General features: G+C 44.3%; 2 protein-coding genes and 1 pseudogene across 8 annotated transcripts; 2 read left to right on the forward strand and 1 right to left on the reverse strand.

The window, feature by feature from the left end:
• Positions 1-14,332: 14,332 nt before the first annotated feature.
• On the forward strand, positions 14,333-59,256 carry TARS3 (threonyl-tRNA synthetase 3). 6 transcript variants are annotated; one of them, XR_011250312.1, is made up of 19 exons: positions 14,333-14,737; positions 16,550-16,609; positions 17,765-17,961; positions 24,960-25,083; positions 26,605-26,726; positions 27,907-28,024; positions 30,167-30,231; positions 33,181-33,259; positions 34,112-34,258; positions 35,110-35,208; positions 36,902-37,068; positions 38,703-38,916; positions 45,997-46,134; positions 47,787-47,864; positions 47,944-48,044; positions 54,343-54,996; positions 56,606-56,678; positions 57,296-57,410; positions 58,747-59,256. XR_011250312.1 is itself a non-coding variant. In XM_069559614.1 (19 exons), the coding sequence occupies exons 1-19, from the start codon at positions 14,435-14,437 to the stop codon at positions 58,893-58,895; spliced, it is 2,454 nt and encodes an 817-aa protein (XP_069415715.1). In that variant the 5' UTR covers positions 14,333-14,434; the 3' UTR covers positions 58,896-59,256. The 6 variants fall into 6 exon arrangements, 4 of the variants coding, with proteins under 4 accessions (XP_069415715.1, XP_069415716.1, XP_069415717.1 ...); XR_011250313.1 differs by having other exon boundaries at positions 38,703-38,865; XM_069559614.1 differs by having other exon boundaries at positions 54,343-54,447.
• Positions 59,257-61,455: 2,199 nt separating this feature from the next.
• TM2D3 (TM2 domain containing 3) lies at positions 61,456-74,067 on the forward strand. Of its 2 annotated transcripts, XM_069559619.1 has the most exons (6): positions 61,456-61,601; positions 61,946-62,038; positions 64,537-64,694; positions 69,267-69,441; positions 71,138-71,213; positions 73,323-74,067. In XM_069559619.1, the coding sequence occupies exons 1-6, from the start codon at positions 61,514-61,516 to the stop codon at positions 73,486-73,488; spliced, it is 756 nt and encodes a 251-aa protein (XP_069415720.1). In that variant the 5' UTR covers positions 61,456-61,513; the 3' UTR covers positions 73,489-74,067. The 2 variants fall into 2 exon arrangements, with proteins under 2 accessions (XP_069415720.1, XP_069415721.1); XM_069559620.1 differs by lacking the exon at positions 61,946-62,038 and having other exon boundaries at positions 61,476-61,601.
• A 5,886-nt stretch (positions 74,068-79,953) lies between these two features.
• On the reverse strand, positions 79,954-80,607 carry LOC138423382 (NADH dehydrogenase [ubiquinone] 1 alpha subcomplex subunit 5-like; annotated as a pseudogene).
• Between the last annotated feature and the right edge of the window lie 63,572 nt (positions 80,608-144,179).

The following is a 144,179-nucleotide window of genomic DNA, read 5'->3' on the forward strand; positions in this document are numbered from 1 at the left end:
AAAAATAGGTAAAATTTGAACATAACTTTTCAGTTATTTAATTTTGTGACATGCCAATTCAGTGTATTTCCTGTTTGACAAATTCTGTCTGTATTATTTTTGGTATCTGTCCTCACGCAAACCATCCATATGCTGAGTTGGTTGTAGGGGAAACGTTTGTTCTAACAGAGTTCTTGGGACTTGAGCTGAACCTGAACCCACTCAGGCATTTGGAGAACCATCATTTTTAGGAGCTGACCACAAAAAAGAGGAACTATATGTATCTATTGGGCTTGTCAGGTGGCTCAGTGGTAAAGAATCCACCTGCCAATGCAGGAGGCGTGGGTCCAATCCTTGGGTCAGGGAGAGACCCTGGAAAAGGAAATGGCAACCCACTCTAGTATTCTTGCCTGAGAAATTCCACAGACAGAGGAGCCTGGCAGGCTGCATTCCAGGAACTTGCAAAGAGCTGGCCACAACTGAGCACACAAAGAAGCATTAGAACACATTTTAGGGGGTCAATACATGATTCTTAACCTCCATTGAGATGTTAGAATTTTACCACTGAAATGCAGAGTTACCTGGGAGGCTCCAAAAGTGCAGAGTTGGGGCTCCAATAAAGAACAAAACCCCATTACAGATGAACTTATTTCAAGGCATAGAGACACAAATTTAGAGAAAGGACTTGTAGACGCAGGAGGGGAAGGAGAAGGTAGGATGAACTGAGAGAGTAGCACTGACAGATATACACCACCACGTGTGAAACAGCACAGGAAGCTCAGCTCAGGGCTCTGTGATGGTGTAGAGGGGTGGGATGGGGCAGGGGTGGGGAGGAGGCTCAAGAGGGAAGGGATATATTTTATATATACATATATATATACACATATATATACATATAGGTATATGATTCACTTTGTTGCACAGCACAAATCGTCACAACATTGTAAAGCCATTATCCTCCAATTTAAAAGAACAAAACTCCAGGAAAGTTGGGAGTGTGCTCCCACAGCATCAAGGGCCTACGATAACTGTGCTCTCCAAGAACTGTTCTTTCTATACTATGAAACAACCGAAGAAGCCACACAGCGACCTAGGTATGTCCTCAGAAATATGGGTATCAGCATGACAATTTGTAAAGGGCTTCCCCAGGGGCTCAGCAGTAAAGAATCTGTCTACCAGCAGCAGGCATAGGAGACCATAGGAGATCCATGGGTTGGGAAGATGCCCTGGAGAAGGGAATGGCAACCCATTCCAGTATTCTTGCCTGGAGAATCCCATGGATAAAGGAACCTGGCAGGCTACAGCCCATGGGGTTGCAAAGAGTCAGACACGACTGAGGACGCAAGATGATTTCTAAAGGCCCAGGGGTCAAGGTGGAATCAGATCTACACAGGAGGAAGAAATCTAAAAAGAAAAAGGCAGGACTTTTGAAAGGCTGCAAACACACTGGGAATGTGAACATACTTGTTAAATAATTGAAGACTTTCCAGATTCTCCAGCTCAAGGACTCTGTGAAGTTTTTCAGGCTGAGCTCCAGCCTTTGCCTTCTGCTCTGCAGCAGCTGAGTCTTGCAGGGCCCCGCGGGTCCTCTCTGAGTCAGAACAGAACCAGGAGTCAAAGTCTGGCAAGACGCTGGCTCACATGTTGCTGTCCACTTCCCTTCCCCTAAGTCATCTGTCGCTGGAGACGTGGCCATTTAAATGGCACACAAAAGGACAAACAGGGTTCGGGCCAGATTTTGCTGACTAGACACCTGTTAGTTCACTGAAACATGATTCATGCTTAGTCCTTCAAAAGAAACAGTCTCTTACCTGCTGGGGCTGGGAAGAGATGGGCTGGCTTTCAGAGGCCTATGTTGCCCTCTTTCTGGGTACAGAACTCTGGAGTCAGTATTTACATTCCCTATGATATGGAATGTTTGTTTCATGGAAACAGGGACAGAAGAAGTGGAAGGAGGAACAGGAATCCCTTTCTCAGGCGGCTTCCTGCAAGCCGCTGACCCAGGACAGGCACAGCCTGGTGGGGTTGGGAGGCACAGTCACGTGAGGTTCACCAGGGAAGCTCGTCTTCTCCCTCTCCAGGGCCTGGTTCAAATCATTATGTCTGATCAAACCATCTGAAGTTTTGTTTTTGGCCAGCGTCTTTGTCCCACCTCCCATCTGTGGTAGGAGGCCACCTTCCCAGGCAAAGAGCTGATGGCACCCAATTAAACCTTGAGGGGGGCCCTTCAGCATCCAAGGCTACTCGCCAACCTCTCTGCCCACCCCTGCCTGCCCTGGCCCTCGCTCACGTGCCCCTCCCTCTCACATGCCCACTCACGTGCACCTTCCCCACCCTCCCAGCACTGGTCTCAAACCTGCCAGGTGCTGATGAGCTGTGGTCTGTGCGGCCACAGGGAATCCCATCGTCCTGGAGGAGCTCCCTCAGGAGCTGGGCTGAGGGAGAGGCTGGCTCTGTTCACACTTAAGCGGTCTTTTCAGCTCTAGGGCCTGCCTCTCTGGCCTGCACACAAGAATGGGAACAGGAGAAATGGGGAGGCCATAGGGATGAGTCTCTCACCCTGTGTGGGGGCTTCTCTCCTGTCATTAAGGGTGTCAGGGACTCTTCATTTCTATGGGCACAAATGACCGCTACAGCAACAAGTCCCTCTGCAGACAACATTGCAGTGTGGACACAGGACTTCCCTGGTGGCACAGTGGCTGAGAACCTGCCTGCCAATCCAGGGCACATGGGTTTGATCCCTGGTCCAGGAAGGTTCCACATGCCAAGGAGCAGCTAAGCCCATGCGTCACAACTACTGAGCCCGTGCTCTGGAGCCTGTGCTCTGCAACAAGAGAAGCCACCACATTGAGACTTCTGCGCACAGCAACAAAGAGTAGCCCCCACTCACTGCAACTAGAGAAAGCCCATGCACAGCAACGAAGACCCAGCACAGCCAAAAATAAATGAATAAAAATCATTTTTTAAATGTGGGCATAAAACACCATCATGCTCTTGGGCCCCACATGGCACTAGCTGCTGATACAGAGCGAAATACAATAACTTCTTGCCTTCACCTTTATACTGATTAAGTCATTTTTCCTTTGCATTTGCTCTGAAGCATAACTACTGATTGGGATGCTTTTTTGCGTTGGTCACGTTGGGACATGTCTGTTTATAGTATGTATATCTAATGATGGTAGCTGGCCCTGTGTATATAAGAAGAATGAAAAGGCCTCCTAGGCGTTTGCACAAGCTCATTCTACTCCCACTTGAGGAGACCAGTTACTTCTGAAGGGAGATGTCATGATGGGCCATCATAAAGCAGCTCCTTCTGGGGACCCACAGAGGGTGAGCCCCACGGTTGGGTCACCCCATACTGGAAGAAAGCAAACCTCTGTAAAGAACTTGCCGAAGAGCTTGAAATTGTTACCTAGGGAACCAGCTACAGAGGTTACTTTAAAACTCTTAAATCCTGACCATCCATATGAAATTCAGTTAGCAAAAGACATTGAACATTTTAGAATTTGATTTTTGAAAAATAATCCCTCCAGTTAAATTCTTGATAATGTATTGCTTTGTTTATATGTATATATATATACACACACACACACAGATTTTAATTTTCGAGGAGTTTTAGGCTCATAAAGAAGTTGAAAAAATAATACAGACAGCTCCCATGTATCTTTCACTCTACTTCCTCCAATATATTATTTTGCATAATCCTAGTTATGATATCAAATAGTCAGTCAACCATCTAAACCAGAAAGCTGATATTGGCACGGTGCTAACCCATAGATGTTATTCAGACTGTACTGGTTCTTACATGCACTTTTTTGTGTGTTTTTGGTTTTTTGCTTTTTGTGGTTGTTGTATAGTTCTGTGGCTTCTCTGGTGGCACTAGAGGTAAAGAACCTGCCTGCCACTGCAGGAGACAGAAGAGGCAGCCGTTTGATCCCTGGGTCAGGAAGATCCCCTGGAGGAGGAAATGGCAACCCACTCCAGTATTCTTGCCTGAAGATCCCAGGAACAGAGGAGCCTGGTGGGCTAGTGTCCATGGGGTCGCAGTGACTTAGCACGCAAACAGGCATATAGTTCTATAAAATGTTATCACTGATACAGACTTGCCTAACCAGTTACTCCTGTTCCCTTTACTTGCAGCCCTGGACAACCACAAATCTATTCTCTGTCTCTATGGATTTATCTCATTTGGACCTTTCATACGACTGGAATCATACAATATGTGGCATTTTGTAACTGGCTTATTTCTTTTAGCATAAAGTTTTTAAGGTCCATCCATGTTACAGCATCTTTTAGGCCTTCATTACTTTTTATGTCACAGTAATATTTAATTGTACGAGTATACCATATTTTGCTTATTCACTCATCACTTGATGGTCATTTGGATCATTGCTTCTTGGCTATCATGAATAATGCTGTTGTGAACATTCTCACACAGGTTTTTTCTGTGGACATATGTTTTTACTTCTCATGGGAATATACCAAGCAGTAGAATCCTGGTCATATGGTAACTCTTACATTTTGAGGAACCATTGCAACTTGGGTGCCTTCACGTGTAGAATGAAAGCTCAGGCCAGCTTCCATGAACAGAATCTTAATCTATTAATGTTTTGGTGGTAGTTTAGTCACTAAGTCATGTCTGACACATGATCCTCATGGACTGCAGCCTGCCAGGTTCCTCTGTCCATGGGATTTCCCAGGCAAGAATACTGGAGTGAGTTGCCATTTCCTTCTCCAGAGGATCTTCCCCACCCAGGGATTAAACCCACATCTCCTGCATTGCAGGCAGATACTTTACTGATTGAGCTACCAGAGAAGTCCAATGAATATTTTATGCTTTGCAATTAAAAGTCCTCATTAAAATCAGAAAGGCGAAAATCATTCTATCAGACAACCGAAATCACCCTCTAGGCTGTGTCGTGTAAGGTTTTATGTGATGCCACAGACATTTATTTCTGTGTCATCAGTACTGGAAAGGAGTACTGAAAGAAGTTTTTATTAAAATAAAAATCAATGCTGTCTTGAAGCGCCCTTTTTTTTTTTTTTGGCCTTGCAGTAGGGCATGTGGGATCTAGTTCCCTGCCTGACAAGGGATCTAACACACGTCCCTTTCATCACTGGAGCACCAGGAAAGTCCCTGAAACTCATTCTTAAAGAAGGTGATTGTGGTACCAGATATTTTGATTAGACTATCATTCATCCTTCTTACCTTTTCTCAGAGCAAAGCGTGTTCTTACCTTGGAAGTAAAGAAAAAAGCAGGTGAGCAGATAAGGGCAGAATTCCTCCAGATGAGAGCAAAAAGCACAGAACGCCTCCGGCCCTTTGGAGCCCAGCTTCAGGAAGAATGCGTCCACTCTCTGCTGAGAGCCAGCCCGGGAGAGGATCTGGGTGCCCTCCTGCAGGGAGAACAGGCCATCGTACACCAGATGTGGAAGCACCGAGCCCACGTCCAGGGCCCGCAGCGCCCTCTCTCGGTAACTCCCGGGGATCTCCGCGAGCAGCTGGGCCCGCCTCTCCCTTTCTCTCCGCGCCCTCGGCTCGCAGTGATAAAACCAAGAGTCGGCGCCACTCTCTGCTGCCCTGGCACGCGGAGGGCCCGAGAAACCGCTTCCCCCGGGGCCTGGCGGCTCCTCGGCCTCCGCGGGCACCGTCCACACCGCTCGGGCATCTGCAGGCCGACTCATCCCGCCGTCTGGAGAGACTGCAGGTCTGCGGGGAGGGCTGGGATTAAACCTGCAGTGCTGGCGGTCGTGCCCTAAGAGGATTGCGCTGCACCCCTTGTGGGGGTGAACATGGAAAGATGAGCCAGAGGCAGCCTGACTGAATCCCGTCGCGCTGAAATCCTCCCCCGGTTCCCAGGTGAGCACTCTCACCCCATCCCAGGTGACCCCTACATCATCCCCCCACCCCCACCATAACACATTTGCAAGTGACTTGGAAAATACAGAACGAAGCTGCATACAGTTCCACTATTGTTGTTCATTGCTCAGTCATTTCAGGCTCTCTGCGACCCCAAGGACTGCAGTTCACCAGGCTTCCATGTCCTCCACTATCTCCTGGAGTTTACTCCAATTCATGTCCACTCAGTTGGTAATGCTATGTAACCATTTCATCCTCCGCCGCCCCCTTCTCCTCCTGCCCTCAATCTTTCCTAGCATCAGGGTCTTTTCCAATGAGTCAGCTCTTCACATCAGGTGACCAAAGTATTGTAGCTTAAGCTTTAGCATCAGGCCTTCCAATAAATATCCAGGGTTGATTTCCTTTAGGATTGACTGGTTTGATCTCCTTGCTGCCTTCTCCAGCACCATAGTTTGAAAGCATCAGTTCTTCAGCACTCAGCCTTCTTTATGGTCCTTGTTTATGGTCTCTCACATCTTCACATGGCTACTGGAAAAGCCATAGATTTGACTACATACACCTTTGTTGGCAAAGTGATGTCTCTGCTTTTTAGTCTTGTCATAGCTTTTCTTCCAAGGAGCAAGCATCTTTTAATTTCTTTTCATTTCCTGGCTGCAGTCACCAATTTGCCTTGATTCATGGACCTAACATTCCAGGTTCCTACGCAATACTGTTCTTTACAGGATCTATAAAATTCTTTACAGGCTTTACCTCCATCACCAGTCACATCCACAACTGGGTATTTTTATATTGTCACCCTGCTTATCTAACATATGCAGAGTACGTCATGCGAAATGCCAGGCTGGATGAAGCACAAGCTGGAATCAAGATTGCCAGGAGAAATATCAATAACCTCAGATAAGCAGATGATACCACCCTTATAGCAGAAAGTAAAGAAGAACTAAAGAGCCTCTTGATGAAAGAGGAGAGTGAAAAAGTTGGCTTAAAACTCAACATTCAGAAAACTAAGATCATGGCATCCGGTCTCATCACTTCATGGCAAATAGATGGGGAAATAATGGAAACAATGAGAGACTATTTTTTTAGACTCCAAAATCACTGCAGATGACGACTGCAGCCATAAAACTAAAAGAAGCTTTCTCCTTGGAAGAAAAGTTATGACCAACCTAGACAGCATATTCAAAAGCAGAGACGTTACTTTGCCAACAAAAGTCCGTCTAGTCAAAGGTATGGTTTTTCCAGTAGTCATGTATGGATGTGAGAGTTGGACTATATAGAAAGCTGAGCACTGAAGAATTGTTGCTTTTGAACTGTGGTGTTGGAGAAGACTCTTGCAAGTCCCTTGGATGCAAGGAGATCCAACCAGTCCATCTTGAAGGAAATCAGTCCTGAGTATTCATTGGAAGGACTGATGCTGAAGCTGAAACTCCAATACTTTGGCCACCTGGTGCAAATAACTGACTCATTGGAAAAGACCCTGATGCTGGGAATGATTGAAGGTGGGAGGAGAAGGGGGCAACAGAGGATGACATGGTTGGATGGCATCACCAACACGATGGACATGAGTTTGAGCAAGCTTTGGGAGTTGGTGATGGAAAGGAAGGCCTGGCATGCTGCAGTCCATGGGGTTGCAAAGAGTAGGAAAGGACTGAGCAACTGAACTGAACTATAGTCACCATCCACAGTAATTTTGGAGCCCAAGAAAATAAAATCTGCCACTATTTCCATTTTTTCCCAATCTGTTTGTCATGAAGTGATGGGACTTGATGCCATGATCGTAATTCCGCTATATATTACAACTATTTTTTAAATAGATAAATTAAGATTTTTAGTTGGAGTTTCAATATCAAACCCTCAAAAATTAATATAATGAGTAGACAGAAAAGTAGAAGGATATAGCAGAATTGGAAAGCACTGTGAACCAATTCATCATAATATAGATGTATACAATTTTCACACAACAGTAGGATACAAATTCTATTCAAGTTCCCAAATACTATAAACCAGGAGGTACTGGTACATATCCAGGGACATAAAAGAAGGTGCAAAAATTTCATGGTCTAAAGGTATTGAAATCATACAGAGTCTGTTCTCTTATCATTGTGGAATTATGTTAGAAATTAATATCAAAAGATATCTGAAAATAACCCACACATTTACAACTGCAATGTGACATTTACCAAGAGAGATCTTTGACTTAGCCATTGAAAACCTCAATAAAGTTAAAGACTGAAAAAACACAGATGGTGATTGTGAGAAGAAAGCATTTAAATGAGAAATTAATATCAAAGATACTTTTAAAACCCAAGTCCAGATAATTATTTTGAACATCACAAATGTAACAGGCTCATGGTCTGTACTGAAGGGTCTCCTTGTGACGCTGGAAGCTGTGTCAGGACCTGGCTACTGATCTCTCTGGCCTTCTCTGTGCCTTTGTGTGGGGTTGGATGCAGCCTGCCAACCAGCCTGCCTGTAGACACTGGGGAACTTGGCTGAAGCCAGATTTTGGACAGAGCATTTCAGTTTTCCCAAACTGTTCGCTGAGTGCTGTTTCCTAGTACATGGTTTCTTTTCTTTCAGAAATTGGGACACCTCATTTGTACCAACATGGATGGACCCAGAGATTGTCATACTGAGTGAAGTTAAGACAGACAGAGAAGGAGAAATATCATATGACATCCCTTATATGTGGGATCTAAAAAGAAATGATACAGATAAACTTACTTACAAAAGAGAAAGAGACTCGCAGACTTTGAGGACGAACTTATGGCTGCCGAGGGGAAGGGATAGTTAGGGAATTTAGGACGGACATGTGGTGGTTTAGTTGCTCAGTCGTGTCCGACTCTTTGCGACCCCATGGACAGTAGTCTGCCAGGCTCCTCTGTCCATGGGATTCTCCAGGCAGGAATACTGGACTGGGTTTCCATTTCCAACTCCAGGGAGGATGGACATGTACACACTGCTATATTTAAAATGGATAACAAACAAGGACCTCCTGTATAGCATAGGGAACTCTGCTCAATGTTATGTGGCAGCCTGGATGAGAGGGGAGTTTGGGGGAGAATCCCAAAGAAAGGCAATGCCAAAGAATGCTCAAACTACCACACAATTGTACTCATCTCACACACTAGTAAAGTGATGGTTAAAATTCTCCAAGCCAGGCTTCAGCAATACGTGAACTGTGAACTTCCAGATGTTCAAGCTGGTTTTAGAAAAGGCAGAGGAACCAGAGATCAAATTGCCAACATCCGCTGAATCATTGAAAAAGCAAGAGAGTTCCAGAAAAAATATCTATTTCTGCTTTATTGACTATGCCAAAGCCTTTGACTACATGGATCGCAATAAACTGTGGAAAATTCTGGAAGAACTGGGAATACCAGACCACCTGACCTGCCTCTTGAGAAATCTGTATGCAGGTCAGGAAGCAAAAGTTAGAACTGGATATGGAACAACAGACTGGTTCCAAATAGGAAAAGGAGTACGTCAAGGCTGTATACTGTCACCCTGCTTATTTAATTTATATGCAGAGTATATCATGAGAAACAATGGGCTGGAGGAAGCACAAGCTGGAATCAAGATTGCCAGGAGAAATATCAATAACCTCAGATATGCAGATGACACCACCCTTATGGCAGAAAGTGAGAAGAATTAAAAAGCCTCTTGACAAAAGTGAAAGAAGAGAGTGAAAAAGTTGGCTTAAAGTTCAACATTCAGAAAATGAAGATCATGGCATCAGGTCCTATCACTTCATGAGAAATAGATGGGGAAACAGTGGAAACAGCGTCAGACTTTATTTTTCTGGGCTCCAAAATCACTGCAGATGGTGATTACAGCCATGAAATTAAAAGACTCTTACTCCTTGACCAACCTAGACAGCATATTAAAAGCAGAGACATTACTTTGCCAGCAAAGGTCCGTCTAGTCAAGGCTATGGTTTTTCCAGTGGTCATGTATGGATGTGAGAGTTGGACTATAAAGAAAGCTGAGCACCAAAGAACTGATGCTTTTGAACTGTGGTGTTGGAGAAGACTCTTGAGAGTCCCTTAGACTGCAAGGAGATCCAATCAGTCCATTCTGAAGGAGCTCAGTCCTGGGTATTCATTGGAAGGACTGATGTTGAAGCTGCAGCTCCAATACTTTGGCCACCTGATGCGAAGAGCTGACTCATTGGAAAGGACCTTGATGCTGGGAGGGATTGAGGGCAGGAGGAGAAGGGGACGAACAAGGATGAGATGGTTAGATGGCATCACAGACTCAATGGACATAGGTTTGGGTGGACTCTGGGAGTTGGTGATGGACAGGGAGGTCTGGCGTGCTGCAGTTCATGGGGTCACAAAGAGTCAGACATGACTGAGCGACTGAACTGAACTGAATACATTGTATGTATAGCCCTTCACCATTCACCTGAAACTATCACAACATTGTTAATCTAGTATAACCCAATACAAAATAAAAAGTTCAAAAGAAAAAGAAATTGGGACACTTCTGTGTGATGACTGGTTAAATGATCCGGTCTCATAGATTATGCCCACCCTCCCACCCCCCCCCCCCCCCCGCCACCCCCTGCTCTGATCCAGCCCTGGTGTTCAATTAATGGATCAGATTAGAAGGGATTATTGCCGGGTTGGGAGAGTGCACGGCCACAGGCCATGCCTCATTGAGGATCGTATAATATGATTACTCCACCTGCTGGAGCCCCCAGGCCCTAGTGACCTCAGGTTGCTCCCTGGTTGCGTCTGAAGGGGACCTGTTCTTCTCTGGCCTGTCCCTCTTCCTTTGCCTGTGAGACGAAGTATGGCCTCAGGGCCCTTCTCCAGCTCACATCACCCATCTTTTCTCTAAAAGTCACTCTAAGATCAATCACCCAGGAAGAACCTACTCATAGCACAGGGAACTCTACTCAATACTCTGTAATAACAATACTCTGTAATAACCTGTACAGGAAAAGCATCTGAAAAAGAGTGGATGCATGTATATGCATAACTGAATCACTTTGCTGCACACCTGAAACTAATACAACATTGTAAATCAACTATACTCCAATACATTTTTTTTTTAAACAAAGCAGATCATTTCCAGGTGAAGAGAAAAGATTTAAAGAAGCCTGATTTTCTAAAACTTCTTTTTCCAGTTAGGAAATTGATAAAAAGTTCTGCTATTCTCTAATATCCCTGCCAGTTCTGTTTATAGAAGCAAATAGATATTTTTCTACAATATCTGTGTGGAAGAGTTACTTTTCATAAATCCAAACACCCTTGTGGTTGTCTGCTGGTAGTGTCACAGAAAAGATTTCCTGGCTTTGCTTCTGACCTCATGTGTGATCTTGAGAAAATAATTCTGTGTCATCATACTCGTTTGTGTAAACCATGTTTTCCTGATATTTTGCTATCTTGGGGCCTCCTTCCTCCTGAGGGCTGGCCAGGTCCTAGAGACAGAAGAGGACTTGCCTGCAAGCATACCTTTCATAGGCAAGTTACCAATCTAGAAGCTACACCCCCACACACCTGCGATCTTGACACCTTGGGCCACACTCCAGCTGCCCCAATCACTGCAGGGCCAGAAAACTAGGGACAGACCGTCTGCTGCACAGGCTGCTAATGTATTCAAACTAGCCCATAGTAACCCTGCTTACTCCACCTCACCCATTCCTCCCTGCAGAAACCACATTAAGGCTCTTATCCACATCTGCTTCCTGCTCCTCCAGTCTCCTGATGGACCCCATGATTCCCCATGTGGCCCTGCCTGGAACAGAGCACCCTCTCCTCTTGGGAACTGTAGGTGACAGACCATCTTTTCAATGGCAGGTGTCTCCTGATCTGTTGGCCTCACCCTGCCTGAGTAACAGTAAACTCCATATTTTAAAACATTTATTGAAAGTACAAAGCTGGGGCTGAATTGTGACGACTGTAAAGCATTTTGAGTGTCCTTAGAACAGGACCAGATGACATAGAATCTGACTACTTTCTTCAGCATCAGCAGCGAAGGTCATGTGCCTCACGCTGAAACGTCTAAGGGAACCAGTGCCATCTTGTGGTATTTGGTAGTCTCTCAGGCGATTTCTTTTCCTTCACACAGCGGTCCCCAATCTTTTCAGCACCAGGAACAGGTTTCATAGGGCTACCCTGGTGGCTCAGATGGTAAAGAATCTGCATGCAATGCAGGTGACCCGGGTTCGATCCCTGGGTCGGGAAGATTCCCTGGAGAAAGGAAAGGCAACTCCTTCCAGTATTCTTGCCTGCAGAATCCCATGGACAGAGGAGCCTGGGGGGCTACAGCCCATGGGGTTGCGAAGAGTTGAATATAACTGAACGACTTTCACCGGTTTCATGGAAGACAATTCTCCACTGACCAGAGAGAGGGGCTGGTTTTTGGATAATTCAAGTGCATCACATATATTGTGCACTTTGTCTTTATTATGATTACATTGTGATATAGAATGAAATAATTGTACCACTCACCATAGTGTGGAATCAATGAGAGCCCTGAGCTTGTTTTCTGCAACTGGAGGGTCCCATCTAGGGGTGATGGGAGACAGTGACACCCTGAGTGTGTTGCTTATGTTCAGTCTACACTGGAATCTCATGTTGGTTGCTGTCACTGCAGAAAACTGTGCTTCACAAAGATGGGATATTGGAAATGGAAGTGGGCTTTTCAGTACTTTTGTGCTAATCTCAGGATATTCCGCCTTGACTTTAATCCAGAATGTATGAAGATTTGAAGCTATCTCAAACATTCGTGTTGCCTGCTAAGTCGTTTCAGTCATATCCAACTCTTTGTGACCCCATGGACTGTAGCCTGCCAGGCTCCTCTGTCCATGAGATTCTACAGGCAAGAATACTAGAATGTGTTGCCATGCCCTCAACAAGGGGATCTTCCCTGATCCAGGGATTGAACCTATCTCTCCTGTGGCTCCTGCATTGCAGGCAGATACTTTACTGCTGAGTCATCAGGGAAGCCCCATTTCAAACATACCCTGACCTTAACCCTAACTTTGACCTGCTGTGCAGTCTGGTTCCTAATAGGCCACGGGGACCCCTTGGCCCCCACAGACCTTATTTTTTAGAGCAGTTCTAGGTTCACAGCAAAGTTGAACAGAAAGTACAAAGCATCCCCATGTACCCGCTGCCCTCCCCACAGCCTCCCCCTTGCCCATTATCAACATGCCCCACCAGAGGGGTACTTTGGTTACAAGGATGACTCTACATTGACATGTAATTATCACCCAGAGTACGCATAGTTCACTCTTGGTGTTGCAGATCCTGTGGGTTTGGAAAATGCATAATATCATGTGTCTGTCATTACAGGATCAGATGGAGCTTCATCGCCCTAACATCCTCTGTGCTCCGCCTGCTTATTCCTCCCTCCACTATTGATCATGTAACCTCTTTTTGCTTCAGTTTCTCAACCTATAAATGGCTGTCTCTCTCAATATGAGTATCTATTAAAGGAGTTCATACTTGTGTAAAGACCTTAGAACAAGGTTTGCCACATCCCAAGCCATAAAAATGTTAATAAAAATCAATTTGTGTTGCTTCTATGGGAGGGTGTGTGCTCACGGTTATGAGGGACACAAAGACCTATGTGGCATTAGTCCTACCCTCAAGGTGCTAGCAATTTTATGCCATCAGATGTAAATCTTTGTAGCAATCTGAGTGCCCTGGTGCCATGGCCTCTGCACTTGGCCAGCCTTGGCATGAGGCCAAAGAAGGTCAGTTCTCAATGGCCACTTTTTAGAATCTGGGGGCAAGTTAAAAGAATGGTGACTGCCAGCATTTGAGAGGGGAAAGCCAAGAACCATTCTGGGAAGGGAGATGTTCCCCAGGTTTTGGATAATTTGCATTTTGGCAACATACTGGCGTGCTGCAGTCCATGGGGTCGCAAAGAGTCAGACACGACTAAGTGACTGAACTGAACTGAACATACTGGTAGCTCTGAAGCTACCTTGTACCTGTTCAGGGCCAACGCCGCTGTACAGGCCAGTCTGCCGGTACCTGGTGGTCTCCAGTCCAAAAGAGTGCCCAACTGGGTCCACCTGGCCCGCCCCTCCCTGGTTTCTGGCCCCTGGACCTTTTCCACTGCCCCGCCCCTCGTTCCATAGTCCCGCCCCACAGTTTACAACTGGCCCCACCCCTCCCATTACCCCGCCTTCCTTACTGTACCTTTCGCTCCACCTCTTCGCTTCGCCCCGCCCCCTACAGGTCCTATGGCACCGCCTTTCCAGCGCCTATCCTCCCACCCCGGCTGTGCACAGCCGGCCCCACCTTTCCACATGGCCCCGCCCTACAATTCCTAGAGCCCCACCTCATCTCATATCTCCGCTCCCCTCAGCTACTATCGCCCCGCTCCTGCACTGCAAGGCCGGCCCCACCCTTCCACATCGCCGGGCCCCTACAGGTCCTATAGCCCCGCCCAGTATCTGCCTCCCCGTCAGCATCTATCGCCCCGCCCCTGCAGTGTACAACCAGCCCCACCCTGCCCTGGCGCCCCGCCCCCCCCGTTTATATACCGCTGGCCGCGCCCCGCCCCGCAGTGCGCCCCTTCACTGCCGGCTGTCCACGCGTGGCGTCCGTGCGTGTGGGAGGTGAGCTTGCCGCCATGGCGGCTGAGGCCCTTGCGGCTGAGGCGGTGGCGTCGCGCCTGGCGCGGCAGGAGGAAGACATCCGCTGGCTGTGGGCGGAGGTCCACCGTCTGAGGGACGAGCAGCTGAACGCGCCGGACCGCTGCCAGGCCGAGGGGCCGTGCCTCACGCGCGAGGTGGCGCAGCTGCGGGCAGAGAACCGCGAGCTGCGCCACCGCCTGTACCGTCTGCGGCTGTGCCTTGCGGAGGAGCTGAGCCACCAAGCGCGGCTGGAGAGCGCGGCGCGGGCGGAGGCGGGGCGCGAGGCCGCAGGCGCGCAGGTACGGAGGAGGGGGCTGTCTGCCGGGCTGGGCGGGTGCGCCGGGGGTTGGGGGGGAGCGGCAGGTGCGGATGCGCTGAGGACCGATGGGCGGCAGGAAGGTGCTGAGACCGGACCTCCTCCCCGTTCCCCCCACTATCCCGCTCGGGCCCGGAGCCCACCGCAGGCCAGACACCCCAGGGCCGCTGCGTTTGCAGTGAAGTCTCAGCTTTTCTAAATTGTCCGCTACTTATTTTCTTCAGTGGCAGAAATGGGGTTCTACTTTCTTTGAAAAAAATGTTGCGGTGTTTAAAACTCAGTGTTCTTTGCTTGGGCGGAAGACCAGCAACTCCCTATAGAAACCCTTCCCTTCGTTCTGATCAATGGCTGGTCTGACCTGTTGACGACAGGTGGCTCGGGGTGTTTGGTCCTTGCCTGGTTTCCGGGGCGGGGTGGGGGAGGTCTGTTTTGAGATTTGCGTATTTAACCTTGTCACTTAATAGTGTTCTGAAAGATTGAGGGCACGAGGAGAAGGGGGCGACAGAGGGTGAGATGATTGGATGACATCATCGACTCAATGGACATAAGATTGAGTGAGCTCCGGGAGATGGTGAAGGACAGGGAAGCTTGGCTGCAGTCCTTGGGGTCGCAAAGAGTCAGACATGACTGAGCGACTGAGCAGGCATGCATGTTATTGTTTTGATTCACTTACCTTCCAGTGATATAGGGTATTTGAAGTTCTTGCTGTGGCTCAGACTGTGGATGTTCCTCACTTTTTTGCCGGGGGACTGTGGTGTTCCTGGGTAACACCTTCCTGAAACAGTGCATTTAAAGTCGCTGGTGACAGCTCTGCAACTGACTTCCAGGAACATTGTTTAAGATTTTGGGTGGGGGGAATCATTAAAGAGCAAAATATATTAAGTACACAGAAAAAGTTGGCTTAAAGCTCAACATTCAGAAAACGAAGATCATGGCATCTGGTCCCATCACTCCATGGGAAATAGATGGAGAAACAGTGGAAACAGTGTGAGACTTTATTTCTTGGGGCTCCAAAATCACTGCAGATAGTGACTGCAGCCATGAAATTAAAAGACGCTTACTCCTTGGAAGAAAAGTTATGACCAACCTAGATAGTATATTCAAAAGCAGAGGCATTACTTTGCCGACTAAGGTCGGTCTAGTCAAGGCTATGGTTTTTCCAGTGGTCATGTATGGATGTGAGAGTTGGACTGTGAAGAAAGCTGAGCGCCGAAGAATTGATGCTTTTGAACTGTGGTGTTGGAGAAGACTCTTGAGAGTCCCTTGGACTGCAAGGAGATCCAACCAGTCCATTCTGAAGAAGATCAACCCTGGGATTTCTTTGAAAGGAATGATGCTAAAGCTGAAAGTCCAGTACTTTGGCCACCTCATGTGAAGAGTTGACTCATTGGAAAAGACTCTAATGCTGGGAGGGATTGGGGGCAGGAGGAGAAGGGGACGACAGAAAATGAGATGGCTGGATGGCATCACTGACTTGATGAACGTGAGTCTGAGTGAACTCCGGGAGTTGGTGATGGATGGGGGGCTTGGCGTGCTGCGATTCATGGGGTCGCAAAGAGTTGGACACGACTGAGCGACTGAACTGAACAGTTAGCAAGAATGTGTGAAAATGCACAGTCAGGAAGGACTGAACCCCAGAAAACCACTTACCTGTTGAGGGTTGAAGGTGGTGGTCAGGAGGGCCTCTCATATGGGATGCCTGCTGCCTGCCCCTGTCCCTGTTTCTTAGGCTTCAAACCTGTTGCCCTTTGTGGTCATTGGTATGAGTTGTTTATTATTTCCGTTTGTTTGTCAGCCTCCTCCTAGTCAAAGCCCAGAAGAGGATGTTAAAAAGGAGATCGACCCTGACAATGAGGTAAGTCATTGCTGTGGAAATAATATGTAATTTTATTGCATATATAATAATAATAAATAATATAAATATAAATAATAAAATAATATGTAATATTATATGTGGAAATAACCTGTAATTTAAATACGCTTATATAGTTAATTGCCCAGGGGTGTGTGTGTGTGTGTGTATTTGTACTCAGTCGTGTCCAACTCTTTGTGACTCCATGAACTGTAGCTCTAGAGCCTGGAAGCCACAACTACTGAGCCTGCACACCTATAGCCCATGCTCCACAACAAGAGAAGCCACTGTAATGAGAAACCCATGCACCTCTAATAGAGAGTAGCCCCCACTCACCAAAACTAGAGAAAAGCCTGTGCAGCAAAAGAGAGATAGCACAGCCAAAAATAAAGATTTAAAAAAAAAAAGCTATCTTAAGCTTAGAGATGAGACAGCCACACAGCCATAAAGCACTGCTTTAAGTTGAGACAGCAGAGCTTTTCTTTTGTGTTAAGGAAACTGGCTTTGTTGCTTTTTTAATATGTCATTACAGCAACTGGAGAGAACTGATAAAAGTACATCAGCATTTGGTAATAGCAGAGGAGGAGTACTTGGCCTCACAGAGATCCCTGGGGTTGAGGAGTTCAGACAAATAGGAGAAACAACTAGAGAACAAAGTCAGATAGTGTATCAGTTAAGGGCTGAGTTGTGTGGCTCTGTGCACAGGCTTGCTAAGTGTGCAGAGAAGGGCGATGCCAGTTGGAAGAAGAGGGGTTTGCATGGCTCAGTAAGACCTGGGCTTCCCTGGTGGCTCAGTGGTAATGAACCTGCCTGCCAATGCAGGAGCCTCAGCTTCAATCCCTGGATTGGGAAGATCCCCTTGAAAAGGAAATCCAGTATTCTTGCCCAGAGAACCCCAGGGGCAGAGGAGCCTGGTGGGCTACAGGCCATGGAGTCGCAGAGTCAGACAGGAGCACGCAGGCACTTAGTTGGGAAGGGGTCAGCCCTGTAGAGGGGAGTCTCTAGAGAGTGGGAGTTAAAGCAGAGCCTAGGGGCTGGTTCGGGGGGATGCCCTGGGCCTGCTGAGGAGGGTGGGGCTTATTTAGAGCTGAGCAGTTAGAAAAAAAAGTGAGCTGTGTGTGTTAACCTTACCATATTCTGTATTCTGATGGCTTTCAGGTGAAGAATCCACCAAATTTTATGAAGGAAAGATTGAAGTTTTTTGAAATATTGAAGAAAGATCATCAGCTCTTACTTGCCATTTCTGAAAAGAAGGGAGATACAAGCAATGTGATCACAGTAAGAGTGGCAGATGGGAGAATAGTGAAAGGGGAAGCTTGGAAAACAACGCCTTACCAGGTGGCTGCTGAAATAAGGTAAACTGTAGTGTGGAGCAGATAGTGTTAAGTGCTGCGCCAGAGCTTGGTGGCAGTGTGTTCTTGGGGCTGCTGAAGTATTTTTTTCTTAGTTGAATAAATTAAATGTAATCAGTTTATCTATTCCCTCTTGGCTTCTAAAGAGGCCATTTAATAAGTAATTGAATATCAGAACACAGTCTCTTCCGCTTTAAAGTGTCCAACTTTTAGAGTTCTAATAAAAGTACATAGTAGAGAAAAGTGCGTATAATCCTTGACAGGTGGCATGATATTGACTTGGTTTATCATCAAGATACTTTTATGAGATTTTACAGGTCTTTTGTCAGACTTGACTCCAAGCCATTCTTCTGCCAGTAGATAACCATGGGTGAGTCTTTGGACCAGTGTGGGCAGATCCCTTCAGCTGTCCAAGCCTGTTTTCTTATACCTTAAGTAGAAATGATAATACTTTCATCATTTACCTCATAAGGTTGTAAATATTAAATGAAATAATGTATATGGAAGATACTCTGAAAATTAAAACCTCTCTGCTGCTACTGCTAAGTCGCTTCAGTCGTGTCCGACTCTGTGCGACCCCAGAGACGGCAGCCCACTAGGCTCCCCCGTCCCTGGGATTCTCCAGGCAAGAACACTGGAGTGGGTTGCCATTTTCTTCTCCAATGCATGAAAGTGAAAAGTGAAAGTGAAGTCGCCCAGTCGTGTCCGACTCCTAGCGACCCCATGGACTTCAGCCTACCAGGCTCCTCCATCCATGGGATTTTCCAGGCAAGAGTGCTGGAGTGGGTTGCCATTACCTTCTCCATAAAACCTCTCTAGAAATGTACAAAGAAAGCTTACTAATTATAAATTGAAGATGTATGTGTTAGAGCTATGATCAGCCCTAGAATAGGTGCTTTGATCTTCCTAGAATTTAGACACTTCAGTGAAGTTTCGTTGTTCTGCTTAATGTTAATTCCTGGCATTAAAGAAAATTCTGTGGAAGCTGTAGCTCAGAACTGCCATGTAAATAAACTTATTATTTAAAAAGCAAACTTTTCAACAATTCAAATTCTCAGATTCCTTTGAAAACTGGTTAAGATTGTGTTTTTTTATCCTATTACATCATATACTCTCGAGGGCCTTCCCATCTGTTCCTGTGCTTTCCAGGAGAGATGGATAGATGCACTGGGAAAATGGGCTTTGAGGCAAGAGTAAACTTCTGTCTCTTCGTGGAGAGTCATATGCATGTTGGCGGATTAAAGTCTGAGCTGCCCTGCACTGAAGAGATGGTCCAAGCTTGGGAAACAAGGTCATTTTATCCTAGGCCATGTTCTTTGTTGCTCTGTCAGTGACATTCATTTCCACAGGCACCAGGTCAAAACCACCCTCAAGTTTGATGACAGAGGGGTTGCAGGAGTTATCTACAAAGTAAAATTGTCCAGCGCTAAAGGACGAGTTGGTGATGGACAGGGAGGCCTGGCGTGCTGCGATTCATGGGGTCGCAAAGAGTCGGACATGACTAAGCGACTGAACTGACTGACTGAAAGGATGGGCCTAACCACATCAGACATACGTGATGAAAGCAAAGGTCATGATATTACCTTCAGGTGGCAGAACTCAGGGATACAGTCATCGAGTGGGAGACGGGGGCTTATTTTTAAAATAGAAGAACAGTGTAATCCTCAACTTTTCACACCCCTTTATGAGTTATATAATGTAGCATCACACCAGAAATGCAAAATTATAAGAACTCAAGAGTAGCAGGCTTTAATATACCTATCTCAGTTCTTGACCAAATAGGCCAGAGTTAAGATGACACGGTCTGAACAGTAACATTTAAGATGGGCTCCAAGGCTACTCCCCGGTCTCCGTGCTGTGGCCCACATGGTGCCTTCTTTCTTGGGACGTGTGGTTGTGCTTTCGGCTCCTCAGAATAAGATGCAGAAACACACAGTTAGCATTCTGTGAACAAAATGAAATCCATTGTGAACTCAGTAAACATTAAATGGCAACAAGACAAAACAAAACTAGGAAATTAAAAACTTCAAGATGCTCAGGTGAAGGGAAATAAAAACAAGTATTCTTAGTAATAGAAAGGAATATTCTTAGAAAATGCTTCTTTTTAAAAAACTATTTATTTGACTGTGACGTGTCTTGGTGGCAAACGAACTGTCAGTTGCAGCATGTGGGATCTAGCTTCCTGACCAGGGATCAAACCCTCTGCACTGGGAGCTTAGAGTCTTAACCCCTGGACCACCAAGGAAGTCTCAGAAAATTTATAGGAGAATACATTTCAACATCTGTGGAATAAATCTGAAGTGGTGATCAGAAACAGATTTGTATTGCTTGAAGGCTTTTATTATCAAATAAGAAAAAATGAAATGACTGAGAATTCAACTCAGGCAGTTAGGGCAATTGAACAAGGAGGAAACTCTAAAAATGTGACTTAGAGAAGTAACTGAAAAACTCTTGGTAAGGGTGCAGTGAAGTGGCTGGATACAAAAATAAAGTTAAAAATAATAGTTTTATTAAGTTATTCTGCCTGTTGCCTTGGTTTCCTGAGAGCAGATTGCATAGATGATTCTTCCTGCTCTGAAGGAGTGTAGTAGGCCTTCCGAAGTGCAGTGCATAAGGTCCAGATCATTCAGGCAAGGATGGGAAGATTTGAACTCATTTTGGAGAAATAGCTGTGCATGAGAATGACACCACAGAAAGGGAAATGACAGATGTGAGAAAAATGCACCATATAAAACAAATGATTGCTCCTTAGTTTTTCACATTAATAGGAAAAAGATGAAAACTTCAGAAAAAAAAATAGTCTTAGGACTGCAAATTAATTGTGTATTATAATATCTATTGGTCTATCAAAGGTTTAATTAATATCAGTTAATGTTGATAGGGTTTGAGGGGAGTGGCCCTGTAGAAGGTGGGACGCAGAGATGCTCTATCTTTCTTAAATGTTTGAACTCCAGCCCTGACCCAGTCATCCTATACATAGCCAATTATCCTCAGAAAAACACCCTCACAGAAAAAAATGGGCAAAGGACACTTGATAGCTCAGTGATGAGTAGCTCTTGGCTTGTGGTCCCCGGACCAGCAGCACTGGCGTCACCTGGGAGCTCGATAGAAGAGCAGCGCTCCGGGCCCCTTGGGAGTCAGTCAGTCACCTGTGCTCCCAGTGCCCTTGGGGCTCCTAACTAAACTGTCAGAAGAAGCCCCTCAGAGACCGCAGCTTAGAGAAGACAGATGCCACATTCTCCCCTTACAGTGTGGCGGAGGCCTGCTGGCGGGTATCTCTGGGCCAGGCCTTTATTCATGGACCCTGGTCCCCCCTTCACCATCTTGTCACTCAGCTGTCCTTTAGGTGGGGTTTGTCTGCATCTGGGGTGCAGGCTGGGTGTCACCCATGGACCAGCTCACAGGCCAGGGGGGTAGCAGCTGAAGAATGAGAGTGCTTTGAGTCCAAGACCCCAGAGTGGCACGCTTTGATCCCTTAGGGGTTGTAAGCTCATACGGAGTCACAGGCCGTGCCGAGCTGTGGGAGAATGGAGACACAGGTCTTACTGACCCAACCCATTTCCAGTCCAGGTACTCTTGCCACGGGAGAGAAGACTCTTGGCATCAGGGGCAGTGTCTCCCAGCCATGTCCCTTGATGTCCAGACCCCTGGGAGTAGCCCCCTGCCTCATGCCCCGCCGTCCCTCCTCTCTCCCCTGTGAGTCAACTCCAGGCACTGCCAGTGGCAGCAGAAAGCCTGGGACTGACTTTAGGTGAACCACACAACCGCCCTCCCGCCTTCACCCATCAGCCAGCTGTAAGCAAACTAACAGACAATGAGTTACAGTGAGGGATCAATGCAATCTCGGTCATTTGAGACAGAGAGGAGCAGTGTGGCTGGCTCCAACGCAGTGTTCAGGAGCCCTCGGGTCCTGTTGGCTTGGGTCGGCCTGTCTGGCAGCCCTTTGTTCTCTGGGAGTAGCTCGGTCGCCTATTGTCCTCTGTTGGACCTGGTTTTGCAGTTTGGAAGGTCCATCGTCATCCCTTGCCCTCACCTGCCACGTCTCAAGTGCGGACAGCCACTGGGTGTGGAGGCTGCGTGTTTGGTGCCGCTCCCTTGGTGTACATGGTGAAGCTGGGGGTGGGGTCTCAGGGCTCCCCTGAGGGTCAGTCACGGGTATGTGTGAGTGGGGCTTATGGTTTGTTCTGCAAAACAGTTCTCTCAAGCAATTAACTGAAGTAGGCCTCTCACCAGACGCTTCTAATCAGTCTCACACGAGAGTAATTTTCCTAAAGAGTTCTCCTAGACCGGGACTTCTCACCCTCTTATTCCTTGGCTTTGTGCTTGACTCGTTTGTCTTTTCCTCCATTTAATGAACCAAGATTAGACATACTGTAGGCCGGGGGAGAGTGGCTCCCTTACTCTGACCTGTGCAGTTGGACGGGCCCATCTTGTCTGTCCCTGCATGGACTCTGAGAAGGGCTGTCACTGCCTGTCCCCTTGCCACCTCTGCTTGCAAGCAGAACAGGTCTCACCTGAGTATCCCTTGATCTGGTGTGTGCATGCTCAGTTGCTTCAGTCATGTCTGACTCTTTGTGACGCCATGGACTCCCACCAGGCTCCTCTGTCCATGGGATTCTCCAGGCAAGAATACTGGAGTGGGTTGCCATGCCCTCCTTCAGGGGATCTTTCTGACCCAGGGATCAAACTCACATCTCTTAAGTCTCCCGCATTGGCAGGCGGGTTCTTTTTCATTAGCACCACCTGGGAAGCCTTCTTGGTCTGGCTGTCGTCGTTGTTTAGTCGCTCAGTTGTATCCCTCTCTTTGTGTCCCCATGGACTGCAGCACTCCAGGCTTCCCTGTCCTTACTTACCTTCCGGAGTATTACTTAAACTCATGTCCATTGAGTTGATGATGCCATCCAGCCATCTCATCCTCTGTAGTTTTTTGCTCAAAGTCACAGGAGTTCCCTGGCATATCCCAACATTCTACCTTTTCATACCTGTTTGCTCATGTGCTACAGGCGTTGTGAGCAGATCTTTTGCCTGCAAGTCTTACAAGATACTTTATTGTGCTGTAACAAGGGTTGTTAGCTCTGCGCATCTTAGTGTCTCTCCTTGTAACTGCTGCCCATCTGCTAAGCCAGTGCCATATAATTTGCCTTGTTACTTCCAGGTCCTTTTTTCTGTGTCAGTTAAGACACAGGCTAAACTGCTGCGGTGGAGACCACAGAAAACTCCGTGGCTTAAATTTGGTCAGCATCTCTCTGAGAGCAGTCGGGGGGTGTAAGATCCAGGCTGGGAGGCAGTGCTTCTCCATACCCTCATTTGGGGACCTGAAGTCCTTCCATGTGGCTACTGGGTGGTCTGGTACAGTGTTGCCTTGTCTGTGTGGTCTAAAGGTTGTAGCTCACTTGTGTTCCATCCCCAGAGGGCCGGAAGGGGGTGGCTTGGTGCCCTGCATAGTCTAAAGGCATAGATGCGGCAGTGTTTCTGCCTATCTCCTCCACTGTAGCCACATAGCCCCCTCCTGCTGCAGGGCCAGCCATATGCTGACTGTAGACGATGGAGATGATGGACTGGAGGGGCCTGAGCTGCCTGGCCCAGCCAGCAGAGAGGAAACTGAGATTCTACTCCTTTGACAGTAATACTGAACATTTATTAAGTTCTGATGATGAGTACACCTTATTTTTGTCGCTGTGTAGTTGCTCAGTTGTGTCTGAATCTTTGCGACCCTCTGGACTCTAGTCCGCTGGTGCCCCTCTGTCCATGGAATTCTCCAGGCAATAATACTGGAGTGGGTTGCCATTTCTTTCTCCAGGGGATCTTTCCAATCCAGGGATCAAACCCCCATCTCCTTCCATCTCCTGCATTGCAGGCAGTCTTGACCACTGAGCCTTCTGGGAAGCCCACACCTTACTTTATCCTCAGAATAAATATATGAAGAAGGTCCTGTAATTCCCATTTTACTGATAAGGAAAGCAAGGCTTAGAAAAACTAAGTAAATTGTTCAGGGTTCAACCTGAGGTTAGCCTGACCCCAGAGTGTGTGCTCTTAACCATAGGGCTGTGCCCAGCTCAGGGCACTCACAGAAATATAAATGAAAACATTACATTGCCAAGAAGACATAATTTTGTACCCCCTGAGAATACAGAGAAAGGTATTCTTGGCCCTCTCCTGGTAGGAAAATTTGGCAATGTAGTCCAGTTAAGCTGTTAAAAGTTTAAATCCCAGGTTTACTTCTAGAATTTTCCTGAGAAAATAGGAACTAAGATATATTCAATATTCAATGAATATTCAAGAATATTCACTGCAGCATTATTTGTCACTGTCAAAATAAAACAAGAAAAGCAAAACCCTCAAATTATAACCGAAATGCCCAGCAATAGTGGGTGCATTAGGCAAATTGTAGTTCCACTGCAGCTGTCAGGTAGCATGTTTTACATGTCTGTCTGCTGTTGGAGAAACTGTTTTGGTTTACTGTTAAGCTTAAAAAGTGAGTGCAAGTTACTCAGTCGTGTCCAACTCTCTTGCAACCCCATGGACTATACAGTCCATGGAACTCTCCAGGCCAGAATACTGGAGTGGGTAGCCTTTCCCTTCTCCAGGGGATCTTCCCAACCCATGGATTGAACCCAGGTCTCCCGCATTGCAGGTGGATTCTTTATCAGCTGAACTACCAGGGAAGCCAAAGTTTAAAAGTAGGTTATTAGATAACATAAGCAGAATAATATTTTCAAAGTTTTTATGTTGATGTGTAAATGTTGTGAGTACTTATCTCTGGGTAGTAAGATGTATGTGATTTTGTTTCTGTGCATTCTGTTTTCTGAATTTTTACAGTGAACAAATCATATTCCTTTTGTACTTAAACGTCACAAAAATTAAAAAAAAAATCTTTTAGTTTACATTTGTACTTTCCACTTAAGAAAGAAACAAACCCTGGAAATTAATTTCATGTTTTGTTTTAAGGAATAGCTTTAGTCTGTGATGGGTTAACCCCCATATGACCGTCCTTTCCCCAGTCAGGAGCTAGCACAAACCACCGTGGTGGCCAAAGTGAACGGGGAGCTGTGGGACCTGAACCGCCCGCTGGAAGGGGATGCCACTGTGGAGCTCCTCACCTTCGAGGATGAGGAGGCCCAGGCCGTAAGTGTCTGAAAACCAGCCAACCACACTTTGGATGTTTATGTTGTCAGATATACCATGTACAAAGTCACACACTAACGGGTAGAACAGTGGGTTTTGTGATCTTCTAAGTTTGGTGTTTAATAAATCTAACATTCATGACACTATATTTAAAAGTGATTCATAAAGAGCATGAACGAAATATGTAATGAAATACATAGCTTGCATATGTGTGGTAGTTTTTCTCACTTAAGGACTAACCCTAACAACAGTCACCTAGCTTCATACCAGACGCCACCCTGAAACTTGTAAACCTGTGTTGATTTCTTCGGTCAGCTGACCAGCATCCAAGGTGCTGGGTGCACGTGCTGATCCTGTGGGCGGCAGAGTTCATGACAGGTGGAAGGGATAGTTAGTAAGCAAATCAAACAGCTAGATGCTTTCAGGTTGTGTCAGCCTCTGGAGAAGGTCAAGTAGGAGCCAGTCCGGAGCAGCTGTGGTGGCTGGCCTGGCAGGTGGTTTTAACCTTTTCCTGAGGTCAGAATCCTGCTGAGACCTGAGCACTTTCCCACACGGGTGGGCTCTTGGTTGACCTGCAGACACGGTTTTTTAACAGTGGGCTGCTAAGTGCCTTCAGTCTGTCAGGAATATGGGTGGTGGGGACAGGGGACCACCACACTTAATGTTCCACAGAGGGGTCAGCCTCCTTGACGTTCTCTCCCCCTGTGTTCAGTGACATCATGAAAGATAAAGCATTTATCATATTATCATGGGAAGTCTTCCTAGAATGCCTGATCAGTCCACCCCTGGCACCTGATGTCATGTTGTAGGGCTTCCAGAATAGTTGTCGTTGCTCGTGAAAATGAGTTACCTTCCAGGCTCCAGCCCTAGCCCTGGTGTACATTATCTAGGTGAGACCCAGTGACATTGTCACAAAGGTACCATGTTAATAGTATGCAGAGCTCAGATGATTCAGTAAACTTTTTTCTTCCAAGAGACTCCTCTGCCTTCCTGAGTCCTCTTTCAAACTTCCACAGCCATGTGCTGTTTAGCGTGTGAAGACTGCTGTGTAGACGCAAAATCTTGTTAATGTGAGTGATGTCAGGAACAGCCACTGTGGCTGCATCTCTGACTCAGAAAGGTTAGCCAGAGGAGGAGGAAGGGGGCCAGTGCTCACACTCACAGGTGGCCCTCTGCACTGGGCCTGAACCAGCTCTGGGTGGCTGCTCTGCTCATGGTCCAGCTTTCTTCTGCTCATGGTTGAGGCCCAGAAGGAAATGGTTTAGGAGCTGGGCTCAGCGCTGCTCAGAGTAAAGCTGCAGGAGAAGCACACGGCTGGCTTGTGGGGCATGGGTGGGGGGGGGGGCACAGTGGGCTCCAAGGAGGGCTCAGAAGCAGGTGGGTCTCAGCAGTCTGCAGAGACGACACTGCCTGTGTCCTGGGGTCTGTTTCCTAGTGCTGTACCCACATGCTCACTCATCCCTGCGTCCGCCTGGTGACTTCCCACGATGCAGCTGTGGCCTGGCCTCTGTCCCACCGCAGGTATACTGGCACTCCAGTGCCCACATACTCGGGGAAGCCCTGGAGCTCCACTACGGGGGCCTCCTGTGCTGCAGCCCGCCCGGCGGCGGTGGCTTTCACTACGATGTGTACCTGGAAGACAGGTAACCCTGAGCGCCTACTTGTCAGTGCACTGAAGATCTGATACAGGACATGATTACAGATGGGGTAACCATGTCTGAAAATTATTATTTATGAGTGTAGATTTGAGGGTAACTTCTCAAGTGGTTTTCTTTCTTTCAAAAAGAAAGACATGACACACTATTTATCTAACCTGAGGCTTGTTAGGGCAGACTACTGATTCGGACCAGAGTGGTCAGGTTAATCCCCAGAGAGCAAGTAGTCCTCGTCGTGATGGTCAAGGGCGACGTGCCCCCCAGCCGCATATCCCGTGGCTGGAGCCAGAAGGGCCAGTCCCTGGAGGTTTCGCATTCCCTAGGTCTGTGCATGAACTCCTGAGCCATAGGCCCCGCCTCAGCCCTCCTTACCTCTCACGACTCTATATGGAAGCCTTCCCAGCTGTCAAACTGAAACCCAAGGGTCCTCTCTACCCCACCCTGGCCCTCATCCCCAACCCTGTCACTCCATCCAGTTCTGCCCGTTTTGTCCCCTCAGTGGTTCTACCTGACCCCCCTTCTCGCTCCTTCTGCCTTAGTGTAGACCCCTGGTGTCTGTAGCCTGGTTGCCTGTGGTTCATTCTACCTCCAGCTGTTACCTCCATGCTGCCCAAGCTCCCAGTGCTCTGTAGCTCCTAGCCCAGCCAAGCTTGTCCCCTGTGAGCACCCCTCCCCATCAGAGTCATCTCAGAATGTGTAGGTGCCTCCTGTGTGCTGGGCTTGGTGCTGCTGACTCCCCAGTGGAGATCAGCCTGTCCTCATAGGCTCAGCCATCCAGTCGGGGGAGACAGACAGAAACAGACACACCACCGTTTGCTGTGGGAGGTGGCAGAGCTGTGGGACAAGCAGATGGGCACTGAGCTGAGAGCTCAGTGACCTGGAAGTAGGGTGGGACGGAGGATGGCAGGGAGCTGTCCCAGAGCATCCCAGGCCTCTGTGGGGAAGCCTTGGGTCTGGCAGTTGGGGGGTGCGGCCCACGAGACTGGAGGGACCTGAGCACAGATGGTGGAGGAGGGAAGGAGTGGGGTTTGGGGGACATGTTGAGTCTCTGAAATCCTGGACCATGGAGCAGCACGTTCCTCTGGGGAGAAAGTTGATCTGCTGATGACTAGGGCCTCAGGTCACAGGTTCGGTCCCAGTGGTCTGTGGCAACTGTTCTTCCCTGCAGGGCCGTGTCCAGCGCAGAGCTGCCGGTGCTGCAGAGCATGTGCCAGGCCATCATCAAAGAGCAGCAGCCATTTGAGAGACTGGAAGTCAGCACGGAGGTCCTCCTGGACCTATTCAAGGTGATTACGGGGGGACTTGAGCAGTGATAGCACACCACTGCTTTAAACAAATGGTCAGGCCCTGCTCACCACATTGTTCCTAACACTTGGTTCAGATTTGTAATGCAGATATAAGTAGGTAAAGGGCCGGGAGAATAGTGTTCATTTGTGTGTTTTATAAATCTGATTAATCCTGAGTGGTGTTAGTACTCCAGCTATTGAATTCAACAATGTTAATAATACCATATAAAATTCTGGCTTTTTCTCTTTTCGTTGGGGTTTTCTGCTAATTTTTAAAATAGATTCTAGCCTGGAGTAACCCGTGTAAAACTTCAACTTTCTCTTTTTATTGTTCAAACTAATTTACTTAAAATATCTTCTAAATTTTATTTTTAAAATCATAAATAACAAAGAAAACATAATTTGAGAGTACATGCGATATTGTTAGTTTTGTGGGCTTGAATTAAAAAGTAGATTTGGATTTGGTAAAAGTTGCAGCTGCTTTTTTTCTGTGTGTGGTAAACTATCCAAAATATAAAAATTACTGTTTGAATCACATTCTAAGTGAACAGTTCTGTGACGTTAATACTCTCACACTGTTGTGCGGCCACTGTCAGCGCCCATCTCCAGAGCTCTGCGCCTCCCAGCAGTTACACCGAATCCCCTTTTCCCCACCCCTTCTGTCTCCTTGAGAGTGATGCTCTAGGGCCTCATCAGGTGGAATCACACGGTAATTGTCCTTCTGAGTGGCCTGTCTCAGTGTTGTTTGCTTAAGGTTCATCCATGTCCTAGAAAGTGTCAGAATTGCCTTCCTCTTTTGAGGCTGAATAATATTCATTCCCCTTTATGGATGGACTACCTTTTATTTATTCACTCTTTGCCAACAGACATCTCTTGACTACTAAGAAAAATGTTACTCCATGGGTGTAGTCGTATCTGTTCATGTCCCCACTTTCAGTTCTTCAGTGTATACCCGGAAGTGGAGTTGCTGAATTATATGGAAATCTTACATTTAATTTTTTGAGCAACTGCCATGCTGTTTGCCACAGTGGTTGTACTGTTTTACATTCCTGCCAGCATGAGCGTTCCAGCTTCTCTGTATTCTTGACAATTTGACTTTTTCGTTCTCTCCCTTCCCTTTCCCTTCAAAAAATAAAATAACCATTCCAGTGGGTGTGAAGGAGGTACCCCATTCTGGTCTTTATTTGTATTTCTCTAATGGCTGGTGAGAGCATCTTTCCACATACCTGTTGCTATTTGTAGATCTTCTTTGGAGAAATGTCTGTTCAATCCTTTGCCCACTTTTGAATTGGGTTGTTTGTTTTTTGGTGTTGAGCTGTAGGAGTTCTTGATATATTCTAGATATTAATCTCATATTAGATATGTGATTTGCAATTATTTTCTCACATATTTTGGGTTGAGAACTAAATTCCATCAAAACTTTGTGAAGAAAAATGACTTGATTTTAACATGTAAGTACACAGCAGTTAAATCATACAAGTCTATTTTTTTCTCCCAATAATTACCTCCTTTAAATAGTTATTTAATACAAAGTATCTGGCACAATAGTAATAATGATGAAAGCAGAAAAGTGTCTGCTGTTTTTTAATGTAATAATATCATTTAGTGTAGACTTTGTTTTAATTTTTTGTACAAATTCATACTGTAGCTGTGTCTTCAGAATTTTATTGATTTCTTGTAGTTAAAGCTGAAATCTTCTAGAACAGTCCAGTCTAATAACACCATTCCCAAATCTGAGCCATGTATGTCATCTGAAATTTTCTGGTAACCACATTTTAAAAGTAAAAGGTGAAATTAATCTTTATAACATTTTATTTAACCCAGTAAATCAAAAAATATGTAACCAACATAAAAAGTGATTTTATATTCTTTTCTTCCACATTGTGCTTCTGGAATCCAGTGTGTTTTGGCCTGGCGGTGCCCCTCAGTTCAGATCAGTTATGTGTCAAATGCTCAGGGCCCACACAGGCTCTGGGCACCCATCCTGGGTGGCACAGAACCAGGCGCTGAGCCCCATGTGTCCCCAGGGTCTCAGCACCTAGAACATAGCAGATGCCCATTCAGTGTTTGTTGGAAAAAGGGAACATTTTTTCCCACTTAAACGTTTTATGTGATACTATTTGGGTGTATTTTTCTTTGTAGTACGATAAATTTAAATGCCGCATCCTGAAGGAGAAGGTGGCCACACCAACGACCACAGTTTACAGGTAACATGTGTGTGTGAATTGTAAACTCTGCTCAATGATGCATCTGTAGGCATTAGCAGATGCAAGTTTGTCTTTGAGTGGGAGGCCTGATTGTAAGTTTGCATGGTTGACAGAGTACTCCTTTGTGTGGGGACTCTGAAGTGTCCCCGCAAAGGGAGGTAATGATTTTCTCATTTGTATTTATCAGGATGGTACTAAAAAGCCACAGGATGCCCTGGTGGCTCAGGGGTAAAGAACCCTCCTCCCAAAGCAGGAGACATGGGTTTGATCCTGCTTTGGAAAGATGCCCTGGAGGAGGAAATGGCAACCCACTCCAGTATTCTTGCCTGGAGAATTCCATGGACAGAGGAGTCTGGTGGGCTACAAGTCTATGGGTCAGACACAGAGTCAGACACAACTTAGCAACTAAACAACAACAAACCCACATTCTGTTTTGGGGATGTTAGCTGTAGAGTGCCTCTCTCCCTGCAAGTGAGACTGTGTTCTCAGGGCCTCATGTTTTCGGGGGCTGTTCAGGAAAGGAATTCTGTTTATCCTCCCATGTTCGTATTGGGGGGCAATGGCGCTGTAGTGGGCCATCTCCTCAGGAATGATTTCCTGCCTCTCACCACACTCTCCACTGTTTGGGGGCCAAGAGCGTCACCCTCTATGCATCAGGAAGGCAGAAGAGAAGTGGTGGATAGCAATGACCATGGGAGCCCAAACCCAAAGCCTTAGTTCTGCTATACGTCAGGCTCCCAGCCCCGTTACTGGCCACTTGTTCAACTGCCTTATGGGTACTGCTTGTCCCCACTCCTGGTGTCCCCTTCTTTGGCTGCCTGTGACCTTCTCAGTCCCATCAGAGAAGACTTGCCCCTGTAATAAATATGACCACAGATGTCCTGCACAGGGCACTTCCTTTCCACACTCAAGTGCTCTGGTTCTGTGACTTAGCTGTACATGAGTAAAGTCACACCCCCTTCACGCACAGCTGTGCACAGTGCGTTTCCTGAAGGGTCATGTGAACACGTGGCCACTTTATGCTGCAGGTGGAGACCGTGCTTGTTTTTACCACTCTCCAGTGACCTGATAAGATTTTATTATTTATTACCTGTAATACAAAGAAATGTTAGCATACCATTTCAGAGTTTAAAAACAAATGAGGGAATTAACAATATATGGTGAGTTTTAAATTTCTGACTTTTAATACTTGATCTTCTGCAGTTTTTAAATATAATTCTATTTATTTATGGCTGTGCTGGGTTGTCATTGATGTGCGAGGGCTCTGTCTAGTTGTGGAGAGTGGGGGCTACTCTTTGTTGCAGGCTCTAGAGCACCCAGATTTCAGTAGTTGTGGCACACGGACTTAGTTGCTCTGCAGCATGTGGAATCTTCCCGGACCAGGGCTTGAACCCATGTCCTCTGCGTTGGCAGGGGCATTCTTATCCACTGCACCACCTGGTGACTCCCTTTTGTTTTTTTAAAAAAACATTTCTTAGGTCAACATTAACACTTACTTATCAAGTGGAATGGCTTGTGTTTAATTTTTTGAACATAAATGACTTTTTTCCCTATGGGGTTATTTAAAGATTGGCTTATTTAAGTCTTTCTTACTAATCAGGCATTTTTTTCCATTTCTCTTGAGCATTAACTTACAATCTCCTTTTTGGACAGAGAACAGTACATAAATCCCGGTAATTCAAAGAAATGGTGTTTTCATGTTCAAAACTTCATTCTACTTTGAATAATCCAGTCCCTTTATGTGTTCATTATAATTTTTAACTTTTTAACTAGTGAACTTTAAAAATATTTAAAATTGGTTGGAATAGTTAAGGAACAACTTTCCTTCTTTACTAAATTTCTCTTGAATTGGTTGACGTTAAGTCACCTTTTCTCTGACCTGCATTTTTGCTATCTTAACTTTGTTCATGTTTCTGTACTTGGAGAAGAGTCTACGCTCATTAGGGTTTTATGACGCCTTGTTCATTACAGGTGCAGGAAAATGCTTTATAGTGGTTTCATCTCTGATCTAAACTTTTGCATCATCTAATAAACCAAAATACAAGTAGGCATTCTGTTATAAAACCAGAGGGCCTGAAAACAAGCAAAGAAAACCCTTGAATTTATATATTTATTTAATAGAGTTTATTTTTTAGAGCAGTTTTAGGTTTGCCGCAGAATTTAGAGGGCGGACAGCAAGTTGCTATATACCCCTGCCCCTGTGTGCATGTGGCTTCCCCATGGTCAAGATCCCCCCCATCCAGAATGTGACATGAGTTATAGTCCATCTACACTGCCATGTCTCTGTCACCCGAATCCAGCATTTACATAGGTTTCAAGCTTGGTGCTGTGCATTCTGTGTGTCTGGTAAGTTTATTTTTGACTTAAATTATCAAGTGAATGTGTTTTTTATATCTTTCATGTAATTTTGGTTTTGAAAATTAGTTTAGAGCGGGAAAGTGGATTTTTGATTTTCCAATAGTGAAGATTTTTAAGTGCCTTGTGTGTGTCCAGCTGTTTGCGACTCTATGGACTGAAGCCCTCCAGTCACCTCTGTTCATGGAATTTCCCAGGTAAGGATACTGGAATGGGTTGCCATGTTCTCCTCCAGCGGATCTTCCTAATCCAGGGATTGAACCCACGTCTCTTGCATCTCCTGCATTAGCAGGCAGGTTTTCTACTGCTGAGCGACCTAGGAAGCCCTTTAAAAGAGCCTCGGGATGTATGTCTGTCTGCAAAGTTTCTTTCCAAAGATTCTGTGGCTTCTGTATGCGACCTGAAGGGGGAAGATTGGGATCTAAGACTGCGTGACTCACCTCTTCCTGCACCCTAAATTAAAGATGGATTCACACTAAGTTGTTCCTGAATTAAACATTGCCCCAGAACATAGAATAGTCCCAACCAATAGTCCAACCAATAGTCCCCAAAGCTGTAACTATGTCTGGACATGTTTTAAATATTTCACCACAGGTGCGGTCCACTAGTTGAACTTTGTAAAGGCCCTCACATAAGACACACTGGAAATATTAAGGTCATAAAAATTTTCAAGGTAAGGATTGATTTTTTTCTGATATAGTAAACTTTAAGTGAACTAGATAAGAGTAGTTCAATAATATCTTGTATAATATGAACACTGTGCCATTTTCAAACACCACATGTGTATTTGACTTTTGTACAGGCCTCTAAAAATAATACAGTGTTTTAGGATTGATAATTAGAACATTTTACATAGCCTTTGACTGTCATTTAACCTTACTGTAAGTTTCACAGTACATTTCGTTTCTATCTGTGAAAATATTCTGCATACTCTTGTTTTCTTGAGTTGTTCTAATGTGAACAAGAGTGTTTATCTGCCATGAGAATAATATAATGTAGGAAAAGGAGGGAAAACAGAGATGGAGTGGTATGATGCCAAAAACATGCTGTGGAAGCGAGAGGCCTGGGACTGATGGAGCTGTCCTGACCTGCCTTGGTTTTCTCGAGGCGGGTGGGGGAGGGGGCCGGCTACCACACCTCTTTCTCCTTTACTGCCCTCTTCTGGGTAATGCACGTGGTGCTTGCCTTCCCTCATTTTCACACTTTCTCACTTTTCACTCCTAGAACCCACAGCAGACTGACTATGTAATTTACTGATTAATGATGTAATTTGGAGTGGGAAGGTTTAGTCAGAAACAATCTAAGATTCTAAGTCTACAAGAAGTCCCCTGTGAGTCAGCTGTGCTGATATTTGGGAAGTTGTGTATAGTCCCTCATCCCTTGGTGTCCAGGATACCTGGCTTATATCCAAGTCCACAGCAGTTCAGGCCCCTGGTATGAACCACCTGCACATATTAGTATTTCAGAGCGGTTTACTGCTCACCAAGAGTTTGATGTGTTTACCCAAATCTTGTCTGATGTCTAGAATTCCTTGGCATACTGGGCGGACAACCCTGAGATGGAAATGCTGCAGAGGGTCTATGGGGTGTCCTTTCCTGACGAGCAGCAGATGGCTGCCTGGGAGGAGCTCCAGGAGGAAGCCAGGGCCCGGGACCACAGGACGATCGGGAAGGTGCGCCCATCAAGCGCTGCTGCGCTGCTGCGCTGCTGCGCTGCTGCGCTGCTGCGCTGCTGCGCTGCTCTGTGACCAAGGCTCGGAACCTGGCTGTCTTAATGCTGACGTTTCTTCTCCCCTCCTGTCTTCTGTTTCCCTGACACTCGTGGTTTGCTGCTGAGTTCTTTCACACTCCTACCCCCAGTGTCTACTAACCTTTTTCCTTCTTGTATTTCCATTAGATTTTAAAAATTGCACTTCTCTCTCGTTTTTATAATGATACAAAAATTTTTAAAGAAAAGAGTGTATACCTGATAGTATACTTTGTGTTTGGGAAGCAGAGCAAGAACGAGACTTGCAGGCAAGTGGACCTGGTTTAACTCTCAGTCCTCCACGTGGGAGCTGTGATGTGAGGGGCCGGCGCTCACTGTGGAGCTCCGTGTCCTTGGCTCTGCTGGGTGGTGTGTGGGATGGCAGGAGGACAGACACTGGAGGGTGGTGGCCACCCTGGCAGGCTCTCAGCATGACGGCCATGCAGAGGTCACTGCCACTCAGAGCCCACCTCCAGCAGTGAACTTTCCTGACCTTTTTGCTGTGTCATCTCTTCATGAGATCCATACCCCAAGATGCCAAGTAAGAAATCGTCAGTAAATCCCAGGTGAAATAAGAGTTAAGTTCAGAGCTGAGTAATCATAAATATGAGTTGTAACTTCACATGCACCGTTACATAAGTCAGACTCAAGTATTTGGAATGTCAGCTATTAGAACTTGGAAATAACTGAGTGTATGTTTTATTCTAGCATATCATATGTGTACAGTAAATATGCAACAGCAGTGGAATTTGAGACGCAATTACTTTTTCAACCTAGGAACAGGAACTTTTCTTTTTCCATGATCTGAGCCCTGGAAGCTGTTTCTTTCTTCCTAGAGGAGCCTTCATTTATAACACACTGATAGACTTCATACGAGTAAGTAATTTTTAAAATATTCTATGCTTATTCAACTCCATTTTGTATTTTACCATTTTCTCTCATCATAACATAGCCAGGCATTTCCATTGATTTAATTTTAATAATACTCAGAATTTTGAACCTCAAAGAGAAATGCTGCATTGTGCCTTCAACTAAAAATATTGAGACAATTTGTATTTTCCTTGGATTTCATTAAATGTGCTTCTTGTCCGTTTGAGTTTCTAGAGCACATATGATACAAAGATAAACTTTAGACCAACTGTGGAACTCCCTGTGAGAGAGGAAGGAGGAAATGTTCTGTGTGACACATTACCATCTGAGATTGCAAATGATGGTGGCCTTAAGAGTATGTTTGACACAACTCCAGATCTCCAGACGTTTCAGATTAAGGTTGAGGTGGAATATCCTGAGATTGCCACAAAAGCACTGAAAAGCCTGCTTGCATTTCCAGTATCCCATCTTTGTAAAGCAGGGTTTTTTGCAGTGAAAGTGAAAGGCATTCAGTCATGTCCAACTCTGTACATGTACAGTCCATGGAAATCTCTAGGCCAGAATACTGGAGTGGGTAGCCTTTCCCTTCTCCAGGGGATCTTCCCAACCCAGGGATGATCAAACCCAGGTCTCCTGCATTGCAGGCGGATTCTTTACCAGCTAAGCCACAAAGGAAGCCCAAGAATGCTGGAGTGGGTAGCCTATCCCTTCTCCAGCAGATCCTCCTGAACCAGAAATCAAATGGGGTTTCCCACATTGCAGGTGGCTTCTGCAGTGACAGTGGCCAAAACGGGATTATGGAGTAAGCTGGACATACGCAACACACTCCAGGTGTCACTGTTTTCCAGCGCCCCTAGATGGGACCATTCAGGTGCAGGAAAACAGGCTCAGGGCTCCTACTGATTCTGCATTATGGTCAGTTGTATAATTATTTCATTATATATGACAGTGTAATAACAATGGAAACAAAGTGCACAAACAATGTGGGCTTCCCAGGTGGGACTAGTGGTGAAGAACCCACCTGCCAATGGAGGAGACCTGGGTTTGATCCCTGGGTTGGGAATATCCCCTGGAGGAGGGCATGGCAACCCACTCTAGTATTCTTGCCTGGAGAATCCCATGGACAGAGGAGCCTGGTGGGCTAGAGTCCGTCCATGGGGTCCCAAAGAGTCGGACACGACTGAAGCAACTTCACACACGTGGACACACACAATAAATGTAATACACTTGAATCATCCCAACCTCCCCCACCCCTGCTGCCAGTCAGTGGAAAAATTGTCTGCCCCCAAACTGGTCCTGGTGCCAAAAATGTTGGGGACTTCTGTTATATACTATGTACCATTATATTATGAAATGAATATATGCGTGTATGCTTGCATGCTAAGTCGCTTCAGTTGTGCCCAAGTCTTTGTGGCTATGGACTGGAGCCTACCAGGCTCCTCTCTCCATGGGATTCTCCAGGCAAGAATACTGGAGTGGGTTGCCATATAAAATGAATATACTTAATGTGAAAAGTATACTGAGCATACATGAATCTTTATTTTATGATCCATAAGGTACCATGCTTAAAACCAAGGGCATATTAGCTGTGAACTGATGTAAGGCATGATCCTGAATTTAACAGTCCTTGTCTGGGTGTCTTGCCTGCAATTATGCCCTGCCCCAGTAGATTTCAGCTCTGCGCGCCTGTCTCCTTTAGGAGCAGCACCACCAGCGCAACTTCAAGGAGGTCCTGTCCCCCAACATGTACAGCTGCAAGCTCTGGGAGGCTTCTGGACACTGGCAGCATTACAGTGAGAACATGTTCACCTTTGACATCGACAAGGACACCTTCGCCCTTAAGCCCATGAATTGCCCAGGGCACTGGTGAGTATGAAAAATGAAGCCGATCTGTACCTAGCAGATACTTCACTACAGTTAGTTTTTAATGTTATTTTGCTTTTTGGAGTTAAGAGGGTCCTTTAACATGAAGAGCGGTGTTTAGAAATCATCTTTACCAAGTTGTTTCATTCTGAAGGATGAATTTACTTGTAAAATATGTTTGCTTTTTGCCAGATGTGGGCTGTTGGCTGGAAAACATTTAGTATTTTGTGCTTCTCAGACGATAATATTACCCATCAATTTTATAAATTATTACATTTCTCTTCCCAGTGGTAATATACTTCAGATATATATATTTGCAGAACATTTAGTTCTTAGGTGCTATTTGGGTTGATTATAACAAGACCAGTGAGCTCACAATCAGTGACTGGATTTCATTGATTCTAAGATGCATTTCCCCCCATATTTCAATATCCCTGAAATTTAGACATGTTTTATACTTGGTATCTTAGCATTATGCCATTATTTAATTCATGATAGTTTTCTTTCTTGGTTGCACATAATGTAATGGTCCATCTTAAAGTCAAGGTTGTCTTAGAGTCTATGAAAGAATGTGATTATCATAAAGCTCCATAGGATGTGAATGCAACCTTGTCAGAGAAGTAGATTTTACAACTAGAAGTGAACAAAAAATTTTTCCACCAAAAAATATTTTCCACCAAAAAATATCCCACCTGTTGTAGCTTCATATCAACATACCATTTTCAGTAAATTGACTTTAGGAGGTAGCTACTTGAAAGAAACCTCTGAATACTGAAGAAAACTTTTTGCCCTTTTCAGTAAAGACTAAAGGAAGTTCAACTGTGTGGGAACTGCATATAAAAGATATGTATTTATCTTTAATTTTATGAAAACTGATATGTAAATATTATACAGCCTCCTGTTTTTAAACAAAGGTAGAGGCTAAAACCTAGTGCTTTGCATTCTCCAAAACACCTGTATTAACTACTACTTAACTCAGTTTCCCATTGGGTACCAGTTGAAGCTGTGATTTCAGTATTATTACAAGAAAGCTGAACACAGCAGAGAGTATAATTTTGTATTTTCTTATATCAGAACAAGGAATCAGGACCACAGTGGCTTAGTGGTGATGGGGTGTGTGAGCAGGGGTTGCTTCCTGCAGAAGAGAGGCCTTTCATGCAGAGAGAATATTAGCAGGGTGCTTTAGACACAACCATTTCCTCCTGGAGCTCATGAGCAGAGTGAAGAAGGAACAAATACACAGTCAGTCAGTTATTGAAGAAGTAAGACCAGTGTCAAAACTGCGGCAATTCTGGCTGTTCTTGGAGCCTGAGGCTCGACTGACCAGCCCTTCTGGGGAGTGCCCAGGGCTGCCTCACGTAGGAAGTAGCCTTTGAAATGGATTGTAGGTGGTTGAGAATAGGGAGCAGTATTTCTGGAGGAGATGATTGGGTTCTTCCTCAGAGTATGCAGTGATCTAAATACAGCGTTCAGTAATTCATGGGAGAAGAAACTTCTTTTAATTGGTAATCTAAGAACCAGAATTAGGTGTTTACAAATCCTGAGTCATTTAACTGTTAACTTACTAACAACATTCAGATGGCTACTGCATCTCTTCTGCAGTAAGGAAACACTGTGTGCCCCTGTGTCTTTTCTAGTCTGATGTTTGCCCATCGTCCACGATCTTGGAGGGAAATGCCAATCAGACTTGCTGACTTCGGGGTTCTTCACAGGAATGAGCCATCAGGAGCTCTGAGTGGCTTGACCTGCGTCAGGCGCTTCCAGCAGGATGACGCTCACATCTTCTGCACAGTGGGGCAGGTAGACGGGAACTCAGGGAGGCATGGTCAGCACAGGTCCATATTAGGGCAGGTAAGCAGGGACTCAGGGAGGCGTGGTCAGCATGGGTCCAGTGTGGCTGCCTTAGACGCATTGCTGGGTCTTTCAGAGTTGCTCTGAACTGAGTTGTTCAGTCTAGTCTCTGAGGTCCCATCAGTTCCAACACATTCTTTTGTATCATTTTTTTAGCTTCCACATATAAATGATCTGATATGAATTTTGTCTTTTTCTGTCTGACTTACTGCACTTAGTATGATGATCTCTAGGTTTATCCATGATTGCTACAAATGGCATCATTTCTTTCTTTTTATGGCTGAGTAATATTCCATTGTAGATATGCACCATATCTTCTTTATCTGTTCCTCTGTCAGTGGTCGTTTAGTTTGCCTCCATGCGTTGGCTATTGTGAATAGTGCTGCGGTGAACATTGAGGTGCATGTGTCTTTTCAAATTAGAGTTTTCATCTTCTGGACATATGTCCAGGAGTGGAATTGCCGGATCATATGACAACTCTTATTTTTAACTTTTTAAGGATGCTCCATACTGTTCTTCATAGTGACTGTACCAATTTATATTCCAGCAACAGTGTAGGAGGGTTCCCTTTTCTCCATACCCTCTCCAGCACTTATTATTTTATAGACATTTTGATGATGGCCATTCTGACTAGTATGAGGTGATACTTCATTGTAGTTTTCATTTGCATTTCTCTAATGATTATTGATGTTGAGCATTTTTTCATGTGCCTATTGGCCATTTTTACATCTTCTTTGGAGAAATGTCTGTTTAGGTCTTCTGCCCATTTTTTGATTGGGTTGTTTGTTTTTCTTGACATGAAGTCTATTTTTTTTTCTTTTAAGCTTCTTCCAACTTTATTAACATTAATTATTAAGTAATATTATTTTAAGGGTATTAGTGAAATTTTGGATGTGTTTGTTTTTCAGTTTTGCCTGGAAGTTAGAATTTACTTTTTCAGGTTTTTATCTTAATTCAAATTCAAATTGCCAGGCAAAGGGCCACTATTAAATGGTTTGACCTAATAGACAGTTATAGACCCCTCCAGTCAATAACAATGGAGTATACATTCTTTGAAAGTGCCCACGGGACATTTTCCAAAATAGACCATATTCTGGGCCATAAAATGAGTCTCAATAAATTTAAAGGGATTCAGTTCATGCAGAATATGTTCTCTGGGGCTTCCCTGGTGGCTCAGTGGTAAAGAATCTGCATGCCAATGCAGGAGACATGGGTTTGATCCCTGGTCTGAGAACTAAGATCCCACATGCTATAGGCAGCTAACCTTGTGTACCACAGCTAGAGCTTGTGCTCTGAAGCCTGTAAGCCCCAACTACTGAGTCCATACACTCTAGAGCCCATGCTCCACAAAAGAAGTGACCGCGGTGAGAAGCCCGTGCACTGCAACTAGAGAGTGGGCCCTGCTCACCACTAGGGAAAAAGCCTGTGCAGCGAGGAAGACCCAGCACAGGCAAAAAAAAAAATTTAAATAAATGAATGGTTTTTTAAAAGTTCTGTGGCTGCTTTGAAATTGAGGTAGAACTCAATAACAGAAAACTATCTGAAAAATCCCCAGGTATTTGGAAAGTGAGTTATACACTTCTAAATAACCATGTGTCAAATAGAAAATCAAAGGGAAATTAGAAAATATTGTACACTAGCTTGTGCACAACATGAGTTTGAACTGCCCCGTCTATTTCTACACAGCAGTTTTTATGAATACATACAACACTGCTCCGTGAGTCGCAGTTAGCTAAATCTGCAGGTGTGCAACTGCAAAACGAGGGCCAACTGTACAGTTATTCATGGGCTTTTCATTGTGTGAGGGGCCAGTACTCCTAACCCCAGCCGTGTTCAAGGGTCAGCTCTATACCAAATGAAATGTAAAAGAAACACAATATATCAGGATTTGTGGGATGCCATTAAGATGGTACTTTAGAGGAACACCCACATTAGAAAAGAATGTTTTCAAAGAGATAGCCTCAACTTCTACTTAATAGACTAGAAAAAGGAGAGCAAGTTACATTAGAGATGAGCAGAAAAAAAGAAAATAATAGCAGAAAAGAAATCAGTGAAATAGAAAAAAGAAAAACAATATACAGTATCAACTCAGAGGCTGGGTCTTCTGGATCAATAAAGTTCATAAACCTTTAGTTTTGTCAGAGAGAAAACTAATTAAAAATATCAAGACTGGAAAATTCCCTGGCAGTCTAGTGGTTAGATCTCCATGCTCTTACTGCCTGGGGCCTGGGTTTGATCCCTGGCTGGGGAACCAAGATCCCCCAATCAACAATGTACAGCAAAAAAAGAAGAAAAAAACTTAGGGCTCAGAGATGTGCCATTCCTGCAGATTCCACAGATACTGAAAGGATACTAAGGTAATAGTATGAACGTGCTTACGCCAGGAAATTTGACAAGTTAAATGAACAAATTCTTTGAAAAACACAAGCTACCAAATTTTACTCAAGAAGAGATAGATAATCTGAGTAGTCCTTTATGAAAGAAATTGAGTTGGTAGTTAGCAACCTTTCCATAAAGGAAACTCCAGGCCCAGAAGGAATCACTAGGAAATTCTACCAAACACTTAGAGAAGGAGTCATGCCAAGTTCTGCTCATTCCTGGCAGGCATTAACGGGGACCCCCTACACCCACCCTGTAATGTCAGTGGAGACTAAGTGGCGCCGGACTTCCACCTTCACCTGGCAGCCACATGGTGCCTCCTCCACTGCCTGCTTGAGTGGGGAGATGAGACTCCCGCCAGCACTCCTCAGTGATGAGGCTGCACCCTGGGGTCAGTAGAAGCCACGTAAAGAGTGGTACCAGGACACTCCGGCCGCTCCTAGCCAGAGGGTCATCGGAGAAGCCTACCAGGGTGTAGAACTCCTGCAGTTGCCCAGCAGTAACAGGGAGCCCCTGGCCTTCTCACAGTCCCCGGTGGGAAACCCTGACATGTGCTCCCACTCTGCCAGGCCGTCCTCCCTCCCTGTTGGAGCAGAGTCCATGGAAGACCGCGAAAACAGGTCATTTAAATAAAATCTGAAGTCTTAAAATAGCCAGAATGTCCAGATTTCAGAAATCAGTCATCATGTCAAGAAGAAGAAAAATCTCAACTTGGATGAAAAAGGGCAGTGTAGGCACCCTGCTGTGGAGATGGTAGGGTTATTTGAATTATCTGATGAGGCCACCATAAAAATGTCTCAATAAACAATTACAAACACACTTGGAACAAATGCAAAATTTAAAAAATCTCAGGAAATAGAAGATATAAAGAACCAAATGGAGATTTTAGAACTGAAAAGTGTAATAACCAAAATGAAATATTCAGTGGATGGATTCTTGAGAAGAATGGAGGGGACAGAGAAAAGAATCAGTGAACTTGAAGACACCAATAGAATTGATACCAGCTGAAAAAACAGAAAAGAGACTGAGGGAAAAATGAACAGAACCTCAGAGACCGGTGGGACTATAACAAATGCCTAATATATATGTCACTTCCCTGGTGGCTCAGACGGTAAAAGCATCTGCCTACAATGTGGGAGACATATATATGTCACCAGAGTTCTGGAAAAATAGAGTAGGGTGGAAGTGAAGAAGTACTCAAAAGAGGTAATGGCTGAAAACTGGCCAAATTTAGCAAAAGCCATAAGCTTACAGATTTAAGTAGCTGAGAAAGTCCAAGCAGGATAAACCCAAACCAGGTGGTGCAGTGGTAAAGAACCCACCTGCCAATGCAGTAGACATGGATTCGATCCCTGGGTCAGGAAGATCCCCTGGAGAAGACAGTGGCTATGCACTCCAGTATTCTTGCCTGGGAAATCCCATGGACAGAGGAGGAGCCTGGCAGGCTACAGTCCGTGTGGTCACCAAAGATCAGACATGACTTAGTGACTAAACAACAACAAAGAAACATTAGACACATTAGAGCCAAACTTACAAAAACTATAAAGAAAAAAATGAAAACAGAAAGAAGTGATACCTTACCTTCAAGAAAAAAATTAAAAATGAAATAACAGCAGATTTCTCATCAAAATGAAATATAACCTGTTGTATAGCGTGGGGCACTCAATGCTCTGTGGTGGCAAAGAGGGGATATGTATACATGTTACTGAATCACTTTGCTGTAGAGCAGAAACTAACTAGCTGTAAAGCAGCTATATTCCAATAAAGATTTAAAAAACAAAATTTAGAGGCCAGAAGGAAGAGTCACAGCATTTTCCAAATGCTGATATAACTGTTAAACCAGTATTCTATATCCCCCCAAAAAAATCTTTCAGTGATGAAGGTGAAATCAAGACATTAGATCTACCTTAAAAGATTGCTATAGGAATTTCTCTAAAGAGAAAGGAAATTATAAAATAGTCTCAGAACGTTCAGAACGAAGAAAGAACTGTAAGAATAAAACATGGTAAGTACAATTTGTTGCTGTTGTTTAGTTGCTTAGTTGTGTCCGACTCTTGCAACTGCATGGACTGTAGCCCACCAGGCTCCTCTGTCCATGGGATTTCCCAGGCAAGAATATTGGAATGGGTTTCTTCTCTAGAGGATCTTTCTGGACCAGGAATTGAACTCACGTCTCCTGCATTGGCAGGCAGAGTTCTTTACCCTGAGCCTCCAGGGAAGCTCAGTTAACTACAATAAATATTGCTTTTTCTTTTTCTTTTGAGTGTTCTGTGTTATATCTGATGATTAAAGCAAAAATTATATCATCATTGGGGACACTGAGTAAATGACTCAAGGATCCCTGTCTTATTTCTTGGAACTGCATGTGAACCTCAAAATAAAAAGTTTAACTTTAAAAAATGGGCAAAAAGATGTGACCATTCAGTTTACCTAAGAATATGTACAAGAGAAGGTACACATCTAAGGAACTAAGCGGATGGCAAAGAAGCATGTGAATGAAGTGTTAAGGATCATTGGTTATTGAGGAAATGGAGATTGATGCCCCGTGAGCTGCCTCTATGCCTACAGAATGGCTGACATTTCAGAGACAGACTCTGACATGTGTTGAGTGTGAGGAGGCACTAGATCTCCCTCTCACCAGTTGTGGAGGTTGAAGATGGTACAGTTCCTCTGAGAAATAGTTTGGCAGTTTCCTAAAGTGAAACATGCACCTACCATATGTCCCAGCCATCTTACTCCTTTTCTTTTCCCAAGAGAAAAACAAAGCACCTGTCCATACAAAGACCTGTACACACGTGTTCAGAGCAGCTTTGCTTGAAGTCATCGAAATGTAGAAACAGCCCGATGACTGCTGAGTGTGTAAATGAACAGTGGTGCATGCACAGAGTGGACAGCTGCTCAGCAGGAAAAAGAGTGATCTGCTGCTGACACTGCAGCATGGATGGATCTCGAAATAATCGTTTACTGTTAGTTTCAGTCGCTCAGTCGTGTCCAACTCTTTGCTATTAAGCACACGAGGCTCCTCTGTCCATGGAATTTCTCCAGGCAAGAACACTGGAGTGAGTTGCCATTTCCTTCTCCAGGGGATCTTCCTGAGGGATCAAACCATGTCTCTTTTGTCTGCTGCATTGACAGGTGGATTCTTTACCACTAGTGCCACCTGGGAAGCCCTTGAAATAAATGCTATGTGTGCGAAGTCACTTCAGTCATGTCTGACTCTGTGACCCCATGGACTGTAGCCCACCAGTCTCCTCTGTCCATGGGATTCTCCAGGCAAGAATACTGGAGTGGGTTGCCATTTTCTTCTCCAGGGGATCTTCCAAACCCAGAGATCATACCACATCTCTTCTGTATCCTGCATTGGCAGGCAGCTTCTTTACCACTAGCATCACCTGGGAAGCACTGAGTGTAAAAACTGAAAGAAAATAGCATGGTTCCACATGTGGTTCCACTGATGAAAATCTGCAAACCTAATCCACAGTGACAGGACAGAAGCAGACCCTTGCTGGTACCCTTTGTCTGCGTCTATGTTTTTGCTGCCCCATTTCGCTCACACCTAGTGCTTGTCTTCCTCCTCTTTGGCCTCTCAGCTCAGCCCTGCTCTCCTCACCCTGCGCTCACTCTCTGTCTTCAGTCCCTCTGCTAACCTCAGGTGCGTGTCTCAGCTCTCCCTGTGAGCTCCAGACCCCAGTCCTCCAGGGGACATGTCTGCTTGGCCATCACACGCACCCTCACATAGGCCAGGTCCAGTGCTGGCCCTTCTTCTGCCTCTCTCCCCACGTCCTCTCCTTTCAGTGACACACCAGCACCCTCTCCACAGCCCTGGCCAGGAACCCAGGCTGGGTTTTCAAGTCTCATGTCCAGTTTGTCACAAGCCCTGTCGATTGCTCTTCCGAAGCATGTTATTCCTGAATAATTTCGCTCATTCCTCATTTCTCTGCATCCGGCGCAGTGCTGACTCCGCAGGCAGTCACTGTCTGTTAGTGAACAAGGACAGGTGTCCTGCAGATGCAGCCCACCCCTGTTTCAGCCACTTGTTTCCAGCACTAGCCTCCTGCTCCTGAAGGATCCCAGCAACTCCCAGATGGGCTGCTCTTCTCATCTTGCTGGTCAGTCTCCCAGAGTCAAACAATCATGGTGAGCTGTGTTGTTCCTCTGCACCACTTCTCACTGCTCGCTGGCTCAAAAGTGCAGCCTTCAGCCTGGCTCTGGAAGCGCTGGGTTTCCCCAGCCCTGACCTGCCTCCATCCTGTGTACTCCCTCTCTGCCTTCTGCTCAGTCACAGGCAGCTCCCACGGCTGGCCCGCCCTCACTCACTCCTCTGTCTTCTGGGCCTTCATACTTCATGTTTCCTATGCTCAAGGGGGTACCCGCCCTGGCCGCATTGGAGGGCTGTCACCTCTCCCCTGGGTGCAGCTTGGCCATCACATCCTCTGGCCAGCTGCTCTTCCCCTGGGTGGCATGTGCATGGAGAGGCACCCTCGCCTGTGCCTTTGCCCAGTCCTGTGCTGGACCAGCAGCCTGAAGGTACATATGGGCATCTGGCAGGTGTCCTGTGAATATTCCAGTGAGAAAATGACAACGAGGCAAACAGTGCCATGGACTGTCCTCCACAGTAAAAGCACACTTTATTTCTGGCTGACAAGAAGAATTTTTTTAATGCTGTAAGTGGATTTAATTTCTCATTTGCTCTAATTTCAGATTGAAGAGGAGATAAAAGGGTGTTTGCAGTTTCTGCAGTCTGTTTACTCAACGTTTGGCTTCTCCTTTCAATTAAATTTGTCAACAAGACCTGAAAACTTCCTGGGAAAGACTGAGTTATGGGATGAAGCTGAAAAGGTAGGGAGAAGCAAAGTGTTACCTTTCATTTTACCTTTCATGAAGTTGTGATGCTTTGCAGTGGAAATTAAAGACTGGGAAGTTTGGGATAAATGTGCTAATTGTAGAACACAATTAATCCAGTTTTCTTCAAACACCGATAAGAACAATACCTAACATTTGTTTCACACGTTAGTTTATATCAGGTTTTTGTTTGTAGTCTTTTCAGTGCTGCTTCCTAATAAACAGTTTCATAAGTTTTTCAAGAAATCCTCTGGCTCGTTTTTCAGCAGCTCTGGTCAGACCTCTGCCCGTGAGACCAGTGTAGGTCCCTCAGCTCCTCAGAGCCAGATTAACCCCAGGCTTTCTCTGTCCTACTTTCAGAGTTGTGATGAGTCAAGAGCACTCCAGCCACACATGCACACCACAAGCAGACAGCTGTGTCCAGAGCCCAGCAAGTACTGCAGTGTAGACCCCAGTGCTCCTGGGAGCCAGAGACGTGGTGGTTGTGGGACAGGACAGATAGACGGCAGGGAGAAGGGGTGCAGGGCAGTGTATACAGCCAGGCCTAGGAGCAGTGCTTTCAGCCCTGGCCTGACCTTGCATAAACTTGAAGCTTTCTGACCCAGCATCTCCAGCCGGCCTTCCCAATCCCTGTGTCCTCAGAGGCTTCTGCCTTATGTTCTTCCCCCAAACCTGGCTTAAAAAATTTTTTTAATCCCCTGAAACTCCTCCCCTCCCTCAGCTGCTGTAGCTGGGCCTCACTTTGTCTGAGAACACGTATCAGAGTCCCTTCAGAAACGCTCCACCCCCAGGGTCACCCCCTCAGGGCATTACACCCCCAGCGTCACCCCTTCGGGGCCCTCCACCCCCGGGGTCACCCTCTCAGGTCCCTCCACCCCTGGCGTCACCCCCTTGGGACACTCCACCCCAGCGTCACCCTTTCAGGGCCCTCAACCCCGGGGTCACCCCCTCAGGACGCTCCACCCCAGCGTCCCTGTTCGGGTCCCAGTGCATGGGGACAGTGACGGAAGCCTGGCTGCCATCCAGAGTGCCCTGAGCCTGCTGGCGTGGGCACACCCGGCCCCGCCAGCAGCACGGGTGTCTCCACTGCCTGCTGGTCGGAAGGACTGTGCGCAGCTGAGTCTGCAGACCATGGAGGGCCTCCCGCTTCCACATCCCAGGGGCCACTAGGGGTGCTGCCCACCAGCCGCAGGCACAGAGATGGGGAGAACAAAAGAGGGTGCACAGCCTGCCCCCACCCCAGAGCGCCTTACACCTGCAAACGGAGTGCTCTGGGGCAGGGCAGAGCCTGCTTGCCCTTTACCATGCAGAGTCCCTCCTGAGGGGCTGGGAGTGTGAGGTGGGGGCGCTGAAGAGGCAGACGAGCCCAAGTTCCCCCACCAGCTCTCACTGGGATTCACTGGACATGTCAGTGAGTGATCCTTTCGCCCCCAGTTAAGTGTCTGTTTCCTGAGAGCAGGCACCATCTTAGTCATCTTCCTGTGTCCTCACCCAGACTTTACTGACTGTGAGAGGCTCAGTAAGAACAAGTGGAACTAACATGGAATGTAGTGAAGATTGACAGTGACTTACTATTTTGAGCTATAGGACAAAAAGAAAATGTACAATGAAGTGGAAGTTATTAATGTTCTCTTCTTATTAAAAAATAGCAACTACAGAATAGCTTGATGGAATTTGGGAAACCATGGAAGATAAATGCTGGAGACGGAGCATTTTATGGTCCTAAAGTAAGTAGGCAATATGCCTCGAAAAGAGTAAAACTGGAAAGTAAAAACTGTGTCTAAGCAAACGTCTTTGAATTTACAGATTGATGTAGAAATCAAGGATGCTCTTGGCAGATACCATCAATGTGCTACAATCCAGCTGGACTTTCAACTGCCTATAAGATTTAACCTTACATATGTGAGGTAAGTGACTGTGATGAATAACACAGGACTGATGTCTTAAATACTGTCACTCACACCTTAGCAACATAAGAACGAGCATCAGTGAATGTCTGTCTATGTACAGTGCACTCAGCATGTGTTCACTTCTTACCTTGGTGAAGATTAGAACAGTGAACAGATAGAGAAACACACCCCAGACAGTGACATCTCCCTGAGGTGGAGGAGGGGGCTTTGTACAGGCTGATCCTGGGTCTGTGTCTCCAGGACAAGGCGGTTGCCCAGGAGAGCAGACAGAAAAGGCTGTTTCATCACTGCAAACAAGCAATTAAAAATTTTTTTTCTCAATACACAGTAAAGTCGACTTTGTGTGTCTCCGTGTGTTTGTGTGTATGTGTATAGTTGTGTAAGTTTTATCATTGTGTGGAGCAGTGCCCACCACCCCGATTGTGATCCATCAGACCAGCACACTCCTGTTCCTCTGTGGTCACATCTTCCCCTCCAGCCCCCAGCAGCCACTGGCCTGCTCTCCTTCACTTACACAGGTCACACACGTGGGGTCATGCTGTATGTCACCTTTGAGGGTGGCATCCCCTGTCAATGGCATGCGTGGCAGCAAGGTGACTTGTCACCAGTGATGTTAACCTCCATTGCTCAGGTAAAATAGAATTTGCCAGGTTTCCCCACTGCAAAGTTACTCTTACTCCCTTTCCTTAATCTGTTCAGAATTGTGACTTTCCTGGTGATGCATATGCGGAGTGGTTTTGGACTGCATCCTAGATACTGTTAATATTATACTATGAGATGCTGGGTTTTGTTTCTTTTTTCTATAGCAGTTTTTTATTGATTTATTTTAGCTGTTCCGGGTCTTCATTGCTGTGCCAGCTTTCCTCTAGTTGCAGTAAGCGAAGGCTATTCTCATGGTGCATGTGCTTCTCACTGTGATGGCCTCTCTCATTGTGGAACACAGGCTCTAGGGTGTGTGGGCTTCAGTAGTTGCAGCTCCCCCGGCTCTAGAGCACAGGCTCAGTAGTTGCGGTGCACGGGCTTAGTTGCTCTGCAGCATGTGGGATCTTCCCGGACCAGGAATCAAACCCATGTCTCCTGCATTGGCAGGCAGATTCTTCACCACTAAGCCACCAGGGAAGCCCTGGGTTTTGTTTCAGTCCTAAACAGATTATTGATTTTTTAGCAGTCATTGTGCCTGGGCAGGTTCAGGCTGTAATTTCCAGCCTGCCTTCTGTGACTATGATGTCAGCTTAGTTTGCCAGGCCTATGTACTATGTACTCAGCCCTCTGTATCCATATCCAAGGCCTGTGGGGGCCCATGGTACCCACTGCTGCATAGGAAGGACTCGAGCATTCCTGAATCTCGGCATTGGTGGGGCCTTCCTGTCCTGTGTGCGCATCCCAAGTCCAGATCCCACAGCTTGGTTCTCGAGGCTTCTGTGTGCTGTTGGGTCAGGTCCTTAAACTCGTGGTGAGTGGTGAGGCAGGGCAGCTCTCCCATGCCCCCTGCTGTCTGATTTTCCTGAAGTCCTTTCTGCAGTCTGTGGCCAGGAGGCTGGGCTTTAGCTTCCCTGCCCCACATGCCTTTCCCAGACTCTCTGTGTCACACACCACGCCAGAGTGAGCACAGGGACTCACCCCATGCACCTGGGCTCAAGGCTGTCTGGTCAGACAGAAGGGTCCCTGCCTCAGAGCTTTAGGCACCTGTTTACTCTCTCTGCATGGTGAGAATACTGGGGGCTGGAGGAAGAGAGCAGGAAAAAGAAACAGAAGGAAACCCCAGGACTACTCCCTCCGCTCTTTCTGAGACTTAGTGGTTTTTTTTCTGGCCCCTGGCCAGAAAGCAAGGATTTCTCCCAAAGCTTTTCCTGTCTGCACCTGGTGTGTATTCTTGGTTGTAGACTGTCTTTATGTCCAGGCCATACAAAAGGGAAGACAAAATTATAAGGACCTAATCCAGAAAAACATCTATTTTCTGCTTTATTGACTATGCCAAAGCCTTTGACTGTGTGGATCACAATAAACTGTGGAAAATTCTGAAAGAGATAGGAATACCAGACCACCTGACCTGCCTCTTGAGAAATTTGTATGCAGGTCAGGAAGCAACAGTTAGAACTGGACATGGAACAACAGACTGGTTCCAAACAGGAAAAGGAGTACATCAAGGCTGTATACTGTTACCCTGCTTATTTAACTTATATGCAGAGTACATCATGAGAAACACTGGACTGGAGGAAGCGCAAGCTAGAATCAGGATTGCTGGGAGAAATATCAATAACCTTAGATATGCAGATGACACCACACTTATGGCAGAAAGCGAAGAGAAACTAAAAAGCCTCGATGAAAATGAAAAAGGAGAGTGAAAAAGTTGGCTTAAAGCTCAACATTCAGAAAAAGAAGATCATGGCATCCGGTCCCATCACTTAATGGCAAATAGATGGGGAAACAGTGGAAACAGTGTCAGACTTCATTTGGGGGAGCTCCAGAATCACTGCAGATGGTGATTGCAGCCATGAAATTAAAAGACTCTTACTCCTTGGAAGAAAAGTTATGACCAACCTAGATAGCATATTGAAAAGCAGAGACATTACTTTGCCGACTAAGGTCCGTCTAGTCAAGGCTATGGTTTTTCCTGTGGTCATGTATGGATGTGAGAGTTGGACTGTGAAGAAAGCTGAGCGCCGAAGAATTGATGCTTTTGAACTGTGGTGTTGGAGAAGACTCTTGAGAGTCCCTTGGACTGCAAGGGGATCCAACCAGTCCATTCTGAAAGAGATCAGCCCTGGCATTTCTTTGGAAGGAATGATGCTAAAGCTGAAACTCCAGTACTTTGGCCACCTCATGTGAAGAGTTGACTCATTGGAAAAGACTTTGATGCTGGGAGGGATTGGGGGCAGGAGGAAAAGGGGACAACAGAGGATGAGATGGCTGGATGGCATCACTGACTCGGTGGACGTGAATCTGAGTGAACTCCGGGAGTTGGTGATGGACGCGGGGCTTGGCGTGCTGCGATTCATGGGATCGCAAAGAGTTGGACACGACTGAGCGACTGAACTGAACTGAAGTGCTGGTTTGGTGGCTCTTGAGAGTTGGGTCTTCTTGGGCATAACTCAGTTCTCCCAGCCCTTTTGTTCTCTCCTAGGTCCACGTCTATGTCCAGTGAGAGTGCTGGGTGTGGCATGCTTACTTCATTCCACCTGGAGCCAGCTTCTTTTCAAAGACATTCCCCTGACTTGAATTAGACAAAATCACAACATCCTTCCTTTAAATGCTCCTCTTCTAACCATGTCCAGTTTTAGATGCAGTGTTGATTAGACAATGTGTTGAGATCTCTTTCATTCAAAAGTTACTAAGGCAAGAAAGGAAAAATTATTGGCATATTTTAAATCTAATAATTTTTATTATACTATTTTCCTGATAAGATTCTTATAATAAATGAACAACCACCAGTTCCCCAGAGCATATGATATTATGGGTTGATCTCAAGTTTGTGTTCAACCAACAGTAATTTCATTTTGGATTCCCTGTGTTGTGTTTTAATTAATAGTTATAGAACTACACTCACAGTTAGGTCCTGGGAGAAAGTAAAGAGCTGAAGGAATGCTTGCAGTGTTCATATGGAGTTACACCAGGACATGAGAAGAATAAAAATCATCAGAATATAAAGGGGAAAGCGCAGAACCGTCAAGAATAAATTTGAGCCTTTTGGAAAAGATTGTGTCTGGAGTTTATATTTTCAAAACCATCTATCCCCAATAACCTACTATTAATAAAATTAGGAGTAGGGGGACTTTATGCGGAAATGGCCCAACTAATTTAACAAAAGTTGAATACTACTGGCCATCTAAAGGGGATGTGGAGAAGAAGCAGATCAGGCAAGCCAGCATCCATCCATCCATCCACCCATCTACCCATCCATCTATCCTCATCCATCCACACACCCACCCACCCACCCATCTATCCATCCGCCTATCCATCCACCCATCTATCCATCCATCTGTCCATCATCTTAGGTGTGTGGATGACAGGGACTGGAGAGCATAAGTGGAAGCAGTGGTCTGTAGACCAGGTAAGAGATGACAGTTATAACAAGGAGGCTGTAATAGTAGAAGGAGAAAAGTAGAGGTATACAGGATTTATTTTGGAGGCCCAACCAGTGTGATCTGTTGTGGCTTAAATATGAGGAGAGAAGGATGGAGGAGCAGTGAGGTCATTATCTTCATCAAGTTTTCTACCCAAGAAAGCAAGGTTTAACATGAAGAGGCATATTGCCACCCATTACCTTCAATAGTGCTAAAAGGCACTGGGTAAAATGTAATTCATTCTAGTGAGAGGAAAGGAAATAAATTTTCCTGTTACTATAAAAAAAATCTATTTCGAAAACAATGATAACATATTTACTTATTTGAGAATAAGACAAATTGTCTGTACTTTTACTCACAGTTGTGCTGGGATATGTAGACACATTGAAAAAACAGACAAAATCATCACTATACGTAGATGCTAAGATGTCAAGAAATCCAACAGGATCAGATGGAGGGAAAATTAAAACTGATAATAGAGTTAAGTAGGATACCTAGCAATAAGGTCAATGCAAACATCAGTTTGCTTTCATATATATATTAAAAACAACCCACTGGGAAATGCAATGGGAAACAAATTTCAGAAACAACAACAACAAAAACCAAGCAAATATCTAGGAATAAACTTAACTATACCTATATAATATATATATGAAGTGTATACTATAAAAATTAAAGGCCAAAAAGTTACTTAAATGAAGATTCATACACATTATTGGAATGGGAAGAATAATATTGTGAAGATACTGATTTTCTTCAAGGGGGTCTTTGAATCTAATGTAATTTCAGCTGAATCCACTGGGATTATTTGGGGGAACTTGACATTGATTTTAATGTTTACCTGAAAGTGTGTCCATGTAAGCATAGTTTAGGTCATTATTTGCCCTTCTTAAGGCTAGAGCCGGTTTTAGTTCTTTTAAAATAAATGACAGGACAGCAATTTCTGGTACCCAGAGGCCTGTGAAAGGATTGTGTGGCTTCTCTTTCATTCCCTCCTCAAAACAACATTATATGACATCCAGGAACACCCACACTGGTTCCAGGTTGTGGGGTGAGTCATTTCTTCACGTATCTGAGCAGGACTGACCTGGGCCCCCACCCTACCCGGAAATCCTCTTGGCTCTGACAGAGGACGTGGCCTGCAGTCAGTCTGCCCTGACCCTCAGCAGAGGTGACTGGCAGGGATGAGATCCAGACTCACCTAAAGTGAGTTCAGTGAATGACTCTCTGTTTTTGTTTGCTTGTGCGTACATGAGTTTTAGTAGTAACTAGCTGGTACAACCCTATAAATAAAAATTCCTCCTAAGAACTTTGTAAGCACTGTGAAGACATTAATCTTCCTGGGAAGAGTGTACACAGATCTTGGAGTGAGTTACAGTTAATAGTCATAGTTTGCCTTTTACATCATTTTTGAAAGAGGGGAGAGGATCCTCCAATGTAAGGAGCATATCATGAAGGTTTCAGGTCTGTAAGGGGAATTAGACCAGGAACATTTTGAAATGTAATGTGGGGGCATAGCATTTACAGGGTGGCATGGCAGTGTGTTTATAGCGGGTGGTGTCAGGAGTGGGCGTGTTTGGACCATACAAGGTGGATTGTGAGCTGATGTTTGCCAATGCTGAGAAAGGGTTATGTGTGAGTTCATTATACAGTGCTCTCTAGTTTTGTATATGTTCTCAATATTCTCTAACAACTAATGACTGTTACACTAATTAGACAAGGTTGGTAAATGTTTTGCCAGCCACGGTGGTCATACCATTAACCCAAATTAATAGAATACCAATGTATTCTAACAGATTACAGAAACTTATTTTTTCAATGTCTTTGGTAATTGTTCAATAAATTACTGGTGGAGTAAGCCATAGTTCAAAATAACATTAATTTTAAAATGTAATTTGTTAGATTGCCTCTTCATATGAGGTAAACTGGTAACTTAGATTAAAGCTGGTAGTTTAAAATAATCAGTAGACTTGTGATAGAAATAGTGATCTAATATTACCTTGGTTTTTCCTAGATGATATATTTCATTTCCCTTTGGTTTATTAAAGATACTATAATTTGAAAGAAAAAACCCTTTATTTCTAATTAATGCATGGCACATTTATGTTTAAAGATAATTCATGAGGAATCTTTTACCTAGTTTGGAAAAATAACTTTTAAATATAAGGTAAGAAGATAAAGTTATTCCTGACTCTGAAGAGAACATTACATGTGCAATTTTAATTTTTCAGTAAGGATGGGGACGATAAGAAGAACCCTGTGATCATTCACCAAGCCATTTTGGGGTCAGTGGAAAGAATGATAGCCATTCTCTCGGAAAATTATGGGGGAAAATGGTGAGTGATGTGGGAAAGCTACATGTTTCCTGTTCTTTAAAGTCATGTCTAAAGATAAAATTAATAATGAAAAAAAATGATGGCTCCTACCTTATAATTAGCAAGTGTCCAAACAGCAAATAAAAAATTCTTGTGGCATCTGCCAGACCAGGAAACAAAGAAAACAAAGGCAGAGTGGCATAACCCTGTCATTTACCTTTTTGGGAACTTGGTGAAATGAGAAATTAGCCTTTTCACGTGTGTCTAACCTTCAAAGATCTGGTTTTTGGAACGCATGTGGGCCACACTCCAGAGCATGCCCCCACCCCCATCCCCACTCCCCGACCCCTGCCCTGCTGGCTGTCCTGCTCTCCTTTCTTCCACCCACAGCCCTGTGACCACTGACTTGGGAGGAGATACATGGACCTTGGTCACACGTGGCCCCAAAGCCAGAGGCCATCTGCAGTGGCAGTCCCACCTGGGGATGAAGGGGCAGGTGAACTCCCTGAGAGCAGCTTTTAGTTGTTCATCTGGTCACCTTCTGTGCCCCCAAGGGAAGAATGGCTAGAGGTATGAGTTACACTGATGTGTGGGCTCTAGTTATTGCTTTGGCTGCAAGGTCAGACTTAGAGATACTTAGGCTAGGAAATGTAGATTTGATCACTCAAAACGGTCCACAAGGATGGTGTTGCCTGAGTCTGTGTCTGTCTCCGAGATTTTATTTGTGATCTTAGAGAAACATACTGAGGTGTCACAGGGTGTCCAAGCTATTACAGGTACAGATACAGATATGAATGTGTGTGCCTCCTAAGCGTGAGTTAACTTGTTTCTGTTTCTCTTCAGTTGATTCCATTGTAAGTAGTTAGCGCAGTGAGAGATGGTGGGTCTTTCCCAAGAGCAGTAGAGCTAGGGGACCTGGAGATGGGGTGGTGCACTTCCCCATGGAGCTGCCATGCACACCCTCCACAGTTTATGCTGCAAGCCTTTGGGCACCTGCTGAGTGCTGGGAGAAGACCCTGAGATGGGAAGTAGAAGTGTGTAGAGTGTGGCTTTCTGGGGCTGGTGGCTGGGTCTGGGACGAGGGCAGAGCTTAGAAGGAAGCATTTACTATATTTCTCTGTTTCATCATGTATATAATTAGGTTTGTCAGGTATTATTTTGGTTTGTAATTTAAGAATAAGTATATAAAAACGTGCATTCACAGAATGCCATCCACAATAATCTCCATGCATTTCCCTACACCTTCAAACTAAATCCATGTGATGAAGAAAAAAACAGCCATTTCCCACATCAAACATTGCTTATCCCCACCTTTCCATCTCGAAAAACATTTTCATTCTGAAAATAACTGTAGAACCATATACACAGAGGTCTGGCACACCTGTTAGCAGTTTCCCCAGTGGTGACATCCTGTAGAGCTGCATACAGCATGACCAGGAAGTGACTGATACACTTACCAGCCTCATTCAGATCTCGCACTTGTGCACACGAGTGAATTTGTGTACCTGCTGGTCAGGGTATAGGACAGGTCCGTTACTTACAAGGATCCCACACACCTCCTGCTGTACTCTGTTCCTATACCTAGAAGCCACTAATCTGGTCTCCACCTTCATAATTCTGTCATTTCCAGAGCCATACAGGCTTGGAATCTCAATGCACAGCTGTCGAGACTGGCTTTTCCACTCCGTGGATGGAGTTGCCTTGGGATCCATCCGAGGTGTCTCGAGCCCTAGTCCTCGGCCCCCTGTCACTCCTGCCAGTGTGTTTGTATGTGGCGACAGCTGAGCGCTCACTTGCTGAAGGGCGCTGGGGCATTGGTGCTCTGATACGGAACACTGCTATAAACTTTAGCGTGCAGGGCTAAACACGTTCGTGCAAACACGTTTCCACTTCCCTGGGGTGGATGCTCAGGAGAGCAGTTGCTGGGTCAGATGGCCAGTGATGTTTTTAGCTCTTTCACCTGGCTGCCAGCCTGTCTTCCCCTCCCCTTCCAATCAGAAGGCCTCGTCTCCACTTTTGTCTCCTCGACTGCTTTTCCATATAGTTTGCTTGACTTACACCCCTCTCTTCTGAACCTGCTCTCATGTGAAGTCTCATTTTTTAAAAAAAGTCTTAGGTTAGTTTTTAATCTTGTAATAAATGGTCATTTTGAAACATATATATTACTTACATTTTTCAGGCCTTTCTGGCTGTCTCCTCGTCAGGTGATGGTCATCCCTGTGGGGCCAACTTGTGAAAAATATGCACTTCAGGTAACATCAGAGATGTTTAAAGTACATAATCTTGGCATGTGGTCAGTGAATGTCATTGACTTGGAATGTTATTCACACCTTAAAACATTGCATAACTAATAAATTTATTTACCATCCCATGTTTTCAGTAACACCTGAGTCAAGTCTGTGTAGCTGTATAAGAGCTACTTTATATCTTGCTTTTGAGAAATTGGTGTTTTAAAACATCTCATAGTTATTCTTTTCCTTGTGGCTCTGTTAGGGAAGAATACTTACATTATCTGTTGCTGTGTAACTTGGCACCTTAGAGCAAAAAAACAGGCATGTATTACTTCACAGTTTCTGTGGGGCAGGATCTGAGCCATCACGGCTGGTGGGCTCTGGCCCAGGCGCCTGGTGAGGCCACAGCCCTTGGGAGCTTAAAGGTCCCAGCTAGGGAAGTAGTCTCAGCCCTTTAAGCTCATCTCAGAACTTAGGTGCCATCACTCCCTCTCCACTGTGGTCAAATGGACCAACCTGGGACCACACCAGGGTGTGAATACTGGGCAGAGGGGATGCTGGGGCTCATCTTGGAGGCTGGCTACCACACTACCCTACCATACACAGAGTACTAATGAAAGTGTCTCATTGTCTTGTAGATATCCAGTGACTTCTTTGAGGAAGGATTCATGGCTGATGTTGACTTAGATCGTGGTTGTACACTAAATAACAAAATACGAAATGCACAGCTGGCTCAGTATAATTTTATTTTCGGTAATCTAAATCTATATATATTTTCCCAAATGCTTGTTTTTTCCACTTTAATTCCAAAAAAAAAAAAAAAAAACCCTCACCAAAAAAGAAAGAATATGGTATAACTGCTTGATTATGACAAATAACTGTTGAATACTTAAACACAAAGAAAAGCCTGTGGTGTTCTTGGCTAGATACTCTGTAATTTTCTGGAAGAAGACTTAGGAAATTTCATGTGCATCCTGTGGTGTAGTATTACCAGCAATAATTAATATCTCAAACAAAACAGTGGAAAAACTATGTAAATGATCTTATCAGTAGAATTATACTACTCATGTTTCAGCCATGTGACAGGCCTGAAATAATATCCTTTGCTTTTCTGGTTTATTAGAACTCTTTAGGATTCAAGTAATGAGTAGGGAAAGTTCCAAATTTAAGATGATCAAAAGAAAAGAATTAAATGAAAAAATAAAATGTCCCTGAAGAAGAGGAGCAATTAGATATCTAATCTAAAATTTTGACTGTAAGAGTAATTTAAAACCAAGGGAGACGGATATTGACATGCCTGTGGGCACAATGTGGTTATTGCCTATTAAGTTGAAAGTTTCTGTAGAAGGCAAAATAAATATGCAGGGGGCGGTCCTGTGGGCAGTTTGTCATCAAAAGTGTTTATAATGGGTATTGGTGATGGTTCAGTCAGACTTCTTGTGGTGACAGATTTCACATTAGCTTAGACATGATGAAATGTATTGGGAGTTGGGGTGTCTTATGCCATGGAAGGTAGAATTCAATAGCTGAACCATTAGTGAAGTAACTGGGACAGGAGGGAACTCCATTCTGAACAGGACCATTTCTCCTCATTTCTGTTCCCTTTTGCTCTAGTTCTTTATGCTTCCTTGATCTACTTTATTCCCCTCTCCTTGATGTCCAGTGTCTTCCTTCCAGGTGGCAAGACACATGACTGCAGAATTCTGCATCATTTCACAGTGTGGGTTGCAAGAACAGACCTTTTACTTATATTCTAGAACATTCTGTCAGCTGGTTGACCTGTGTCTGGTGCCCACCCTGATTCAAGTGTGCCAGGTGGAGTTGGGGAGTCTGTAAGAGCTCTCTGTTCCTATTGGTCCCCCACAAACACCACAGGTGTTTTCCAAAATGGACAATAGACCACAGGATTAGAAGTTACTCCTTGTCTCCAGAAACTTACTCTCAGTGGATGACTCAATGGACATTAGATTGATATTTGGTGATTAGTGCTAAGAAGGAAGCTCAGTGCGACACAGGCCATGTGACTGCTGACTTAATATTTAGTAAAGTGTTGATTTAAAATAGATTTACTTCCCTTTGTTTTCTACAGTGGTTGGAGAAAAGGAAGAGACAAATAATGCTGTAAATGTTCGAACAAGAGACAACAAAATTCATGGGGAGATCTCAGTAATTTCCACCATTGATAAACTGAAGAATCTCAAGCAGTCACGTACCCTGAATGCTGAGGAAGAATTCTGAAGTCCTTTCCCTGCGCTCAGTCTGTGTAACCTCATTTTGACCCCTGAGCTTGCATTTTCCCTAATTACTATTAGTACTTCTAAGAACTTGGGACCCACTGTCAGCTCTGCTGCTGGGCACAGTGAAAAGCGAGACAGGAACTGAGTGGTTGATACCCACAAAATCTGATTCACTCATGTGTCTACAGACAAAGGACAAGGGTGGAAAGTTTTCAATTTCCTAAATGTTTTGAGAAACTTAAATGGGAAAATGTTTATCAAAAGAGGGAAGTACTAGGAAATGAACAATATGAGATGTTACTGTTAAGAACTGTGATTTTTCAAAAGATAAATCTCAAATAAAATTCTGCAAACTTTTTGAATGGGGGAAAATCTTATTTTCTAGTAACATTATGTCTCAGGTATTTTTTAAACTAAAGTTTTACTAAAGTTCACACTGAAACTTTATTTTCAAAATCAGAATCAATTTGTTTTAGCTAACCTACAATCACAACAGAAGCCAGTACTAAATATTGAATTACTAAAAAAGGATTCTAAACTCAAAGAAATTCAGTGTTGTATAATCTTTTGTAGTTTCCACTGTAGGATGAGTTGCCATTTTAATGCTTCTAAATGACAATTGAACCTTACTTATCTTTAGGAAAAAAAATTCAAAATGTATTACATAGTGCTTCCAGGGTTACACCTATGGGTTTTTACCATAATAATTCGCTCCCCTACAATTAAATTGCTCTTTTGATGGAATCACGTTCCACTGACTTACAGACTCAAATGGCTTTCTGATTTTAACTGAGAGGAATACCTTGCTTCCCAGAACCGTATTAAAATGGCTTTATGTCAATAGTGAATTTAGCTTGCATTCCATCAGTCTTCATTTGCTGTGTGCTCTGGAATTCGACATAGAGTTAAAACCTGCTCTCTTCTGTACGCACTGGTCATTTAGCTTCCTGAAGAGGTGGTGAACAGAACAGTCGACCATGAATGACAGCAAATTGAACTGTATGGGTCCAAAATCCCTTAGGCTGTTTTTCAATAGTAGGCTTCCCTGGTGGCTCAGCGTTAAAGAACCCACCTGGGACGCAGGAGACGTGAGCTGGATCCCTGGGTTGGGAAGATCCCCTGGAAAAGGGCATGGCAACCCGCTGCAGTATTCTTGCTTGGGAAATCCCACAGACAGAGGAGCCTGGCAGCTACCGTTTGTGGGGGTCGCAGAGAGTCAGACACGACTGAGCAACTAACACACTTCTTCAATAGTAGTGAAGTCGCTCAGTCATGTCCGACTCTTTGCTACCCCGTGGAGTATAGTCCACCAGTCTCTGTCCATTGGATTTTCCAGGCAAGAATACTGCAGTGGGTTGCCATTTCCTTCTCCAGAGATCTTCCCAACTCAGGGATCGAACCCAGGTCTCCCGCATTGCGGGCAGATGCTTTAACCTCTGAGCCAGCAGGGAAGCCCTTTTCAATAGTAAATACTAGAGTATACAGGATCCTACCGGCGACAGGTGGAAGAACCGGACTTGGAGGGCCTGCTCTAAGTTATATGTGGGCTCCCCCTGCACCCTTCTCCCCGAGGTGGTTCAAGGGTCACACCTGTGCGATGCTAGAAGCTGCAGGTTGTGTAATGTAACTTTTTAAGCCAACTTTTATTGAAGCCAAGAACTATTAGATAGATTTCTTTATTCGCCAAATGTACTCATGAGGAAAGGGGTGTGAGAGGACTACCCACCCGGACGGTCTTGTGGAGGGTGGACGCGAAGAGGGAGGCCTATGCGCGGCCCAGGACAAAGGATGCTGCGGCAGGAACATGTGTGGGTCGCCGTGGGGGCCTCAGGGGGCCGCGGCCTGCGAGCCGCTCTCTTCCTGAGCCGGGCCTCCTCCGGAAGGTCTGGGGGCCTGAGACCTGCGCAACCAGGCATTCTCTCTGCCCTCGAGGAGTGTCTCTAGGGACTGGCTAGACTTCGGGGAGGGACGCTGGTCGGGCCGCGGGGTGTCGCGGAGTGGGGCCTTGGGTCCCCCGGGCACACCTGGAGTCCTTTCCGAGCAGTCTGGGCCACATCTGTACACAAGCGCCTTTTCAGTCGGACTAACCGTAACTTCGTCAGATCTCTGCATGGTGCCGAGCGCACAGCAGGAGTTTTTGTCACTAAACGTACACATCCAGTCACAGGTAAACAGTGGCCAACTTCCCAGACTTGCCCGCCTCTGCCCTCAATCCCTAAGGAAGGAGAAAGTGAAATAAAATTCGCTCAGTCTTGTCTGACTCTTAGCGACCCCACGGACGATACAGTCCATGAATTCCCCAGGCTAGAATACTGGAGTGGGTAGCCTTTCCCTTCTCCAGGGCATCTTCCTAACTCAGGGATCGAACCCAGGTCTCCTGCATTGCGGGCAGATTCTTTACCAGCTGAGCCACAAGGGAGAAAAGTGAGCCTCTTATTCCAGGGGCAGGCAGAGCCCGGGGGTACCTAGCAGCCTTAGCCCGCGGAGCGTGGGGAAGACCGGCTGGGCTGCCGCGCCTGCGCCGGCGCTGTGGCCCCATCCGGACCGGCTCCCTCGGCGCGCGCCGGCGCCCCGCCCCTCGCGCGTCCCCGCGCGGCCGGAAGTGAGCGCGCCGGCAAGATGGCGGCTGCGGTGGTCCTGCGGCCTCTTTGCCGACTGTGTTGTGTGGTGCTGTTCCTCTCACAGTTCTATATTCTGTCGGGCGGCGGTGAGTTGAGGGCTGGGGGCTCCCGGACCGCAGGCGAAGGCAGAGTGCGGGAGGAGGGCGCGAGTCGCTGCGGCCGAGTCCGGCGCGGTTTGCCGCCGCCCCTCGGCTCGCTCAGGGACCCGAAGCCGCGAGCCTCGAACTGGGAGGGCCCGGGGGCTCGGCCGGGGGCGTGGAGCTGTGTCCCGGCCCCGCGCTTGGTCCCAGGTGCTCGCAAACCGGGACGAATGTCGACCTCGTTGGGTTTCCCCTTCAGTTCGTGGGCGATCAGGCCTCCAGGTTTGCCCAGGCAGCTGAAGCCTGGAGCGCAGCCGCACCGCCTGAGGTCTCCGTCTCTCCGGTCGCAGGGTCCTTCAGCGAGGAGCCCTCGCAGCCGCTGCCGCAGGCCATCAAGGACCCGGGGCCCACACGGACCTTCACAGCGGTGCCCAGGGCGGCAGGTACCGGGCGTTTTCCGTGCTCGTAAATGTGTGTGTTTATATCTAGTGGTCTTTCCCTTTTTGGTGAACATTTCCTGTAGAATATGAAATCACTTCCCTGGTGGCTCAGATGATAAAGTGTCTGCCTGCAATGTAGGAGACCCGGGATCAATCCTTGGGTCGGGAAGATTCCCTGGCGAAGGGAATGGCAACCCACACCAGTATTCTTGCCGGGAGAGTCCCATGGACAGAGCTTGGCGGGCTACAGTCCGTGGGGTCGCGAAAGAGACGGACACGACTGAGCGAGTTTCACTTTCCATGTTTTGAACATTTTATTGATTGCATTTTAGGTTATGTGAACTAAAGACAGATGCACAGACCTTTTCTGTAGACAGTCTCGGTATTTCAATACCTTTCTACATTCCTGCCTCATCTCTTTCCAGTCCCAGGCTCCTCATTCACATCTCTTTTATTTCTAGTATTTTTTCACCTCACCCATCAAGATTACCTTCAACCAATATTCCTTTCTCTTCAGAAAATTTCTTGTGCCTCTTGAACCCTGATCCTGATGTTGGGTATTAAAAGGCGCCCGCTTAAAAGAGCTGTGTGAAATGGGGCGGGGAGGGGAGAAGAGGGTTGGGGTGCAGCGGAGGGGAGGGTGAGGGTGCGGGAAATTCCAGAGGGACTGGTTGAGACTTGGCTTTAAGTTTGGTGATGCCGCTGGAAGCTGGAGCAAATTACTAACCTTTCAGGCTTCAGAGACATTTTGGTTTTGTGATTCTAAGTGTCCATCCTCCAGCCTCAGTAGTAATAAGAACAAAACAATAAAGGAAAAAGTGATACTTTGCATCAGTTCAATTCAGTCGCTCAGTCGTGTCCAACTCTGACCCCATGGACTGCAGCATGCCAGGCTTCCCTGTCCATCACCAACTCCTGGACCTTGCTCAAACTCATGTCCATCGAGTCAGTGATGCCATCCCCTGTCTTCCCCTTCTCCTCCTGCCTTCAATCTTTCCCAGCATCAGGATCTTTTCCAGTGAGTCAGTTCTTCGCATCAGGTCGCCAAAGTATTGGAGTTTGAGCTTCAGCATCAGTCCTTCCCATGAATATTAAGCATTGATTTCTTTTAGGATAGACTGGTTGGATCTCCTTGCACTCCAAGGGACTCTCAAGAGTCTTATCCAGCACCACAGTTCAAAAGCAACAGTTCTTCGGCGCTCAGGTTTCTTTATAGTCCAACTCTCACATCCATACATGACTACTGGAAAAACCATAGCTTTGGCTAGACGGACCTTTGTTGGCAAAGTAATGTCTCTGCTTTTTGATATGCTGTGTAGGTTGGTCATAACTTTTCTTCTAAGGAGCAAGCGTTTTTTAATTTCATGGCTGCAGTCACCATCTGTAGTGATTTCGGAGCCCCACAAAATAAAGTCTTTCACTCTTTCCATTGTTTCCCCATCTGTTTGCCATGAAGTGACCCAGATGCCACGACCTTTGTTTTTTGAATGTTGAGTTTTAAGCCAGGTTTTTCACTCTCCTCTTTGACTTTCAACAAGAGGCTCTTTAGTTCCTCTTTGCTTTCTGCCATAAGGGTGGTGTCATCTGCATATCTGAGGTTATTGGTATTTCTCCCGGCAATCTTGATTCCAGCTTGTGCTTCATCCAGCCCGGCATTTTGCATGATGTACTCTGATATTTTGCATAATTGCCCACTTAATAGTGACTTTAAGTAGGATCAGTTTTAAATGAGTGTCAGTGTGCTTTGCCGAACGAAACCTTGTTCTCTGTAGTTTCATCCCTGTAGAGTTCCATTACTTCAGTGAACTGAAATTAGCAGCCATATATTATTCTTCTATTAAAGTCTGCTAGAAGACATCAGCATACTTGAGTTTAAAACATAGATTATTTTATAGAAAAAGCACAAGAATTTTTGAGTCTTTCGGACAGTTTTTGAGAGCTTTTCTTCCTTCCTGAGAACAGTGTTTACAATTTTGGTCATCTCTTAACTCGTAGCAATATATTATACTCCTGGGTAGGCTGGCTGGAAAAAAAGAACTGTAACCCACTGAATAAGTTGCTGATATTAAGAACTATTTGTACTTTGGTAGTGTAAAACTGCATATTCCTTGCAGATTGTGCCTTGTGGAAGTACCGTTGTGTAACAATGACAGTATATCTTCTGGGGGTGGTTCCTTGTTGTACTGATTCTGTTCGAGGGTCAGTGGCTTCACTTAAAAATTAGTGAATTCAAGTGAAAAGCACAGTGGATTGGAAACGGAGAGATGTGGATTCTGATTCCAGTTCCACCCGCCCTCTGTGATCTTGAACAAACTTTACCATCTGTAAGCCTTTGTTTTTTCATCTTGTAACACAATAAACTTTTTGCAGTCCTGATTTATTACTGGCACCATATATGTATGTTATGCTGATGATTGTGTTCCTTAACCTTGGAAAATTGCTTTTATCTGTTATTCTAATCCATATTCTAAGAGAATAAGCTTCTCTCTCGCCCCTTGCAGAAAGTACCGATATCCCACCTTATGTGATGAAGTGTCCGAGCAATGGCCTGTGTAGCAGACTTCCTGCAGACTGTATAGATTGCAAGACCAATTTTTCCTGTGTCTATGGGAAGCCTGTCACTTTTGACTGCACAGTCAAACCTTCTGTTACCTGTGTTGTAAGTACTGCAACTTATGAATTCTTAATAAACTCACTGTAAAGCTTAAGTTATAAATAGAGTTTAGATGTGAACAGGGGAAAATTGAGAAAGTACTCTACATTTTAAAAGTAAGATTTGAGGAGTAAAGTCCACTTTATCAGATGAAACTTCTGTCTCCTAGCAAGGTTTGGTGTAAGGATTCAGATAGCAATTTTCTGACATAAGACTAAACTGAAGTAATTGTCAGACTGCTTATAACAAGTAGGGCATAGAACAGGCTCAAGGGCGCCCACTGTTGTGCATCAGCAATGACCCTGTTAGAGTTGTCACACTGCAGCCTGTCTCTAATATTTACAGCTCTCAGAACACCTGCTTCAGAGCTCGGTTCCTGGAGGCAGCCCTACACCTGCTGAGTGTGACCAGGTCAGGGAGATTCACATATGTGCATTCTTGAATGGTTGGACCAGGTAAATTACTGCGCACTTCGTTGTAGTCCCAGCATCTGGGTGAGATAGAGAGTAGAAATGAATAACAAAGCAGTGTCTACTCTTGGCCTTGCCAGGCCCAGCTCTGAGATTTATTCATCTGTCTCCCGTTTAATCAGGAGATGGACCTAGAGCAGCTTTTCCTAAAGTGTTTCTGTGGAGCCCTTGTTGTGGGAGGTGGTCAAGAAAACACAGATTCTAGGTCATGTTCTCTTTAGCGGATTTCCATTGACCCAGTGATTCTCGCTTAGACAAGATACCTTTCCCCAGCTGTCCTTTGGACCCTGGTCTGCAGAGGGCTAGATTAGAAAGTTTCTCCCCTCCCCCCAACCCATGCTCTTTCTGTTTCTCCTGAAGTCCAGTATCAGGAGAAGGCCTGAGGGAGGCTTCACTCCAAGGGGGCATGAAATTTTATGTGGCCTCAGCATCTGGATGTAGTGTTGGTAAACTTCAGTATATGTCACTTTCGTGTATCAGTGTTGCTCTTGAAATCGCTCTGGAAAACTGAGCTAGCTGGCGGGGAGTCTTCATGACCGCCCTTGGATTATCAGTTAGTCTTTGTTGCTTCATCTTAAATAGAATTTTCTCCCTACTCACCTAATAACAAAACCTGTTTGATGGCTTTTGAAATCACATGCTTCGTAAGTCTGGCACATAGTAGGTACCTTGTGGAAAATGAGAAAACCCTGATGGCTGAGGAGAGCTTTTCCCAGAATGAGCCTACTTTGTTTGCCGTAGTGTCTTGGACATTCAGCTCTCACAACTGGTTCCTGAGTGAAACTTAGTTTTTCATTTCTTCCTCCTTTAGGTGTTCACAAAAAACAGGTGGTTTCATTTTTCAGAAAATAGCAGAGGACAGGAGAAATGACAAAGGTGGAGAAATGACAAAACTCAGGGAGGGACTTTTCCTAGCTGATCCTGTCCCTGGTCCGTTCTCAGCCCTTGGCTGAGACACGCCCTGGAAGCACTCTTTCCCTCCTCACACCTCAAGTGCTTTCATCTCACCTGCTTCGTGACTAGCCAGTCAACACTAATCCTGTACAGTAGCAGGTGCCCAGCCCCCAGAGGTGGCTTTTGAAGGTAATCTCAAGAGCATCTGGTGGTCTGTTTCTTCTCAGAAACGAAGAGCAGTCAAACAATTGGCTGTCAGGAGCTGTGGGTCCCAGGAGTGCTGTGGCTGTGATTTGGGGCCGGCCCGGTGTTCTTCCCTTGGTGTTTAAGATCATTGCAGGTGTATACGCAAGCATTCTTCCTCTCACCTGTTGCATTCACCCCCTTCCCTCCCCTTACCTTATGTTGAACTTCAGATTAATAGAAGGAAATAAACTCTTCTCATCCTTCTAATGTGCACTTATAGGGACTCAAGCCAAGGGAATCTCACCTGGATGACACTAGTCAAAGAAATTGTTTTATAATGTATATAAATAGAAGTAAGTGCAGAAATCCAGCTGTAATGGAAACTGCCAGGCCAGCTGATATCAGCTGGAGATGTGTTTGACAAAAATGGTTTTTGTTTCTGTTACTTGGAGGAGAGCTCAGTCTGCTAGTGTAAGTGAGGCAAGTTTAATTCCTTTAGGTAGGTTCTGTATTCTCAATAATGACAGTTGTGTCACAGAGGGAAAGGTATTTACCACATATGAGCTCTTGTTGGGGTCTGTACTTTTTTGTGGTGTGAAAGTGGACTTAGTGAATGCTAGGGTGCCCAGGTGCCCATTGGAAAAAAGTAGAATCCCTATTTTGTCCAAAGTAAATTCCAGATAGATGCCAGACTTTGTGTGAGAAGATGAAACCTCAAAGTACCAGAGAAAGTGTGAGAGTTTTGTTATCGTCTCAAAGTGGGGAATATTTTTCTAAGTATGAAATAAAGTTTAGAAGTTATACAAGAAAGAATCTATACATTTGACTACTAAAGATGAGAGGTTTCTGCATGACCTTAAAAAGCATAAAGGCCAGAGATAAATGACAAACAATGAAAAAGTTTTTTGAACACATGTGACAAGTAATATACTAATACCCATAATGTATCAATACATCCAAAAAGCCAATGAGAAAAAGATGACATTCCAGTAGAAAAATGGTGCTAGAGCATGAGCACATGGTTCATAGCAAAGGAAATACAGGTGGACTTTCAACTTGTATTTGAAAGGTGCTTAATTTTCTCGTAGTTTAATACAAATTAATGCATTTTTTTAACCTGTCAGATTGGCAAAACAGTCAGAGTTTGATAACACTTTTCTTGAAGGTGTAAGAGACAAACATTGCTGTGTCTTGTCAGTAGATGGGTGGATTAGTCAGCCTGTGGTAGACAGTTTGTCTCATCTCTGAAAGCTGCAGGCTTCCCTGGTGCCTCAGAAGGTAAAGCATCTGCCTGCAATGTGGGAGATACGGGTTCTATCCCTGAGTCAGGAAGATCCCCTGGAGAAGGAAATGACAACCCCCTCCAGTACTCTTGCCTTGAAAATTCCATGGACGGAGGAGCCTGATAGGCTACAGTCCATGGGGTTGCAAAGAGTTGGACACGACTGAGTGACCTCACTTTTTTTCTTTCTGAAACGTACAGATGCATGTAAGCTTTGACCTGGCAGTTCCATATCTAGGAATTCATCTAACAGGTGTTGCTTATTGCACATTGATACACATAAGTATGCCTAAGAATATTCTTAGCTGCATTGTTCACCCAGCAAGGTTGGAAGCAAGCTGAATGTCCAAGAAAGAGCAGTTCACTTTGCAGCTCACTGTGTAGTGAAATAAATACATTGCAGCTGTTGAGAAGAACTAGGTAGCTCCAGAGATGTTTACTGATACCTCAGAATTAAGTGAAAGTAATTATCAGTGGGAACATTAAATTAGAAAAAGAAGACGCGTATCTGATGTAAGCATGCCCATGCATAGAACAGACTCCCTGGAAGACCAGCATGGATGAGCTGTGGTCAGTGCTGAGGGCCTGGCAGGGCCAGCCATATCTTTATTCTCCTCTTGTCTCCCAGAGTTTGTACCATGTACACTGTCTGCCTAGTGTTGAAAAAAAAAAACAGGTTGATAAGAAACATGTGTTACAGATGCATCACTAGAAATATGCAGACATTTACAATAATAATGCTTAAATCAAGCAGTGCCTTACACTCATGAATACTGCCCTTATAAGTGGTTTTTGCATTAATAAAAAAAAATTAGTAAATATGATACTTCCCGAGGTGATTGTGTTACCATTTAAATACAGTTTTGAAAAGTATGATTTATAGCATAATATCAAGTGGTGGTGAAAGGGTACAAAATGTTTTCAGTATAATTCCATGCATGTAAAACTGTATCACAGGAAGCAAAAATGAAAGAAGGTTAGACAGTGCTTCTCTCTGGAGAAGTTACCAGTTTTCCTATAATTTCCAAATGTGCAACATACAAGCACATGGGGTGCTCTTACAGGCAGAAAACAAATTTAAAGTTGAAATGGAAAACTCTTGTTTCGAGGCTCAGGGCCACAGTAGCACTGGCTGAACCTCTCCAAGAGGTTCTTTCTAAGTTGGGGATGGTCTTCTGCGGGTGCCTCTGGGTGGGTCCTGTTGGGTACTCCTGGGAGTGTAACAGCAGTGACTGCCCTGGGTCTCAGGACCTCAGGGACTCCTAGGAAGAGTTGAGACCCGGTAGGCAGGCTGTTCCTCCAGGAGCATCCAGCTGGGCCCGGACTCCCACGTACTGCACAGTACTTTGAGGAGAGGGACTCATATGCCCTGTCAGCTCTCTTGTGTCTCTGGGGCTTCATCAAGTGCCTTGCCTTTCTTCTGTGTTATGTAAGTACGCGTGTGTGTTATTAAAAATTTAGCCAAAGTAACAGTGATGAAGTAATCTTATCCTGATAACCTTTGATAGTTTGATGTGCGTTTACCTAGGTATTTTTTCTTAGGTATATATTTTGGGCTATATACTTATGATCCTAGATCATGGCATACCCATTTGTTTTGCATACATATTGGCTTGGTACCTGTTTGTCCGCCACTTCCTCCAGATCTTAAATAGAAGTGTTTTTGACACTTGTACCTTGTAACTATGTAGTTTTATTGACATATTGACAAGCTGGGTTATGATTGAATAGCTGTGTCCTTTGTAGGATCCAGACTTCAAATCCCAGAAGAGTTTCGTCCTCAACATGACCTGCAGGTTCTGCTGGCAGCTCCCGGAGGCTGACTACGAGTGCGTCAGCTCCAGCAACTGCAGGGCGGTGTCCTGCCCTCGGCAGCGCTATGCAACCAACTGCACTGTGCGGGACCACATCCACTGCCTGGGTGAGTTGGCTGAGGGAGGCTTCTGGGCAGAGTGCTCTTCTTCAGGCGTACTTGCAGAACCATCGCAGAAGTTTGAGAATTAGGTTTCAATTGTGTAGTCAAAAATGTTTACCAGCACCTTTTAGTTATGCCAGTTCTGTTATCTTTTAAAACGTAGTATTTCATAAAATAAAAATGTATAAGGTGTAGAGCATAATGTGTGATTGAGTCTCCCCCAGGTTAACAGCCAAAACATCTGATGCCATCGAAACTGCCAGAGTGTTTCCTGCCCCTTCTTTAGGGGTGGCACCCTTTTGAGGTTTCTTATGATCCCAATCCCTTCCTTTAAGTTTTTTATGGTTGTCCCGAAGGCAATGGCAACCCACTCCAGTACTGTTGCCTGGAAAATCCTATAGACGGAGGAGCCTGGTAGGCTGCAGTCCATGGGGTCGCTAAGAGTCGGATACGACTGAGCAGCTTCGCTTTCACTTTTCACTTTCATACACTGGAGAAGGAAATGGCAACTCACTCCAGTGTTCTTGCCTGGAGAATCCCAGGGACGGGGGAGCCTAGTGGGCTGCCGTCTATGGGGTCACACAGAGTTGGACACGACTGAAGTGAGTTAGCAGCAGCATGTGTGTGCTAGAATACAGTATGGTATATTATTCAGTAAATGTGTGAATAGTAGCAGGCTGCTTATGGTCTCCGGGGACTTGTTTCGTTTCATCGTTATGGCTCTAAGATTCTTCAGCTTGTCCTCTTTTTTTCACTTCTTTATAATAACCTGTTGTAAGATTATATCATAGTTTATCTGCTCTCTGATGTATTTGGACTATTTGCCTTTTTTTTTTTTGTACAAACCGTGCTGCTCTTCAAGCTTCTGTGTCTCTTCTCACACGTGTACAGGGGTGTGTCTGGCATGCACTCTCTGGCATGTGTTCTTTTCCATGTGATTGTGTTTGTTCACACTCCTGCCAGTGGTGCACAGCTGTTAGTGAGGATCCACATCGTCTCCAATACTCGTCCCTAAGTTTTGTTTTTTCTTATAGACTTCTATGAATTCTTTTAAATTTTGGATAGTAACCTTTGATGGCCTTAAAATCCTCTCCTGGATTTTAACTTTTTCCCCCACTTTCTTTTGGTCTCTTTGAACACAACTTTAAAATTTTAGTTAGTTGATTTTTCATCTTTCATAGTTAGCCCTTTTTTGTTGCAAAAAGCCTTTCCCTGCTCCAGATTCACAGACATAATTTTCTGTACTTTCTTTTAAAAGTTGTAACTGTAGCCTTTCACGGTTAGGTCTTTAGTTTCCCAGGATTGGTTTCGTGTATGGTGTGAGGTGGAGTCAGACTCACTTTCTCCAGTTTGAACAGCCAGATGTCCCAGGACCCCCAGGACCATCTGTGCCCTGTGTCCATGGGATGTGTCGGTCCTGTGTGGCCTCCTCCCCTCCTGGTGCCTGGTCATCCACACCTTGACATCACGTGGGGTGGTTCACCTTCTTCAAGCTGTGGTCCTCATGAACCTGTGCTCCTCACAAGCCTGTGCTCGTGGACAGTTAGGGCTTTCTGTTTAGCATTCAAGGTAGTGAACACTTATTTTTGTGAAGAGAGTTGTCTTTTTAGGTTATAAATCATAAGACCACCACCTATAACTTAGTCTCTTGCCAGAGTATTTTTATACCCATGTTTCATTGTGGAGTGTTTCCCTTTCTTAGGTAACCGCACTTTTCTGAAGATGGTCTACTGCAACTGGACCGGGGGATACAAGTGGTCCACAGCCCTGGCTCTGAGGTAAGTGCTGTTGCCGGTGAGCAGAGACACCACTGGGCGTTTGCTGTGGCTGCTGGGCTCTTCTGTGCTCCTCTTTTGCTCCCTCAGGCCCTGCCACGGGCTGGCTAAACCACGGGGACTGTGCTACTGGGGGCCGTTGAGGTGTCCAGACTGCTGTCTTTGTGGAACTTAGTGGCCTGTTGCTGGCTTTCCTCCCAAGATGCCTGCACGTTCTGGAGGTGACTCGAGTCAATATTGGAGCTCATTAGAACCAGTTAGTCTTCCCACTCAGAGCGTACTGTGAGTCAGTGAAGTGCTGCCTACTATTTAAAGTAGCTAGGCTTATGACTGTCTTTAATTTTCAGCAATTTTCTTCTAAATCATAAAAAAAAAAATACATGCTCAGTATTGAAAACTAGAAAAAACAAAAATGACAAAAGATAAATGTTGAAAATCACCTGTAATTCCACTATTCAAGCATAATTATAGACTTAATTTTTACATAAAAATATGCTTACATTTGTTAAACTTTTCAGCAGTTTGAAAAGGAAATTGTAGCAGTTCTCCCCACCCCCACCAGAGGGAGGGGCAGGTGGGCTGCTGGCTAAATGGTCCCTGATTCAGAAGTTGTGCAGCCACTGTTGGAGGTTTATGTTGAGAGCCCAGGGACTGTATGGTGGGATGTAGGCAGGGCTTCTCAGCCTTGTCGTTGTGGATGTTTAGGCCAAGAATTCTTGGTTGTAGGGCATCCTGTGCAGAGTAGGGTGTGTAGCATCCTCTCTGGACTCCATTTATTGGGTGTTGTTTACAAGTCTCCCTGTCCCAGTGGTGACAGTGAATAGCGCCTCCAGGTATTGCCTCTGTCTGGGGACCACTGCTTGAGGGTCTGGCTAGGAAAGTGGAGGGTCCTGTCTGGCAGGAAGACTCCCCTGGAAAATGAAAAGAGGGGGCCACGACAGAAAGTCAGACACAGCAAAGGTGAGATTGCCCAGCGTCTTTGACACAGTAGTTCACGTTGAAAATAACACCTGACTTTCTGCTTTCCAACAAACTTTTTATTTTGGATTCATTTTAGATTTACAGAAAAGTAAAAGTAAAGCTAGAGCGTTCTGTATACCCCTCAACCAGTTTCCCCTCATTGTGAACATCTTAAATTACTATGACATGTTTCACAGCTGGCTTTTAAACAGTAAGAATAGAGTTCTTCTCTGGGCTCAACATGGTTTCTTGCTGAATATTGAATGTGATGATGCCTGGCAGTTGCTTCATGGTTCTTGGGTTGGGGTGGGAAGGAAAGGGTGTGATGAACTGGGGCTGTGTACATGGTGATAATTATTGGGGCTGGGTTGTGGGCTTCCCAGGTGACTCAGTGGTAAAGAAACCACCTGCCAATGCAGGAGATATAGGCTTGATCCCTGGGTTGGGAAGATTCCCTGGAGGAGGAAATGGCAACCCACTCCAGTATTCTTGCCTGGAGAATCCCATGGACAGAGGAGCCTGGTGGGCTACAGTCTGTGGGGTCGCAAAGTGTCAGGCATGACTGAGCAACTAAAAACAATAAACATGGGTGCTGTTGGCTTTCTTTTAACTTGTATATGTTTTAGAATTTTCCATAATAAAAATTTTAAAAGAAAAGCAATGAGAAGTTGTCTGAATATTGTTAGATGCTAGAATTTGAAGGAACCTTACAAGTCATTTTTTCCGAACACAGAGCTTTTTTACATGGGTTGACTGACACAGGTCAAGATTGGGTGAGGTGGCCGGCTGGCTGGCTGCCTTGAGATGCTCCTGCAGCCTCCCCATTGCTGATCTGTCTGTTAGACTAGCCCTGCTTTGCCCTCCCAGATGCACTGTTTTTTTTTGCTACTTAAAAAAGTAGCAACCTAGATTTTCTTCAAAAGAGAAGGATTAGATTTCATTACAGCTCATGTGTGTTCATTGTTGACATGTGAGCAGTCTTCTTGCCTCTGATTGTTTGGTGGTGTGTGTTTGTGAGATGATCGCTATGTCCTCGTCCAGGGTCTGATGATCTGAGGCCCTTTCACACATGTGAGTCAGCACGGTTAACTGAGCCCCAGCTGGTGCAGTTGGGGAGCCGTTGATGCATTGCAGGCCTGTTTGCTGTTGCAGCATCACCCTCGGTGGGTTTGGAGCAGATCGCTTCTACCTGGGCCAGTGGCGAGAAGGCCTCGGCAAGCTCTTCAGCTTCGGGGGCCTGGGAATATGGACACTGATCGATGTCCTGCTCATTGGAGTTGGCTACGTGGGACCAGCGGACGGCTCTTTGTACATTTAGCTGCAGTTACATGCTTCAGAGAGGAGCGGAGCTTAGCAAATGTGCTTTGCCTGTGGGAATCCACGTGGTTTGAGGGACTTGTATGTGTGTTTAATGTACAGCATCTGTACTTTGCCTGCCTTGATGAAGGTAAAATAAAAAACGGTGAACCATGCTTATATGGAATTTGGTTTTCTTTGCCTGCAATCTTTTTTTTTCTGTGAAAAAATTTAAACTGGAAGAACGACCTGCAACTGAAAATCTGTTTAGTTCCTAGACTTGAGTTTTATATTACTTACTTCAGAGTGTATCATTTGTATCTCCAACTTGAATGTCATCTGCCATAAAAAACATTTGAGCTATAATTGCAGAGAGTGGAAAATCTTTTCATTCTTCAGCTAAATAAAGTTATTTATCTAAACTTCAGTCATCTCTTGAGTTTTACAGTGTAATAATGTCTGTATAGTATGGTCTTTCTGTATGATTGTTTGAAATAAATGCAGAAATTTTGTGTCTGGTTCCTGTGATAGCAATTTTGTTAGTAATACAAAAGGTTGCAAGAGTACTGGAAAACAAATAAAACTACAAGTTACTTTAAAATTTTTACAGGCTTCTGTTGTTTTTTATTTTTATTTAAAATTTTTATTTTTACTTTGTTTTGCTTTACAATACTGTATTGGTATTGCCATACATTGACATGAATCTGCCATGGGTGTGTTATGTTTTTTATATTAAAACATAATCTTGAATAATCATAGCAACTTTCTTTTATTATTAAGAAGTGAAATGTTTCTTTTTCAGGGTATTAGTCCATTCTAATAGATTTATTCATAATTGGCTGGTTCATTAACACAGTGGAAATGTTTAAAAATGTGTCAGTGTGATAAATGCCTTTGAGTCTTTATACGATCTGTTGTAGACCCTTTCTTGGAAAGAAAAACATTTATTAATCCAAAAACTCTTTGTTGCAAAAACATTTTTAGTTAACTTCTTAAAATTCAAGTATAGTCAATATACAGTGTTTCAAGTGTACAGCAGAGTGATTCAGTTATGTATGCTGTTGAGTCACTAAGTTGATTCTGTCTCTTCGCGACCCCCAGACTGTAGCCCACCAGGCTTCTCTGTTCATGGAATTTTCCAGACAAGGATACTATAGGGAGTTGCCACTTTCTTATAGTTGTGTATGTGTGTGTATATGTGTGTGTGTGTGTGTGCATTTTTTCAGATTCTTTTCCATTATAGGTTATTACAATTACTGACTGTCATTCCTGTGCTATACAGTAGGACCTTGTTGGTCATCTGTTTTCTTTAAAGTACTGTGTGTATGTTAATCCCCAATTCCTAGTTTATCTATCCCAGCCTTTCTGCTCTGGTAACCATAAATTTCTTTTCTGTGTCTGCAAGTCTGTTTCTGTTTTGTAAATAAGTTCATTTGTATAATTTTTATGATTCCACATACAAGTGATATATGGTATTTGTCTTACTCTGTCTGACTTGCTTCACTTAGTGTGATCATCTCTAGGTTCATCCATGTTGCTTCAAATGACATTATTTCATTCTTTTCTATGGCTGAGTAACTATTTGTTGTTCAGTTGCTCCATTGTTTGACTCTGCAGCCCCATGGACTGCAGCACGCCAGGCTTCCCTGTCCTTCAGCATCTCCTGGAGCTTGCTCAAACTCATGTCTGTTGAGTTAGTGATGCCATCCAACCATCACATCCACTGTCGTCCCCTTCTTCTGCCTTTAGTCTTACCCAGCATCAAGGTTTTTTCCAATGAGTCAACTCTTTGTATCAGGTGGCCAAAGGATTGGAGCTACAGCATCAGCATCAGTCCTTCCAGTGAAGGACTGAGTAATTTTCCGTTGTATAAATGTACCACATCTTTATCCATTCCTCTGTGGATGGACATTTAGGTTGCTTCCACACCTTGGCTGTTGTAAATAGTGCTGCTATGAACATTAGGGTGTTTGTATCTTTCCAAGTTAAGAATTTTCATCTTTTCTGGATAATATGCCGGAGAAGTAAGTTTGCTGAATCATATGGTAGTCCTATTTTTGGTTTTTGAAGGAGTGACAATACTTTTCTCCATAGTGGCTGAACCAATTTACATTTCTGTCAAGAGTGTGGAAGGGTTCCTTTTTCTCCACACCTTCTCCAGCCTTTATTGTTGATAACTTAGACTTTTTGGTAATAGCCATTTTGACTTGTGTGAGGTGATACCTCATGATAGTTTTCATTTGCATTTCTGTAATAATTAGTGATGTGACAGTCTTTTTATATGCCTGTTGGCCATCTGTATGTTTTCCTTGGAGAAATGTCTATTTAGAACATCTGCTCATTATTTGATTGATTTTTTTTTTTTGAGCTATACCAGCTGTTTGTATATTTTGGGGATTAATCCTTGTTGGTTGCCTCTTTTACAAATATTTTCTCCTAGTTTGTATGTTGTCTTTGTTTTGCTTGTGGTTTCCTTTCCTGTGCAAAAGCTTTTTAGTTCAATTAGGTCTTTTTGTTTGTTTTTGCTTTGCTTCTGTTAGACTCTAGAAGTAATTCCAAAAAAATGTTGCTGCAATTTTTGTCCAAGAGTGTTCTGCTTATGTTTTCCTCTAGGAATTTCATAGTATCTGATCTTTAATCCATTTTGAGTTTATTTTATATATAGTGTTAAAGAATATTATAGTTTTATTCTTTTACATGTAGCTGTCCAGTTTTCCCGGGACCACTTACTGAAGAGACTCTTTTCTTCTCTTGTATGTTTTTGCCTCCTGTGTCATAAATTAATTGACCCATTGAACTTTATGTCTGCTGTTGTGTCAGTACCATACTGTTTTAATAACTGTAGCTTTTAGTATAGTCTGAAGCCAGGGAGTATCCTCTAGCTCCATTCTTCTTTCTCAAGATTGTTTTGGCTACTTGTTCAAGTTCTGTGAAAAATGCCATTGGTATTTTTGTTAGGGATTGCATTGAATCAACAGACTGCCTTGGGTAGTATAGTCATTTTGACATTATTGATTCTTCCAGTCTAAGAATGTGGCATATCTTTTCATTTGTGTTTGTGGTTTTTAGTTTCTTTCATCAGCATCTTTCAGTCCTTGGAGTATGGGCATTCTGCCTCCTTAGGTAGGTTTATTTCAATGTATTTTTTTTTTTGGGGGGGGGGGATGCAGTGGTAAATGGGATTGTTTCCTTAATTTCTCTCTGATATTTCACTGATAGTGTATAGAGATGCAAGAGATTTTTGTATGTTAGTTTTGTATCCTTCAAATTTACCAAATTCATTGATGAGCCCTAGTAGTTTTATGGTAGTGCCTTTAGAATTTTCTGCTTATAGTATCACATCTACAAACAGTGACAGTTTTACTTCTTTTCCAGTTTGGAAGTAGAAGTGAAGTTGCTCAGTCGTGTCCTACTCTTTGCAACCTCATGTACTGTAGAGTCCACCAGGCTCCTCCATCCATGGAATTTTCCAGGCAAAAATACTGGAGTGGATTGCAATTTCCTTTCCTAGGGCATCTTCCTGACCCAGGGATCAAACCCAGGTCTCCTGCATTACAGGCAGATGCTTTACCATCTGAGCCACCTGGGAAGCCCTTATTATTTCTTTTTTTTTTTTTTTCTCTGACTGCTGTGACAAGAACTTCCAAAACTGTTGAATAAAAGTGGTGAGAGAGGGCATCTTTGTCTTCTTCCTGGTCTTGGAGGCAATGCTTTCAGCTTTTCACTGTTAAGTATGATGTTAGCTCTGAGCTTGTTATGTATGGCGTTTATTATGTTGAGGTAGGTTCCCTCTATAGCCACTTTCTGGAGAATTATTATCAGAAATGTTAGATTTTATCAAACGCTTTTCTGCATCTAGTGTGAAAATCATGTTTTTTCCTTGAGTCTTTTAGTATGGTGCATCATATTGACTGATTTGTGGATATTAGAAAATCCTTGTGTCCCTAGGATGAATCCCACTTGATCATGCATGGTGTATGATCCTTTTACTGTACTGTTGGATTCGGTTTACCACTATTTTGCTGAGGATTTTTGCTTCTTTGGTCATCAGTGATAATCGGCCTTTATTTTTCTATTTTTTGTGATATCTCTGGTTTTGGGATCAGGGTGTTGCTGGCCTCATAAGAGTTTTGGAGTGTTCCTTTCCAGTTTTTGGAAAGAGTTTCAGAAGGATAAGTATTATTTCTTCTGTAAATGTTAGATAGACTCCACCTGTGAAGCCATTTGGTCCTGGACTTTGGTTTATTGGAAGTTTTTAAATCACAGATTCAACTTGATTACTTATGCTTGATCTGTCTATATTTTCTGTTTCTTTCTGGTTCTGTTTTGGAAGGTTGTGTTTTCCTAAGAATTTGTCCATTTCTTCCAGGTTGTCCATTTTTTTGGCATATAGTTGTATGTAATAGTCTCACTGATTCTTTGTATTTCTCTGGTGTCAGTTGTAGTTTTCTCCTTTTTCACTTTTGATTTTATTGATTGGGGCCCCTTACCTCATTTTCTTTATGAGTCAAGCTAAAGGTTCGTCAATCTTGTTTATCTTTTCAAAGAACCAGCTTTTAGTTTTGTTGATCTTTTCTATTTTTAAAAATTTGTATTTCACTTATTTATGCTCTGATCTGTATGATTTCTTCTATTAAGTTTGTTCTGTTTTTTTGTCTGTTTGTTTTGTTTTTTGCATTTTCTCTTATTGCTTTAGGTGTAAGTTTAGGTTGTTTATTTGAGGTTTTTCTTGTTTGCTGAGGTAAGCTTGTGTTGCTGTATACTTATCTGTTAGAAATGCTTTTGTTGCATCCCACAGATTTTGGATTGTTGTGGTTTTGTTCTCACTTGTCTCTAGGTATTTTTGACTTCCTGTTAGATTTCTTCAGTGATCCATTGGTTGTTTAGTAGCATATTGTTTGGTCTCCACTTGTGTTGTTTGTAGGTTTTTCCTGGTAGTTGAGTTCTAGCCTCGTGGCATTGTGGTCAGAAAATATGCTTGATATTCAATTTTCTTGAATTTATTGAGGCTTGCTTTGTGACGCAGCATGTGGTCAGTCGTGGAGGGTGTTCTGAGTGCACTTGAAAAGAATGTGTATTCTGCTGCTTTGGGGTGGAATTTTTAATTAAGTCCATCTCACCTAATGTGTCATTTAAAGCCTGTGTTTCCTTAACTGATTTTCTCTCTGGATGATCTGTCCATTGATGTAAGTAGGGTGTGAAAGTTTCCCACTATTTCTATGTTACTGTTTATTTCTTCTGTCATTGCTGTTAGCATTTGCCTTATATGTTGTGCGACTGTGTTGGTTGGATCTGTATATGCAGTCATTAATCATTGTCTTAGACTGATCCCTTGATCATTATGTAGTGTCCTTCTTTGTCCCTTGTAGCAGTCTTTATTTTAAATCCTGTTTTATGTGATAGAGACTCTATTTCTTGATTTCCATTTGCATGGAATATCTTTTTCCGTCTACTCACTTTCAGTCTTTATGTGTCCCTAAGTCTGAAGTGGGTGTCCTGCAGACAGCATATACACAGGTCTTGATTCTGTATCCATTCAGTCTGTTTCTTTTGGTTGGAGCATTTAATTCCTTTATATTTTGGGTTATTATTGATATGTATGTTTTTATTTCCATTTTATTAATCGTTTCACGTTTGTTTTTGTAGGTCTTTTTGGGTTTTAATAACTTTCTTTAAAAACATTTACAGGCTTTTTTGCATTTTTCTCTTTAAATTGGGTTCATTTTAGTTTAGTCGCTCAGTCGTGTCCGACTCTTTGTGACCCCATGAATTGCACGCCAGGCCTCCCTGTCCATCACCAACTCCTCAAGTTCGCTCAAACTCATGTCCATCAAGTCGGTGATGCCATCCAGGCATCTCATCCTGTCATCCCCTTCTCCCCCTGCCCCCAATCCCTCCCAGCATCAGGGTCTTTTCCAATGAGTCAACTCTTCGCATGAAGTGGCCGAAGTATTAGAGTTTCAGCTTAAGCATCATTCCTTCCAATGAATACCCAGAACTGATCTCCTTTAGGATGGACTGGTTGGATCTCCCTGCAGTCCAAGGGACTCTCAAAAGTCTTCTCCAACACCACAGTTCAAAAGCATCAATTCTTCAGCGCTCAGCTTTCTTCACAGTCCAACTCTTACATCCATACATGACCACAGGAAAAACCATAGCCTTGACTAGATGGACCTTTGTTGGCAAAGCAATGTCTCTGCTTTTCAATATGCTATCTAGGTTGGTCATAACTTTCCTTCCAAGGAGTAAGCGTCTTTTAATTTCATGGCTGCAGTCACCATCTGCAGTGATTTTGGAGCCCCCCAAAATAAAGTCTGACACTATTTCCACTGTTTCCCCATCTATTTCCCATGAAGTGATGGGACCAGATGCCATGATCTTAGTTTTCTGAATGTTGAGCTTTAAATTGGGTATGTGTTTCTATTTTCCTGATATAACAGTATTTATTTACATCAGTTTCCCATCAACACAAGTCATTTAACGATATTTATGTTGACCATTTCCATTGGTTGATAGGAGGCTCTTCCACTAAAGACTCCCGTGATTTCCACCGAACCATTTTTCTCCCCAGACTTAGTTTATTTTCAGCCTGAAGAATCACCTCTTTGGCCTCCCTGAAGTTGCTCTTCTAGTGTCTTAACATCTGGTTCAGCTTTGACCATACTCAGCTTTTCATATGTAATCTGTTCTGTATGCTTTTCTAAATTTAAAAAAATGATAATTTAATTTTTTTGGCTGTGCCATGTCCTCATTTTTGCACGGGCTTTTCTCTCATTGCAGAGAGCAGGGGCTAGTGCAGTGGCTTCTCTTAGTGCAGAGCACAGGCTGTAGGGCTCTTGGGTTTAAGTAGTAGGGGCTCCCGGGCTCTAGAGCACAGGCTCAGTGATTATGGTGATGGGCTAAGTTGTCCCACATCATGTGGGATCCTCCAAGACGAGGAATTGAACCCATGTCCACTACATTGGCAGGTGACTCTTCACCACTGAGTCACTAGGGAAGCCCTGTATACTTTCTGTATGCTTCATTTTTAGGGATTTGTGGAAGAACATCAAGAATCTGTGAATAGTATTTTTAGCCTCTCATGTAGACTCTCACATACAGCCAGTTCCACAAGGCCAGTGATCTTTAGCAAGCCCGCCATGACAGCAGAGTGTTACTTTTTAAACATCTGTGTCAATAGCCAAATATAATTAACCAGGTTATCAGATATTTAGCTATAAAATATTTTTGAGAATATCTCCATAAACCTCAGGACAAAAACGTGTTTCTTTGTCAGAATAAATTATAGTTTACCTGAAAGGGGTACTGAATCTTTTGGTGCTATAACACCCTTTCGTGGCGGTGGGTTAGTTGCTTAGTCATGTCCAACTCTCTGCCTGCCAGGCTCCTCTGTCCATGGGATTTCCCAGGCAAGAATACTGGAGTGGGTTGGCATTTCCTCCTCCAGGGGATATTCCTGACCTAGTGATCGAACCCACTCTGCTGCATTGCAGGTGGATTCTTTACCACTGAAACCACCAGGGAAGGTCCTACTTGCTGTTTAGGAACCAGGAGTTGTGTATGGGCAGGTGTGTGTTGGTCTGGTCAAGTAGCAGTTCCAGCCCTGAACACTAGGTGGGGCTTCCCCATTACAGTTGCTTTCCTGTCAGATTCCCAGAAGCAGCCAGTGTTCACTTGTTTTTCCCTGGGACCATGAGCCTGGGCACGGAACAGGCAGCACTTCAGGTGGGCAGCCCGGATTGCGTGAGACTTTTTTTTCTAGAGACAGGACACTTTCTTACCCGACCTGGGCACTTGAGACTGGGCTGAGCAGGTATTTCAAGGAGGACCTGTCCTGCCAGGAAGCAGGGCCTTTGTTAATTATGGTAAAGATTTCCCAAGAATCTGCTCCATATTCAGCTCTGCATAGAAGAGAATCTACACTGCTGTTACTCCCACATGAGGAGGCGCAGGGAGGTGACAGGAACTGCTCGCGGTGTGCAGTGTGTATCCTGACTTCTGGCCATCTGTATGGCTTTGGGGTCTTGAGTTAAATGACCAGTGTCCAGTGTTTGAAAGGTGAAAACTGAAAAGACTGAAGGCACAAGAGACAATGGATGAACTTCTTCCTAAGCCGTTTTACATGCAGACCTCAGCTTCCTTGGTCACCCCGTGGTAAAGAGTCTGCCTGCCAATGCAGGAGATGTGGGTTTGATCCCTGGGTTGGGAAGATCCCTTGGAGAAGGGAATGGCTGCCCACTCCAGAATCCTTGCCTGGTAGGTTAGACCATGGGGTATCAAAAGTGTTGGACGTGACTTAGTGACTAAAAACAACACCTAAAGGAACCTAAAGAATATAAGCAAATTGGGGATAGTCCCTATCAAGGATTTGATGGAGCCAATGGCCTCAGAGAACTAGTAGGAAGATGAAGAGGTTCTCAAAAGTTATGAGTGAGGAACTCGTGAAAGTGAGAGTCGCTCAGTTGTGTTTGACTCTGCGACCCCATGGACTGTATATATAGTCCATGGAATTCATACATGGGCCTTTTTTGCCAGTAATTCTACTTGTGAAGGATTAATTTCGAACCTAGGTTTGAAGGGTTTGTTAGCAAAACAAACCACTCGTTACACACATAAATAATTTCGATTTTTTTATAGATTTTTAAACTTAATTTCAATGTACAGTGGTTAAAAATATAAATAGAAACAATAGAAGTAACAACATACTCATCACTAGATTGGGCTGACCTACAACCAGACTTAACAGTTGTGGGAAATTCCTTGTTAGAGCAGTCTGGAATCCCAGGCAGGAGAGGGTCTTGGGCAGTGTGTCCACTCCATGGGTGAGACAGTTCCAGGGCTGTCACGTGTGATCCTGGCTGCAAAGTGATATCATCAGTTTGTGCGCAAAAATGTAGCTCTGGTTAACTTTAACCTTTTTACAGTGCTGTTCTTTTCACATTGTGAATCATGGGATTTTGTTAGATTCTGGAGCGGGGGGGTAGGGAGGTGGGGATTGGTTGACCAGATCCTCAGGGACTCAAAAATTCAAGACCTACTCCCTTCCTAATCTAAAGTGCTGCCTGACTTGCTACACATACCAGCAGACACAGAATCCAGGTGTTACCAAAACCCCAAGTCCGTGTATGCAATGCTCAGTGAGATCAAACAATACTAAAACATTGGAGTTTGGAACAGAGAAAGGTTTATTATAGGTTCATGCAGGGAGATGGGTGGCTTATGCCCAAAGAACCCCAAAGTTACTGAAAACTTAGCAGAGCCCTTTATAAAGCAAAAGGGGAAGGAGGGGCATGGTTAGCTGTTGAAGATTTCTTGGTTTCAGATCCTTTGTTCCTGAGGCCCAGTGATGGTCAGGTAATGATATTCCTGTAAATCTCCACTAAACGAATGTTACTGTCTGTCCCGACAAGAAAGAGCAAGATCCCAAGGCACAGCTGTCACCCTCCAGGGTCTCCATCCTGGCTAAGAGGCACTGACCAATAGCTGAGCAGGGCCCATTGCCTGGTAACAGGTGCAGAATAATGATGCGCAGCAATGGCTGCTAAGATCTGCGCTTACTGTGCTCTGTCACAGAGGCAGAATCCAGGCAGGTTAGAGGTCTGCTCTCCTGCTGCTGAAGCCTGAACAAGACTTCCTCCATTTTGGTCTGCCTAACTTGAAGGAAGTTCAAGGGCATGTTCAAAGGGCAGCAAAGAGGGTGGGGGTGATCTCTAGTCAGTTGCAGGAGCCTCAGCTGGCAGCCAACTGTCTTGTTTGGGTCTGACCTTTAGACTCTGTTCCCCTGTTATGGGAACTCTGATCAGAGGCTGTTACATGGGGAAGCTCATCACAGGCTGGGCGCCATGTTGATCACCACCTTCAGATCATGGTACTCTAGAAATTCAGAATTTATCACTGTAGCATGCCGTGTGTCACTACTTTGAAGCACGTCTATCTTGCTTTGTCAGCATTCTTCCACTCACCTCAGTAACTTCTGGTGGGCAGGTGGTGTGTTACTTATTGCTCTCTCCACATCACTGTCCCCAGCACAGCGTCATGCAGACAGTGACCCTCATATGCGCTGCTGAATGAATGCCATAGGTGTCTTGCAGGTATTGAAGCACCTGAGTGGGATTCTGGACTCTGGCGGGTGAGATGGTTGCAGGGTGGCGACATACAGAAGTTGGCTCTAAATAAATATTGGCCACAGCACCACGTGAATCTGATTCTTGCAAATTGCTGAGGAGCATTGGTTTATGGTGCCTATAAAAATTTTTAGAGGATTTTATGTTTCAAGGGACTTCTCTGGCAGTCCAGTTGTTAAGATTCCATGCTTCCACCACAGGGGGCGTGGGTTTGATCCCTGGCTGGGGAACTAAGATCCCACATGCTTCACTGTGCAGCCAAAAAGGAAAAGAATAGATTTTTACACTTCAAGATTTAAAATGTAAAGATGTCTTCTGTATGCCACACAACTTTGCTTTCTTCACTTTTAAAGTACTTTGTGCCAGAATTGCATTTATTTTTGGCACATGATCAGGTAAGAAATTTGCAGATAGTTCTGATTCATTCCTTTAGCAGTGAATAGAAAGCATGCTGTAACTGATGCTGCTTTTCAGATATGTCAGGAGAACTTGAAAAGGCAGGCAGGTTCCTTCATGTGTGCTCAAGTTTCCCTCTGTCCAAGCCAGAGTGTGTGAACTGTCATAAGAAGGTTAGAGGGTATGCGGTTCGGTATAAATTCTTGGATTTGAAGTATGGAAATTGTGCTTTAAAAGCATGCTTTTACACAGGAGGAGGCAGCTTTGATTAAGACACTGGACGTGGTTTACTGAGACTGCAGGAGAGCAGGGCTCAGGGTCTGTGTTGTGGCCCAGCATCTCAGGAGTAAGCTAAAGAGTAAGCTAGAGACCTAAACACATTGCTGAGACCTTCTGGAGAGAGCAGCTGGATCAGAGCATCTCCGTTTGCAAATACTAAGTGAGACAAACAGGTGGTTAAACTGGCGCCTCCTTGCCACAAAGAACAAGCCAACAAATAAACCTGGCAGGAGATGAGGAAAAAGACAACCCCCCCCCACCCCCACCGCAAAAAAAAATCCAGAAACGGTAAGAGAAGAAAAAGTTATTGTGTGTGCCAGGTTACTCCTGCAAGTGGTATTGGTGGTGAATCACCACAATCTGGGGACTCTGTCTCAGGAGAGCGGCTAGCTGGGAGTGGGTTGAGTATCCTTATCGTTCCCTGTCCATGGGGGAGGGGTGTGCTGAACAGCGCAGCTGGAGAGCAACCAGGATGGACTCTGATGGAGCTGGGGGTTCCACATCGAGCCAGAGAATGGATCCAGAGCCTGGGATGTTCACCAAAGGTTATGGCATCACCTCCTACACGGGGCAGGAAACTCTGCCAGGGACATTTAGAAAACCTTGGTGAAGAGACGAGAGATCAGATACTCCAGGAAAAACAGTCTCAGCTGAGCTCTTCCCACATCGCCTCTGGCAGTCAGGCTCCAGAGCATTACGTGGAACACAAAATACAGCTTTCACACTGCTCAGAGAGGAAACAAGCAGGGTGATCTGTTCACTCGATACCATGAGGTTGCCCACATCATACAACAACATGATAAAAAGGAACAACAGCTTCATATCCACTAGAATAACTGCAATAGGAAGGATAGTCAAACAAGAATTAGGATGGGGAGAAACTGGAACCGTCATATATTGCTGGTGGGAATGGAAAACGATTGCAGCCACTTTGTAAAACAGTCTGGCAGTTCTTAAAAAATTTCAAGCATGGAGTTAACTATTTTTGACTCGTGAATTCTACTTCTAAATACATGCCCCCCCCCCCGACAAAAAAAGAAAATATAGGTATATGCAAAAACTTGCTCATAGCAGCAATATCCATAACAGTCAAAAGTAGAAACAAGCCAAATGTCCACCAAGTGATCATGTGGTGTGCTTAGTTGCTCAGTCGTGCACAACTCTCTGTGACACCATGGACTGCAGCCCACCAGGCTCCTCTGTTCATGGGATTTCCCAGACAAGAATACCGGAGTGGGTTGCTATTTCTTACTCCAGGAGATCTTCCCTACCCAGGAATTGAACCCCTATCTCTTGCGTCTCCTGAATTGGCAGGTGGATTCTTTACCACTGATGCCACCTGGGGAGCCCCCAGTGATGGGTAACACGTTAAGAAAATGTGGTCTATCCGAACAATACAATACTGTTCAGTCATGGAAAGGAATAAGGTACTGATATATGCTAAAACATGTTTTGGAGGTGGGAAAGGGAATGCCAAAGAATGTTCAAACTACCGCATAATTGCACTCATCTCACATGCTAATAAAGTAATTCTCAAAATTCTCCAAGCCAAGCTTCAGCAATACGTGAACCGTGAACTTCCAGATGTTCAAGCTGGTTTTAGAAAAGGCAGAGGAACCAGAGATCAAATTGCCAACATCCACTGGATCATGGAAAAAGCAAGAGAGTTCCAGAAAAACATCTATTTCTGCTTTATTGACTATGCCAAAGCCTTTGACTGCATGGATCACAATAAACTGTGGAAAATTCTGAAAGAGATGGGAATACCAGACCACCTGACCTGCCTCTTGAGAAACCTGTATGCAGGTCAGGAAGCAAAGGTAGAACTGGACATGGAACAGCAGACTGGTTCCAAATAGGAAAAGGAGTACATCAAGGCTGTATATTGTCACCCTGCTTATTTAACTTCTATGCAGAGTACATCATGAGAAACACTGGGCTGGAGGAAGCACAAGCTGGAATCAAGATTGCCGGGAGAAACATCAATAACCTCAGATATGCAGATGACACCACCCTTATGGCAGAAAGTGAAGAGGAACTAAAACGCCTCTTGGTGGAAGTGAAAGAGGAGAGTGAAAAGTTTGGCTTAAAGCTCAACATTCAGAAAATGAAGATCATGGCATCAGGTCCTATCACTTCATGAGAAATAGATGGGGAAACAGTGGAAACAGCGTCAGACTTTATTTTGGGGGGCTCCAAAATCACTGCAGATGGTGACTGCAGCCATGAAATTAAAAGACGCTTACTCCTTGGAAGAAAAGTTGTGACCAACCTAGACAGCATATTGAAAAACAGAGACATTACTTTGCTAACAAAGGTCCGTCTAGTCAAGGCTATGGTTTTTCCTGTGGTCATGTATGGTTGTGAGAGTTGGACTGTGAAGAAAGCTGAGCGCCGAAGAATTGATGCTTTTGAACTGTGGTGTTGGAGAAGACTCTTGAGAGTCCCTTGGACTGCAAGGAGATCCAACCAGTTCATTCTGAAGGAGATCAGGCCTGGGATTTCTTTGGAAGGAATGATGCTAAAGCTGAAACTCCAGTGCTTTGGCCACCTCATGCGAAGAATTGACTCATTGGAAAAGACTCTGATGCTGGGAGGGATTAGGGGCATGAGGAAAAGGGGACAACAGAGGATGAGATGGTTGGATGGCATCACCGACTCAATGGATGTGAGTTTGAGTGAACTCTGGGAGTTGGTGATGGGCAGGGAGGCCTGGCGTGCTGTCATTCATGGGGTTGCAAAGAGTCAGACATGACTGAGCAACTGAACTGAACTGAACTGAAACCTCCAAAACATGATACCAAATGAAAGACTCAGGTATATTTTAGGCTGATTAACTTTATGTCTTACTATCTCAGTAAAGCTAAAAAATGGTACAGCAACTGTATATACTATAGCAGGGGGAACAGGAGAACTCAGAAGAAAGAAAGAGGAGAAAGGAACATCTTGGAAAGAAAGAGGAAGAGCTCATCTTGCAGAAAATGTAACTCAGGAAATAGAAGACAAATTCTGCTTTTGTGTGTGCGTGTGTGCTGTAGGGCACATGAGTGTATTCATTCAGCTAATAGATACTGAGGCCCTTCTGGGCACTAGAGGTAGAGCAGAGGGCAAGTGCTTCCTGTCCTAGAGCTTCTATTCTTGTGTACAGATATGAGAAAGTAAAAGTGTTCATTGCTCAGTCATGTTACATTCTTTGCAACCCCATGGACTATAGCCCGCCAGGCTCCTCTGCCCGTGGGATTTCCCAGGCAAGAATACTGGGGTGGGTTGCCATTTCCTACTTGAGGAGAATCTTCCTGACCCAGGGATTGAACCTGCGTCTCCCACACAGCAGGTGGATTCTTTACCTCTGAGCCACCAGGGAAGAACAGGTCTGTGCGCACAAGGTTGTTGATTCCATTGGACCACTCCTTCCAATTGACTTATCGGACTTATTGGACAATTGACTTATTGGACAGGGGTATTGATTTATCCTCGTGGAATAGACACAGTCTGCGTGTGGATTTGTCTTCCTAGCCTTCTTAGCTGATTCACTCAAGATGGCTTTTGCTTAAAGAACTAATTTCACAGCAAACTACCTGTAGCTCCAAGAGTGAGGTGTTGCTCAGAAAGGGGAAAATGGCGCCAATAGCAGCCAGGTTTTGATTTTTAATCTCTGAATATTTTTTTAAAAAATGCTCAGAATACTGCTCTAGTTGTAGTGGGTAGGGGCTCCTCTGTTTCTGTTCGCTAAGTTGTACACAGGCTTCTCATTGCAGTGGCTTCTCTAGTTGAGGAGCACAGGCTCTAGAGTGCATGGGTTTCAGTTGTTGTGACACATAAGCTCAGTAATTGCAGCTCCCAAGCTCTATAGTTGTAGCTCATGGACCTAGTTCCTCCTTGGAATGTGGGATCTTCCTGGATTCGATCGAACCTGTGTCTCCTGCATTGGCAGATGGATTGTTCACCACTGAGCCACCAGGGCAGCCCCAGAATTCAGTCCTTTTAAAGGCTGTATAACATTCCACTGTTTGTCCATTCATCTGTTGATGGAAATTTGGGTTGTTTAAAAATGGCAACCCACTCCAGGATTCTTGCCTGGAAAATCCCATGGACAGAGGAGCCTGGTAGGCTACAGTCCATGGGGTTGCAAAGATTTGGACAGGACTGAGCGACTTCACTTCACATGCCTTTTGGCTATCGTGAATAATGCTGCTATGAACACTGGTGTACAGATAGCTGTTTGAATCCCTGTTTGAATTATTTCGGGTATATGCCCAGAAGTGGAATTCCTGGATCATATAGTAATTCTTTTTAACTTTTTGAGGGATATGTGATGTTTTCTTGATGAATTGACCCGTTCATTATCCTGTAATTTCATCTTTATCACTGGTAATATTCCTTCTTCTGAAGTCTACTTTCCTGAGATTAATATAACCACTATTATACTAATGTTATACTATTTATTAGTGTTTGCCTGGTAGTGTATCTTCTTCCATCCTTTTATAAAATATAAAAGTTTTTATATTTAATTTTTATGTTTATATTGAATTTATATGTCTTCATATTTAATTGAGTTTCTTTTAGATGCATGTGTTGGGTTTTGATTTTTCATCTCATCTGACAATCTCTGCCTTTTTAATTGAGTATTTTAGATTATTTACATTTAACATCACTAGTGATAACATTGGATTTAAGTCTACCAGGTTGTTATTTATTTTCTGTTTGTTCCATCTGTTCCTTGTCTTCTTTTTCATCTTTTCCCGCCTACTTTTGGATTAGTTGAATTTAAAAAAATATATTTTCAGTCATTTTTATTCAAATATTTTTTTCTGCTTCATACTCTTTCTCCTTTTTTCCCAAGACTCTAATGATACAATTGTTAGATTTTTTGGTAATCGTCTCACAAGTTCCTGAGGAGCTGTTTTTCTTCTTCTTTTTTAAAGTCTATATTCTCTCTGTTGTTCAGATTGGAAATTTCTAGTGTCTTTGCATTCACTGATTGTTTCCTCTACTATCTCCAATTTACTTCTGAACAATTGTCCAGGGAGTTTTAATTTTAATTATCACGATTTTTTAGTTCTATAATTTCCCTTCTATTCTGTTTTTATGTCTTCTGTTTATTTGCTGACATTTTCCTGTTTTTTATTTAAGTGTGTATGTAATTGTTCACTGAAGCATCTTTATCATGACTGCTTTAAATCCTTGTCAGATTAATTCCAACCTCCAAGTAATCTCAGCGCTGGTGCCTTTTGTTTATCTTCTTTCATTCAAGTTGTTGGTTTGTGGTGTGGCAAGTAGCTTTGTGCCCTGGCCACCTCTCTGGCATTGTGTTGCAAGACCTGTTTGATATTACTCCCATTTAAATCCTTTTTCTGTTTGGGTGTAGTGTGCAAGTCCAGCCTGGGGTGCATGCAGAGCTTCTGTGGGGCTTCACTGACTCCACCCTGACAGTAGCGCAGGGACTCATGCCTTGCTGCAGGTGGTGTAACCTGGTCACAGGAGCCCTGGTAGGACAGGCTGCTGTGATGTGAACTGTCCGTAGAGGGCCAGGGGGCAAGGAGCATGTGGCTGACTGCAGGAGCTGAGGGCTGCAGTCCTACAACTTTGAGGAATCCAGTTCTTTCCACAACCATGTGAGTTTGGAGGAAGACCTCAAGATCCCAAAAGGAGCACAGCCCCATGGCACATGAGTGCAGCCTGGGGTGAGATGCTGAGACAGAGAACCTGCTAAGCCACTCAGAGTCTAGATCCACAAGTGTCCTTCTGAACCATCCACACTTTACAGCTGTGGAAGACTGACATGCCCTTTCTGCTGCTCCTCCTCCCTCCTCATGTTCCAGGGTTCCTGCCATTGTCATTTCCTTTCCATCTGAAGAACTTCCTATAGCATTTTTTTTGTTTTTACTAGAGCAGGTCTGCTAGCAACAAATTCCTTAGATTCCCTTCTGAGAATACCTTTATTTCACCTTTGTCCCTGAAACATAGTTTTGCTAAATATAGAATTCTTGGTGACAGCTTTTTTTCTCTCAGCACTTGAAAAATGCTTCTTTCTGGAGTTCATGATTTTTAATGAGAAACATGCTGTCACAGTTATAGTTTTACTGTTCACACCAAGTAACACATTTGTTTCTGGTGGCTTTCAAGATTTTTCTTTGTGTTTCTTTTTCAGGGATTTGATTATGATGTATCCAGGCATAAGGTTCTTTCAGCTTATCCTGTTTAGGGTTTGCTTAACTTCTTGAATGTGTAAGTTTCTTTTTTAAATTTGCTAAGTTTTCAGTCTTTATTTCTTAATTTTTTCAGCATTACACTCATTCTCTCCTGCTGGGTCTCCAGTGACAAGAATATTAGATCATTTTGTTGTCCCACATATTGTTACTGAGATTCTGTTCATTTTCAAAATCTATTCTCTCCCTGTTGAAATTGGATAATTTCTGTTTTTCTGTCTTCCGGTTCACGGATTCTTTCAAATGTCACCTCCACCTGCTGTTCAGCCCGTTCAGTGAGTTTTACATTTTCTTTTTTTTTTCAGTTCTCAAGTTGTTATTGGGTTCTTCTTAAATCTTCATTTTCTTCACAAAATTTCTATTTTTTCATCTTTTCCCAGATTTAGTGTATGTGCCTTGGAACATTTTTATGATAGCGCCTGTAAAATTCTTGTCAGGTAATTATAGCATCTGTATCATCTTGGTGTTGGCTCTGCTAATAGCTCTTTCCCATTCGAGTTGAGATTTTCCGGATCTTACTATGATGAGTAATTGTAGGATGTGCCAGGACAAATTGAGTGTTACTTTATGAGGTCCCAGTTTCCATTTCAGGCTGTTAAGCAGGCACTCAACCAGCTGGGGTCAGAATGTGTGTTCTGGCACACCTCTGTGGGCTGCAGTGCAGAGGCCGGTTGGATCACAGCGCTGTCCTGCTCAGCTGCATGCTCCCTGGAGGCCAGCATTTGATGTGGAGTGCAGTTCTTCAGTCCTTTGATGTGTTCGTTCTGGCTCGTCATGTCTGGGCTGTTTGGGGGTCTGCCCAGGACTCCATGCACAGATTTAATGTCCCTGTCTCCAGCTCTTTCCCCTCTGTCATCCTCAACCCTCCCCCGCCGATGGGGAGGGAGCGGGTGCTGCCTCCTTGTTTGCTGAGTGAGTGTGAGTCTGCCACAGTCTCTGCAGTAGTACTGCCTGGTGATGGGGAGACAGAAATGGTAGCCGGGGATCCCTCCATAGTTAGTGTGGGGTGAGATGTGGAGCGAGTCTGTGCCTCTGCTCACGTTAGTGTAGGATAGAACAGTCGACAGGTCACCTCTGCCTGCAGGCAGGGGTGGTCACAGAGCTTTCCGCAGTCTCCACGGCCCTGCTCCAGTATGGAGAACCCTTGTCAGTATAGGGCACCAAAGCTCTGCCTGCTGTCCATCCCTCTGGCTGCAGTGTTGGGTGGGGCGGGGGTGGAGTGGCTGTTTTGAGGTTTCCTCTGCAGTGAGTGGGTTCTATCCTGCAGGACTGCCCTTTGTCAAGGCTTTGGGGCAGAGAGAAGAGGCTCCCCTTGGAGGCTGTTGGCCTGTACAGGGCATGCTGGCATTTGTGGGTTGTGGCCCCTGTGACTCCCAGGCAAGGATCTGTCAGAAGAACACGCTGCCTGGCTGTCCTCCAGTCAAGATCCCCATGCCTACCTCCTCTTCTCTGCCCCTGAGTATCCTGCCAGCTTCTCTGTGTTTGTGAAGAGCTTTATTTGTACACAGTGAAGAGCAGGGTGAAATGTGTACTCTGTCTGCAACCAGAAGCTGTGGATTATCTTCCATTGTGATTTACAGTAAGAAAAATCTTCTCTAGTCACCTCATCTTTGCCATTTCCAGTGCCCCCCATCTCTCTGTCAGTTGAGTTCCTGTCTGCTGTCCTATCCATGTAGTAAACGGTGAGTCTCCACTTTTGATGTTGGACCATACACAACTTTCTCTCCTCCCTCCCTTTTAGCTCCACACCTGAGGCAAAAGCCAATAAGAAAGTGGTAAGAAAACCTGCGCTCTCCCTCCAGGAGTGGGGCCGGCAGGAAGCTCACGAGAGCTCAGCCAGTTGCCAGAGCCCCTTCCATCACCACTGGCCCTGCGCTGCTCAAGCCAGCTGGTCTGTCTGGCAGCCCCTGCCCCTCTCTCCTCAGGAAACCCCCTGGGTGGTAAATCTTCTGCATCTTCTTGGTGCCCGTGACCTTACGAGTCTCAACATCCCAGTCTTCCCCTAGGAGGGGGTCCCTCCCATCCTCCTTCTGCCTCATGAACTCAAAGTCTGCTTTCTTTAAAGAAGTGTCCTGAACATCTTGTGTGTGCTCTTCTGTGTATAAAGTACTCGTTCCTCTGGCTGCCTTAAAGCTTTTTTCTTCAAAAAAGTATTTTTTCCCTCTAGTTTTACTGAAATATAATAGACACAAAGCATTGTGTAAGTTTAAGGTATATGGAATGATTGGACTTAAATCATGACTTGATTATCACAGTAAGTGTAGTGAATAGGCATCATATCAGATATATATATACACACACAGAATTAAAGAAAAGGAAAAGTTTTCCTTGTCATTGATGACCCTTAGGATGTGCTCTCTCAGCAGCTTTCATAGTTAACACGAGTGCAGGGGTGCTCAGCTGCTCAGTCGTGTCCGACTCTGTGACCTCATGGACTATAGCCCACCAGGCTTCTCTGTCCATGGGATTCTCCAGGCAAGAATGCTGGAGTGGGTAGCCATTCCCTCCTCCGGCAGATCTTCCTGACCCAGGGATGGAACCCAAGTCTCCTGTGACTCCTGCATTGCAAGCGGGTTCTTTCCTGCTGAGTCACCAGGAAGCCCCATATGTAACATAAGCAGTGTGAGTTCTCTTCATCACATTGTACAGCTTTTCATCTCTCAGCAGTTGAACTATGGTGTCTATAGGTGTATGTGGGCTTCTTTTTGTGATGGTGTCTGTTTTTTGGTATTTATTCTTTTTCGTGTTCTCTGAATTCTTGGATCTGTGGATTGGGGGCAGGAGGAGAAGGGGACGACAGAGGATGAGATGGCTGGATGGCATCACTGACTTGATGGACACGAGTCTGAATGAACTCCGGGAGTTGGTGATGGACAGGGAGGCCTGGCGTGCTGCGATTCATGGGGTCGCAAAGAGTCAGACACGACCGAGCGACTGAACTGAACTGAACTGAACTGTGGTTTAATGTTTATTCTTATTTTTGGAAAATTCTTCTTTTAAAAAAATTTATTTCTTTGGCCACTCCAGGTCTCAGTTGTGGCACCCAGGATCCTCGATCTTTGTTGTGGCATGCAGGGTCTTTTAATTGCAGCATGCAAACTCTTAGTTGCGGTATCTAGTTCCCTGACCAGGGATTGAACCCAGGCCCCTGCATTGGGATCCCAGATCCCTTAGTCCACTAGACCACCAGGGAAGTCCCTGGAAAATTCTCGACTAAAATTATCTTCCCCAAAGATAGTTCTTCTCTTCCAATTCTCAGTTTTCTTCTATCGTTCCAAGTACATGTATGTTAGACTGTCTGGTGGTTCCTGTAGCCCTGGAGTGCTCTGACTCGCTTTTGCCACTTTATTATCCTTGTGTTTGAAGTCACATGATTTCCACTGACCGGTCCTCAGGCTTGTTGAATTTCTGAAGCTATATTCATTCTATTCATACTGGTCTGTCACAAGAATTTTCCATTTGTGACATCATATAGTTTATTTCCAGCATTTCTCTTTTACTCCTTCTCATGGTTTTCATCTCACTGGTGAAATTTCCTACCTATTCAGGCTTGTTGCCTCCTTTTCCACTAGATGCACCAACATATTAATTACAGTTATGTTAAAATTCCTGTTTGACAGTTTCAACTGTCTGGGCCAGCAAATCTATTTCCATTGATTGCTTTATCTCTAGATTGCTTTCTCTTAGTTCTTTTTGGAAATTATAATTTTTTTATTATATGCCAAACATCGTGTATACAAGGACAGTACGGAAGACTGAGGTAAACTATTTTCACCTGCTCATTATCACGCCTCTTCTGTCTGGTGTTTAATGTGTGATGCTGAGTCCGTATAGTTAGGGGTTGAGCAGCATTTGGGCCTTATCGTTTCACTGCTGCTGTCTGTGTAGCTAAGGCATCTGCTCTCTCTAAATGTGGGTGTCTCCCTTGTGCTTACGGGGGTGGGGGTGCCAGGTGGTTTCATCAGTGATTCTGGCGCTCCCTTCACCTGCAGCTGCCCCTGCATTTCTGTATGGCCGAGGAGCTTCTTCTAGACTCTTGCCCCTGCAGCAGGGGTGGAGGCTACTGTCTGGTCCTCAGCACGGGACTTATGGTGACATGAGGGTTCCTGTGCTGACCTGCTCCTGAATCTCAGTGAGGGACTCCCTGCTCCTCCTTCCCAAGCAGCGAACATCTGCCTTGTGTCTGTGTTTATTCTGGACAAGGACCCCCGCCCCCCTTCCTCTGCCTGGTGTAGGTCTTGGGTCGCAGGCCCCACGTGGTTTCCCGTTTTTCCGCGGTAGTAGACCCTTTTACTCCTACAGCAGTGATGGGTCTTCCCCTTTTCTCCCCGAGGCAGATGGGTTTTGCATTTCTTTCTTTAAACGTGGTGGATTTTCACCTGTGCCCATGGGTGGGAGGACCTGGGGCCTTTCCCTCAGCCCATAGGATGGATGATTCTGGGTGGGGGCATCATGGCAGTCCCTACTGGCTCCTGACTTGCTCTGTATTTCCCTCGAGAGCACGCTCACTAGGTTCCTCCTCAGCTGTTCCCAGTGTACCTGCAGGCCCATACTTGGCCTTTGAAGACTTCTTTTTCTTTTTAACTTTTTTTTTTTTGAGACATGATTGACATAAAACAATATTAGTTTCAGGCATGCAACATAATGATTCTATATATATATATATAAAATGCAAACTAGCAAAATTTATCACCATAGTAAGTCTAGTTAACACCACCTATAGATATAATATTTTATCTTGGAATGAGAACTTGTTTTTTTAAGAGTGCTGTGTCTTTTTTTTATTTCTTTTAATTGGAGGCTAATTACTTTTCAATATTGTGGTAGTTTTTGCCATACACTGACATGAATCAGCCACAGGTGTACATGTGTCCCCCCATCCCAAACTCCGCTCCCCCCTCCCTCCCATCCCATCCCTCTGGGTTGTCCCAGTGCACTGGCTTTGAGTGCCCTGTTTCATGCATTGAACTTGGACTGGTCATCTATTTCACATTGGTAATATACATGTTTTAATGCTATTTTCTCAAATCATCCAGTCCAAAAGTCTCTTCTTTACATCTGTGTCTCTTTTGCTGTCTTGCATATAGGGTTGTCATTACTATTTTTCTAAATTCCATACATATGCATTAATATACTGTATTGGTGTTTTTGTTTCTGACTTACTTCACTCTGTGTAATAGGCTCCAGCTTCATCCATCTCATTAGAACTGAATCGAATGCGTTCTTTTTTATAGCTGAGTAATATTCCGTTGTGTATATGTACCACAGCTTTCTTATCCATTCGTCTGCCAGTGGATATCTAGGTTGCTTCCATGTCCTGGCTATTGTAAACAGTGTTGCACTGAACATTGGGATACATGTGTCTCTTTCAATTCTGGTTTCCTAGGTATGTATGCCCAGCAGTGGAATTGCTGGGTCGTATGGCAGTTCTGTTTCCAGTTTTGTAAGGAATCTCCACACTGTTCTTCATAGTGGCTGTACTAGTTTGGATTCCCACCAGCAGTGTAAGAGGGTTCCCTTTTCTCCACACCCTCTCCAGCATTTATTGTTTGTAGACTTTTTGATAAGAGCCATTCTGACCAGTGTGAGATGGTAGCTCATTGTGGTTTTGATTTGCATTTCTCTGATAATGAGTGATGTTGAGCATCTTTTCATGTGTTTGTTAGCCATCTGTATGTCTTCTTTGGAGAAATGTCTGTTTAGTTCTTTGGCCCATTTTTTCATTGTGTTGTTTATTTTTATGGTATTGAGCTGCATGAGCTGCCAGGATATTTTGGAGATTAATTCTTTGTCGGTTGTTTTGGTTGTTATTATTTTCTCCCAACTCTCTGTGACCCCATGGACTGCAGCACGCCAGGCTTCCCTCTAATAGACTCAAGGAAAATGACAATTTGTGTAGACTATCCAGATTTTTCTCATTGTTCTTTGCAGCATTCTGCTTCCTATGTGGAAGCAGAAATTATCTGTTTTAAATCAAAATTACAAACTTACTTTCATTTATCTGCATTTATCAAGAAAATTGCATGGAATTTTTTTCCAATTATAAAATGACTTTCAAAGAGTTTCCCAGCCATATATAAAAGCAAAGAGCTGTGTATGATCTGCTTTTCTTCTGATTTTGTAACTTGGTAACCAAGGTTATTAATGAACGTCAAAGTTAAGTTTTTTCCCTTTGAAAGAATTTGAGTCAACATATGATCAGAAAGTTAACTTTTTTCTTTGGAAGTTATTGAATTACAGGCAGACTTCATTTTATTGGGCTTTGCTTTAGTGCACTTTGCAGATATCACTTTTTGTTGTTGTTGTTAATAAATTGAAGGTTTTGGGCAACCCTACATCATCAGATGATGGTGAGCATTTTTTAGCAATAAGGTATATTTAGTTAAGGTGTGTACATTGTGTTTTCAGGCATAATGCTATTGCATACCTAAGAGACTACAGTAGAGTGTGAACATAAATTCTGTGTGCACTGGGAATCCAAAATACTCACGTAACTCACCTTATTGTGATATTTGCTTGATTGCAGTGGCCTGGAAACAAACCCAGGATGTCTGTTAGGTCATATGCAAGCATCTTTCTTGTAAGTTTATGTAAAGTTTCTGTAACCAATTTGGACAGTATCTCCTGTGGACTTCAGTGGACCTTATGATCTGATTTATTTTTCCTTTGTGTCAGGTCTTTTTATCTGGGATTGTTAGCTCTGCAGTGTGGACATAATGGCATGCATGGACCTGGGTTCCATATTCTGACATGGCTCCAGAGCCATCAGCATCCTGTCTACCACAGTCCACTCACCAAGTCAGCCACAGGCTCCTCAGGATCTGAGGAACAGACACATAAACACAGCTCTTACTGGGGAGTGAGAAGATTCTAGCATGTGAAGCTAGAAGAATGGAGCTGGAAGAATCACACTCCCTGACTTCAGACTATACTAAAAGCTACAGTTATCAAAACAGTACGGTACTGGGCACTGCCAGCCTCAGTGGAGCTGTTCCTTCAGGGCCCATCACCTCTTCACTTCTGTGCCGCAGCCCTGGATCACTGCGATTAGTCTAGTTATCACTTGTCACTGAATAAACTTAGCAGCTTTTCTTTCTTCTGATGAGAACGTTTAGAATTTGCTCTCTTGGCAGATGTCAAGTGTGCTCGGCAACGTTATGCCTGTAGTCGCTGTTCTGTACACTGTATCCCCATGACTGACTGATTTTATAAGTGGAAATGTGTATCTCTTGACACCCTTCACCCGTTTCCCCCCGCACCCCCGCAACCCTTCTTCCCCTGTAGCAACTGTTATATTCTTTGTATCAATGACTTTTTTTTGTTTGTTCATTTGTTTTCTAAATTACACATATAAGTGAAACCATATAGTATTTTATTTTTCTGCCTTATGTTTTTCACTCGGTGTGATTCCTTTGAGATCCATCCATGTTATTGCAAATGGCAAGATTTCTTTTTTCTTTCTTTCTTTCTCCATTTTTCTGGCTAGGTAGTTTTCCATTCACTTTGCTGACAAAGGTCTTTGTAGTCAAAGCTGTGGTTTTTCCAGTAGTCATGTATGGATGTGAGAGTTGGCCCATAAAGATGGCTGAGTGCCAAAGAATTGATGCTTTCAAACTATGGTGCTGGAGAAGACTCTTGAGAGTCCCTTGGGCTGCAAGGAGATCAAACCAGTCTATCCTAAAGGAAATCAACCCTGAATATTCATTGGAAGGACTGATGCTGAAGCTGAAGCTCCAATACTTTGGCCACCTGATGCAAAGAGCTGACTCATTGGAAAAGACCCTGATGCTGGGAAAGATTGAGGGCAAAAGGAGAAGGGGATGACAGAGGATGAGATGGTTGGATGATATTAGTGACTCAGTGGACATGAGTTTGAGCAAACTCAGGGAGATAGTGAAGGATAGGGAAGCCTGGCATGCTGCAGTTGATGGAGTTGAAAAGAGTTGGACATGACTTAGCGGCTGAACAACAACAGCATTTATTTCATTACATATATATGCCACATCTTTATTCATTCATCCATCAATGAATAGTTAGATTTCCATATCTTGGTTATTATAAAAAATGCTGCAATAAACATAAGGGTGAATGTATCTTTTTGAACTAGTATTTTCATTTTCTTTAGATAAATACCTAGTAGTGGGATTTCTGGATTATATAGTAGTTCTGTTTTTAATAATTTGAGAAACCTCCAAACTGTTTTCCATAGTGGCTGTACCAATTTACATTCCCACCAACGGTGCACAAGGGTTCCCTTTTATCCACATCCTCACCAGCACTTGTTATTTCTTGTCTTTTGGATGACAGCCATTCTGACAGTTGGTGATACTGACTGTGATTTTAATGTGCATTTCCCTATTGATTAGTGATGTTGAGCACCTTTTCATGTGCCTGTTGCCATCTGTATGTCTTCTCTGGAAAAATATCTATTCAGATCCTCTGCCCATTTTTAAAATGGACTGTTTGCTTTTTGGCTAGTGAGATGTTGCAGTTGATTTCTAGTTTCATACCATTACTTGATATGATTTCAGTGTTCTTAAATATATTTAGATTTGTTTTGTGGCTTAATATAAAATCTATCCTGAAGAATGTTCCATATGTACTTAAGAAGAATATATATTCTACTGTTTTGAGATGAAATATTCTATGTTTATCTGTTAAGTCCATTTGGTTTACTGTGTCGTTTAAGACCAATGTTTCCTTGTCTGGATGATATACCATTGTTATAAGTGGGGAGTATTAAAGTCTCTTACTATTATTGTGTTACTGGCAGTTTCTCTCTTTAGTTCTGTTCATATTTGCTCTATATTTAGGTGCTCCTATGTTGAGTGCATAAACATTTACAAGTTTTGTATCATCTTATTGGATTGAACACGGTATCATTATGTAATGCCTTTATTTGTCCTTTTGTATAGTCTTTGTTTTAAAGTGTATTTTGTCAGATATAAGTATATATATGTATTTATAAGTATTTATAAATGTATGTATTTATTTGTCATTCTATTTCAAGTTGGTAGCAACTTAAGAACATGTTATAAAACTCCTCTACATTTTACCAGTATGTTTTTGAGGTCACATTTTACATTTTTTAATTTTGTGTATTCCTTAACTAATTGTGTGGTTATGATAATTTTTATTACTTTGTCTTTTCACCATCCTGCTAGCTTTTTAAGTGATCAAATCACTGCATTTTCTCTATACTGAATATTTACCTTTACCAGTGATATTTATGCTTTCAAGTTTTTGTTACTACTCAGTGCTCCTTTTTTAAGCTTAAAAAAGTCCCTTTATCATTTCTTGTAGGGCTGGTTTAGGTGATGAACTTCTTTAGATTTTGCTTGTTTGGAAATTGTTTCTTTCTCTTAATTCTGAGTAATAACCTTGCTGGGTGGAATCTTTTTAGTTGGAAGTTTCAACAGTTTAAATGTATCATGCTCTCCCTCTGGCCTGCAAAGTTTCTACTGAAACATATGCTGATAGTCTTATTCAGTTCCCCTTGTATGTAGCAAGTTGTTTCCTGTTTAACTTTTGTCATTTTAATTATGTGTCCTAGTGTGGACCTCTTTGGTTTCATCTTCTCTAGAACTCTCTGGGTTTCTGGACCTGGATGTCTGTTTCCTTTCTTTCTAAGTCAGATGAGTTTTTAGCCATTATTTCTTAAAGTAAGTTTTCTGCTCCTTTCTCCTTCCCTTCTTCAGGACCCCTGTAATGTGAGTATTAGTGTGTTTGATGTTGTCCTGTAGATTCCTTAAGCTGTCTTCCCTTTAAAAAGTTTTTCTCTTTGCTTCTCTGTCTGGGTGAGTTCCGTCCTGTCCTCTGCTCATGGATCCTTTCTTTGCTTCATCTAGTCTGCTTTTGAACCCCTTGAGGGTACTTTTTAGGTAAATAATTATTAGAACTGGACAGGGAACAACAGACTGGTTCCAAACAGGAAAAGGAGTACGTCAAGGCTGTTTATTGTCACCCTGCTTATTTAACTTCTATGCAGAGTACATCATGAGAAATGCTGGGCTGGATGAAGCACAAGCTGGAATCAAGATTGCCGGGAGACATATCAGTAACCTCAGATATGCAGATAACACCACCCTTATGGCAGAAAGTGAAGAGGCGCTAAAAAGCCTCTTGATGAAAGTGAAAGAGGAGAGTGAAAAAGTTGGCTTAAAGCTCAACATTCAAAAAACCAAGATCATGGCATCCGGTCCCATCACTTCATGGGAAATAGATGGGGAAACAGTGGAAACAGTGTCATATTTTATTTTTGGGGGCTCCAAAATCACTGCAGATGGTGATTGCAGCCATGAAATTAAAAGACGCTTACTCCTTGGAAGAAAAGTTATGACCAACCTAGATAGTATATTCAAAAGCAGAGACATTACTTTGCCAACTAAGGTCCGGCTAGTCAAGGCTGTGGTTTTTCCTGTGGTCATGTATGGATGTGAGAGTTGGACTGTGAAGAAAGCTGAGCGCCGAAGAATTAATGCTTTTGAACTGTGGTGTTGGAGAAGACTCTTGAGAGTCCCTTGGACTGCAAGGAGATCCAACCAGTCCATTCTGAAGGAGATCAGGCCTGGGATTTCTTTGGAAGGAATGATGCTACCGCTGAAACTCCAGTACTTTGGCCACCTCATGAGAAGAGTTGACTCATTGGAAAAGACTCTGATGCTGGGAGGGATTGGGGGCAGGAGGAGAAGGGGACAACAGAGGATGAGATGGCTGGATGGCATCACGGACTCGATGGACGTGAGTCTGAGTGAACTCCGGGAGTTGGTGATGGACAGGGAGGCCTGGCGTGCTGCAATTCACGGGGTTGCAAAGAGTTGGACACAACTGAGTGACTGAACTGAACTGAACTGAACTGAATTGTGTTCTTCAGTGTTATGACTTCTGCTTGGTAGTTTCTTACATTCTCTGTCTCTGTTGAAGTTCTCAGTGTGATCATCCATTGTTTTCCTAAGTTTAGTAAGACTGTTTATGACCATGGCTTTGAATCTTTATCAAGTAAATTATTTATCCCTGTTTCATTAAAGTTTTTCCCTGAGGTTTTGTCTTGCTCTTTTATTTGGGACATAGTCCTCTGTTTGCTCATTTTGCTTGAATCTCAGTGTTTATGTGTTTCCTGAAGCAGCCACTCTGTCCCAGTCTTGAAGGACTGACCTCTGGAGATGAATAGCTCAGTCTGTAAAGAATCTGCCTGCAATGTAGGAGATGCCAGTTCAATACCTGGGTTGTGAAGATCCCCCAGAGAAGGAAATACCAGCTCCACTCCAGTCTTGCCTGGGGAATCCAGTGGACAGAGAAGCCTGGCAGGCTATGGTCCATGGGGTAGCAAGAGTCAGACACGCGTTAGCAACTAAACCACCACCACAGCAGCCTGATCCATCCATGGCAGGTCCCAGTCTCTGGGGGAGTGCTGAAACCTGCACTTCCAGAGGGAAGGATCTCAGTCAGCACCAGGTTTCAGGCTGACTGGAAGCCAGACTCCCAGGCTGTAGTTTTGTTTTGTTTTGTTTTTCCTGTTTATTTATTTATTTATTTTACTTTACAATATTGTATTGATTTTGCCATACATTGACTTGAATCCACCATGGGTGTACATGTGTTCCCCATCCTGAACCCCCCTCCCACCTCCCACCCCATCTCATCCCTCTGGATCATCCCAGTGCACCAGCCCCGAGCACCCTGTATCATGCATTGAACCTGGACTGGCAATTCATTTCACATATGATAATATACATGCTTCAATGCCATTCTCCCAAATCATCCTACCCTCGCCCTCTCCCACAGAATCCAAAATATTGTTCTATACATCTGTGTTTCCTTTGCTGTCTTGCATACAGGGTTATCGTTACCATCTTTCTAAATTCCATATATATGCATTAGTATACTGTATTAGGGTTTTTCTTTCTGGCTTACTTCACTCTGTATAATCGGCTCCAGTTTCATCCACCTCATTAGAACTGATTCAAATGTATTCTTTTTAATGGCTGAGTAACATTCCATTGTATATATGTACCACAGCTTTCTTATCCATTCGTCTGCTGATGGACATCTAGGTTGCTTCCATGTCCTGGCTATTATAAATAGTGCTGCAGTGAACACAGGGGTACACGTGTCTCTTTCAGTTTGGTTTCCTCGGTGTGTATGCCCAGCAGTGGGATTGCTGGGTCATATGGTAGTTCCTGATGGCTCAGATGGTAAAGCATCTGCCTGCAATATGGGAGACCCAGGTTCGATCCCTGGGTTGGGAAGATCTCCTGGAGAAGGAAATGGCAACCCACTCCAGTATTCCTGCCTGGAGAATCCCAGGGATGGAGGAGCCTGGTAGGCTACACTCCGTGGGGGTCTCAAAAAGTCGGACATGACTGAGTGATTTCACTTCTTCACTTCTTCTTCATGGCAGTTCTATTTCCAGTTTAAGGAATGCACATGTGTACAGTCCTGTGGGACAGCAGCTGTAGACCCATAAATCTGCAGGCCAGGTTATCTGGAGCTGTCCTCTGGGTGACAGTGCAAAAACTGGGGCTTCAGCTGAGTGAGCATTGGGCGGCACCCCACACCCCTACAAGGCCTGCACTTGCCCAGCTACAAGGCTGAAGAAAGAGCCCGGAGCCAGCAAAAGAGACATCAGTGGTTTAATGGACGAGGGAGTGTACATGTCTGAAGTGGGTCCTGGAGTGACACGACAAGCCAGCATGATGTGGTGTTAGTCTTCACTCCAGGGAGGAGGGTGTGTTGCAGTTTTAGAGGAATCCACGTTGTTAGATTGGCTCATTAGTTACTGGTGAAACCCGAGCATGAAGATGGGGCCCCTGCCTGTTTGGGACCCTGCCCTCAGGCTGAGGTTCCAGAACAAGTGCACAGGCCTTTTCCACAGGAAGATGGGGTATGTCTTAGTCTGCCGTCCATGTGCTGCTCTGGGGAGGAAGCCTGCAGTGAAGCATCTCCCTGATTTTCAGTCCCATGGGACCCAGGGGCGCAAGTGCCCTGCCAGCAGAGACAGACAGTCTGGAGTCACCTGCGTTGTCTGTGCGTGGCTGCCAGCTTTAGTGGGGCTGCTGGAAGGTCCAGGGTGGGTGTTTGGCTCTTTTTCAGAGGACGCTGTCCCACTCCTGGCTGTATAGTGTCTTTCTCTGGGAGGAGGTGGGTTCAGGATCTTCCTGTGCTGTCCTTGTGGGCCTCCTTGTGGTCTTTATATATGAAATAATCGTTACTGTTGTCTATCCTCAGGACACCTTTCCCCATACTGGATTACAGAAGCAGTGTTCCTAACAAATAATTTACATTTCATCTACTAGAGGATTAGGTTTTGAAATAGTAGTTACCCCCCTTTTTTTTTGATCCTGTTGATACATACAGATTTAGAAACTAAACATCTTAATTTACATTCTGTGGCTATGTGGGTGAGGGAAGAAGAAACTGTTCGGCATATACTATATTTTTAGGTTGTTAAACTCCCCTTCTCTTTTTTGCTAATGTGGTGAGATTAACACTTACCCAGAGACTAAGAATTCCTGAGGCAACAGCAGGGGATTGTCCCTCCCAGGGCCTTGGGGTCAGCCTTGGCACTACTTCCTATGAACAAGCCAGTTAAGGAGGTCAGGGCCCCTCCGTTACCAGGAGACTCAGTCCTAGAACTGTTCAGGGTACCTGTGAGCAGAGCCTTACTTACACTGTCCTTTTGGTGTTTCGACACAAGTCAGGGAGTCCTGGGACTTGGGGCCTGGTGTTAATTACCTGTCTGCACCGGGAGCCTTGAGGATCCTTGTCCTGCAGCAGATGTAGTGGACATTGGTCACTTTGGATGCCCACAGTCTTTTCAGCACCTCCTGGCACTCTCACCATCCCCTGCCTCATGAATCCTACCTTCCACACTGACTTTCTCTCCCATAAGACACCACATGTGTGTGACTAAGGCAAGGAGGTGCCTGAGTGGGGTGTGTCTGGGGCAGGGCAAGGCAGCGGAGGCACCTCCTCCCCAGCACTGTGGAGGCAGGGCAGTGCTGGGTCGCCAAGTCCAGTTCTCAGGTTCTGGGAGCTCAGCCAGAGCAGAATTCTTCACTTTTCTTGAAGGATCTGTGAGACTTAGATTCACCATTAAGCCCTGGCCCACCTGAGCCAAATGTCATGGTTCTGTGGGAGTTCATGGATCAGAAGCATGACTCATTTATCTAATTGGGAGTCCCCTTTATGAAGAAGAACATAGAATTATCTGAACAAAACTAAGTACTCAGGTTGAATGTTTAATGAGAAAAAATAGAAGAAATATAAGAAAATACAGAATTTAAGCCTCAAACATATTCTGCAAAATAACAATTAAAAAAATGATTGTATATCCTAACATACCTCTGGGCTTCCCTGGTGGCTCAGATGGTAAAGAACCCGCCTACCAAGGCAGCAGATATAAGAGCCTGGGTTCAATCCCTGGGTCAGGAAGATCCCCTGGGAGAAGAAATGGCAACCCACTCCAGTATTCTTGCCTGAGAAATTCCCTAGGCAGAGGAGCCTGGCACGCCACAGTCCATGGGGTCACAAAGAGCTGTATATGACTGAGCAATTAACACTTTCACTTTCAACATACCTCTAGAATTCTTCTTTCTTATAAATGCTTTTACAGTAACTTTGCAATGGCATTTTCTATAAAGAGAGTTGAAAGATAAATGAAGCTTTCCTTTAGCACTGTTGATTAAAATTTTATTTTCTTATTGAGAGTTTAGAAAAGTTATGTTTCAACTTTACAGGTTGTCATTAATGAAATCTCAGGTAAAATTCTGGGTTATTTACAATTTGAGAAAATCTTTATCAAGTACCTGTCATGTGAACTGTGAGATTACAAGGCATTTTAAGTTTTCTTGTGCAGTGGATAATCTGAAGTATTCTTTCGATTGATGATATTCATTATTCAATTAGTATTTTCTTGTCACTTGTCAGGTGAGTTGACACAGTGGGCAGTAAGCAAATTTTTGGAAGACACTACTATACCAGATGACTTCCAATAACTTAATTATACACTGAAGTCATGAGGAATCACATAAATATTTCTCACAGGACTCAAGCTCACTTTCTCTTCAGATCTGTAGCTACCCCACAATGTCTACAGCCACTGCCAAACCACCCAGTAATGGAGGGGAAATCAGAGTGGAAAAAGAAACTGCTCAAAGCAATTCCAATTAAAATCCCTTACTCTTGAAAATTTTATAAAACGTGAAACCATGTGACCATGGCTAGGATCCCTTCTAGGGACTCAGAAGGGCCCATGCTAGTGGGGATCCTGATATGCAGGGTGACTGACATTGCTTCAGTCTAGAATAATAATAATAGTACTAGTAATAAAGTGAAGCTATTTAGCCTCAGATTTGTGTAAGGACCAAGTCACCAAGTCATAAAAAGCTAATTAATATCCTGAAATCCTCAGTAAATTGTCTTAACATTTCCGTGGGCTTTATGCCACCGTGTTGCATCCGAACTCCACGATAGAATTAGGATCGTTTTTGTCTTGCACATTTGGCTTGGAATGTGTGAGACACATTCACCTTGGAAGCAGAACAGTAATATGTGCTCTTGGAGACTTGCAACATATGTAAAGAGTAGCCCCCTCCCTTTTTAAATTGAAGTGCAGTTGATTTGCAGTGTCCTGTTAGTTTCATGTGTAGAGCATAGTGATTCACATGTGTGTGTATATATATATATATATATATATATGTATGTATTTTTTGTAGATTCTTTTCTGTATTAATTTATTACAAGATATTGAATGCAGTTTCCTATATCATACAGTAGGTTCTTGTTGGTTATCTGTTTTTTGAAATGTATTTATCTATCTGGCTGTACCAGAGCATAGTGATTCAATTATATATATATATATTCTTTTTAGATTCTTTTCTGTATTAGTTTATTATAAGATATTGAATGCAGTTTCCTGTATTGTAAAGTAGGTTCTTGTTGGTTATCTGTTTTTTTTTAATGTATTTATCTATCTGGCTATACCAGGTCTTACTTGCGGCAAGTGGAATATAGTTCCCTGGACAGGGATCGAACCTGGACCCCTTGCATTTTGAGGACAGAGTCTTAGCCACTGGATCACCAGGGAAGTCCTGGTTATCTGTTTTATATATGGTAGTGCATGTCTGCTAATCCTAAACTCCTAACTTATCCCTCCTTATTAGCAAAACAAAAATAGATTCACAGACATAGAAAAGAAACTTATGGTTACCAGAGGGAAAGTGGGGCAGGGTATCGTCTTTCTACGGTGATAAATAACCTCAGTTCCCCATCATAAGTTGGAGCACAGAGAACTTTTAGGGCAGTGAGACTATTCTGTATGGTATTGTAATGAGGATACATGTCATGATACATTTGTCCAAACCCATGAAATGTACTAGCCAAGAGTGAATCTTAATGTAAATGATGGAGTTTGGATAATCATAATGCATCAGTGTAGGTTCATCAGAACAAATGTGCCACTCTGGTGAGAGATGTTCATGGTGGGGAAACTGAGTGTGTGTGAGAAGGTCCTGTATGGAAACTCTGTACTTTGTGCTCAATTTTGCAATGGATCTAAAACTGATCTAAAGATAAAAGTACATTTTTAAAAAGCATAGTTTTGCCTTTTCCAAAATATCATACAGTTGGAATCATATAGTATGTAGCCTTTTCAGATTGGCCTCTTTCACTTAGTGCAATGTGCATTTACATTTCCTCTGTATCTTTTCATTCTTGATAGCTCATTTATTTTTAGTGGTGAGTAATATTTCATTATATGGATGTACCACAATTGATATATCCATTGACGTACTACTGAAGGAAACTTAGTTGTTTGTAAGTCTTGGCAATTATGAATGAAGCTTCCAAAGACACCTGTATGCAGGTTTTCATGTGGAAAGAAAGTAGTGTTAGTCACTTGGTCATGTCTGATTCTTTGTGACCCCATGGACTGTAGCCCATCAGGCTCCTCTGTTCATGGGATTCTCCAGGCAAGAATACTGGAGTGGGTTGCCATTTCCTTCTCCATGAAATTTTATAAGAGATTTAAAATAAAATACTCATCTTTGTTGCAGCTGTTCCACAATTCCTGTTGTTGTTGTTTAGTCACTAAATTGTGTCCCCATGGACTGTAGCCCACCAGGCTCCTCTGCCCATAGGATTTCCCAGGCCAGAATACTGGAGTGGGTTGCCATTTCTGTCTCCAGGGGATCTTTCGAATCCAGCGATTGAACTCCTGCATTGCAGGCAGATTCTTAACCATCTGAGCCACCAGGGAAGCCCATTTCATGTGGAGATCCCTTCAGTTTATTTGGGTAAATACCAAAAGGTGTAACTGCTGGATTGAATGATAAGACTGTTTAGCTTCCTAAGAAATTGCCAACTTGCCTTCCAAAGTGCCTGTGCCAGTTTGCATACCACCAGCAATGAATGAGACATCTCTGTGTTCCACATCCCCATCAGCATTTGATATTGTCAGTGTTTTGGAGTTGGGCCATTCTTATAGGTGTGTAGTCATACCTCACTGTCATTTTAATTTGAAATCAATTAATCATATGTGATGGTGAGCTTCTTTACATATGCTTCTTTGCTGTAAGTATACCTTCTTTTGTGAGGTGCTTATTCTGATTTGTTTTTTGCCCCCTTTTTGGCAAACAATTTGGTGGTTTTCTTTTTGTTGAATTTGAAGAATGCTTTGTATATTTTAGATACAATTCTCTTATCAGTTATGTTTTACAAATATTTTCTCCTAGGCTCCAGCCTCTCTTAATAATGCCATTCACAGACATTTTCTCTCATGTTATAGCATAGAAGTTTTATGTTGTGTTGCTGTGCTTAGTCATTCAGTCATGTCTGACTCTTTGCAACCCCATGAACTGTCGCCCACCAGAAATTTCATAGTTTTGTGTTTTACATTTAAGTCTGAGATTATTTTGAGTTAACTTTTATTAAGGATATAAGGTCTGTGTCTAGATTCTTTTATTTATTTGCATGTATCTAGTTTACCTAACACGATTTGTTGAAAAAACTTTCCCTTCTTCATTGAATTGCCTTTACTGCTCTTTGTCAAGAACAGTTGGACTGTATTTGTGTGTATTTGTTTCTGAGTTCTTTATTCTGTTCCATTGGTTTATTTGCCTGTTCTTTCACCAGTACCATACTTCATTGACAGGGTAGCCTGAGAGTAAATCTTGAAATTGGATAGTGGCTGTCCTTTGACTCTGTTCGTTTTCTTCAATATTGTACTGGCTATTCTGGACCCTTTGCTTTCTGTGTAAACGTTCACAAAATACCTTGCTAGGATTTTGATTGGGATTGTGTTGTACCTACACATCAGCTGTAATCGAAAAGAATTAACATCTTAACAACATTTGTTGTTGAGTCACTCAGTTGTGTCCAGCTCTGTGACCCCATGGACTGTAGCACGCCAGACTTTCTTCCCTATACTTCATTGTCTCCCAAAGTTTGCTCAAACTCATGTGCATTGAGTTGGTGATGCTATTTAACCATCTCATCCTCTGCCGCTCTCTTTTCCTCCTGCCTTCAATCTTTCCCAGCATGAGGGTCTTTTCCAGTGAGTTGGCTCTTTACATCAGGTGGCCAAAGTACTGGAGCTTCAGCTCCAGCATCAGTCCTTCCAGTGAATATTCAGGACTGATTTCCTTTAGGATTGACTAGTTTGATCTCCTTGCTATCCAAGGGACTCTCACAGTCTTCTCCAGCACCACAATTCAAAAGCATTGATTCTTTGGCATAGAGCCTTCTTTTGGTCCAGCGCTCACATCTGTATGTGACTACTGGGAAAACCATAGCTTTGACTGTATGAAACTTTGTTGGCAAAGTGATGTCTGCTTTTTAATATGCTGTCTAGGTTTGTCATAGCTTTTCTTCACAAGGAGAGCATCTTCTAATATGGCCGCAGTCACTGTCCACAGTGATTTTGGAGCCCAAGAAAATAAAATCTGTCACTGTTTCCATTTTTTCCCATCTATTTGCCATGAAGTGATGGAACTGGATGCCATGATCTTAGGTTTTTGAATGTTTTGAGTTTTAAGCCAGCTTTTTCACTCTACTTTTTAATCCTCATTAGGAGCCTCTTTTTAGTTCCTCTTCACTTTCTGCCATTAGAGTGGTGTCATCTGTGTATTTGAGGTTATTGATATTTCCCCCAGCAATCTTGATTCCAGCTTGTGCTTCATCCAGCCCAGCATTTCTCATGATGCACTCTGCATATAAGTTAAATAAGCAGGGTGGCAATATACAGCCTTGACGTACTCCTTTCCCAATTTTGAACCAGTCCTTGTTCCATGTTCAGTTCTAATTGTTGCTTCTTGACCTAGATACAGGTTTCTAAGGAGGCAGATAAGGTGGTCTGGTATTCCCATCTCTTTAAGAATTTTCCACAATTTGTTGTGTCCACACAGTCAAAGGCTTTAGCATAGATAATGGAGCAGAAGTAGATATTCTTCTGGGATTCCCTTGCTTTCTCTATGATCCAGTAGAGATGTTGGCAATTTGATCTGTGGTTCCTCCTCCTTTTGTAAACCCAGCTTGTACATCTGGAAGTTCTCAGTTCACGTACTGCCAAAGCCTAGCTTTTGAAGGATTTTGAGCATAACCTTGCTAGAATGTGAATTGAGTGCAGTTGTACAGTAGTTTGAACATTCTTTGGCATTACCTTTCTTTGGGATTGGAATGAAAATTGACCTTTTCCAGTCCTGTGGCCACTATTGAGTTTTCCAAATTTGCTGACATATTGTGTGCAGTACTAGAACAATGTCATCTTTTAGAATTTTGAATAGCTCAGCTGGAATTCTATTACCTCCATTTCATTTTCCCTTGGTATCTCCACAATTTTCTCCATTCTATGGTTTTCCTCCTTTTCTTTATATTAAAAAGGCCTTCTCACCTCTCTTTGCTGTTCTTTGGAACTCTGCATTTAGTTGGGTATATTTTTGCCTTTCTCCCTTACCTTTCACTTCTCTTCTTTTCTCAGCTATCTGTGAGGCTTCCTCAGAGAACCACTTTGCCTTCTTGAATTTCTTTTTCTTTGGAATGGTTTTGGTCACCACCTCCTGTACAGTGTTACGAACTTCTATCCATAGTTTTTCCTTCAAGTTAAGTCTTCCTATACATGAACATGGAACACCTCTCCCTTTATTTAGCCTTCTTTTATTTCTTTCATTGTACGTGTGTGCTAAGTTGCTTCAGTCATGTCTCACTCTTTGCTACCTCATGGGCTGTAGCCCACCAGGCAACTCTGTCCATGGGATTCTCCAGGCAAGACTACTGGAGTGGGTTGCCATGTCCTGATCCAGGAGACCTTCCCAGTTTAGGGACTGAACCTGGGTCTCTTATGTCTCCTACCTTGGCAGGTGGGCTCTTTAGTTACCACTAGTGCCATCTGGGAAGCCCCTCTTACATTAAAGAGGTGTAATTTTCCACTTATATATCTTGTACATATTTTGTTAGATATGTGTCTGAGTACGTATCGTTTCATTTTTTGGTGCTGATGTATTTCATTTACGGTGCTATTTTAAATTCTAATTTCAATGGTTTATCACTTGTATATAAAAAAGCAATTCATTTTTTTTGTATATTAATATTGCATCTTGAACCTTGCTCTAATTGCTTTTCAGTTCCAGGCATTTTTGTTTCTTTATTTAAAAATTTCCAAGAAGGAAATGACAGGAATAGATGGCTTCATTATAAGACTCTACCAAGTGTTTAAAGAATAAACATTCTACATAAATCTTTCCAAATATAGAAGCAGAGGGAACACATCCCAACTCATTGTATGAAGCCAATATTACCCTAATAGCAAAAGCAGACTAAGACAATACAAAAACGGGGAAATCGCAGACTCATATCCCTTTTTAATATAGATACAAAAATTCTTAACAAAGTATTAGCAAATAGAATTCAGCAGTATATAAAAAGGCAACTGTAAATTGTGACCAAATAGTGTTTAGTCCAAGGATAGAAGACTGGTTCAGTATTAAAAATTCAATCAATGTAATGCCCAATATGGGCTTCCCTTGTGGTTCAGCTGACAAAGAATCTGCCTGCAGTGTGGGAGACCTGGGTTTGATCCCTGGGTTGGGAAGATCCCCTGGAGAAGGGAAAGGCTACCCACTCCAGTATTCTGGCCTGATAATTCCATGGACTATATAGTCCATGGTGTCGCAAAGAGTTGGAAATAACTGAGTGACTTTCACTTTAAATGCCCAATATAAACAGGGTGAGAGAGAAAAATGATCATATCAATTGATGCAGAAAAGCATTTGACACAATGCAGCACACATTTGTGATTTTAAAACTCTCAGAAAACAAAGAGTAGAGGAGAACATTCTCTGCTGGGTAAAGACCATTTACAAAACCATGCAACTAATACCATACACAATACTTAATTGAAACCCTGGATACTGTCTCTCAAAGGAAATTAACCTATAATTCCTCCTGTAATAAGGCAAGAGTGCCCATTTCACCACTCATTCAGCACAGTAAGGAAGTTCTAGCCAGTGCAATGGAAGGAAGTAAAAATTATACACATCTAAAAGAAAGAACTGGAAATTTCCCTATTTGTAGATGCTATGCTTATCTATGTTAAAAAATCCCAAGAAACGTACTCCTCAAATGATAGAATAAATGCATCCTTCAAACCCACAAGAAGATCAGCATACAAAAATCAATTGTATTTCTTTATAATATTAATAAACACATGGATACCAACATTGAAAATACAATATCATTTACTATACTGAAAAACTTAAGTGTATATTTAACAAAACATGTTCAGAACTTGTATGTGGAAAACTACAAAACACCAATAATAGATTCTAGAAAAGCTCTGCATAAATGGTGAGATATACCATACTCATGGATTGGAAGATGCAATATGGTAAAGATACCAGTTCTCTCCAAATTGATGTATTGGTTAAATATAATTCCTATCCAAATTTCTGGAGGTTTTTGTAGTTACAGATATTCTAAGATTTATGGAAAGATGACAGAACTAGGAGAGCTGAAACAGTTTTGAGAAGAAGTAAATAAATTGGGGGGAATCAGTCTATCCCATGTCAAGACATTATACAGCTAAAGTAGTCAAGACCCTGTGGTATTGGTGGTGGGATAGACACACGCCTCAGTGGCACAAAAGAGAACCTAGAAATAGACCCACACAGATATGCCAAACTGATTTTTTTCAAAGGTGCTGAGGAATTCAATGGAGGGAGAATAGCCTTCCCAATAAAAGTTCTAGAGGAACTAGATATCTGTCAGGGAAAAAATATGCAGCTGGACCTAAACTTTATATATATATGAAAGAAAGAAAGTGAAAGTCTGTCAGTCTTGTTTGACTCTTTGTGACACCATGGACTATATGAATTCTCCAGGTGAGAATACTGGAGTGGGTAGCTGTTCCCTTCTCCAGGGGTCCCAACCCAGGAAGTGAACCCAGGTCTCCTGCATTGTAGGTGGATTCCTTACCAGCTAAGCCACCAGGGAAGCCCATATATATATACATATATATAAATAAAAATAGCTCATCTATAAATGTAAACTATATTTTTAAAAAATGTAAAGTATAAAACTAAATTTTTAAGAAAAAATTATAAGAGAAAATCTTCAGGATTTAGAGCTAGGCAAAGAGAGCTTGAACTTACTACCAAAAGCACAATCCATAAAAGAAAAACCAATAAATTTGACTTCATCAAAATTTAAGCCTTTTGTTCTATGAAAGACCTTGTTAAGAGATGAAAGCTTCTGCAGAGTGGACGAAAACACTGCAAACCACATAATTGGCAAATAACTAGCATCTACAATATATAAACAACTTTTGAAACTTAACAGTGAAAAATAAACAATTAGACGGTAGGCTAAAGGCATGAACAGACATTCCACCAGAGGTATACAGGTGGCAAATAAATATATCAAAAGATGTTCAGTATCATTAGCCACTAGGGAAATGCAGGTTGAAACTACAATGAGATACTACTGCACACCTATCAGAATGACTGAAATGGAAAACAGTGACAACACTGGGTGTTATTAGGAAGGATGCAGAGAAACTGGATCACTTATATATTGCTGACAGAAATGTAGATGGAACAGCTGCTCTGAAACATTTGGTAGTTTCTTAAGGAGATAAACAGGCAGCTGCCATGCAGCTCAGTAATTGTGTTCCTAGGCAATTATCCTGGAGAAATCAAGACTTAGGTTCACACAGTAACTTGCACGAATGTTCACAGCAGCTTTATTCATAGTAGCCAAAAGTGAAAAGCACCCAGATCTTCCTGAGCAGCAGGTAAACAGAGCATGCGCACTGTGAGATTTTCTTGGCAACAGAATGAATAAATGACCAATACATGTGCAACTAGGATGAATCCGAGTGGGAAAAAGCTCTGGTTACCTGCCTGCTATATGAGTTCATTTACAGGACATTCTTGACAGCAACATTATAGGAACGGAGAATATTCAGTGGATTAGCAGTTGCCCCAGGTGAAGGACTGGGCGTGGGAGGTGCGCTAGGTGTGTTTATGAAAGGGCCCTGGAAGCAGCCTTGCAGTGACGGAGAGGTTCTGCGTCTTAACTGGATCCATGTCGGTTTACTGGGTGTGATGTTTTTCTGTTTGGGGAAACCATGTAAAGGGTACTTTGTTTCTCCATATTATTATTATTATTTTGGAGGATGGTTGACAGGATCTCAGTATTTATTAACTCAGTGTTTATTTTTTTGATTGAAGTATAGTTGGTTTACAATGTTGTGTTAGTTCTGATGTACAGCAAAGTTATTCACTTATATACATACTCTTTCATATTTATGATTTATTACAGGGTATTGAATATAGTTCTCTGTGAATTACAGTACACAAGGCTGTGATCCATGTGATCAGTTTGGTTAGTTTTCTGTGATTGCAGTTTTCATTCTGTCTCCCCTCTGATGGACGAGGATTCGGGGCTTGTGGAAGCTTCCTGATGGGAGGGACTTGCTGTGGGGTAAACTGGGTCTTGCTCTGGTGGGCGGGGCCGTGCTCAGTAAATCTTTAATCCAATTTTCTCCTGATGGGTGGGGCTGTGTCCCTTCCCTGTAGTTTGGCCTGAGGTCAAACTATAGTAGGGGTAATGGCAACCTCCTTCAAAAGGACTTATGCCAGCACACTGAGGCTCCCAAGACTGTTGTATTCAGTGCCCCTGACTGTTGGCCCACACCTCCACCGGAGACTTGTGGACACTCACAGGCAAGCCTGGCTCAGTCTCCTGTAGGGTCACTGCCCCTTTCTCCTGGGTCCTGTTGCGCACAAGGTTTTGTTTGTGCCGTCCAAGAGTCATTTCCCCAGTACTATAGAAGTTCTGTAATCAAATCCCACTTGTCTTCCAAGTCAAATTCCCTGGGGGTTGTTAGTCCCTTTGCCAGATCTCCAGGTTGGGAAGTCTGTTGTGGGCCCTAGAACTTTTGCAAAAGTGCTAGAACTTCTTCGGTATAATTGTTCTTCAATTTGTGGTTCGTTTGCTTGGCAGCTCTATAGTGACACTAATGAAGACCTCTCCAAGAGGACTTAAGCCACATGCTGCACCTCCCAGGTCTGCTCCAGCCAGAGCCCCTGTCCCTATGGCAGGCCACTGCTGACCCATGCCTCAAACACCCAAAGGCAGGTCTGGCCCAGTCTCTTGTGGGTGTCACTGCTCATTTCCCTGGGTCCTGGTGTGCACAAGGGTTTTGTTTGTGCACACATACTCTCTGAGTGTCTCTGGCAGGTGTGAGGTTTGATTCGAAGCACGATTTTGCCCCTCCTCCTGTCTTGTTGGGGCCTCTCCTTTCCCTTTGGATGCAGGATATCATTTTCTGGTGGGATCCAGCATTCTCCTGTTGTTCAGTTGTGATTTTGGTGTTCTCGCAGAGGGTGAGTGCATGTCCTTCTACGCTGACATCTTGCCTACAGTAGGATCTTGTTGTTTATCTATTTTATATATAATAGTTTGCATCTGCTGGTCCCAAAGTCCTGATTTATGCCTCTCCCACCCCATTTCCTCATTGGTAATCATAAGTTCATTTTATATTTCTGAGTCTGTCTTTTCTTTTTTTTCAGATTTCACATATAAGTGATATCATATGATACTTGTTTTTCTCTGTCTGGCTTACTTAACTTAGTGTGGTCACCTCTAGGTCCATCCGCGTTGTTGCAGATGGCTTTGTTTCACTCTTTTCATGGCTGAGTAGTATTCCATGGTATATGTACCACACCTTCTTTGTCCATTCCTCTGTCAGTGGACACTTAGTTTGTTTCCACGTCTTGGCTGTTGTGAACAGTGCTGCAGTGAACACTGGGGCACAGGTGTCTTTCCACACTGTGCTTTTCTCCTTTCTTCTTTCTTGTGCTGTGGCAACATTCAGGGAGAAGGAGTATTTTTAAGGGTGAAGACCGCAAGTGGATGTTGCTGCAGCTCTTTAATAGGCAGCTGGGGAGAGAGAACCTGCCCAGCTTGGACTCTGTTGCTTCAAGTCTGAAAGGACCCCCTGCCCCCGACCTTTGCCAGAACTAAAGCTTTCCCTGTGTAGTTGAGGACCTGGCATCCATTCGTCAGCCCAGTGACCACTGAGACAGGGAGAAGATGCTGCCCCTGAAAGAGGCATCCACTCAGAAACCAGATGGCAGGCTGGGCATGTGAATGGACCTCCTGCATCTCGGGAAATAACAAAGGCTTTTCCTCAGGAAGACCTTTTTGAATTATAGATTTGTCCAGATGTACACCCAAGAGTGGGACTGCTGGATCATACAGTAAATCTGCTTTCAGTCTTTTAAGAAAAACCTCCATACTGTTCTCCATAGTGGCTGTACCAATTTACATTCCCACCATCTCTCTATATTATTCTTAAAGCTGCAACTGAACCTGGGATTATTAATATCTAAAAAAGTTTAATTTTTTAAAATTAAGTAAAATGCTATAATTAGTAGGGCTCAACCATGTTCGTGTGAGGCTCCAAGAGCTGACAGTAGGAATTCTCCTTGAGAGTTCCAGAGGTGAGCAGAGGTGGAACCCAGTGTGTGTGTTAGTTACCTGGTGCCTGCTCTAGATAGGTATGGGGAACCTTGAAAAGTGGGATTTCAAGTCAGTAGGAGAGTCACTGGCCTGGCGTCATACCTGATTCTGACTCTAGTATGCTGACGACTGTGGAATGCAGTAGTTGGTTGCTTTGAGCAGCAAGTGGCAAAAGGTGACACTGTCTCACTCACACAGGTATCACCTAACCCAGCAGGAAGCAGCAGGTGAGCAGCTGCAGGGCAGCTCAGCAGCTCTCAGTTGACTTTACTGAAATTCCCTAAGTCAGTCCAGCAATCCAAGGCAGCACTGCCCAATAGCATGTGTGCAGAGTAGAAAAGGGAACCCCAGGAAAGGGTCTTCTCTGGTTGTGAAGGAAAATGGTCGCACAGTTTCCTAGTGAATTTGTTTCACTGCCAAAACTGCCGGTCACGTGCCCGCCTCTACTACAGATGACCAGTAGCCAGAGTCATGATTTGTTCCTCTGGTTCCTAGACCCATCACCACCCAGAATAACTGGAGATCTTGTAGCAAGGAATGGTGACCCAGCTGTGGGGTAGGCCAGCAGCAGGCAGCCGTGGGGAACCAGTTGGCCCCTGCCCCGAGGAATGTTCTGGCTCCAGTACTGCTCAGGTCTTGGCTCTGTGGTCTGGGAGAGGCTCTCCATGGGGTGAGGGGGAGTCCTGGGCCTTGTGGGCAGTCCCAACCCCAGCCCTTTATCCATCTAGACACTTAGAGCATTCACTGAGACCACGGCATCCTTGGTCCTGCATCTGGCTGGATATTTGCCCACAGCCTGCATCTCTCAGCCAGGGAAACATGCTCTCCAGCTCCTCAGAATGACCGTGCAGCAACAAGGGGCCTGTGAGGTGACCCGAGGACCAGGAGACAGATGAGCATCTGCAAGATGAGCAGAATGAGGTGGGCGTGAGCTGACTGCTGCCAAGTCTGCCCTCTCTCTCCATCCTTCATCTGTCCCCTGAGGAGCTAGAAGGCGGCCAGGTTCACCCCGTGCCTGTGCAGTTTAATGTAAATGCCCATTAAATTTCTTCTGCGATCCAGGGCCCATGACTGGTTGGCTGTCTCAGTCAGCTTTAGGATATTGGCTTGAAAAAGGGTCATAAATTCTATTTTCATTTTGTTTCTGTGGCATTTATACTGTAATGTGCCCCCACGGACTTGCTGGGCCTGATGGTCAGGTCACAGAGAGGGGTCCTCCACCCTATGGGGGGATCTGCAGCCTCAGAGAGAGCCCTTCCCATGTGGTGTCGCCTAGTGGGGGTCTCAGCTGGTGTGTGGGCTGAGGTGGCCCGTGCAGGTGCTGTGTGATCCTCCTCAGAGGTGGAGTGGACCCAAGGTGGAGCTGCGGAAGCCACCCTGTCACCCACATCCAGCCAATCAGAGGGCTCAGTCCTGTGTACAAGTTGGGGCCGAGTCCAGGCCTTGGCAGGAGCCTGGGGGCTGCAAGCTGCCCACCCCTGGTTCAGTTGTGCCCGAAGCCAGATGCCCCACAGAAGCCTGTTACACAGGCAAGTGAGCGCCCCACCTACGTGCCCCTCCTCTAATCTTATCAAGTATTTAAATCTGGTATTGTCTCTTGCAAAGGCAGAAACATTACTTTGCTGACCAAGGTCTGTCTAGTCAAAGCTATGGTTTTTCCAGTAGTCATGTACTGATGTGAGAACTGGACAGTAAAAAAAAAAAAAACTAAGTGTCAAAAAGTTGATGCTTTTGAACTGTGGTATTGGAGAAGACTCTTGAGAGTCCCTTGCACAGCAAGGAAATCAAACCAGTCAATCCTAAAAGAAATCAAACCTGAATATTCATTGGAAGGACTGATGCTGAAGCTGAAACTCCAATACTTTGTCCACCTGATTAAAGAGATGACTCATTGGAAAAGACCTTGATGTTGGGAAAGATTGAAGGAAGGAGGAGAACTGGATGGTAGAGAATGAGACGGTTGGATGGCATCACGAAGTCAATGAGCGTGAGTTTGAGCAAACTCCAGGAGATAGTGAAGGACAGGGAAGCTTGGCATGCTACAGTCCGTGGGGTCTCAAAGAGTTGGACACGACTGAGCAATAAGCAACAACAATTTGCTATCATATTAAGGGGAAGATACATATTTATCTTGGTATATTTCTTAAAAACCCTGACACCCAGCCTTATTGAGGATCAAAATCCTCAATAAGCTAATAATATAAGGAAACTTTCTCAACCAAAAAAAAAACAAGCCACCCCAATTGTCACAGGCATTCCCCACAATAGTGCAAGATGTTAAAAACAGGGAAGTTAGTGGGAGGTGAGGCTCTGTGTGAACTCTCTGAAGTTCCACTCAATTTTTTTCCTGTAAACATAAATCCACTTAAAAATCTTAAAACATATAAAATTAAAAAATGACCCACAGCAAACATATTTCGGAGAAGGCGATGGCACCCCACTCCAGTACTCTTTCTTGGAAAATCCCGTGGACAGAGGAGCCTGGTAGGCTGCAGTCCATGGGTCGCAAAGAGTCGGACACGACTGAGCGACTTCACTTTCACTTTTCACTTTCATGCATTGGAGAAGGAAATGGCAACCCACTCCAGTATTCTTGCCTGGAGAATCCCAGGGACGGGGGAGCCTGGTGGGCTGGCGTCTATGGGGTTCCACAGAGTCGGAAACGACTGAAGCGACTTAGCAGCAGCAGCAGCAGCAGCAGCAGCAGCAGCAGCAGCAGCAGCAGCAGCAGCAGCAGCAAACATATTTAATGGTGAAACTCTGTAAGTACTGTGATTAAAATAAGAATGAAAAATATCAAGAAGTTTTAGTTGCTCAGCTATGTCCGACTCTGCGACCCCATGGACTATAGCCCGCCAGGCTCCTCTGTCCATGGCATTCTCTAGACAAGAATACTGCAGGGGGTTGCCATGCCCTCCTCTGGGGGATCTTCCTGATCCAAGAACAGAACTCGTGTCTCTTACATTGCCGGCAGGTTCTTTACCGTCTGAGCAACCTGGGAAGCCCTAAATGCTACCAATACTTGTCTGCATTACTGCTCTCTCTAGCAAATGTCATCCATTTCTGGATCCCTTTGTCCATGACTTGAGGCACCTTTCCTCACTCCCAGTTCTGCTTCCCAGCCTCTGTCAGCTCAGTTCAGTTCAGTTCAGTTCAGTCGCTCAGTCATGTCCGACTCTTTGCGACCCCATGAATCGCAGCATGCCAGGCCTCCCTGTCCATCACCAACTCCCTGAGTTCACTCAGACTCACGTCCATCGAGTCCAGCCATCTCATCCTTGTTCATCCCCTTCTCCTCCCGCCCCCAACCCCTCCCAGCATCAAGTCTTTTCCAGTGAGTCAGCTCTTCACATGAAGTGGCCAAAGTAGTGGAGTTTCAGCTTTAGCATCATTCCTTCCAAAAAAATCCCAGGCCTGATATCTTTCAGAATGGACTGGTTGGATCTCCTTGCAGTTCAAGGGACTCTCAAGAATCTTCTCCAACACCACAGTTCAAAAGCATCAATTCTTCGGCGCTCAGCCTTCTTCACAGTCCAACTCTCACATCCATACATGACCACAGGAAAAACCACAGCCTTGACTAGCCGGACCTTAGTCGGCAAAGTAATGTCTCTGCTTTTGAATATACTGTCTAGGTTGGTCATAACTTTTCTTCCAAGGAGTAAGCGTCTTTTAATTTCATGGCTGCAATCACCACCTGCAGTGGTTTTGGTGCCCCCAAAAATAAAGTCTGACACTGTTTCCACTGTTTCCCCATCTTTTTCCCACGAATTGATGGGACCAGATGCCATGATCTTTGTTTTCTGAATGTTGAGCTTTAAGCCAACTTTTTCACTCTCCTCTTTCACTTTCATCAAGAGGCTTTTTAGCGCCTCTTCACTTTCTGCCATAAGGGTGGTGTTATCTGCATATCTGAGGTTATTGATATTTCTCCCGGCAATCTTGATTCCAGCTTGTGCTTCATCCAGCCCAGCGTTTCTCATGATGTACTCTGCATAGAAGTTAAATAAGCAGGGTGACAATATACAGCCTTGACGTACTCCTTTTCCTATTTGGAACCAGTCTGTTGTTCCATGTCCAGTTCTGACTGTTGCTTCCTGACCTGCATACAGATTTCTCAAGAGGCAGGTCAGGTGGTCTGGTATTCCCATCTCTTTCAGAATTTTCCACAGTTTATTGTGATCCACGCAGTCAAAGGCTTTGGCATAGTCAATAAAGCAGAAATAGATGTTTTTCTGGAACTCTCTTGCTTTTTCCATGATCCAGCGGATGTTGGCAATTTGATCTCTGGTTCCTCTGCCTTTTCTAAAACCAGCTTGAACATCAGGGAGTTTGCAGTTCACGTATTGCTGAAGCCTAGCTTGGAGAATTTTGAGCATTACTTTACTAGCATGTGAGATGAGTGCAATTGTGCAGTAGTTTGAGCATTCTATTGCATTGCCTTTCTTTGGAATTGGAATGAAAACTGACCTTCTCCAGTCCTGTGGCCACTGCTGAGTTTTCCAAATTTGCTGGCATATTGAGTGCAGCACTTTCACAGCATCATCTAGGATTTGAAACAGCTCAACTGGAATTCCATCACCTCCACTAGCTTTGTTCGTAGTGAGGCTTTCTAAGGCCCACTTGACTTCACATTCCAGGATGTCTGGCTCTAGGTGAGTGATCACATCATCATGATTATCTGGGTCGTGAAGATCTTTTTTGTATAGTTCTTCCATGTATTCTTGCCACCTCTTCTTAATATCTTCTGCTTCTGTTAGGTCCAGACCGTTTCTGTCCTTTATCGAGCCCATCTTTGCATGAAATGTTCCCTTGGTATCTCTAATTTTCTTGAAGAGATCTCTAGTCTTTCCCATTCTGTTGTTTCCCCCTATTTATTTGCATTGATCACTGAAGAAGGCATTCTTATCTCTTCTTGATATTCTTTGGAACTCTGCATTCAGATGCTTATATCTTTCCTTTTCTCCTTTGCTTTTTGCCCCTCTTCTTTTCACAGCTATTTGTAAGGCCTCCCCAGACAGCCATTTTGCTTTTTTGCATTTCTTTTCCATGGGGATGGTCTTGATCCCTGTCTCCTGTACAATGTCACGAACCTCATTCCATAGTTCATCAGGCACTCTATCTATCAGATCTAGACCCTTAAATCTATTTCTCACTTCCACTGTATAATCATAAGGGATTTGATTTAGGTCACACCTTAATGGTCTAGCGGTTTTCTCTACTTTCTTCAATTTAAGTCTGAATTTGGCAATAAGGAGTTCATGATCTGAGCCACAGTCAGCTCCTGGTCTTGTTTTTGTTGACTGTATAGAGCTTCTCCATCTTTGGCTGCATAGAATATAATCAATCTGATTTCGGTGTTGACCATCTGGTGATGTCCATGTGTAGAGTCTTCTCTTGTGTTGTTGGAAGAGGGTGTTGGCTATGACCAGTGCATTTTCTTGGCAAAACTCTATTAGTCTTTGCCCTGCTTCATTCCTCATTCCAAGGCCAAATTTGCTTGTTACTCCAGGTGTTTCTTGACTTCCTACTTTTGCATTCCAGTCCCCTATAATGAAAAGGACATCTTTTTTGGGTGTTACTTCTACAACATCTTGTAGGTCTTCATAAAACCTCATCTCCCCTCATCCCCCGCCTTACACTGTTGAGATGGATACAGACTATCATTGCTTTGTTTGTGGATGGATTCTCAGAGATAGAAAACAACAGACAACAGAACAACTAAGTCCAGTCAAGTGGCAGAGTTACACTTCCTTCTTTATGAGTCCATGGTCTACATCCTCAGGTCCCTGAAAGGAAGATTTCACATGGGCTGTGTTTCCTGCTCCCAGCTGCATGAAACTGTGACAGAATGTTTGGTCTATTTTATATTCAGGTCACATTTTTTATGTCCAGTTTGATTTTCTTTTGGAGAGAAGAGACATCTGGTCTTGTTCTACGAATGTTTGCAGCTTCTGGCTTCCTATACCTCCGTGTGACCCCACACCTCGGTGTGACTCAAGGTCTGTGTCATCCTTACTGCTGAGTCCTGCCTGAATCCTCTACTACTCTGACAGGTGCTTTGGCCTTCTGTGGAGCTCCTGGGTGCCCTGCTGCCCCTGTCTCACACACTCTGTCCTTGACATGGCTCCAGGGTCTGGGCATGCAGTGCTCAGAAGCCCATTCTTCTGGGCCCTTGCTCCCAGAGCCTCTGACCTGCCCCAGCCTAGAGCTCTCTGCTCAGGTGTGGTCCTATGGCTCTCCTGTCTAAAATTCTGGTTTGGACCCACTGTTTCGTGGAGTCTCTGTTTTCCCTTTTCTTGGTTCCTTCTCTTATTTTGCTGGAGGATTCTCTGTTTCCTAAGAAAATATGCATGAGAGGTTAACTTTCTGAATTCATGGGTATCCAGAAATTTCTTTGGTGCACCTCCTGCTGGAGGTCTCTGTGGCTGGGCCTTTAGCCAGAAGTCTTTTCTCTCAGGGGCAGGAGGCTCTGCGCTGTGGTGCCCAGCGTCCTGCAGGTTGCTGGTCTGCTGCTTGTCAGACTCTCATTCTACTGAAAACCGTCCCTCTCTGGCCTCTGGAAATTTTCGGGGATTTTCTCTTGATTCTGGCTATTCTGAAAATTCATCAAGTGTGGTTAGATATGGATCTTTGCATCTTTCAGGATGCTTTCAGCTGCAATAGAGCTCCCAACATATGACAACATGAAGATAAGGAGCTTGGTGGCTTGTACAATAAGGAATCCCAGAGTAGGGCCGTTCCAGAGTAGGCTCACTGGGGCCCCAACTTCTCCCTGTCTTCTCTCTCTACTGACCTCGACATGTCACAGGGCAGCAGGGACCCCAGGCCTCCCCTTGCCCTGCAGTGTTTAGAGTAGGAGAGGAACACTCTTGTCCTTGTGTCCTATCTTAGGAACTAAGAAATCTGTCATGGACTTCGTCCTGGGAGACTTTTTCTGTCTCCCTGGCTCAAACCAGATCACAGGCCTCTGCCAGTCCCTGTGATGAGAATTACTAGGATTGCACCAGAACAGTACAGAGCCAGTCTCCGGGTTTGCCCAGAGGAACATGAAGACAAAAAAAAAAGGAATCACGATTCAGTTATAAAGAACAAAGAGGGAGGAATGGCTGTTGAGTAGTGGTCCAATCCTTTATTTTTCTATTTTTATTTCAGACTTTCAAGTACAAAAATTTAAAATTCTGACACTTGTCATCTCAGAACCATGCAAAGCAACCCAAAATGTTTTACTCAAGAATTTCCATTGAGTTTTTCTTTTTTATACAGTATTTACACAAGTTTCTTCTTTACACAAGCCATGTAATTCATGTAACATGGTTTTTCTGGGTGGGGAGAATGTATAGACAGACAGATAATAGAGAGCCAGACCAGTTCAGTGGTAAGCGGATCACTGTCAATTCATGGCACCCTTATAGAAGGGAGTGGCACTGCCCAGCGGGAAGAGTTTCTCTCCTCAGACTATGCAGAGACAAAGGCCCGCCCATTGCGCTGTGATCAGGACGCTGGTCTCACGGTCTCGCTGCCCACCTATGTCTTCTCTTGTTCTGAAAGCTCCACCCAGCTCCTCCACCCCGTCCACCCAGAAGTGGACATTGAACTTGATGTCCATACAGCACATCTGCACCTGCCACTGCCCTGGGGCAGAGAAAAGCCCTGCCATGCACACATCCCTGAGGGTGAAGGGACACCCTTTTCCTTATTGTTGTTCAGTCATTAAGTCATGTCCAACTCTTTGTGACCCCATGGACTGCAGCGTGCCAGGCCTTCCCTGTCCCTCACCATCTCCTGGAGTTTGCCCAAGTTCATGTTCATTGCATGTATTACCTGTATACTAACACGAAAGCGATTATGAAATTCTTTTGAGTATGTTCAGACCACCAGCACCAGCTCCACTCTTGAACTGGTAACATCTTTCTTAAAGGCCCAGTCTGCTCTGATCTGGCCTGGTTACCTCCCCGCCACCCCCACAACAGCAGCACAGCTGTTGTCCTGGGACTTTAATATCATCTTTAGGGTTCCCGTCACCCCTTTCTTATGTTGAAGCCCCTGTTTTCTGAATCTCCAGAAATCTATGTTCTAAGTTTACATATTCATTTTAAATTGGAATATAGTTCATACATCATAAAATTCACCCATTTAAAGTATACAGTTCAGTGGTTGTATTATATTCACACCACTGTGCCTCTGTCTAATTTAAGAAGATTTTCATCACTGCTACAAAAAACCCCAAGCCCGTCAGCAGTCTCTCCCTTTCTTTTCTCCCCCAGACCTGGAAACTGCTAACCTACTCTCTCTTGTAGATTTGCCTATTCTGGGCCTTGCAAATAAACAGAGCCGCACAATAGGTGGCCTTTTGTGTCTGGCTTCTTCCACTTAGCATGTTTTTGAGGTTCTTCCATGCTGTATGCTGTATGGGTGTCAGTGTCTCATTCCTCACATACTGAGCTGAATGATACCCACTGAATGGATGTAATACATCCATTTAATCCGTTAATCAGTGGAAAAGTGTGAGTCGCTCAGTCGTGTCTGACTCTTTGTGACCCCATGGACTGCAACACGCCAGGTTCCACTGTCCACATTGTTCTCCAGGCAAAAATACTGGAATGGGTTGACATGCCCTTCTCCAGGGGATCTTCCTGACCCGGGGATCGAACCTGGGTCTCCTGCATTGCAGATAGATTCTTTACTGTCTGAGCCACCAGGGAAACCCCCATCAGTGGATAAGCCTGGGGTTGTTCCAGTTCTTTGAGTGTTATGAATAACATTGCTAAGGAGGTTTCTGTGCAGGTTTTGGCGTGGCTGTGTGTTTTTTATTCTTTTGGGCAAGTGTAAGTATACCACCCCAAAGTGTACTTGAGCTGTAGGAAGCATAAATACTCACTCATTGTGATAAGGTGCATCCTTTAGCAGCTTCCTGAGATAGGACGCCTGGCCTCACACCAATGGGGCCTTGAATGTTTCCAGGTATCTTATTTCACCCTCACCCTCACCCTGGCCTGATAGTCTGAGTACAGACTTGTCAGGTGGACACTGATAGCTCAGAATCCTGAAGCCGTTTTCTCCTCTGCCTTCTGGCTCCCAGTGCTGCCACTGAGAAGTCCAATGTCATGTTTATTCCAGATTCTTTTTTATAATATTTTAAAAATATTTATTTTTATGTATTTTTTGTTTCTTTGTTTGGCTGCACTGGGCTCAGTTGTGGCACACAGGATCTTCTGTCTAGTTGCAGCATGCAGATTCTAGTTCCCTTACCAGGGATCAAACCTGGGCCCCTGCATTGGGAACACAGAGTTTTAGCCACTGGACTACCACAGAAGGCCCCAAGATTCTTTTTATATGACTTTTGTTTCATCTTTGAAAGTTTAGAGAAACTTTGCTTTCCCCCTAGTATTCTGACATTTCCCCATGATGTTCCTCGTGTAGGATTTTTCCCATTTATTATAGTGGAGATGAAGTGGAACCTTTTCATCTGGAAAGAAAGCGAAAGTGAAGTCACTCAGCTTTGTGAGCCCATGGACTAGAGTGGGTTGCCATTTCCTTCTCTTTCCATTTCCTTCTCTTCTTTCTCATTTCCATTTCCTTTCTTCTTTTCATCTGAAAACTCATCTTTCAAGTCTGGGAAATTTTTCTGTACTGTGTCTTTGGCAATTTTTCTCTTTTTCTTCTTTGCTCTTTTTTCTTAATGTGTTAACTACTGAGATGGTGTACTTCTGCATTTGTGCTCTGTGTCAGTTAACTGTGCAGTAAACCACCCCAAATGGAGTGACTTGAAGCAGCCACCACTTGTTTAGCTGAAGACTGTGGAGGTCAGTGGTCAGGAGTGGGCCTGGTCAGGCTCATTCACACATCCGTGATCTGCTGCTGGGCTTGCGGGTGGCTGACTGGTGTCAGACGGTCTCAGCTAGGACAGCCCCTTCCTCTCCACAAATTCCCTGACCTTCCAGCTGGTAAATGTGGGGTCAGTTCTCATGGCTGCCGCGTGTGTGTTCCCATGGCAGGAGTCCAGGGAGACACGCAGGAGTGTTCCAGGTTGGGAGCCTTGGCTTGTATGTCACTTCCTCCACATTCTGTTGACTGAAGCAAACCCCCAGGCCAGGCCAGCTCAAAAGAAGGGGAGGAGATGCTGCCTTCTCTCACAGGACCTGCAGAGTCACATCCACAAAGGGCGTGCGCTACTCCCTAGGTTCATACATGGAAACCCTAATCCCCTAATCCCCAAAGTAATGGTGTTTAAAAATGGAACTTTGAGGAGGAGATTAAGTCATGAGGGTGGAGGGCTCATGGAGGGGTCACGGCCCTTATGAAAGGAGACAGGAGAAATCTTGATTCAGTGCCATCTCTGCCACATGACGATACAAGAAGACTTGGGTCTAGGAACCCGGAAGCAGCCCTCCCTAGACTCCAGATCTGCTGGGCCCTTGGTGCTGGGCATCCAGCCTTTGTAACTGTGGAAAGCAGGCGTTAGTCATCCGGCTGTCTGGTCTCAGCATCATGGCTATGGCGGCCACACTGACCGGGCGGCGGGGGGGCGGGGGGGGGAGCGGGAAGGGAGGGGTCTTGGCCATCTCTGTGATCAACCCCACGTTTCCGTGAGCCACTTCTCTACTTTTAATATCTTCATCTTTTATTTGACTCCTCCAGCCTCTTGTTTTTAATTTCTACTACTGTATTTGTAATTCCCAAGAGTTTTTTCTCATTTTTTAATCATTAAAAAAGCAATAGTGTGATGATTCTGGCTTAGAACAGACCCATCCCTGGGTCATTTGGAAGGAGCTCACCCTACTGGCACTTGGATGTCCAGCCCAGCCTCCAGACTGAGAAAGTCCACTTCTGCTGTTGAAGCCACCCTACGTGGAGTATTTTGTTCTGACAGCAGCCCCCCCATTACCTGAGGCATGCAGTGGCCTGCCTCCTCCAGGACTGTGCGGCAGCCGCTCTGCACTTCTCTGCTGAGCGCCGCCATCCCCCTCCAAGGACTGGTCCCCTCCATCAGCGGGAGGCCAGGCACAGGGAGAAGCCAAGTCTCTGGGCCGCTGCACACCCCCTTCCGCCCCTCCACCCCTCTCCGAGGTTGTCACCCTCCTTGTCCTTCCCCTGGCTCCTCTCTGTGTGCTTTAAATTGGTTCAGCACCAGAAGGATTTGAGAAACACTGCTGTGCGAGCCTTTCTGCTCTGAGTTGGCTGTGCTGCCCCGCTGCAGGGAGCCTGCAGCCCTGACCTCCCCCACTCCCCCCCCTCCCCCCGCCCCGCCTTCTCCCCCCCCGCCCCCCCCCCCCCCGCTCCTGCCCAGTCTTATTTCTCTGCCACCGCTGCTTTCCTCCCTTTCCTCTGTCTTCAGACAGCGAATCCTGCTGCTGTTGTTCTGTGTTGTTACTAACCCCAGGCTCCCTCTGCCTTCTGAAGCAGTATTGACCCTGCAGAGGCCTAGGGACTGTTTGCTGGTGACCTGTGATGGCTCCCCCAATGCCCTCGCTTTCCTGCCCAACATGCTGCACCTTCTCTCTCTGCTGGGGTAGGGGTCCAGTCCCAGGGGAAGTCCCTCCATCCTCTGGGCCAGGGACCAGTGAATCCCATCCTCTCATGAGGGAGAAGTGGTCCGACCGGGCTGCTGGCATCCAGTTGAGGAGGACTTCCCATGCAAAGCCTTTAGTCTCTGCAGCCCTGGGTCTTTCTGACAAAGAGGAAAGAGTGGTGGTGGCTTTCATTCAGCTCTGAGATCCACTGCTGTTAAAGGATCCTGTCCTATGGCCCCTCTGCAGGCTGTTGAACTTGGTGTGATTCCTCACACAGCCAAGAGCTTCCATCTCCCGGATGCTGACGTTGTTACTGTCCTCCGTGTGGAGAGAAGGAAGAAGAATCCTTCCACACACGACTTCATTTCCTGTTTGGTTCACTCTATGAAGTACTGTCTCTAGAAGACTGCTCTTCTCATTTCCCAATGGTTTACCCACGACAAAGTCCTTGTTTCCTTTATTCCTTTTTCTCTGAGGAAGGCTCTTACCTCTCTTCCAAGTGAATTTTCAGTGGCGTTTGTACCAGAAATGGTCACTCTTCCTGGCTGGTGGCTGACCTCCAGAGGCAGCTTCTCCTTTCCGTCTGCACTGCTTCCCAGAGGCTGCACGGTGAGGCAGGGGTCACTTCAGTCTGCCCCTCCATTTCAGCAGCTGCTTTACTGCCATGAAAAAGGGCTCGATTTATGACAGTAACTGCAGACCGTCCCTGTGCTCTGTGAGAGAAGGGATCAGGGAGAAGGAAAGAGAGAAACCTCTTGGAATGAGTGTCTTTGGGAGAAGCAAATCTTCTTTTGGCAGAAACTTCCTGAGTCCATTAGACACTTTAGTCCAATCCATGTGGAGGCTGCTTGAAATATCAGGGAGGGCATTGTGGGCAGTGGGCCACGGTGTGTGGGGAGGGTGGGGGGCGGGGATGGGAAGCCATGCTTCCCCTGTGAATGGTAGCTCCCTGTAGAGAAGGAATCACAAACAAGGATTTAGCCAAGCCCATCTCTCATGGCGCTGTTCTTCCAACTTCTTATAATGCTGGCATGATCATAAATAAAAAATACTTGGTGAGGCACTGTCCTCCTTTTTCCTTCTGTTGTTTCTGGCCCAGTCACAAGGTCTGAAATCTTTGCTTCCAGAGATACTGTGCTGGGAGGAGAGACCAGGCCAGTGTGCAGGGATGTGGCTTTTGGTTCCCACCCTGTAACTCAAGTGTCTGCTGAGTGACACTCTGACCTCATGTCCTCAGCACTCAAGGAGGAATTAGAACCAACAGCCATTCACCGGAGATGAGCATTAACATGAACTAAATTAAGTTATTAATGTAAATTAAGTTATTAATGGTGATCTTCAGTGTGGCCACTTAGAAAGTAGCTCAAAGTATGTAGTAAATAACACAAAAATTAAAATGGCACATTATAAGACTTACATTTAACACAAAAGAAGGCAGTAACAATCCCTGGGTCGGGAGGATACCCTGGAGAAGGAAATGGCAACCCACTCCAGTATTCTTGCCTGGAAAATCCCATGGGCAGAGGAGCCTAGCGGGCTACAGTCCATGGGGATACAGTTTATCAACTAAACAACAATAACAGCAGGAACTCTAGAACAGGTGCAACAAAGATGAGTATTTTATTTTAAATCTCCTATAAGATAAAATTTCAACTGTACAGTATTCCCCACATTTCCTATTCCATAAAAATGAAATTTCATGTCTTGATATCTCATTCTTGAGGATACTGTCAGAACTGCCTGAAAATGGAGACAGCTATTATTTGGATAAAAGAGAGTTTTAAAATCCATTTCAAAGTTGTATTTTTTTAAACAGACAATTTAGATGATCAGTTTGGCTATTATATCGATTAAGACTATTTTGCTTGCAAGTGACAGACACCCAGGTGAAACTTTCCACAAAAGGAATGTATTGTTATTTGCATCAACTGAATTTATCATCATGTGTATAAATTAGGATTCTTAGTTGCAGACTCCAGAATCCACTCCAGTTTGTTTCAGAGAAAGGAGTTTATTACAGCATCTTATGTGGTTTATAGAGTTTCTGGGCAAGTCAAGAGCACACGCTTAGATCCTACAGCCAGAAATATTCCTGTCCAGACCCCAGCACTCATCTTCTGAAAACCCAACAGTGACATCTGCCCCTGCCCATGGCTTAGGGCTGGGATAACGGACGCTGCCTCTCAGCTCCCTCTCGGCTGCGCAGGTGGGAGAGCTAAGCACCAGGTCCACCCTGCCTGGAGAAGGTCTGACCTCCATCCTATGGGCTTGCTTCCACCTCCCAGTGTCCTGAGGTGTGTGGCTGTGGGCCACCCCTGGTGTGGGCCTCAGTCACAGGTGAAGACTTTGCTACAAGGTTTTGAGACGTAGACTTTAGCTTCCCATCATTACTGGACTGGAGTAGGTGCCAGTCTGCAGGCATTCCTGGGCAGGAGAGAGCTGGCCTTGGGAAAAGGGCTGGGCGCTAGGCACTGGAGAAGTGAGACAATTCCATCTCCATGTTTCTTCTGCCTCTCTGCCAAGCCGCTACCTGCAGGTGACACAGCCTCCAGAAGGTTCAGAATTGTCCCCAGAGTTCGGGCCCAGAGGGGTCTGAGTCCCACTTCCAGCCTCCTCAGGAAAGGGACGGGTAGGCCCAGGCAGAAGCGACCACACACTGCCGACAGGAGCAGAGCCACAGTGCATCAAACAGCCATTCCCTTGAGAGTAAAGGAAATAATTTTCAGAGAGAGAGTAGCAAAGGGGGGAAGTGGGTGCCTGGGCGAGCCGACTGTGTCCAGAAGGCAAAAGCTGTCACTGAAGCTGCCTCCTCCCTGTTGACTGGGCCTAGCCCTGGCTTCTTACCCAGTGGGGGTGGGGCTTTCTCGGACTGTTGCGTGTTCACTGTTCTTCTGTATCAGAGCTGCTGGGAGTAAAGCAGGTGGTGAGAGCTTGTCAGCGGGGCAGGGCGAGCTGACCCTTAGCTCCACTGTCACCTAAACTGGTAGCCTTGGGTAACCCTTGCAACCCTCTCTCTATCCTCCTGTGTGCAAGACGAGCTGGCAATCAAGGCTGTGAAATTTACAGTACAGATGCGGCGGGTCCGCCTGCGGCATCCTGAGAGGGGCCTGTTGGAAAGACAGCGGTGAGTGACTCTAGTCAGGCACCCAGTTAGTAGCTTAAAAGAGGAAAGGATGGGACATTCTTTGTGATACAGTGGCTAAGAATCTGCCTGCCAGTGCAGGGAACACAGTTTCAATCCCTGCTCCGGAAAGATCCCACGTGTCCTAGAGCAACTAAGCCCGTGCACCACAACTACTGAGCCCACGCGCCCTAGAGCCCATGCTCCCCGAGAAGAGAGAAGTCATCGCGAGAGAAGCCCACACACAGCCAAAAACTAAATCAAAATTTTTCTTCAGAGGGAAAGGATGGTAAGGAACTCCTTGAAGTTCTCTTGGGTCTGTACCTACACATGGTATCAGGGGCTCGGGTGAAGATGGGGCAGAGTGGTAGGAAGTCATCCCAGGATGTCTTGGGAGACCGGCTGCCCAGAGATGACCTAGCTGCATGAGACAACTTGGTTGATTGGGACTGGGTTCAGAAAGGGACAGTCATGGTCCAGAGTAGAGGCTCTCTGAGTGAATGGCCCCTTGGGTATAAGAAAACTTGCCTATTTAGTGGAGGACTGGCCCTCATGAGTAGAGGATGTGATGTGTTCTCAAGGTGATAATCTAAGTGATAAAGCCATAGTGGACATCTCCCGCTAGGGTGGGGCTCTGCGCCATCAGATGACACCATCCTAAGGAAGGGAGACCTTGGGCAGCGAAGCAAACATCACCTCGAGACCAGTGAGGGGGCATGTGACCCCTCCCCAATTGCGGTGATGGCCCCTACTGTATGCACTGCTCCTCTGCCCTCCAGTTCACCCACCACCCGCCTCTCTTGCTCCTACCATTGTGTCTGGTTTCACATTCTGATTTCTTTGCAGTGAAGCCTCTCCGATCTAAGCATCTAACAGTAATTCCTCCCTTTGCTCTCCCATCCCTGCCACACTGGGCATACAACGCTAGAGCTATTTGTACCTGGGCCCTGTCCTGTCCTGCAGTATCTCCAGGCAGAGCCTGCACAACAGTGGTCCAGGGCCAGTCCCTGGGGCTTCTGGAAGCCAAGGGGGTGTCTGGGTGGAAATGCTGGTGGAAGGGTGGTTCTGCTCCTGTGGAGATGGTTGTATGAAGAGGCTGCCGTCCGTCTTCCCTCCCAGCATCCCTGGACTTATGGGGCCTCCCCTGCCCCTCAATCAGCTCAGGTCCAATGCATGCCCAGCTGCTCCCGCAGCCTAAAAGAGCCCTGGAGACCAGACCAGCCTGAGGCTGCTGAATGAGGCACAGAGTTTAACATAGGGGATTTTCCAGTTCTGCAAGTAAGGAGCTTGGAAGTTGCCACTCTGTCCTAACAAGTAAAAAGCTGCACAGACTGAGAAATCGATGTCTCCTTGGGTCCCTAGGAGAGGCGAGGGCACATAGCCAGCCACTACTCTGAGACTGGAGACACGGACCACTTCATGGAGCAGAGACTAGGGGCTGGAAGCTGCCACAGAGCCCAGCCAGGGTGGGAACCCTGGACTGTAATTGATGAACTGCGGGAGGCTCACTGCTGAGTGCTGGAAACTCCAGGGCTGCAGTCACAGGAGAGTCTGCACAATTCTGTGGAGATTTGCCACCAGGAGCTCAAAAAGGTTCTTACAGTAAATGTCAGAGCAATATCCCCTCATGCTTCTGGAGGGGGAGGGGAAAGGAATTATTGTGAAATATGTGCCGAGCAGTTTGCTGTTAACAAAACCTGCCCTCGGGGGAACTAGTTAGCAGAGCTTAATCTGCTGTAGTGTAGTTACCAGGGCCTTGCTGATCAAATGGAGGGAGACACTCAATTCTAGGCCACTCTCGCCACCTCATCCCACATCAGGGGGAGAAAAGTCCAAAACATTTATGAAGGTCATAGTCTGGAGGCACAGGCTCACGGAGTCCTGAGACGATCACAGGCTGTAGAACATCACCTCCCCCTCCCCCGCCCCAGGTTGCCACCTAGTTACTCAAGGCTGGTTTATAACAGTTTTTCTCACCTGGTACTGAGGAAGGCTTTCTTATCTCTCGTTGCTGGGTCTTTGAAACTCTGCATTCAAATGGGTATATCTTTCCTTTTCTCCTTTGCCTTTCACTTCTCTTTTCATAGCTGTTTGTAAGGCCTCCTCAGACAACCATTTTGCCGTTTTGCATTTCTTTTTCTTGGGGATGGTCTTGATCCCTGCCTCCTGTACAATGTCACGAACCTCCGTCCATAGTTCTTCAGGCACTCTGTCTATCAGATCTAGGCCCTTGAATTTATTTGTCACTTGCACTGTATGGCTCAGATGGCAAAGTGTCTGCCTACAATGCAGGAGACCCAAGTTCAATCCCTGGGTCAGGAAGATCTCCTGGAGAAGGAAATGGCAACCCACTCCAGTACTCTTGCCTAGAAAATCCCATGGACGGAGGAACCTGGTAGGCTACAGTCCATGGGGTCGAAAAGAGTCGGACACGACTGAGCGGTTTCACTTTGCACTGTATAGTTGTAAGGGATTTGATTTAGGTCATACCTGAATGGTTTAGTGGTTTTCCCTACTTTCTTCAATTTAGGTCTGAATTTGGCAATAAGGAGTTCATGATCTGAGCCACAGTCAGCTCCCGTTCTTGTTTTTGCTGACTATATGGAGCTTCTCCATCTTTGGCTGCAAAGAATATAATCAGTCTGATTTTGGTATTGACCATCTGGTGATGTCCAAGTGTAGAGTCTTCTCTTGTGTTGTTGGAAGAGGGTGTTTGCTGTGGCCAGTGCATTCTCTTAACAAAGGTCTGTTAGCCTTTGCCCCGCTTCATTCTGTACTCCAAGGCCAAATTTGCCTGTTACTCCAGGCGTTTCTTGGGTGTTAGTTCTAGAAGGTCTTGTAGGTCTTCACAGAACTGTTCAATTTCAGCTTCTTCAGCATTACTGGGCATAGACTTGGATTACTGTGATAATGAATGATTTGCCTTGGAAATGAACAGAGATCATTCTGTCGTTTTTGAGATTGCATCCAAATACTGCATTTCAGACTTTCTTGTTGCCTATGATGGCTCCTCTATTTCTTCTAAGGGATTCTTGCCCACAGTACCAAGGGAACTTTTCATGCAAAGATGGGCACAATAAAGGATAGAAATGGTATGGACCTAACAGAAGCAGAAGATATTAAGAAGAGGTGGCAAGAATACACAGAAGAACTGTACAAAAAAGATCTTCAGGACCCAGTTAATCATGATGATGTGATCACTCACCTAGAGCCAGACATCCTGGAATGCAAAGTCAAGTGGCCCTTAGGACGGATCAGTACAAACAAAGCTAGTGGAGGTGATGGAATTCCAGCTTGGGCTATTTCAAGTTCTACAAGATGATGCTGTGAAAATGCTGCCCTCAGTATGCCAGCAATATTGGAAAGCTCAGCAGTGGCCAAGGACTGGAAAAGGTCAGTTTTCATTCCAATCCCAAAGAAAAGCAATGCTAAAGAATGCTCAAACTACCACACAATTGCACTCATTTCACACACTAGCAAAGTAATGCTCAAAATTCTCCAAGCAAGGCTTCAACAGTACATGAACTGCGAACTTACAGAGATGTTCAAGCTGTATTTAGAAAACACAGAGGAATCAGAGATCAAGTTGCTAACATCTGTTGGATCATCGAAAAAGCAAGAAAGTTCCAGAAAAACATCTGCTTTATTGGCTATGCCAAAGCCTTTTACTGTGTGGATCACAACAAACTGTGGAAAATTCTTAAAGAAATGGAAATACCAGACCACCTGACTTGCCTCCTGAGAAATCTGTATGCAGGTTCAAGAAGCAATAGTTAGAATGGACATGGAACAACAGACTGGTTCCAAATCGGGAAAGGAATACATCAAGGTTGTATATTGTTACCCTGCTTATTATTTAACTTATATGCAGGGTACATCATGAGAAATGCTGTACTGAATGAAGCACAAGCTGGAATCAAGATCGCCGGGAGAAATATCAATAACCTCAGATATGCAGATGACACCACCCTTATGGCAGAAAGTGAAGAAGAACTAAAGAGCCTCTTGATGAAAGTAAAAGAGGAGAGTGAAAAAGTTGGCTTAAAACTCAACATTCAGAAAACTAATATCATGGCATCTGGTCCCATCACTTCATGGCAAATATATGAGAAAACAGTGGAAACAGTGGCAGACTTTATTTTGGGGGGCTCCAAAATCACTGCAGATGGTGACTGCAGCCATGAAATTAAAAGACGCTTGCTCCTTAGAAGAAGTTATGACCAACCTAGACAACATATTAAAAAGCAGTGACATTACTTTGCCAACAAAGGTCCGTCAATCAAAGCTATGGTTTTTCCAGTAGTCATGTATAGATGTGAGAGTTGGACTATAAAGAAGGCTGAGCACCGAAGAATTGATGCTTTTGAACTGTGATATTGGAGAAGACTCTTGAGAGTCTCTTGGACTGCAAGGAGATCCAACCAGTCCATTCTGAAGGAGATCAGTCCTAGGTGTTCATTGGAAGGACTGATGCTGAAGCTGAAGCTCCAATACTTTGGCCACCTGATGTGAAGAACTGACTCATTTGAAAAGACCATGATGCTGGGAAAGATTAAAGGCAGGAAGATAAGGGAACAACAGAGGATGAGATGGTTGAATGGCATCAGCAACTCAATGGACATGAGTCTGAGTAAACTCCAGGAGTTGGTGATGGAGAGGGAGGCCTGGCATGCTTCAGTTCATGGGGTCACGAACAGTCAGACATGACTGAGCAACTGAGCTGAACTGAACTTAACCTGGTACATCATAGCTGGGTATCACAACAACAGAAACAACAACAACAACTACTACAACAACAAAATTACAAGACATATCAGGGACTTCCCTGGCAATCCAGTGATTATGATTTTGCCTCCCAATGCAGGCAGTGTGGATTCAATCCCTGGTTGGGTAGCTAAGATCCCATATGCCTCTTGGCAAAAAAAAAAACCCATAAAATAGAAGCAATATTGTAACAAATTCAGTAAAGACTGAAAATGGTCCACTTAAAAAATCTTTTATGAAAAAAGGTATATCAAGAAACAAAGCAAAAAAAAAAATTGAAAGCACACACAGACACAAACAAACCATCATTTGAAGAGGCAGAGCAAGCTTCACCATGAAATGTGGCAAGAATGTTGGAATTATTAGACTGAGAATTTAAAGCAACTATGAATAATATGCTAAGGGTTCTAATGGATATAGTAGGCAGCTTGCAGAAAAGATAGGCAGAGTAAGCAGAGAGATGGAGATCCCAAGAAAGAACCAAAAAAAAAAAAAACAAAAAACTGCTAGAGATCAGGAGTAATATAACAGGAAAGAAGGATACTTTTGGATACTTTGATGGGCTTGTTAGTAAACTGGACACAGCTGCTGAAAGAATCTGTAAACTAGAGGATATTATCAATAGAATCCTCAAAAAGCAAAGAGAACAAAGACTACAACAAGGAAAACAATACACAAAACCAGGGAATAAGTACAGAAAGCTTCATATATAAATAATGGGAACACCAGAAAGAGAAGAAAGAGCAGAAGAAATATTTAAAACACTCATGATGGAGAAATTGCCCAAGTTAATGTCGAACACTAAACCACAGATCCAAGAACTCAGAGAATGCTGATCAGGAAAATACTAAACACCCCAAAATGAAAACATCTCCCACCTTACACAAAAACACCCCCAAAACAAAACTTCAGTCCTCCCCTCCAAAACAAGACAAAGCCAAAACTATACCTCTATAGAGTATTATTTTCAAACTATAGAAAATCAAAGATAAAAATAAAATCCTCAAAGAAGCCAGAGGAGAAAAATGAGTCTATAGAGCAGCAAAAATGAGAATATTGCCTGACTTCTCCATGCAAGCAAGAAGAGAGTAGAGTGAAATATTTAAAGTGTTGAGAGAAAAAATACAAAGGAGCACTGAAGTGAAGATAAATAAGTGAAGGTAAAATAAACATTTTTATTAACTCTTAACTGATTTGATAGATAAGTTAGTTCAAAATAATAATTAAAACAATTGTATTGAATACATATGCCTGTGTATAAGTGAGAAGGACGGCGATGATATAAGGGAATAATTAAGGAGATTTTGTTATTAGAAGGTACGGCACCTGTGAAGAGGTATAGTGTTGTTTGAAACTGGAATTAGATTAGTTGTAAAGATATATTGCAAACTCTAGGGCAGCCACTAAAAACAGTAAATAAAGAGGAAAGAAAGTAAAAGTGAAGTCGCTCGGTCGTGTCCAACTCTTTGCAACCCCATGGACTGTAGCCTACTAGGCTCCTCCGTCCATGGGATTTTCCAGGCAAGAATACTGGAGTGGGTAGCCATTCCCTTCTCCAAGGAATCTTCCTGACCCAGAGATAGAACGCTGGGTCTCCTTCATTGGAGGCAGATTCTTTACCGTCTGAGCCACCAGGGAAAGTAGTAAAGAAGGGCATTACATAATGATAAAGAGAATTCTCTAAGAAGATTTAACAATCCTTAATATGTATGCACTAACAACAGAGTAGCAAACTACACAAGACAAAAACTAATAGAACTGCAAGAAGAAGTAGCTGAATCCACTATCCTAGTTCGAGATTTTTGCACTCCTCTATAATAAGTGGACAGACCCATCAGACAAAAAGGCAGTAAGAACACAGTTGACCTCACAAACACCATCAATCACCTGGATTTAAGTAACATCTATAGACAACTTCATCCAGCAACAGCAGAATACACATTGTTCTCAGACTCACATGGAACATTTACCAAGACAGGCCACATTCTGGGGCATAGAACACAATTTAACAGATTTGAGTGAAATAATGCAGTGTCTGGTCTGAGACACTGGATTAAACTAGAAATCAATAACTTTTTTTTTTTTTTTCCAGAAAGTAACCTGGAAAATCCCAGAATACATGGAGATTAAAAAACACATTTCTAAATAACATGTGGGTCAAAGAAGAAATCTCAGGAGAAATTTAAAAGTGAAGTGAAAGTGGCTTAGTCGTATCTGACTCTTTGCTACCCCATGCATTATACAGTCCATGGAATTCTCCAGGCCAGAATACTGGAGTGGGTAGCCTTCCCCTTCTCGAGGGTATCTTCCCAACCCAGGGATCAAACCCAGGTCTCCTGCATTGCAGGCAAATTCTTTACCAGCTGAGCCACAAGGGAAGCCCAATTTAAAAGTAGTTTGAACTAAATGAGAATGAAAACAAAACTTTTCAAAATCTGTGGGTTGCAACAAAAGCAGTACTTAGGGGAGATTTTACAGCATTGAAAACATCTAAAATCAATAAACTTTCACCCTAGCAAACTAGAAAATGAGCAAATTAAATAGAAAATAAGCAGAAGAAAAGAAATAATTCAAGGAGAAATCATTGAAATTGGAAATAAGAATTCAGTAGAGAAAATCAATAAATGAATGCTAGTTCTTTGAAAAGATCAATAAAATTGATGCGCCTCTAGCCAGGCTAACCACAAGAGAGAGATAGGAGACAAAGTACCAATATCAGAAATGAAAGAAGGAACATCACTGTAGATCTTATAGACATTAAAAGGATAATAAAGGAGTACTGTGAACAACTCTATGCCCACAGACTTGATAACCTAGGTAAAACAGATCAATTCCTTAAAATAAAAAATCTATCAAAACTCACTCAAGAAGAAATAGTCCAAATAGGCTTATATCTATTAAAGAAATTGGATCAGTAGTTAATAACCTTCCAAACAGAAAGCAGCGAATCCAGATGGGTTCAATGGTGAATTCTCTCAAACATTTAAGGAAGAAATTATACCAATTCTCTACAGTTTATTTCAGAGGACAGAAGCAGAAGAAATACATTCTAAATCATTTTATAAGGCCAGTATTTCTCTACAATTAAAACCAGATAAGAAAACTACAGATCAATACTTCTCATGAACATAGATGCAAAATTTTCAATAAAATGTTAGCAAATTGAATCCAGCAATGTTCAAAAACAATTATATATTAATACCTCAACCAGCTGGGATTTATCCCAGGTATGGGAGCCTCAATATTTGGAAATTAATTAATGTAACCCACCACATCAACAGACTATGTTGTATCACTAGATGCAGGAAACCTTTGACAAAACCTGACACCCAGTAATGATAATCACTGAACAAATGAAATTTGAAATAAAAAATGCAATATAATCTAAAAATGAAATATGTATGTATAAAGCTAACAAAATTATGCATAAGATGTATATGAAGAAAACTAAAATGTTGATGAATGAAATCAAAGAACTAAATAAATGGAGAGATGTGCCATGTTCATGGATAGGAAGATTCAATACTGTCAAGATGTCAGTTCTTCCCAATTTGATCTATAGATTCAATACAGTTCTAATCAAAACCCCGGCAAGTTATTTTATAGATATTTACAAACTGATTCTAAATTTTAAATGGAGAGACAAAAGGACAGACTCAGTTCAGTTCAGTTCAGTCGCTCAGTTGTGTCCAACTCTTTGCGACCCCATGAATCACAGCATGCCAGGCCTCCCTGTCCATCACCATCTCCCGGAGTTCACTCAGACTCAAGTCCATCGAGTCCGTGATGCCATCCAGCCATCTCATCCTCTGTCGTCCCCTTCTCCTGCCCCCAATCCCTCCCAGCATCAGAGTCTTTTCCAGTGAGTCAACTCTTCGCATGAGGTGGCCAAAGTACTGGAGTTTCAGCTTCAGGATCATTCCCTCCAAAGAAATCCCAGGGCTGATCTCCTTCAGAATGGACTGGTTGGATCTCCTTGCAGTCCAAGGGACTCTCAAGAGTCTTCTCCAACACCACAGTGTAAAAGCATCAATTCTTTGGCGCTCAGCTTTCTTCAGACTAACCAATAAAATACTGTAGAACAAATCTGGAAGACTGACGCCACCCAACTTTAAGACTTAATATAAAGCTATAGTAATCAAGACAGCATGGTACCTGTGGGATAATAGATGATTAGGTCAATGGAACAGAATAGAGTGCCCAGAAATATAGCTACATAAATATGGGCAACTGATCTTCAACAAAAGAAAAAGGCAATACAATAGATAGAGCAAAGGCAGTCTTTTCAAAGAATGGTGCTGGAACAACTGTACATCCACATGTGAAAAATGAATCCCAACTCACTTCATAAAGATTAACTCAAAATGGATCATAAACCTAAATGTAAAACATAAAACTCCTGGAAGATAGCACAGGATGACATTGCATATGGTGAATACTTTTTAGATACAGCATCAAAGGCATGGTCAATGAAAAAAATAATTGATAAGCCAGACTTCATTGCATTAAGACTGCTGCTCTGTGAAAGAAAGTGTCAAGAGAATGAGAACACAAGCCATTAACTGGAAGAAAATATTTGCAAAAGTCACATCTGATAGGTGAACTCTTCAAACTTAACTATAAGAAACTCAAATAACTCTTCAAACTCAACAAATGAAAAACTGGACCAAAGCCCTTAAGACCTCACCAAAAAAGATAGACAGATGGCAAAGAAATATAAGGAAAGATGTTCCGTTCACATGCCATCGGGGAAATGCAAATTTAAACAACAGTGAGCTATCACTCTACAGCAACTCAGATGGCTGAGCTTGAGAACACTGACAATACCAGTGCTGGAAAGGATGTGGAGAGATGGGAACTCTCCTTCATTGCTGGTGGGGATGCAAAATGGTGCAGCTACTTGGGAAGACACACTGTTAACATAAAATCCAGCAGCCATCTTTGGTATTTGTTTACTCAAATGAGATGAAATTTTATGTCCATATACACGCACACACACTTATAGCAGCTTTATTGATAACTTGGAAGCAATTAAGAAGTCCTTCAATAGGTGAATGGCTAAACAAACTCTGGAAGAAACAGACAGTGGAATACTAACTCAGTGCTAAAAAAGAAATGATCCATCAAGTCATGAAAAGACATGGAGGAATCTTTAAAATTAATGATTAAGTGAAAAGAAGCCAATCTGGAAAGGCTACATACTGTGTGAGTCCAACCTCGTGACATTTTGGAAGAGGCAAAACTATGGGGAAAGTAAAAGGGCTGGTTGCTAGTGACTGAGGTGAGAGAGGGATGAACAGGTGGAGCACAGAGGACTTTAGGGCAGTGAGGCTACTCTGTATGAATCTGTAATGGTGGACACATGTCATTCTACATTTAGTCAAGTCCATGGAGTGTACTTTGCCAACAAAGGTCCATATAGTCAAAGCTGTGGTTTTTCCAGTAGTTGTGTATGAATGTGAGAGTTGGACCATAAAGAAGGCTGAGTGCTGAAGACTTGATGTTTTCGAACTGTGGTGCTGAAGAAGACTCTTGAGAATCCCTTGGACTGCAAGGGTATCAAACCAGTCAATCCTAAAGGAAATCAAACCTGAATCTTCATTGGAAGGACTGATGCTGAAGCTGAAGCTCCAATACTTTGGCCACCTGATGTGAAGACCTGACTTACTGGAAAAGATCCTGATGCTGGGAAAGATTGAAGGCAAGAGGAAACCGGGACGACAGAGGATGAGATGGTTGGATGGCATCACTGACTCAATGGACACAAGTTTGAGCAAACTCAGGGAGACGGTGAAGGACAGGGAAACCTCATGTGCTGCGGTCTATGGGGTCGAAAAGAGCTGGACATGACTGAGTGACTGAACAACAAGAACAATGGAATGTACAACACCAAGAGTGACCCTGATGAACTTTGGATGGTAATAAGAGTTGACTCATTGGAAAAGACTCTGATGCTGGGAGGGATTGGGGGCAGGAGGAGAAGGGGACGACAGAGGATGAGATGGCTGGATGGCATCACTGACTCGATGGACATGAGTCTGAGTGAACTCCGGGAGTTGGTGATGGACGGGAGGCCTGGCGTGCTGCGATTCACGGGGTTGCAAAGAGTTGGACACGACTGAGCGACTGAACTGAACTGAACTGAACTGAACTGAATGTGTCAGTATAGGTCCATCAGTTGTAACGACTGTTCCAGTGCGGTGGGGGATGTTAACAGTGAGGTAGACAGGGGTACATAGAACTCTCTATACCTTCTTAATTTGTTGAGACGTTGAAACCACTCTTTTTTTTGGGGGGGGGGGCGAAGTTCTTGTTAAAAAAAGAAGTCCAATTCTCGCTTGGACTATATGATCAGATTTGCTGAACTTGAAACCAGGCTAGTGTGGCCTCTGACAACTGCTTAACCTGTGTGTGCCTCAGTTTCCACACCTGTAAAGCAGCTATAGTAACAGTCCTGACCCTCAGAGTGACTGTGAGAGTTAATAAGGTAGTACATGAAAAGCATGTAGCCCCGTGTCTGCTGACAGAGTGAAAGTGAAAGTCACTCAGTCATGTCCGACTCTTTGCGACCCCATGGATACAGTCCATGGAATTCTCCAGACCAGAATACTGGAATGGGTAGCCATTCCATTCTCCAGGGGATCTTCCCAACCCAGGGATTGAACCCAGATTTCCCGCACGTTGCAGGCAGATTCTTTACCAGCTGAACCACCAGGGAAGCCCAAGAATACTGGAGTGGGTAGCCTATCCCTTCTTCAGGGTCTTCCTGACCCAGGAATTGAACCGGGTTCTCCTTCATTTCAGGATTCTTTACCAGCTGAGCTACCAAGGAAGCCCAGAAAGAGAGAGGGAGATTTATTATTTACAACTGGTTTGTTGAACAGTCTGAACCAGTGAGGAACACACAGGAAGTGGCTTGATCTTCCTCCAACCCTGGGCTTCTTTCAAATGAATTCTTTCCCATCTTCCTTCTCTGCCCCTTGACAACATCTCAGCAAGCCAGCTCCCTTCAGCATGCCCAGCAGTTGTTGTTTCTATGGCTGTGCTGGGTCTTCATTGGTGTGCCTGGTTGTGTCAAGTGGGGACTACTCAGCAGTGCACGGGCTTCTGACTATGGTGGCTTCTCTTGTGAGAAGGCTCTAGGGCACATGGGCTTCGGGAGTCTCAGCAGGCAGGCTCAGTAGTCCTGGTTCCCAGGCTCTGGAGCTCAGGCTCAGTAATTGTGGCACCCAGGCTTAGCTGCTCCACAGTATGTGGGATCCTCCGGGACCAGAGATTAAACTCGTCTCCCACATTTGCAGACAGATTCTTTACCACTGAGCCATGAGGGAAGCCCTTGCCCAGCAGTTTTAATTAGAAGAACAAGCTCTGTTTCTATAAAAATAACTCACTTCCAGGCATGAAGGAATCTAGTCCAGTCTCAATCAAAATTCAAATCTCACATCCAAGCCAGACTCCTGGGCAGGCCCTGAGACCAGGCCAGCGCTGAGAGAGGAGCACCATGCCCCTCTCCAATTCCTCGCTGTTCCTCTTCCTCTCTGGGAGATTAGAGAAAGGGAGCAAAACAGCTTTTTTCTTTCTAACTCAAGTAGCTCTGTGGCGGCTGTCCCCACTTGGCAGTTCTCCAGCGCTACCTGTCTTGACGGCCATGTTCTGTGGTTTCCTTGGAGGCTCCTGGGCCCATGCAGACTGCAGTTTCTTAACCTGGGAGATGCCATCTTTAGATAATCTCTTGCAACCCATTTCAGTAGGTTCATTTCCTCTGCGCCCCCTCTCCCCACCCTGACGCACCCCTCCCTTTCTCTTTCTCTGTGCCCCCAGAGCCTAAACCCTGAGCCTCTGGGCTTCCTCCCTCACTCACCTGTGGTTCAGCCCATGGAGGCTTCAGCAGGAGACAGGAGGGTAAAAGCCAGCCCACCCCACCTCCCAGCACGAGCCCTCTCTGGGCTCAGGATGCCCTTGACCTCTGTCCCTGGAGCGGGAATGGCTCTCTATTGTCACCAGTCCTCGAGTCTGGCATCCACCAGAAGGGGCACCTTCAGAGAAATTCTGGGAATTCCCTGGTTGGTCTTTCCAGTGTTTAGGACTTGGCATTCCCATGGCTGGGGCCTGGGTTCAGTCCCTGGCTGGGGAACTGAGATCCTGCAGGCCTCACAGCATGGCCATGAAAGGAAAAAAAAAAAGAAAGAAAGAAAAATTCTTCAAAAGACATCACATGGTGTTCCCTATCAGAAAGAGTTATCAGCAGCATGCAGGTCGACAAAGGACTTGCACGTGTACACAGGACT

The sequence above is a fragment of the Ovis canadensis genome, chromosome 18, assembly GCF_042477335.2.
Source record: "Ovis canadensis isolate MfBH-ARS-UI-01 breed Bighorn chromosome 18, ARS-UI_OviCan_v2, whole genome shotgun sequence".
Lineage (NCBI taxonomy): Eukaryota > Metazoa > Chordata > Mammalia > Artiodactyla > Bovidae > Ovis > Ovis canadensis.

Coding starts and splice junctions, on each gene's coding strand:
- TARS3 (XM_069559614.1), top strand. CDS start 14,435: ATGGCGGCTGAGGCCCTTGCGGCTGAGGCGGTGGCGTCGCGCCTGGCG. Junction 14,738..16,549: donor GCGAGGCCGCAGGCGCGCAG/GTACGGAGGAGG, acceptor TTTGTTTGTCAG/CCTCCTCCTAGTCAAAGCCC. Junction 56,679..57,295: donor GTGAAAAATATGCACTTCAG/GTAACATCAGAG, acceptor ATTGTCTTGTAG/ATATCCAGTGACTTCTTTGA.
- TM2D3 (XM_069559619.1), top strand. CDS start 61,514: ATGGCGGCTGCGGTGGTCCTGCGGCCTCTTTGCCGACTGTGTTGTGTG. Junction 64,695..69,266: donor AACCTTCTGTTACCTGTGTT/GTAAGTACTGCA, acceptor TGTCCTTTGTAG/GATCCAGACTTCAAATCCCA. Junction 71,214..73,322: donor TCCACAGCCCTGGCTCTGAG/GTAAGTGCTGTT, acceptor TTGCTGTTGCAG/CATCACCCTCGGTGGGTTTG.